At 39.5% G+C, this 106,736-nt stretch overlaps 1 protein-coding gene across 1 annotated transcript; it reads right to left on the bottom strand.

The window, feature by feature from the left end:
- Positions 1-583: 583 nt before the first annotated feature.
- On the bottom strand, positions 584-105,705 carry EFCAB6 (EF-hand calcium binding domain 6; the record flags this gene model as incomplete). The annotated part of the gene is given in 29 exon segments (XM_080342524.1): positions 584-643; positions 647-741; positions 1,605-1,614; positions 3,956-4,037; positions 8,283-8,340; positions 19,184-19,226; positions 19,230-19,304; positions 22,533-22,728; positions 25,919-26,074; positions 36,191-36,225; positions 36,229-36,270; positions 36,274-36,418; positions 37,987-38,105; positions 39,137-39,223; positions 43,801-43,934; positions 50,318-50,374; positions 53,536-53,663; positions 59,746-59,907; positions 63,607-63,779; positions 66,197-66,229; positions 66,232-66,299; positions 68,120-68,136; positions 69,689-69,702; positions 72,457-72,574; positions 72,818-72,955; positions 78,774-78,904; positions 101,702-101,779; positions 105,468-105,563; positions 105,565-105,705. Coding segments are annotated over 29 exon segments (2,691 nt in total).
- Positions 105,706-106,736: the final 1,031 nt, after the last annotated feature.

Genomic DNA, 106,736 nt, shown 5'->3' with positions numbered 1-106,736 from the left:
AAAATCAAACCTGTGATGAATCTAGATGAAGAATCGCTGATATCCAGAATACACAGGTGTGTATTTGAGGAGATACAAGGTACTGAAATATTTGCAGAAGATATGTATCCTTTCCGTAGTACAAAATTATGCTGCACACAGAAGAGCAGAAAGTGAAATGAGAAACAGAGACTCTCAAGTGTGGATTGCTTGAGCCTGCTCCACATTTAGGAGAGACCACACCAGCTGGAGGGTCACAGGATCCTGCAGCTGTAGCACTGCCTGAAGGGACACCTACTAGAAGGTCCACTTCTGTTCCCTTCCCATGCATTGATGAAAGTTATGCATTTAAACTTTGTATAGGGACTAAGGTTTTTCTCTCTTTTATCTATTCAGGGCCCCGCTAAGACTTCAGACCTCAAGGAAGGATAATCACATGTTAAGAAAGATTATGGTGAGTAATGGCCAGAGCTGAAGTCACAAAGAGGGGCCAGGATGAGTTTATGTGTTTTGGTTCAGTACAATTTTTCAGAAAATTTTCAGCCAGGAAGCTCTTATTAGACTACTGTAATTTTCTGACTGCTAATTGCTAAATGTGACTTCCTTATCTGAAATCTGCAATATTTAATGGTCCAGTATGACTTTCATCATAGTATTTAAAAGTTTACTTCATTGGTCTCCAGCAGTGCAAGATCTGGGGCTGAATTCTCAGCATTGTGCTGAATAACAGTGTGGTTTGCGGTTCAGGACTCAGGTCACAAACTTGGATGAGAAAGAGTCACATTTACTAACAGCAGCACGAACAAAACTGGGCACAACTATAATGCACAAAAAGGTGTTGAACTGTAATGCTGCCTTAATCTGTGACTGGCTGCTGAATACTTGTTTACAAATTATCGCAAGACACTGTTTACACAAGATTCTTTTAACCTATAACATTTTGATATTCTTGGGAAGTGCAGATGGTATGTTTACTTAATCACTGTCAAAGCCCCAACTTTTTTATTATTTCAAACTGATTTTGAAGTCAGTGTTACTTCTGCTCAGATCTGAGTGTTTTCACATGTATTATTCTTGTCCTTGTTTCAACTTCTCTTTCAGTAATTTTTAATTCTCAGCTGCGTTAATTTTTCAGAGTGAGATTTTTCTTAAAAGTGACTGCATAAGACAACTATGGGAACAGTACAGTATTAAAGAAAAAACAAAACCTACTGTACACATTTCCCAGTACATAAAATACCTTGTAACCAGCTTTTGAACTTTTCTGTGGTTCCAGCTGGAGCCTAGGGTTAATTTTCCTTGGGATATGTTATGGCCTGTTGTTTTAGCCTGGCTAAACTTGTTAAACGTGGAGGTACCTTGGACACAGGTGAACTGCAGAACTATTAATCAAGGCAGAATTAATTCCACCTGTAGAAAGCTTTAACCCAAGAGTGATGAGTAAGAGACTTTGGTAAATATCAGCAAGCCTCAATCCACCTGTAGGCTCTAGTCTGCCCCACTATTTTCTTAAAATATAGTTCCATCTCGGCTTTCCCCTACACTCTCCTGGTATTTATTATTGTGGTTGGGGAAGATGATGGTGCCCCGTTTGCATTGGTTGCATGTGTCACCGGTGTCTCTACCGGCATCTCCCTGGGAAGAAAATGCACAGTTGGCTTTATACATCTGCGACATGGACACAAGGCTGTGCTGCACCCGCTTGAATCAGCAGTGGCCTGGTGGGCAACTGCGCCTTCTTTCTTTGCTCTTGGAGTATTCCTCCTTCAGTCCGTGTAGCTGAGGAATGAGGGGGTACAAGAATAATGCTGTTTCCAACCCAGAGTACCCTTGTGAGCTGAAAGGAGGGAAAGGACACTTTACAGTGACTGCAAGCTGAAGAGCCTGGATACTTCCATGAAGTCCTAGGGCATTGATTCTCTCAGACTTTTGAGAAAGAGAATGATTTGTGCCTTCCAGCCAAAGAAGAAAATTAAAAAGAAAAAAAAGATTTTATTTTTTTTTTTTAATTCCTTTTAATGTGTATCTGTACACTTATTAGGTGGAAAGGACTGAGCAGTCGATGAGGAAATTTCACTCTGAATATTACATTACATAAAGATGCTCAGAGCATGGACTGAGACCTTCATTATTTTTTTCTGAATAGAATAAATAAAAAATATTTAAGACGACTACATAAGAGCTTAGAAATTACTGCTTTATTCACTCCAGAATACTAGGATTGAGTTTTACAGCATCAAATTTGTATATAAAGGAAGCCTTATGTAAAATAATTAAGTTTTTTGATGCAAAACTTAATAGTTTTACCTTATTCTCCCTACTGGTAGTGAATACTTGATAATTCCTAATGATGCTCTCTTCATACCTTGGTAGCAATCTGTTCGTCCTACATCTGAAAACAGTTTGGTAATGTCATTTCTCTATAAAATGCTGCTACTAACCATATCTAAGCTAATTAGGCACAGTCAGAAACAGCCTAAAAATGTAGCAGGCTTGCTGAATGAGCAGATTTGGAATTTGGCACTGTTCCTACTACAGAACTTGACTGGGATGCTGTTACCGATGCCTTCCTTTCTAGGCCACAAAAGCCAGATTTCTGTGTCTCTTCTGATCTTTTACTGTCCTAGAGTGGCACTTTGGGAGGAGAGGAGCAGCCCCCGTGTTGCCATCTTGCTGGGACCCTTTTACCTCTTCATTGTAGCTTCATTGTAGCTTGGGGAGCTGGTGCATGTGGCAGGGAGAGCTGCAAGGGCAAGATGTGTGCTGACCAGTCCTGGCTACCAGATGTTTTTGGTGCCCATTAAGAGCAGCGTGAGTGAGAGCTACCTCTGGGCGTTTCTTACAGTGCTGGGTGTGGAGCAGAGGCGCAGCTTGCTGAGAAGAGCTCTAGTTGAGGCCATCCTAAGACACATTCCACGTACTTTTTATTTCTAACTTGTTTTTCACAGAATCACAGAATGGTTAGAGCTGGAAGGGACCTCTGGAGGTCATCCAGTCCAACCCACCTGCTAAAGCAGGTTCACCTAGAGTATATTGCACAGGAATTTGTCCAGGCGGGTTTTGAATGTCTCCAGAGAAGGAGACTCCACAACCTCTCTGGGCAGCCTGTTCCAGTGCTCTGGCACCTTCAGAGTAAAGAAGTTTCTTCTCATATTCAGATGGAACCTTCCATGCTTCAATCCTTGCCTGTTGCCCCTCATGCTATCATTGGGCACCACTTGCAAAGAGTCTGGTCCCATCCTCTTGACACCCACCCTTGAGGTATTAATAAACATTGATAAGCTTCCCTCTCAGCCTTCTCTTCTCTGGGCTGAACAGATCTAGCTCTCTGTCTCTCTTCATAAGAAAGGTGCTCTAGTTCCCTAATGATTGTCGACCCCCTCCAGTTGTTCCTTGTCCTTAAACTGGAGAGCCCAGAACTGGATGCAGTACTCCAGATGCAGCCACATCAGGGCAGAGTAGAGGGAGACGATAACCTCACTTGACCTGCTGGTCACACTCTTCCTCATGGACCCCAGGATACTCTTGGCCTTCTTGGCCACAAGGGCACATTGCTGGATCATGGTCAGCCTGTTGTCAACCAGAACTCCCAAGTCCTTCTCTGAAGTGCTGCTTTCCAGCAGGTCATCCCTAACCTGTGCTGGTTCAACAAAAACTCTCAAACTGTCAGCTCCTGTGGTTTTTTATTTGGAGTTATTATCCAAATTTTAGTAAATTTTGCCAATTTACCACATGACCTGGATACACAGTGTATGATCCCAAGGAGTTAAGTCCTCCAACTGAATGACATATCAAATGAAAACCAGGCAATTAGTATCATGAGATTAAAGAAGAGAATACAGGAAAGACCCTGTATAAAGTGACTATAGAAACAGACCATGAAATATCTTGTCAGTACAGCAGAAACTGAAAAAAATTGTCATTTTTATTTTTATAAGCTTTGTACCTACGGGCTTTTATGGCTTCTGTATAATACCCTATGTAGCAATGAGCTTTCCCATGGTTTTAACAAGATACAACTGTGAAGGAAGTCATAGTATGCAAATCTCTCATTTTTTCTTTAAAATGTATTTAGTTATTTGGTTAATTACCTCTTCACTTAAATTTAAATTTAACTTCTCTGCTATATCTGAAATGCAAATAAAGAGTATTAGTTTTGTCGTTCTTAAAAATAGCCAGTTGTCGTCCTCTGTTCGTAGGCTTTAGCAGGGTTATGGTGACAGGCCATCAGTTGTGGTGACTGCTGCATACGTGTGTTATGCAGATCTTGCTATATGCAGGCATATGCATATGCCTGTACTTATGGGGTGGCAGTTCACATTTTACAGGGTTTCGGGGGACTGATAACATGTCATTTTCATTTTACATTCACAGGAAGTACACCTTCACAAACCACCAGATGACAAATCAAGTCTTCCAGACTTGAGGTTACTGTACCACTTGAGACACTTCTAAGCTTGATTTGAATTGTGTCTGCACAACAGTAGGTAAAAACGTGAGAACACTCTTAGTGTCAAAATTATACTATACATTTAGTAGGCCTAGACCATTTTTTCTTAATTTGGCTTAATCTGTAAATAATTTTTAGTTTCTCTGAAGTGTTTCTTATTAGATAACAGATACTGTGTTCAAAAAAAGCAATGTAGTACAATCTTATACCAAACACCAAACAGTGCAAAGTCACTGAATTATGAAACAACATTGTTCTGGTTTGTTACTGGGAGGACTCAGTTCTGCAGTGATCCTGTGCAGAGCCACAAAAGGAATTACATGGGAGAATCCTCGTACTTGGTGTCTTTTTGATTGCTGCCTTAGCAGTACTGGTGGGTGAGCTGGAAACAAAGCCTCAGCCTAACACTGTATAATATGTGCGCAAGTAGTATTTATGCTTCTACATCCAACATATAATCTCATATTTAGTGAGACTTCCCAGCGCTCTCTTGAGGATCTCACTGGTGCAGACTTGCTGAGACCTCACATACATTTCCATGCAATGAATGTTGCCGGAACGTTTATCCTGGTTGGTGTCTGTGCTGGCTGGGGTGTTTGCAACAGCCATAAGTTTGGTGAGGCTTAAGTTCCCTTCCTATTGTCTTATACTGCCCAATCTAGCATTCACTGACAATAATGAGGAATCTTCCACTGCCTTCTCTGGGAACTAGATCAAAGCACGAAGGTTGCATGTAACTAATTATTTGGCCTTTTCAAGAAAGAACCCATAGTTAATGCAATAACTGAACTAGCAATGGGCCAGTGTTTAGATTTACCAGCCCTGACAAGTTGCTTGCATCTTTAATTTGCTCAATCTGTTATTTCTTTTTCAGTAGCAAAACGTATCCATGCATAAGTAGTCAGAAAACCCAACCCAGGCACTGAATAATCCTAAATGTTTTATTTTGTAGCCAAAGAACATGAAACAGGTAGGTGCAGATCCACAAGGGGGAAATATAATTTTTCAGCCTGCAATGATTTCCCCACCTTTCTGTGAAGTCTACCACCAGTGTAAGAGGCCAGCATGGCAGTATAGGGGACCAAAGTGTATTATTGACATGAGGTATAGGTATGGATGCAAAAGTGAAGCAAAGCTACTGCATTCCTAACCCACTTCCCTTACCTCTCTCAGACCACTGGCCTGTATGACAAGCTTAACAGTTACGCTATCAGGCATTAACAGCTGCAATTTGGCATCCACAAGAAAACAGACTAGGCTTCCAGATTTTTTTTGGACAGGCCAGGAGACTGCTGTTGGAAAACTGCAATTGCCAATCCTGCCTAGCTTTGGCAGATGACCACAGGTACGCTGTCTATATTTTTTTTATGCTGCTATTGCAACTTTTGAGCTTTTGTGATTTAGGCTGTTCTCAGAAAGCCAATTGTTCTTAAACATGGGAATTGTATTTGTTATACAGCTCTAATGGATGTGTGTGAGGTAACAGCAGAGAATGCTATTGGTATGAATTGACATATATCCTTTGACTTCAGTGAAGTTACTATCTGCCCCAATTTTTGTTATTGTAACAGTTCTCCAAATTACCTCATTTGAATGGTGGTTGTGCCTGATTTCATGGACAATTAATAGAAATACCTGCATGGAGTTCCACAGCTATTGTTTTCAGCCTATGTGCAAAAGAGAAAATCCAGAAAATTAATAAGCTGACCACATTTATGCTCTTCTGCCCTACTAGAGAAGATGATGTCCTGGAACATTCAGGCTGAGAAGACACACATGGATCCTACACTGCATGGGCAGCTGGCTTGGTAGAAGTTGCAGTGGATGCACTGGGAGTGTTTGATGGCATCGTCACAAGCTTAGAGCTGAATCTCTTTGAAATGTCTTAGTACTTCAATGATCCACCAATGCTCACATCCGATGTGTTCCAAAGATTTTTCAGACTAATGAAGAAGCAAAAGATTACTTTTGTAAATGTTAGAGGTTTTTTAAACATAATCTCCTTATGTACTATGGGTATGACAAAACTTATCAAAGAGACAGGATGACTTGGAATAGAGGATTCCTAGGGCCCATCTTATTAAAGAAAAAGAAAAATCACAGCTTCTCTGCAGAAGCCTACACAAGGCTGGGAAAACAATGAAAGAAGGATTTCTGCAGGACATTTTTTAATTGAATTGGGCCCTTAGTATGCTGTTTAAACTACTAAACCCTGTGATTAGACACAGTGATTGAGCTGCAGTATAGAAGAATAACACTTTAACATGAGATGTAAATCAAATACATGGTGCACCAGTATCCTGGCTAAGTACCATTGAGGCAAATTTCTCACGCTATCATGTGCACCTAAGTTATACCACCATCTCAGGAGGCCATTAAGGTTCCTCAGTTGTTGTATTTGCATCAACAAATTATTTCACCTTGAGAGCAGAAATGAATCAGCATGAAAATCATAGCAGGAAACCTTTACAGCCTTTAGAATGACATACAGTTACAATATATGGCCAGGAATGGTACCTGTACAATGCAGCCAGCCTACAGAAGACCTAGTTGATACCCTTGCTTCTGCTGCCTGTGGAAGACCATGTGTCTGCTTGGCCCTACACAGGGCAGGCAGCCCACACTCTGAGCTACGTATGGAATTGTAAGGGCTGATTTCCTGCTGAATGGCACTTTATTCAGTAAGAAGCTGCACTGAATTAAATGGGAGTACTCATGATATAAGCTACTAATCAAAGCAAGGATTATCACAGCGTGCCCTTAAATGAGCTGCACTCATTTTGTGACTATTTCAAGAGTCATCAGTATGCCTTTTTAGGGTCTTCATTATTGATTTTTAATATAAATCTAATTGGGAACCTCAGATTGCTTTTGATTTGATCTTTTTCGGCAGAGACTTAAACCCTGAAGGAAACTAGTCACCTCTTTGATGCATGTGCCAAGTTGCAGTCAAACTTCAAAGGGCAAAGGATACATTTTGAATTTCCTTTCAACTTTCCCCCATTGGCCTGGCTGCTACCACATTATGAATCATAAACAATTCTATTTTGTGCTTGTGATTATACTTCACACTTCATACAGAAATCTCAAAGTGTATTACAAACTTCAATTAAATAGAACAATACCCTGATGAGCTGGGTTAGTTATAGTTAGAAACTATTTCAACACCCAATGAAGTTTAGTCATTTTGGGGATTGCAGATAGTTCAAGCAAGTCAAGGGAGTTCAAGCAGAGAGGAGAAAAGTGCCTGTGATAAAAAGGGGAATATCAGTCAGCAAGATATTAATGAGCACCTTGCTTGCACCGTGTTTACCATCCTTAGCCTTTTATGAAAAAGGTCACAGTTTCAGAAATTCAGAAGACCAACAAGACAAACTTCAGGAAGAAATTCTTCATCCACTGCTCGATACAGATTCCAGCTGAGCCTTGCTAATAGCAAACAGTAAGTGGCCATCATCCAGAGAAGAATAAAAGAAGACATTTTCTGTGAAGTCCTCCAGACTATGACTATTAGTAACGCTTCTGTACCAACCCTGAGCAGCAACAACAGCCTGAACGGCAGGGGTTTGGATTAGCAATGGCAAACCCTGTGCCCAGATTGGAAGGCTCTCCTGGGGCATCTTCATATAGATATACGTAGGCATATCTTTGAGAGGCCTGTCAAAATCAAAATATCTCTGGAGAAGAGGGCTTGAGTCTCACTCACACAGAGGCTGCTGCTTATATAAATGAGGCTCCTCAGACCTGCTTCTCCTTGCTGTTACGGATGACAGTTTCTATCAAGATTTTTTTTCTTCACTTGTCTGAGGCTCCTTTAAGTATAAAATAGCTCCTGTGTCCCTTTGCTTCTCACTGAGCACAGACAGGATCTAGTCTGGAGGACTCTTCAGCTGGATATGTTTGCCTTACTGCTACAAAAACAAAAATGAAATAAACAAAGAGATTTTTCACAGCTCAGGAAGGTGTGTGTTCTCCTCAACCACAAGCTCACCTTGGCATTTCTGCTCAGCAGTTCACAGGGATGAGGAAGGGGTATCAGCACATTTTCACTTTGCTTTCACCAGAATTGCGGCTACTAGGAATAGAGAACACAGGCTGTTTGGGGTTTTTTTTCTGTTATTTTCAAGGAGGAAGTGGATTTTTTTTTTTAGTGCTTTTGTCTGCAACTTTACACATGCATAGCAGTGCCCAATAACATGGCAGACTGTACAGTCTCTTTACTGTAATCACAAGCAGACCCCACTCCTGTCTGCAATTTATTGTCAAAAATGCTAGTGGGAAGTACAGGGTCAAGAGATCAGAGGATGTATATGAATGGGCAAAGTGGATGGTGTCCCTGCTCATGGCATGGGGGCTGGAATTAGATGATCTTTAAGGTCCCTTCCAGTACAAACCATTCTATGAAGTACCAAAATAATTTTCTGCATTGCAGATAGGCATTCAAGTTTGGAGGCTCTGTGTCTTGTCCTTCAATTGGCTGCCAAACGGCATTGCTGCAACCATGAGCATGAAGGTTAGGATGCCATTAAGTAAAATCTGAAATCTTTCAGTCAAGGTTCCCTCTGTTTTATTATTCACCTAGTCACTGGTTTTGAAAAAATCACATTGAACCAGCATTAACAAAGCTAAAAAAATGTCTCTTTTCATTTTAAGTTCAGCAGAAGCAGAATGTTATGAAAGACTGGCCTCTCAGGTTCCCTTGAGATTAGCACTGGGCTAATCAAATGGTTTGTACTGCCAGATTCATGTCATGACTTCAGTCACTCGAGCTAAATTCAAGGTTACATAAACTCTGCTCACACTAATCTGGGGGAATCTTTAACCCAGAAAAGTAGCTGAGAGGTGGCCAGGAAATGTCAAATGCTTGCCCCTTTCTTTGTCCAGGGAGGGCAGGACAAAATAGCTACTGAGAAAAAGGAATTTGCATTAGCTCCCCATGGAAGTACTTTTTATACCATGCTGAGAAGGCGTTTTCCCCATCAACTGGAAGTGGATTAGCTTAAAACTGAAGAAAGAAATTTTTAAAATTGCAAATGTATAGATAAAAGAACTAGCGAAAGAGAACTACTGCGCTCTAAATTCACACCTTCGCTATTAGCAATAGCGTCTCCGTGACTTTGCTTTAGAAAGCCTGGGATTATTATAGTTCATAACCATACTCAGAGATAAGGAAAAAATTATCTCCCACAAATGTAGCAACAAATGTTCATGGAATGATAGTTTTAAAACATTTTCACTCCATCCAAAGTTTTAAATGACTTGCCTGTACACGACAGTATGCAAACACGTCTCTAGCCGTAGCCAATTTACCCAGTTGTATACTTGAATTAACAAGGCAAACTAATGTAGTATTCTTACTTGTTCTTCAGTCAGCGTCTGAAAATGTCAGTTACATATATCCCCGAACTCCTCTTTTGATATTGTATTATCTTTTGAAGAGTTGATATCCTTAAAAATCTTGTGCAAATCTGTTAATGCCAGCAGTCACTAGATCTTGTATTTGTGAGAGGATGCTTCTCTCTGAGAGCTCCCAAGAAGATTTAGGCAGAATGACTTTTTGCCCTTCCTCAGTCTAGACAAAAAACATACACAGAGAATCAGTAATGCATCCACTGAATAAATTATAACTCGTGGCGTGGCAGTCAGCCAGTTGAAGAGGGAAATGTCCGTGGAGAAGGTGGCCTTCGAGATCCCACAGGCAGTAAAACCTGCTTCCAGGAATTCTGGCTTGCACCACAAAAGAGAAAAGGGGCTATGCAAGCAGTTAAGGGAAAAAAATAGACTCTCTATAAACGTGATCCAACTGGTGACAGGCCAACAAAAGCACAGGATTCAAGACTGACCTAAACTTCTACAAAGGTCTGAAAAATTGGGTGATCTTACAAAGAGGGCTATTCTGTTAATGCAGAAAAAAAAGGAAGTGAGCGCTAACTAGCCCAAATATCCCAAACGTATTCTTCTCATCTGAATAGTCTTTAGCAAGCATTGGAAATCTCTTTGATTGAAAAGGCACTTCAGCCCTGAGATGAAAGAGAGGGCAATTATTTCCCTTTTCTTTCTAAGTTCCAGGTACATTTACGGCGGTACTTTTAATCTGGCCATCTGCAGTAGGGATACTGCAGCTAAACCATGCAGTTGAAGGCTGCAAAGGTACAGAATGTGTGAGAGGAAAGCAGAGAAGGTTGGTTACGAGTGTGTTAATGCTAGCATGAGAAGTGCACAACCCCTTCTTTTTCCCAGCATGTTGCTTTCAAATCTAGCACTGGGGTATGGTTTTTAAAATCGACCACTGGAGATTATTGCTGACTAAACTTCCATTAGGCATTCTGCAGGGTGGAAATCCACACTTGGGTGAATGCAGTAGAAGGCTGTATGGCAAGCAGAAATAAAAAAAGACAAAAAGCGGTTGGCTGGAATAAACTCCACAGTAAAGCGCTGCTAGGTTTTGGTATGGACCTACCTGAGAATGCCAAAAGTCTAATTGTGCATGCAAAAGGCTACATTTCATAAAGTTAAATATCAATGAGGTCTATTCAACAATTACATTCTACTGCCAGAATTAGCAGTAAACTTCACTTTTTAGAAGGAAACCAAGTTTTACTTATAAAATTAGTCTCAGCAATGGTACAATGTGGAATAATAATAAGACTAATAAAAAGCAGTATCATAATTTTGAAGAAGAAACTACTTATTTTCAGGAATGGAAGCCAGCTTTCCACCCACTGTGCTGTCTAAACTAAATATGTAAAATATCTTGAAAGCAGAGTTTTCACAGACACAAGCGGCAGCCAGTATTACTATAGCTATGGCAAGAGGTCATGGTAAGAACAACAACAAAAAACTGTTCTTGGTTCAAAGACATTGCCGCATGTTAAATGTTGCTATCATATTTTATACCCCCATGTTTAAGCATATAAGCTTTGCCACCTTCTTGCTCCATGCAATATGAAATACCAAAAAAGAAACAGATGGCTTTTGGTCCTGAGCTCCTGTTTCCTTGTCACGTCTCACATGATCATTATAACTGGATGGAAAATATGTTTCTTACAGAACTGCAAGAAACCTGCCTCCTAATCAGAAAAGATTCCACTATCTTCAGATGCAAATGACACTTTTCAGTATTAACCATGTTTTACATAAAACATGCATGCGGGACAGGCGTTACAGCTGCATTGTTATTAAGAGAAGAAATATGAGAAGTGCATGTGGACGCAGAAGCCTGGCACAGTCCAGCACAGGGAGCACCTTCTGCCTGCCTGACATTACTGCAACTAAAAAGCACTGTACTGCTGCTTTTAATTACTCTAATGGAGCCAAAGACTCAGGTAAAGTGTTACTGCCCTGTAACATTTTAAAGAAACATATTTGGAAGTGCAAGCTTTCCTAATGTATTTAATTTTAAGAGCTTCTTTCTTTTGGTTTTTTTTTTTCCTCTTTTATTCTCTCTCTCTCTTTTTTTTTTTTTTTTTTTAATATTTCATAAGTCCTAATGCACTTTGATCTTAAAATGGTTAGAGAGCCAATAAAAAGTAAATCACTTGTTCTTCTCACAAACCACAGAATGAAAACTAGAAAACCTTTTAGGTTCATTCATTGCACTATGTTCATCCACCACATGCAGCTAGTGCATTCAGTGTGTATCTATGACTTTATGATCCACAGCTAAAATTATCACCTTTAGCTGAAATAACAGAGCTGGAGCCTAAAATCTCAGACTCTGGACTGGGCATCTGCACATTTAAGTGCCATTTCTGCATTTGAAACTAACCTTATACACAGTGTGGCTATGTTTCTTAGCTTTGCTGTGTCTGCCTTTAACTTCATGAGTGAAGGTGAGCAAGAGGAATGAAACTGCCTCAGGGCTGTGCAGTTTATGCCCTCGCGGTGCTTACAGGTTGTTTATGGAAGAGTTTCCATTGGATAGGAAAACTAGTTACTTCTCTTTTAGTAATTTCTTGATATTCACTGTCCTACGCTCCACATGTCCCATCAAGCTTTGTCTTGTACATTGCTTCAGAGCTCAGGGGCCAGGACTCTGCAACCTGCTCCTGCTTCGCAGCTTCTCCGACCACCACCTGGGCTCCCAGGAGCTGCCACCCGAGGCTGCCAAGTCCAGATTACCTGTCTGGCTTGCTCAGCTCTTCACAGGCTTTCTCACCCTTTCTAACAGACTTTGAGAGCACCTTGAGAGGACCATGTGAATCCACTTTCACCTTGTGCTTTCACCAAGAGAGAGGAGGCATTCTTATGAGGCTTTTCTTAAGGGCCACCCTATGTAGCTCACTCGCTGTTCAAAGCAGAGCTGTATTTTCCTTCTTTAGAAAGTTCCTTGCACAGCCTCATGTCCTTTTCTATAAATGGCATAACTATGCTGATTAGTAATAAAAGAAGGCTCTGCCACCCACACCTGCTTAGTGAAGCTCCATTCCTGCAGCTCCTTCCTGTTTCTGAAAGATTTTTCTATTAAGAGGAATTCTTAATTAGAAAGTCGATTGGTACCTCAAGATAAATTACAATTTCTCTGGTCCTGTTCCCTACCCTGTTACATGTCTGACCTTCATCCCTTTCTGGGGAGGCTCAGAAAGCAAAGGTCTTGGGAAACAGCTTACACAAGAAGGCCCTTCTATCTTCCCCTGAAAAAGGATGCATTTTTCTCTTTGTCCATGAGAATGACCTTTGCCAGAAATAATCATCCTTTTGACAGTTTACACAGTATTAGAGGCTGCTGTGCTTAGCCCATGGGCCCTCCTTTACCCTAACAACGTGTGTTTTCTAGTTGTTTTCTGTAAGCGCTTTTCCCTAAAGATGTGTGGAAGCAGCAGAGTTAGTTGCCTGAGTGTGGACTGGGGTAGAAATGCATTTTATTCTCATGTTCAGATAACTAGTAATTCACCACCCAGCCCGCTCCAACTCTCAGAGTCTCAGCACTACAGATAAGCTTGTATTTCATCCCTGGGTTACAAGTAGAGCTGTATCCTCGTCTGGCAGCCATCAGTCTAGCTCCATTAACCTGAGTGCTGATTTACGCCTGCTGAGGATTTGATAGCTGGTGTGCAACAGGAGCTTGCAATAATAAACCCCATTATAAATAAAAGATGAAAACTCCATTGAGGGTCAGTCTGTAATATATCATTTTCCTTTTGACCAACTGTTTCCAACAGACAGATTCAAGTTTTGAGGTCACATTTGCAGGATAAAATACTCTTGGTAGTGTTTAGAATATGTAGTGGTATACGATGGCTTGACAAAACTATTTGACACAATTAGCCAAAGGTGGCTCACATGCCAATCTCTGCCTTGTTTAGAAAAAAGCCACATCCCTCTAAATGTAATTAACATAACTATTGTATTAAATAACTATAGAATAGTTATAGAACTAGGGAAAGAAGCAGCAGCCACTGCGAGGCTTCCTCGCTCCCCTGTCTGCCCAACAGCGTCTAAGCCCATCAGGAGTACACCTGATGGTCTAACATTATGTTTCCTACTTTTCACTGTCCCTACTTTCTCCTTTTCTTCTACTCTTAGTAAATATAGAGTGAAAGGCTTTCATCTCAAGGAACAATTTGCCATTTTAAAATTCTGTTAGGTCCTTTTCTTCATTACTTGGAACAGAGAAGGAAAGGTACAGCTTTGGCAGGCTTGTCAGCAGGGAAAGATCCCAAACCAGACATCCCAGCACAATGAGGGTCAACACATTGTAGTCATGAGAACGGCCCTGCACAGGAGAGCAGGGGTGAGGAAAGGGAATTTTCAAACTACTTTTGCTGTGTATAAAGAGAAACACAGAGTTAAATTACGGTGTAAGGAAAGCTTTAATGTTTTGCAGCCCACAGCAGATGTAATATTGGAAAATAGATGCAAACCTGCAGGTATCCCAAAAAGGGGTATTTCTGTGGAGCATTGCTCTTCTACATGAGGACAGACGAAGTTTGTGACCCTGCTGACTGAGGATAGGGACATAGCAGACCTGCTAATCTCTGCTGCTGGCGCAATGGGTCATGACTGATGACAGTCAGTTGTCTGCTCAAATCAGTGACCCAGAACCGGAGGCCTCAGAGGTTCAACAGATGAGGATAGTGCATAATGAATAAACCTGTAAAACCACCATCCTCAAGACAGGGAAAAGCACCAACTCTGTAGAGCAGGTCCTTGCATATTCCTGCTGTAATTTCACAGGTACCTCATGGTAGCAAAATGAACTTCAGCCCCCCACACATGAACACAGTGTACAAGGTCTGGGTTACTAACACTGCTGAATTTAGGAAGCAAGGTTGTGAAAAGACTGAGGATGTCACTTCTCTGCTGCACAAGCTTTCTGAGCTCTGATACTATGTGGTTGCAACAGATACACCACAGAGTTGCACTTTGTGTGTTTCATCACTGATGAATAAATCAGTGTTTGGGGAGTCATGCACAGTCACCCCCCCTTCATGGAGCTTAAAGCTGTGCCAGTGCTGTCCACTTGGTTGACTTAGGAATCGTTTCCAAGACCACAAGGAAGCTATTTTCTTTGCATTTTAAAGGAAGGGCTTGTAGCAGACACTGCTGACAGCAATGAGATATAAGAGCAAATGGCTTTAGTTCTGTGGAATCTCCACCAGTAACATGCCCAGGAAAGCTGGAGACAGTGAATATGTACCCATGCTTTTCACTAGCAAACAGCAGAAACTAGTCCTGGACCTCAGTCCTGGTACCTGGAGGTACAGTTCTCACAGTGCCAGGCTTCAAGAAGAGATGTGAACTTGCTGTACTGGGGTAAATCCTCTCATGAGTACTGGTCCACTCTCTGACAGGAAAAGGATCAAGGATGAACAAACAGGCCTGCAGTTTTGCAGGACTGGAACTGGCTGAAAACAAAATGCACCCAGCTGGTGAAGAAGGCACTCTGCAGCATGAGACAGACTGCAGAGACACTCAGAACATGAAGCTAAACACAAGCAAAAATGGAGAATTTAGTGTGGAATCAGAAAGTTCAGGACGAAACTAAATCAAATGCTTGATTTAATATTGAAATGTTCTGCAGATTTTTCTGCAAAGAAGTCCTGGAAGTCAATCTGATTTCCAAATTTCATAATTACAGATGAATATGTTTCTACTCACCTCAGTAATTCCCTTTGTCAGTTGAAAGACACACGTGTCAGCAAAACGCTTGTTGTTCCTGCCCTTGAATGGGCACAAGCGATGAGCTGTCCCTTCTCTCTGTTATCGCCTCAACCTGACCTACTCTCCTTCTACTCACTGTTGGACTTGACAGGTGAAGGTTCACTAAGCTTGCAGCAAACCCCTCAGCACTCTCGGCTCCAGAAAGGCTGAGCAACAAATTGTTTGACTCTGATGATAATCTCTCCTTCCCCCATATACTCCCATATACTCCACTCTGTAGTGCAGCTGTGCTGATCCTGTATGGACCCCTTGCTGCTCTAGACCTGACCAGTATACCCTGAACTATTGCTTTTTAATGCTTTCTTTACTTTTTTTCCCATTCCACAACTGAAATATCTCACAGTGGGGAAGGACGTGAGTACATTTTATTTTGGAGGCGTCTGATTCCCAAGTGCAGCTTTCATTAGGCTGGACTGCATTACCACTTACTTTAATGCAGAAGAGCTTCACTTGGGCCTTATTAATCACAAGACTGGCAGCTCAGTCAAGAAAAGTTCATGATGCACATTCCCAGCTCCAGGGTCTGGACTTTTACAAATATCCTCAGAGAGTCCACTGGTGGTTAATAGCTTCACCACCCAAGACAATGTCCTCTCTGTCTCCTTCCTCAGCTCTCCTGCAGTTGGTTAGCAACATCCAAGCTCAGTGCCATAACCTCGGTTCTTTCTCATCTGAATATTAAGGTGCAATCATATTGCTTAAAATGCTTTATATTTCTTTAATCCTACAGACCTGTATTTCAGGGGGCATCCTGCTCATATACAGCTGCTGTAGCATGTATTCTAATCAGAAGGCAAAGCTCATCAGCATATGTCAAAGCCATCAAAATACCCATGTGATGCTTAAAACATTTAGAAATAATTTCCGCAAGATTTTTTTCGTCTCTCCTTATTCAGCTGTTTTCTAAGGAAAAAAATACAACTTAAACCTGTATGGCTTTTGGGTTTGTGAATGTTTGCCTTTGTGGTTGTGGGTTTTATTTATGAGGTGCCATTTGAGACAAAAGTCATCCCAGGCTCATACTTTACTAGTTCAGTAAATTTTCCATACTTTAATGATCAAGCTGCATACTTTACTTGTTACTTTTTAATATACTTCAGTGATCAAATTGTATAGTGTAATGATCAGTTTTCCTTACGTGCCTGAATGAGTTGCATACCTCATTAATTTAGATACACACTTTACAGGCCAAGATTGTAGCATGTTTGGATGAAGTGAATAATTTAACAACCAGCCTTCTCTCAGAACCTGCACAGGAGCGCAGGAATATGTGTGAACCCAGGGCAGGATGAAATTGCAAAGGCCTGGGAAATTTTGGGTTGAGCCCAAAATGAAACCATGAGATTTGAGAGCATCTGGAAGCTGAACCAGCACTCTGAACCTGATTCATATTTGTTTTGTCTTTTCAGAAATGTTCCCTTGTGGATTAATTTGAGATTTTAATGATGGATTTATCCCTTCTACCCCTAACACAGCACAGAAAATATGTTCAAGGTGAACTGTACAATGCTGAAAAAACCAGTACAGGCTCCAGTCCTGCCATGGACCGAGTGCCTCCTAAAAGATGTGGGGGTAACTTACTGTTTTGTTGAGGTGGAAAGTATTCGAAGTCTTGGAGGACTAACTCTCTTTAAGAGGCTTCATGTTTAAACATAGACTCTTGCTGAATTTGATCCCAGGAATTGTGTCAAGTTGCTAAGGAGGCTTAGCACCTACTTTGAGGATGAGGAGACATTGCAGCAAAACTGTCCCTAACGAAAGCAGCTACCTATGCTAAAGTTGACACAAAAGCTTGCTGGTGGGTCCATATTAGAGCACACAAATACATTCTTAAAATAATTATACAGATACGTTATATTTCATACAATTTTGTTTATGCTGGCAGGACTCAGATGAAACTTACTGAATTTGTACCAGCATAAAAGCAGGAAAGGGGGAAATGCAGTATTTTTGAAGCTACATGAAGTATTTCACTGTTTTACACTTAAGAACCATGTAATCATTATATCTGTTAAGATTGCTTTTTAATTTTAATAAGCTGAAAATACAAATATTTAAAAATCCCCATATATTTTTTCAGTAACTATAATTATATGTATTCCTGCCACTAAGGACATAGTAACAGTTGCACTACTATAAATATTAATGCTAAATTTACAGAGAATAAAATACATTTAAGCAACATTATAAGATTTTGAATAAAGCTATGCTTACAATAAGTGCTTTGGCAAAGCTATGCCTATTGGTAAATGGCACACATAAAGTCTCTAACCTGCTACAAGAGCCTATAACACATTACAAGAGTTTGGAGCTGTTTATGGGTCCTTCTTCATTCGAGATCCGTGGTCCCTCCTCTGCCTGTGAATCACTCAAGCCCCGCGATCATTTGAAGCCTCACAGACTTTGACTTGGGACACAAAGAGGCTGAGACAGATCTCACTGGTTTTCCAGCTTCTACTTTATGACACAAGATTTAATAATTGTATAGCTTTCTACGGATTTGTTTAGCACAACATTCTATTATCTCCATGGCAATAAAGTGGTAGGCTTTTTATATGCTTTTCCATTGGGTGATGCTTACTATTTTTCTCATTTTATTTGTGCTTGGAGCATATCCTTTTGAAAATGAAACATAGTTAGTTCTTAGAACATAAGATTTTTTTTCCCCCCAATAACTGCTTTTTATCTAGCTAGTAACCAGCATTCACATCCTTAGCCAAGTTCAGAAATGAGCTGTAAGGTAATGTCATTTGGATTCCTGCACCCTCCAATCTACTTACAACCACTTCCTGCTGGGTAGGGCAAACTAGGAGGGGACAAGCCAAAGGACAGGGAAGGAGTGCGAAATTAAAATAGGACAGAGACTTCTTTTACTTACACCTTTTGATAAAGTTTCTGCTGTTTACAAACACAGTGAGGACTGCTTCACTGATAAAAGGATGTGATTCTGAGCTGAAGGACCTGTTCCTGCAGTCTGCACCAAGTCAATTACTCCAAGTGAGGCACCGTGGACACGAGCCTCTGCCCCATAGAAACAGCAACTCCAGCTTTGAGTTGTTGTGACATGTGCGTTCAGAGCATCAGAAGACTCTGTCCATGACTGCAGTCAAGATTTTCTTTGTTCTTGACTAATCTCTGTGTTTGATCTTCCTGCTACATATACACTGCCATGACCATTTGGCACCAAGAACCTGGTGGGCTTCCCACTCCACTCACTTTTCTGTCCAGCCCCTGCCAGTCCATCAAGACAGGACAGGGGTCACTGGGCATATTTGGGTATCCCACATCCTACATCACCCCGTTGGGGCAATCTGGTTGTGTCCATGGTCATGCTTTCAGCTTGCCACACGTACAGACCTAAATCTACGTAAGACTTGACTCCTTAGAGCGGTAAAGGGATAAGGGCTTCATGGAGTTCAACAGAAATATATGTGAAATTCAGGTGTGTAGTTAGTCAGTCACTTCTAGCACATTGGATTGTATCTTTTAAAGAAATATATTATAGCTTGGTAGCTCTCCTTACCTCTTTGAGGTGGCTTATATTTTTCAGAAATAATTTCCACTCTACCATGAAGTCCTAACAAAGGTTACAGTTCTTGAGAAGGTGCCTGAACTGTTTGACTGATAATTTAACTCAGAAATAGTCAAGTACTTGCCAAAATTCCAGAGCTTTAATTGCTCCAGTGTCTTCTTTATCAAATAAAGAAAATGCCTGAGAAGGAAGAATCAAATTATTTTAGCAAATCTAGACATTGCAAAAGAGAACTCTTTTTTAGCAACCATTTAGCAGTTGACATGGAAATGCCTGAGACTCACATGCCTTTTAATTGCAAGTATTTTATACATGAAGAAACAAAACACATTTCTCAGAACCTTACTTATTTTGAAGATTTCCTTTCTTCTAAGAATGAGATGCTGTTGTTAAAGCAAGCCAAATATACCCTGTATTTCTGTGCCACATGTAAATGTAAATATGGAAACAAACAACAACCTGCAATAAAAGCAAAAAGGCTTTATATCAAGTATCCAAACATTCCAGAAAAGGTAGTGGTTAAGACAAGAGAGGAAACAAACAAAAATATTGGAAGGCTGCCTTAAATAAATTAAATTAAATACTTTTTATTAAACTCACCTGAGCATATTCAATTTTCCCTTTGTTCCTCCCCTCTGCCAAGGACTGTCCCTAGCAGGGCAAGTTTGTTTTCTGCTCTGTAAAGGACTCAATAGCCCTTCCTCCTTGTTAGCTTTGGCTCATCCTGAAGCCTTACATGCTCTCTTCTCATCCTCCCTTGCACAAAATGCCCAGCCTATTCTTTGTGGGAGTTTTCTGAAGGTTTCCCAGGTGAAACAGATTAGGTTTAACAGAGTTGCAGCAAGAGGCATGCAAGAGAGTAGTTTAAATGAGTGGCAGGACTACTAAGGTCTAGAAAAGTTGTGGGTCATATCCACTGCCATTCTGCCTGGCTGCTTCTAGCTCACTTGTTTTATTCTGCCCCTTATTTATGATGCTGCACATAAATCACTAATTCTATAAATGTAAATGAATATTACACCTTTCAAAACTTCAAGTTAGAGTTCTATTAGTCTGCTAACACTGTAACATATTGGTATAATACAGAAATTTTTGTTTTACCATTAAAACTGTTCTAAGTAATGGGCTTTAAAATGTGTTTCATGTATGTGAACCACATCTACTGGCAAAACAAATGCTGCCATATCCAAAGGATTTTGGAAAGGAATCCTTTGAACACCAAAGACAATACTCTAACTTCCTAACATGAAAGTTTGATCTTTGCTTACACACTGGAATTTTTATGTGTAAAACAAAGCACTGAGTTATAGAATGTGTTGTACTGAGTATGGTGAAAATGCATGGGAAATTATTATGCAGACAGAAAGGACCCACTTTAACTCTTAAACTATTTGTTATGAAACTTCCAAGGTCTATATGTAGTTTTAGAAATGTTGTGGATGGGATGTGATTATTTTCCCCAACTAGCTGGACTCTAGGAACTGGGCTTTCAGATCTGCCTCTTTCTAACAAAATATTTTGTTATAAGCTTATGTTGTTAGAGTACCTCATCACATGGGTGGCAGCAATTATTACTCAAAAAATGGCTCAGAAGAAAACTGAGAACTTCCTTATTTTATCATGTAAGTGAAATGAGAAAAAGTTCTGCTTTTCCATGGCATAGTGGACAAAGTCTGGACGTTCATGGAGGAAATCCCTTGGTCCCTGAAGTTACATTAACCACCACATGGTATCCAAAAATACTAAATGGATGACTTGTTCCTGCCAAAAGTCATTTTCAAATCACACCCTCAACAGACAAAATTGTGACCTTCTTCCTTCCCAAGACACCCAGGGATGAGAGGACAGGTACTGTCTTCTATTTAAATTTAATGAACACTAACCTATGCTGTTGAATTTATCTATTTCTTATTTCAATAATGCAGAGAACAGGAAGGATTCCACCCCCCCACTCCTTACTGTGAAAAATGTAAAGTGATTATGTAAATATTTCAGTATCCCATTCTATAGTTAGTCTATCTGGTCAAAAATGGCAATATGGCCCCCAATAAGTTTGCAAATGTCACAGGAGTCTCCAAACAGTGTGAAAAGAGTTTTTTGTAAAGAAACAGCATCTCCCATGGTACTACTCTTTTTTGGGGAGCCTGGGGAGGGCTGTGCTTGCACCAATGACGTCACCAGTGATGCCTTTGCTGGAAGCCTGTGTTAATTTTAACTGCAGGACAGATTTCACAGATTGAGATTTCAGAAATGCAGCCATCAATGTCAGGCAACTTCTACCCCCATCGTCTTCCCAGCCACTGGTCCCTTCCACTCCCTTGTGCAGGCAGCAGCTCTCCCACAGCCACACACAACCCATCAGGCTTTTCTCAGGCTGCAGTTCCCTGACCCAGGTCATTGGGCAAGAAGACAAGTGCTGGTTTTGACACAGGGAAGGCAGGAGGACCACGTTGCTGGGGACACTGGAGTAACGAGACCATCTTTGCAGGAACAAGCCTCCCTCTAAATTCATGAGCTCAAACTGGACCTGAAACTGCAGGTGCAGATGAGATGGCTCTACAGTTCTTTGTGACAGCAATGCTTCCTTTAAGGTCTGTTTGATTATTCTTTCCCACGCTTGAAAACAATCTTACTGTGGCATCAAGAATTATTTACTCTAGAGGCTGTTGCATTTCAGTAAACTCTGACACAAGAGTCTAAGGCTATTTAATATACAGCATTTTTTCATTCAAGGCTTTCAAAATTCTAGAGAGAAGCAGTTATTTTTATGGTTCTCATTTTACAGTTGGGAAAACCAGGAAACTTGCTGCTCAACAGCTAATGCACCTTATCTGTCTGTGTCAGAATCAGAAGTGGCCAAGAGCATAAATGCAGATAGTTGCAGACCTGACAGGTGCTAACTTCTACAGCCACTATAATGTGCTCACATCTGATCATATGTCTTTATCCTCAGTTCCTACATGATCCTTTCATCTGATAAAAATATAATACCTTCCTGCAGTAGCACATCATATCTACTTATAATAAGTCTCAGCTTAGGAACCTTGACAGAGCTACTGGAAAGATGTGCTATTTACATGCTTGGGACAAAATTTACAGAAAACTGGAGAAAGAAAAGGGATTTGGGGAAAAAAGGAAGGTCCTGGTAGTTTGCTATTCTCTTTTTCCTTCCCAGTCCTTACGTTCACAAAACCTCTCAGCTTGATTTGATATGCTTGCTTGGTGAAGTTAACAGAAAACAATCAATTAAGAAGTCTACAGTGGTCAGAAGATGCTGCTTCTACATAAGCCAAGGTTGTTGATAGTATTCAGTTAACAGCAGGAAAGTTTTGAACCCTTTGGGTTAGTCCCCACCCAGGCAGAAAAAAATGCAGATTAAATAAGTTGCAGTGACCACATGATACTTATCTCGTACAACAAATCATAAAATGATGCGACTATTTCTTTTATCTTAATTAGGGTTTGTTCTAAACTGAGTGCTGCAAAACTTGCAGGTTGTGCAGCCTTTTTTTGTCTCTGTTGGTACTTAGATGCTCTGGCATCATTAATTGCTCTCAGGAAATCAAAATAAGAGAGCTTGCTGTCATGAATGCTGATTCCGAAGCTAAGGTAAAAACACAGAATGACATATCCATTATTTTAAATAATTATTTCACTGTTGTCTGTACTGATTAATTATTACGATGTATTATTTCTTCTGCAGTAGCAGTTCAGAATATGCTTGTGGTGTCAGTGTATAAAACCTTTTAGTTGCAGCCTAAACGCTTTCTCAGGTCCAAACCACCAATCCTATCACTTAAATGCAACCATGCTCTCGGGTGCAGATGCAGGTCAGTCTCCAGATGCTCAACAGAACGGCCTTAGCCCAAGTGCACAGCCTTCCAGTCTATCAGCATTAAGTCTGTGCTTTTTAAACACAGCACAGTATTTTGATCACAATCTACTGCTGAGGTTCCCATTCCCAATGTGGCTGAGAACATGTAAGCTCCCAAACTTGTCCTTGACTCTCCTTTTCACATCACAGTGTAAACACAGCCTAATAGACTCTGCTGAGGAGCAGATGGTTGTTATGCTAAGCACTGGTACTTCCCCTTGACTTTCTGCTTTACAAAGATACCTTTGACTCACAGATGCTGAAGTGCTGCTGATGTCTCACAATATGTTGTGACCATTACAGTTGTGAGAAAAAGAAACAGAACCATGTACAACCTGGTGAGCTGTTACCAGACACAAGCTAGGACATCCAACACCACTCTGTGATACGTTTCATGGATGTAACAGCACAGGTATATCCCTCACAATTTCTCTACCACATTGGATATTCCATTATACATTTCATGGATGTACCATCACAGGTAATCCGTCAAGATTTCTCTGCCACATGGAAGATAACCGAACCAGGTTCCATGCAACGTTTCTCCTTATGGCTGTGACAGTAAGGCTTACCTTCACTCTCAGGCTGCACTTCACTTTGCACGGTTTGTCAGGCCACTAGAGGATCATTTACACGTTCTTGGCAGGACTCAGCCTCACTGTCTCAGGAACTGGACCTCCCTCCTTTGGCGTGTCCACTGAGCTGCACAGAGGGCTGGTACGTTTGGCCCAGAAGACACTGTCATTGACTGGTGGCCACTCTGTGTCCAGTGAGGGTTTCTCTGGTGGTCGCTTGTGGTCAGGCTGTACCCAATAGCCCAGCCCAGGGGCTCTGCAGGCTGTACTCACAACTTGCCGAATTTCTGTCTGTCAACTGAAACATCTGCCAGATAACAGACACTGGGGAATTTAATGTTCTGTCACATTGGAAATTCAGTGGGTTACAGAGCTGACTACAGATAGCTCCAGGTAACAACAATGAATATATTTTTGCATCAAATATCAGCATGGGGAAAGATCAGCTCTTGCATATGATTTGAGGATTTTTTTTTTTTTTTTTTTTTGTGGAGGACTTTGTTACCAAACTGAATTAACTTTCATTCAAAGAGGTTTTGCCATAAAAAGGATGGAATTAAGGCAAGCTACACATATGCAGAAAATGTGTGAAAACAAAAGCTATTTAACATAAAAGATTAAGATGAGATTAGTAACACTAACAAATACATGAAAAGCTACTTTTGTCCAGTGTACTGTGACTTGTGACTACTTAATGAAAAGACACCTGGTATATTTTAAACAAGGACTTCAAACTTGTGTAGTGAGCCTGTAGTTAATCACCACAAGGTATACAGTAGCAAGAGCTTGCTCTGCTATTGCTTACCCAGTATAAAGCCAGTACAGTCAGTTTATGGAATTTCCTACCACTGAAAGACAATCACAGAGTTTCCAGACTTTATAGAGTATACATTAAGTGTTTTTGATACAGACCCATTGGCTCCGATGGAATTACTCGAGACTGACCTTCAAGTTACCATCTATGGAGAGGTTTAGGTTTTTAATAGACTTTAATAATTTTATAGCAAGTTATGGGAACTATAGATTCTTTACATACATGTATTAGGTAGACAATTCCTATGCTGCAGGGGAAAGATTGGACCACTTTTAGCCTTGCATTCAGCTTTTTTGTTAGAATTATGATCAAGACAAGTCCTTGAGAGCCAAGATTTGATAGAGGCGATAGCCCCAATACACAACCCTGATTTTCTTGTTTAAAACTGAATTACTGTAATGTACTTGTATCATCTGTTTTCACAGTAAATCACTGGGGACCAATGCCTCAGCTACCAATCACCAGAGTATCCAGTTACAAGAATGTCTAATTAATGGGGAGAGCCAGTAAAACAAAGAGGAAGCTTTATAAAACAGGCTGGAAAAGAAATTAACTATAGACCCCATATCTGCTAGTAAGAAAAAAAATATTCAAGAGCCCTGATTTTGCATCTTGCAGCTGCACAGCACTCCCACGTACTACCCATGTCAAGCTGGCTCCAATATTGGAGACACTGTGTGGAAAAGGAAATAATCAACACCATTTCAGTGGAGAAATAAATTGCCAAGTGGGCATTAAAATTTTAGTAATAAAACTAAATGCATATGCTAATCTACTCTGTATTATTTAGAAAATACTATTTTGGATAAAGAAAGGAATAATCTGCACAAAATTACAATGAATGGAGGTGTTTATCATCAAGAGGTCTTTGAGAAAGAAACAAGCAGCAGATTCCTATTAAGGTTTCAATTCATAAAAAGTTGATCACCCAATTAAAGGTGAACTGTGAGAAGACTTTGTTAATTTTCTTTCAAAAAAAGAGTCTGGTCTGGCAGGCTCTGGAGAACAAAACCAGTTGCTGCCAGGCATATGGCCTTTGGGGGCTGTTTGGTGCAGAGAACTGCAGTACCTAGTGTTGGAGCAGGTCCTTTGTGTTCTTCAGCCTCTACAAAAGACATTTTTCTTCTTACTCAGGCTAACGCACAGAATTAAAAGCATGGTTTTGCTTGGCACCAACATTAGATCATTTGAAAATTATTCATGTTTTATAACCTGATTTAATTCTGTTTCTATTTTGAACAGGATCTGTTTCACACACTTGCTCTATTAAATTGAAATTAAATAAAACAAACTGGTAAACAAATTCACACAGTCAAAGCATGCTTTCTTTGTGTAAGAAGCCATTTCACTTTCATTACCTGCTGAATCAATACATTACCTCAACCAATTTTTCACTCATATGCAGTTTTAAGCATGTGGGTATCTATCTCCATTAGTATTTAACAGTTTCTTATATGCTTAACACCAAGTAGAAACTTCTAGGTTTTGCTGGGTGTGGCCAAAGAAGTGCTTAGGAGATAATAATACAAACCTGTTTAGAAGCCTGCTGAACTGATCATGATCAAGGTGATAGCTGGATTCTTGTAGTATCCTATGCAGGTCACACGCTGTTACATAGCTATCTCTATTTTTACCCATTTTATGAAAGACCTTATTGAAATCTTGGAAGTAATCCCTAAATTTATCCCTGAAAGAGAGCAGATGTTTATTTTAGCTCCTTTGTTAAATCAGATGAAAAGGATACAAACAAATATACAAAATAGGGGTCGAGGGGCAGAGAAAGATTTTGAGCTTATTTGTGCATGGTAAGTTCGTATAATTTATTGAAAGACTGCCAAATTGTTAACAAACCAACCTCAAGCCCAACATCCACCCCATTTAATTTGCACATGGAATTGCATGGCTCACGCTTCCCATTGTAAATAAATGCTCCTTGCATGATTAACTGGTTACTCTCCCCATTCAGAAGTGCAGCTACAAAACATAGTGCTCCCTTTTAAAGCCTGTATGGATCAGATTTACAAAATATTTAGTACAGCTGCTAAAATTATAAGGGTTTGGCAGTGTTCTTTCTGCATTTTGAGGTTCCTGAAACTTTGACATAGTAAGAACTATTTCAACAAAAACACCTGCGGAAAATCTGGAGTAGCACAGGGCCTGATCCTTGCCCAAGGGAAGAAGAGCAGAGCATTTGCTGACACATGTGGACTTCAGATCAGCACCCTAAAACCTCTCTAAGACCTTTATCAGTTCTTACACATTAGCAAATTCAGACCTCAAAATCTTGACTCTTCTTCCCACTTTGTCATTTATACTTCACTGACACCAGCGACCTTTTGATCAACCTTTGGAAACCAAAGCAGTATTCCTCTCTGCCTCTTGATTCAATAAAAGCCTCTCCGCATTTGGCTCAGGAGGACAAGGCAGGCACAAGTACCTCTCCTTACTGCATGTCTTCAACTAGCAAGTTCACTTAAGATTAACATAAGTTAAAATAATTGTGAATTACCTCTTGATGCAAACTACCAAATGTATATAAACCATATATATTAAGCACTTACAAGATGATACCCTTATGGCAAAACCAACAAATTTGAATCTGGGTTAATACCTACAGCTGCACTCCATTTGCTCTGGGATTGCTCTTTCTGATAGCCCCAGGGTACACAGCGTGGAGGCTGGGTTTGTTAGAGAGTCAGGATTTGTAGTATAAAAGACTTATTACAGCGATAACTCAGTTCAACAGTGTAGCTGACATAATCAAGCATGATTCATTGCCTCAGCCTCTCACCAAATCTGTCTGTGGATCTAACAGTTCAGACCAGTTCACTCTGCTCCTTGTTAAGCCAATGTCAATCAGCCAGCACCCAAGCCTTAAATTTTCTTCTTTGTAGGAACAGAATCATAGAACGGTTTGGGTTGGAAGGGACCTCAAAGATCATCTAGTTTCAACCCCCCCTGCCATGGGCAGGGACACCTTCCACCAGACCAAGTTGCTCAAAGCCCCATCCAACCTGGCCTTGAAAACTTCCAGGGATGGGGCATCCACAGCTTCTCTGGGCAGCCTGTTTCAGTGCCTCCCCAATCTCATGGTGAGGAATTTCTTCCTTATATCTAATCTAAATCTAACCTCTTTCAGTTTAAAACTATTATCCTTTGTTCTATGGCAACAGGACCTGCTAAAAAGTTGGTCCCCATCTTTCTCATAAACAGCCTTTAAGTACTGAAAGGCTGAAATAAGGTCTCATGGAACCTTCTCTTATCCAGGCTAAACAACCCCAACTCTCTCAGCCTGTCTTCATAGGAAAGGTGCTCCAGCCCTCTGACCAGCTTCATGGCCTTCCTCTGGACTCACTCCAACAGGTTCATATGCTTCTTTTGTTGGGGTCTCCAGAGCTGGATGTGGGACTCCAGGTGGAGTCTCACCAGAGCAGAGCAGAGGGGCAGAATCACCTCCGTGACCTGCTGGTCACGCTCCTTTTGATGGAGCCCAGGATACAATTGGCCTTCTGGGCAGCAAGCGCACATTGCCAGCTCATGTCCAATCTCTCATCCACCAGTACCCCTAAGAGCTTCTCCCCAGGGCTGCTCTCAATCCCTTCATCCCACAGTCTCTCTTCATACCAGGGGTTGCCTGGATCCAGGTGCAGGACCTTGCACTTGTCCTTGTTGAACCTCATGATGTTCACATGGCCTCACTTCTTGAGCTTGTTCAGGTCCCTCTGGATGGCATCCTGTCCTTCAGGCATATAATCAGTTGTTATAAGGCTAACATGGGACATGCTAAATCTTGTATGGTTTTAGAAGTACTTAATAAGTCTTTTGAGAGCTCTACAGACTCTTACGGATCTCCTCAGAGGCATCTGGTCTCAGCTGTAGTTGCTGGTGCTCTTTCACAACATTGCGGAATCCTTGGTTTTCTGTTTCTTTTCAAGAAGCTCTAAGCTGAGTACAGCGTTTACAAGAACAATAAATTTTCCTTGCCAATTGTTTCTCCTAAGAATCCATCCTTTTGGAGTTTGCATTTCATATGAACAAAGGGCAATTTCCCCACAGCCCTCAGGGTCCAGGGAGCACCATTGTGTATACAAACGACATCACCTATCTTAAAAAATCTGGATTATTACATGATTTAGGTCCCTTCTTAACAATTTATTGTATGCTTCAGACCCATTGTACCTTCCACTGTTATATGGACTAAATTTGGAGTACCAGGACTCTCTGTTAAACCAAGTTTCTGCTGGCAAGAAACTATTTTTCAATGATATTCCTCTCAAGCTCAGTGAAAGTATGGATCACTTCTCAGCTTCACAGCTTGCTTGAACCATCTTTCAAGAGTTTTAACTCAGCTCACCATTGTATTCAGGATATCTGGATATCCTTCATTTCTTACAAATAATTTCAGGTCTGAGCTGCTGAGCAGGACACAATTGCTAGACAAAATTCTGGGACTCCATAACCAAACAGAGCATTACTGTATGCCATGACATTTTCTAATGTTAAATTCAATACAAATGCAAGTTCAAGTTAATGCCCAAGTCAGATATTTAGAACAGGTTGAGATGAATCAACATACAGTCTTCCACGTTTTTCAACAGCCTTGTGAGTGTCCTGTACTCTGTGAGACACGTCAGATCATAACACATTGCCATCGCTATGTTGTTACCTCTGAAGAGAATGCTGCTAAACACAGAAAACTCTGATCTGCATTGGTCATATGGGCTTGGTATGCAACGCCCTCACTACCCAACAGGTGGTAACCTTCATGACTTTCTGCTTTGTGTTATCTTCTGCACAGCCTCACCAAACCTAGCCCGCTTTCTTCTCAAATAGGATAAAACTCTCTTTTTTTTTTTTTTTTTTAAATTTGTATTTCCAGGTGTTACATCATTCTCTGTGTTGTTTTCAATGTTGTTTCATACTGCTTGAATGCTCTAGAAAGTATGTCTTTCATCAGTAATTACTTCTCCAACTTCAACTTCATTGTCAAATTGAATGGTTTTACCTAAAAAAAATCTCACTAAAAAGTCACGTGATTTTTATATTCTGGAAGCTGGTCTTTCATTTCCCTACAAAATGGTTTGTCTCATCCATGACCATAACAGATTGATAAACAAGTATGTGACATTTCTTACAGTCAGAGAGCAGAGCCAGAGCCAGAGCTCTGCTCTCAGCCTGTACCTCAAATCATGGTGTTGACAAGCACCCTAGAAACACAGGCCACACATTTCCATTGATTTTTTTTTCAATAATACTGCCTGTAAGACACCTTTTGCAGACTTTGTCTTCTAGTGCCAACCTAGGTAAGGCCAGGACTTAACTTTATTAGTGCCTTTAATTTGGAAATTCATTTCCCAGATTTACAGCCCTGTATGTCCATTTTGTATAGTAACTCAAAACTACTTGCACAGATTGCTCACGTGATACGAACTCACACGCAACACTCACATCCAAACAGGCCTCTGGACACCCTTGTTATCTTTGTGGATGGCTTTTTTGTAATTATTCTGTTTTGTCTTGTTGACAGTTAATCTTCAATGTTATTTCTCTGCGCTTACATTTGCATTACCTGTCTATTTCTACTTCTCAGGCCCTCTTGGACACTTTTTTCAGATGTCCTACTGGTTTTCTCTCTGCTTTACCTCTTTAGTATCTTCTTAAGCAGCCACAGATGCTTCAAGTGAATGGCTTTTCCAACACTTTCCTGTGAAAACTCAAGAATGGATTTTAAGGCGGAAGAAAGTATTTGAAAACAGAAGTGGTCTTAAAATCTGTAGTGTTAAACTCCAGTCATGCAAGGAAGTTTGCTTGGATCCAGACAAAGAATCTGAATTTGTAATTTTTGTAAAGATTTATTAAAATCTGTAAAAATATACATAGTCCTTTTACCTGAAAATAACCATTCTATGACAGTATTTGTCCCGAAATATATACTTAGCTCCACTGGATGTAAAGACAACCTCAATGACTTGTCTTTTGATCTCTCTGTTGCTAATTGGCTCTTCCATTTTCAAACTTCCCACTATTACTCTTGCATAATCCAACTCCTTTACAAAGTTCTCTCTCATAACCAGAGGAACATTACCAGCTGCAGACATTGCTGTGAAAATACATATTCTGTCTCTGCTTTATCTCTGACACTAAAGATTTCTGGGTACTGACCTCCTGTGTTTATGGTTCCTTCCTCAGACTCACTGCTTTGACTAAGACCAGGGCTAGGCATATTTTAGACCAAATATTAGCTCTTTCTTCCTGTAAACTTAAATACTACATTTATTGTCACTTTTCATTTTAAGTTCATACAAACCTTTAGTAGGAATTAGATTCTCAGTAGACACCCTCAGTTTCAGTAGTCTTTCTTCATATGTAGACCTTACTGAGCCAGATTTTTTACTCTGTGTTTGGAGGTAACATTGACTGTGCACCAATTTTGAATTTATAGCTATTGATTCTTAGTCCGCAGCCCCATTGTGTAGCTTTTGCACAGAATCTCTATGTGGTGTTTTGTTGTATTGTTGGTTTGTGCACCATCACATAGATCTGGAGACATGGAGGGTATTCTCCTTTGCTTCTGCTTTTCCAGTCACAAGGTCTTGCAAAATACCTGTATTTCTTATAGCTGCTGCAGAATTCCTGAACTCCTGGGCATAATGTGAACCTGTGAATTATCATGTATTTCACTTTGGCTAGTTCTTGCAGATAGCTCTGGAGAGTCTCTTCAAAACTCTCCTAGCTTCCTTTCCTGACAGACAGCATGTCCCTGTTTTCCTTGTAATATTTCCATATTGTCCCTTATGATTTTCCTAGATTGACTGAACAGATTTCTGTTTGTTTGTTTGTTTTGTTTTTATATCCTTCCTTCCTGGAATCTTTTCTGTGTCTGTGGATCTTTGATGCCAGTCAAAATCTGATCCCTTAAAATGGAATCTCTGAAAGCATCATAGATAACTTGACTGATCTGTTATTTTAAGATCAACCAAAAATTCTTCAAAAGATTTTTCCTTCTGCATTCTCATATGAAACGTGTCTTTCAGAAGTTCAAGTTCCCCTGGGAGTGCAATATTCCTTCAACTTACTTTCTGTAGCTGCATGGATTGCCCTCTTACCCTGGCTTGGTTTCATGACATTAAAAACTTCGATAGCTCCTACTCCTGTGATATTCCAGAAAAATAGTTGTGAGCTTCCTTATGATTAATCTAGCCACTGTATATAGGTTTCAAAACATGATGTGAATCTTTTCAGGGAAACTGCAATATTACTAGTGTGCTTTAGGGTCTCTAAAAGCCCCTAAAGAGCTATCACTTTTAATCTCATTTTCAGATCTCTTTTTTTCCAGTTATTTCCTTCCTCTTTTTCACATTATGCTCCTACTACCATGTGGTATTTGGTTTACACTCAAAGCAAGACTTACATTGGAAAGAGCCCAGAAGTCTGCTGCAGAGGGTGCACATCAGTCAGGGTGCACTCGCGTTGCACTTAAGCTGACTTTACTGTCTTAAATCTCCATCTATCTAATTACTGACGAACCAGCTCAGGCTCCTTCAGCCTCCTCTTAGATGTGAGACCCCAGAGATCCAACATCTGCTAATTACATCTCTGAGTCTTAACTTTTATTATGTTCAGAAGCCTACAGACTTTGCAGCAGAGACACAAATCTAATCTTAGGGGTTTTTTTGAGTTACTGTAGTGTGTCACAGCTTAAAAATCACAGCTTTACAGTGACTGTGAAGGTGCAGTGGTGGAGGAGGAGGATGAGTGGTGACGCCCAGCAAGACACCAAGAGAATCATGCCTGAGAAGCAGAATCCAGCAGGCCAGAAGCCAAAACCAGCTGATCACCCCAAGGGAAGTTTGTGATTTCAGTGAGAGATTGCTCTCCGATAGCCCTGGAAAACCAGCACTGCTCCTTCCATCTTGCAAGGGTGTGCTTTGAAAGTGTGATATGATTCACATTGTACCCTCATTGCAGAAAATTTCTGTAACCCTTTTCAACCGTACATTACTCCGAGTGCCACTCTTCATCACCACTATCATCTTCCACTTGAATCTTCCCAATGAAAGTAAAGGCTGAAGTAAAATCAAAACAACTTTTGAGACTCATATTTTTGGAAAATTGAGGCGTTCAAAATTTTTGGACTGATAAAAGATTTCCAAGCAGTAATTATTCCACTCACAGCAGTAAATATGTGCGCGGAGAAAACCATAGATAAGCTACATTGCCAAAATATATTATTTTCTTGCAAATGTTTTGTATTTTTCTTGAAGAGATGGAGAGCCACTGTTCAATGTCTGTTTCTAATTTGGGCAATTTGTTTCTGTGAGTTACAACAAAAGCAAAAAGGAAAAAAAAAGTTCACAGCGGTATGTTTGGAATTGTAAGACATCCAGAGCTTTTGTCTGCCTCACAGTGTGTAGTCACAGGGCACTGAGACTGCTCCAAAACTGCCAGGGTGAAGTTCACAGCCCTTGCAGAAAGCTGGAAGAAAGGGCACAGGGTGGACACAGCCACTGTGCAAATAGAAACAAGAGAGCTTGAGCAAGATCACCAAAGGTCGAGTGCTGCTCCCAGTGCTGCTGCTGTGGGTCCTATAATCAGCAAATGCCTCCTCTCACTCTGAATTTGCCAGGTGAAAGGAATCAGCTTATTGAGAATGGAGTGGGGGCCAAGACCCATGCAGATCACTAGGTTTAGGTTTTGCAGCCGCAGCACCTGTTTTCCTGACTAAGAGCAGATCTTACACTGGCCTTTAAAGTAGAAGGGCATGGTGCCCACCTGTGCATCCTGTATCTCAGCTGTCTTATGTGGTCCTGGAGCAGAAGGCTGACACTCTGCTGGATTGCTGCCTCCAAAGCCACCACACAGATGGATTTAATCTGTCAAACAATGACTGTGGTTTAAGAGTAATTTATGGGTTTCCAGGGCCTTATGTGAAATCTGGGGCCTGGATTCAGCTTCTCTTGCATTTCCAGCTTTCTAAGAGAGAAAATCAGATGGGAACTGCTACCACTGGGCTGCTCCCACCAGCTAGGAAGTAGGTGAGGAAGTGTAGGAGACAAGAAGAGAACATTCAGAAGAACTGAAAGGTAGCAATAATTGATAACCAGACATGCTTTTGCAGACCACGAGTGATTAAGCTCTGAACTCATTCCCAAAGGAAGCTGCAGATGCCAGAAATTTCAAAAGATTAAGAACAGAACTGGATGTCTTACACATATAAATGAAGAAAAGCCAGAATATAACAAACAATTAGAACATAATTTTGGGAAGGGATACAAAAGTCCATCTGCAGGCTTAAGCCAAACTCCATCATTGCCGAGGATGAGACAGCTGCAGTGCAGCACGCAGAACGTTCTATATCCATCTATTAGAAGGCTGCTCCACCTCAACCAGAAACATCTGGCTCAGTTGCTAGCAGGTAACCAAATCCAGTTATACTTATTCTATATACTATATAATGTACTATATTTCTGTTTTCCTCCAAACTATGGTTAAACAATTACCATGCATATACATATGTATTCATGTGTCTATTTGCCATATACATAGTTCCATACATGGTTGTTGTTACGGTAGGTTCTCAAAACTAAATAATTCTAAATGATGTGGACCTGCCAGCATGTCACATCATGACTATTTTATTTTTACCCGGCATGTCTTCCCCATTGATTTTATTACTCTCCAGCTGCTTCAGGATGAGTATTTGCATCTTTGAGCCACACTGCATAATTTCTGCTTGCAGCACAGCATCTTCCCTACTTGCAGAGCTGCTTCTTATTTATAGGATTGGAGGCAGGGCTGCCTTGCACTTGGCATCGCACTAATAGGAAACAAATAGAAATTTCCTGACCAAAAGGGCACTTCATCCAAGTGTAAGACCAGAGAAAACTGTTCAGTACAACAAATGGAGTGGGAGAGCCCAGTATGAGACAGGGCCTAAGTTTCACATCAGGCATTTACAAATGCAGTAATCAACAATGCCTATAACACAGCAGCTGCCCGACCATATCTGTTGTATTTTATGCAATGTTTGACAGGTGGAATACTGATACCTGTATGTGTCATAGGTGCAGTACGAGCTGCAATGCGGGTGGGAGAGACGTGATGCTGAAAAAAAGGACAGTTTTTCCCTCAATTATTTTAGCCTATTTGGGATACAGAAAAAGAAAAAAAAAAAAAAAAGAATTTAAAAAATCAGAATAAAAAGGCAAAAGACTTTTTTGGTTTTGTTTTTCTTCTTCTTTGTTTTTGTGTGGTTTTTTTTTAATTTTTTTTTTTTTTTTTTTCATTTACCAAGCTGCCTCTGTATCTGCAAGACAAGGCTCATCTTTGTTTTATGGGTGTATCACCTTTACCAACAATGTCATGGGGAATTACCATTCTTGTCAATAATAATTTATTGGTTTCTACAACTTCCAGACACCTTCTAAGCACAAAAGAAAGAAAATGTGTGTTCCTGGGGGTATATTTTTACATGTTTTTTGCTCCTGAGGTTTTATACTCCTAAATAAATGAATAAATACTACTACTACTAATCATAATAATAAAACAACAGTTCAGGAGAAGAGTGAAAGCACAAGAAGAAAACATGATATGCACCCAGGTGGTATCTATCTACAACCTGGAGGTATAAAGTTTTAACAGCACTCTACTGGGATAGAGGATTCTCCTGCTGCCTCAATCTGCTGGCAGGTTCAGGAATCCTTATAGCAGCAGAAGCAGCAGCAGACTAATCACTGCTGACTCACTGGGGCAAGCATGGATCATCAGACGCTGCTCCAAATAGGATATAATTTTGTCATTTGTTTGTCAAATGGTCTTCTCAGGAGCAATGACCTATTAACTCCGTGAGTGTTGATTTTGTTCGAGGCAGAGACTCCTGTTGCTTGGAGACAAGATGCTTATTTCTGTCATATGGAGCCAGGGTCCATCCTTGTCCAGGCTGCTTTTTGCTGCATCTACAGAGCCATTTATTAACAATTTAACTAGCTGCTAGAGGGATGTGAAACCAACTGTGATTGCTACTTGGCCCTCATCCAAGGCTCAGGGTAGGTTATGGGACCACATTGTCCTCCACGCCCAACCATTCCAGTTGCAAGAAAAAGGCCCTATTGATCATAATCAGCTCTAAGTTTACGTTGCCTGAAGCCGTCTAAGAAGAGACCTGCAGGGCGACACAACCACACTTGCTCTTCTCCCTCAATGTGAGCTGACAGCAGCACTAGGACTGGAACCACAAGCCGAGACTGTACCAGCAAGCAGGCCAGGGACTGATTGCTCCAGGCACAGAGGCCAGCTGGCACATCTCTGCTAGTGAACCCTCTTAGCTGCTGAAAGGGAGCAGCTGCCTGCAAACTGCCTATTAGGAACGGTCCTTGAAGCATTCTTGTTCCCAAACGGTTCTGGGAGGGATCAGGGAAAAAATTAGCTGAGAAAGGCCAAAGCATGATGGGGACTCTTTTGGCAGTCTAGCAACATAGATGACTGAGTCTGGGAATGTCTCTGGATATTCTGATTTGTCAGTATAGAAGCCGCCACAAAGTCTGTAAAATAAGCAATATAAGCCATGGAGAATATCTATTAAAAAAGTCTTACGGTGTACACTGAGCTAGGCTTAACTTCAGCAAATCAAGAGAATAACACCATGGATAAGCTTGGTCCAGTACCTTCTGAGACTCCTTGACTCCTTTTCAGAGTTGGTTTTTTTTTTTTTTTTGTACAATTACATTTATATTGTACACAGTATCATCTTACCAAACTAAACACAAACATAGAAAGTTATGTGCTAAGCTCATAAATAACTTACTTGATCTGCTTTTTAATTTCTCTTACATCCAGAGCTTAAGTTTGCTGTTTCTGCTGCTCTTCCAGCTTTGAATGATTCTTTTATTGATCATTATAATGTGCTTGTAAATGTGCATAGCTGTCTTCAGTGATGTGTCTGCTGAGCCCTGTGCCAGCGGGTGCAAACTCTATCTCCAGTCTCTGTAAAAATTCTTGGTGAGTACGATATCTTTTTGCATCTGTATCACACCTTGCAGAAGAAATGCTCTTTTTAAATATTCATGTATTCCTCATAGAAAGGCATTACAGACGTCCTTAAGTGACTTAACAGCTTAAATCTCACTGACTTCCCCTCCTTATAGAAGTGCCATAGCACACTGAGAATGAATGACTTCAGATGAGACTTGAAAGATAGGGCTTATGCATTGTAATCACGGAGCTGATTATGAAAACACTACCCTGAGGACCAAATTGTCAGGAGTGTTCTCCATCTCTCGGTACTGCTGCTTTTCAGTGTCTGGCTTGAGATGCAGGGAACTGGGCTCCTAAAAATTCAGTCTCATGTGTCTCAAACTGGTCACACAAGTCTGAGAAGCTCAGAATTGTAATAATTCTACAGAAACGTAGGTTTAGCTTCATGAGCACTTTTTGTATTTTCTTAGGTATAAACCTTTCCATAGGCTTTTTCCGCTGCAGTTTTTCCCCCTGATAATGCTCTGGTGCATGGTAATGCCTAATTTAGCCTATGCTTCACTCTAATTCTTTTATTCAAGTTACAGACATATCAGGCACGCAAGAGATTTTAGCTATTCTGTAAAAGGAGTGGCTGATGGGAGTGAAGTTGTGCAGCAGATAACTGCATGAAAAGGATACTCTTCAATGTGCCATGGCATCCATAAGGAATAAGAATGGAAAGTAAAATCTAATGGAGTAGAAAGTAATTCAGAGATGAATCAGTGCTAAGAAAAATCTATATAGTTAATGCAGTTTGAAACCAAAATGCAATACACTCAAGTTCTATATGTTAGAGAGTGATTTTTTTTTTTAAATAGACTTGTAATGAAGGTATCTTTTTATATAATGTCACATACAGCTGACATCTATGCCATTTCAAACACAGTTTATAGCACAGCTCCTCTTTGTTGAACTCTCACAAGTATTTTCTCCCACTTTACAACAAATTACTTATCTATAAAAACATTCCATGATACCACTTGCCATCTTTACACAGCATGAAATTACCTTACTTTCTTTTGTTATGCATTGGGTATGTAGCATTTTTCTTTTGACGGAATCACTTTTATTTAAGGTTGAAAATATTGTAAGTCAATGTAGTGCTCTGAAAAGTAGAGGCTGATAGGACTGCCTTCGGACAGGCTTGCAATGCAGACCTTCCACAGAGCTCCTCGATGGGACCTTCGTCTGCAGTTCCCACCTGAAACGAGACACCTGGAACTGACTTTCACCCATCACAAACCGAGGTAGGTGTTTGTGGGTAGAAACAAAACTGATGAAAAACAAGTTAATATAACCAGTGACCTAAGGTGCTGTCCAAGAAGAAAATGCACGTTAAATTACAGAGATTGGTAATCCTGAAGGCAAGAGAACATCCTGTGTTTGAACTGCTGGATCTAATTGTATCCTTGAGCTTAGTATGACAAGACTGTAACACAGCGTCATGATCTGAGGTCACAATCCTAACAAAATAAAAGATTTCTCATGCATTGTAATCTATTCTCATTCACTGCACTGCCAAAGGCTCTGTAATCCTTTAAAAGATGCATTATTGCAAGAGCTAATCATTTAGAGTTGTCATACCTTGCCCAAAGCTGCTTAAATTCTTCCAGGGAGACTGGAATGCCAAATCTGAAGAAGACTTTCTTCAAGTCCCTTTGCTGTATAATGTCATTTCCTTTGCTGTCAAATTCCTGAAAATTCTGGAAAGGTAAAAGAAATCATCACTAACAAGAACCAACAAGTTTGACAAAGTTTTTGATCTCTCTATAAGGTTAATGAATCACGGGAATTGAAAAAGAAATGGAAAATCATGCATGTCTGAATTTAATCTTTTAATGTTTTTTAATTTGATTTTTACTGTTTTCTACTTTCTGCTGTGGATGTGCAAATCTCAGAAGCTTGAATCAGGATTGACATCACAGGTGTTCAGGTGATGTACTCGGTGTGAAGTGTTTCTCGCTGATGGCAAACACAGCGGATATGAGTGTGAGAAGCATGAATGCCACTGGGGGTATGCTGGCTGCTGAAGCGTGCCGGTGGAGAATGAAGGCACTGGAAAATGTCAAACCTGCAGATTTTCTCCCCAACTTATTCTGTATTCAATACGAATTAGATTTTGCTTTAGGTTTTGGTTGTTTGTTTGGCTTTGTTGGTTTTTTTTTTTACCATTTATCTTGCAAACTAATATTACCAGTACTATTACCTGATTTACACAAACATTTAAAGAAAAATTACATTCATTTTTCCTTTTGCTACTCTGTCGTCCAAATATCACAACTATTTAACAAGTTGAAAAAAATAAAGAGGTGGAAATAATTTTTATAGAGCAGTTTTGTAAGAGTCTCTTTGAACGCTGCAGGCATCTCAGTCAATCCTTCACTGGGTGTCAGCATAGGAGTAGGGTGGTGTTTGTGTGCAGCACACAATCAAACTAGCCTCAGATGAACCCCATTACTACTTTACAATAGACACATTAAATCAAACAAACAACAGTAAAATATGCAAACACTTCTAGAAATAACTGTAATAGCATCTCCAACATAATCAATGCTACAAAAGTTGAATATTGTTCAAATTGTTGATTTTTTTAAAAATCAGATACTAAGTTTTTTATCATTAATGAGCTATTTTGCAAGCAATTCTCTTTGAATATGTATAGAAGATCAACATTGCATAGTGTTCTGAAATCTATTAGTGTTGCTTATTTATTTAAAGAAAACATTCTTCTTACCCTTGCTAGGTCATCCCATCTGGTTATTTCTTTGATAACAAGGTAGTAATGAGCATGATCACAAGCTAGCTCTGTATCTGTTATCATCTGTTTTTTTTTTTTTCTCAAAAAAGGAAAAAAAGCCCAACTAACTATGTTTTACTTTAGTAGGATCTTTAATCTCCACAACTTTCCTTCCCTTTTGTTGGTCTTCATGGTAGTGTTGGTTTTGCTTCCTATTTAGGAAGACTGTTACTTTACATCTGTGTAAACTTAATTCTTTAAATACTGCCTTATTTCCCTAGTTGCAGGTTAGCAAAGGTGTTTTAAATTTGGTAATTCCCTATTTATTTTCAAATCAATGTTGCTCAGTTCTCCCTCAAACTCAAGAGCCAACACAGATCATTTATACCCAGAGAAGGAAATGTTAATTATCTCAGAAACAATTATATCCTGGAGTGACTCCAGGAAGATTATCCTTGATTTACATCAGTAACTTAGATCAAAACTATCTTCGTGAGTCACAAAGGCATGGCTAGTAAGTCTAGGGATTAAGAATGACATTTGCAAATTTAGCCACCATTGCAAGTGTCTAACTTTTGGGGGCCTGGTGCTTCTGGTTGAATCCAACCATGCAGAGGAATATGGGTGCCTCAGAGAAAAATCCTTATGGAAAGGCTTGTCAAGCGCTGGAACGGGCTGTCCAGGGAAGTGATTGAGTCACCGTTCCTGGAGGGGTTTAAAAGATGCATAGATGAGGTTCTTAGGGACATAGTTTAGAGGTGGACTTGACAGTGTTGGTTTAACAGTTGGACTCAATGATCTTAAAGGTCTTTTCCAAACAAAATGATTCTGTGATTCTATGATTAGCATCCGGCATAGCTGTTGCACTACACTGAAAGCTGATTAAATCCATATGCTACATACCTATCTGAGAATTGAGAGAACCTTGCATCTCACCGTTCTTTGAAACAGTGCACCTTCCTTCACCTGAGAAGAGCCATTCTTTTGGTGCCCAGTTCTCTTTAGCTATTGTAAGCATGTCCAGCTAGAAAACTGAGGAAAGGCTGGTCATTTTTCTTAACATACAGCTGCTCACCTCATCCTAACACCTGTTTCTCCTCCAGCTATTGCTTTGTAAAGAAATGCTGCAGCCATACAGCTTCAGAGTTTGGTTCAGCCATGCTCCAGGAATATGCTCCCTGGACCAAAATTCTCAAATGAGAGGCAGAAGAATATTGGGGCTGCAGACCAAGTAAGATGGTGATAACTACATCTGACCTACCCACTGAATTTCTATGCCACCCATGGCACACAAAGACCAGAACTTAGGTCCTGGAGAACTGCAACACTGCAGACTCTACTTCTGAGCTCTCAGGGCCCTGGGTCTTGACAGCTTGTGCTGAGGGCTCCATTTGGAATTAGAAACAGGAATGCCATATTAATCTATTTTAGGTGCCTGGGAGCCTTCTGAGCTTTCCATGCTCTCATTCAATGAATCTAAACAACTAACCAGCAAAAGTAGTCTGAAAACTTAGCTGGGAAAATGCAAATGCTCTTAAGGCTTTTAATCACTGTGTTTTCTTTGCTGGGCTTCTGGAATAGTAATAGTATTTGAAATGAGGAAATTGTGGAACTAAATTCAAGATGGTTCAATTTCTAGCTAAGTCCAAACTGAAAGAGAAATGAGAGCGCAATAGTAATTGGTCTCAGACTCCAACTGTTAGCAGGACTCAATCATCAGCTTCCTTTCTTGTTTTAGGCTGATGTCCTTGATTCACTCAGTTGTCCAATTCAGGAAAAAAGAAAAGCAAACCAAGCACATAAATATTACTAACATCAGAGCCAACAGTAATGCTGTAAGAGACAAATAGAAACTGGGAAATAAGCCTATGTGTATATATCACATCTTCACTGCCACAGCAGAGATGAGTTGCTGATGAGGAGCTTTTTCAGTCTTGCTGTATCTTGTCATTATTTTTATGAATTTATCTCTGTTTGCATAGTTAAACAGAGTTTCACACTGAGTTTTTAGAATGAATTTTTTAGTGCCTAAATGCTATTTATCATTAAAGTTAAGCTCAAGCTTTAAAATTCCAGGCATTTTAAGTAGCATCACTTCTGGCAGGGAGGCCGCAGCACTGTTCTCCTCACATCCTCCGCCCACACCACAGCACCTCAGTGCTTCTGTGCACCTCACCCACTCGTGTCTACTCATGTCCTGGGTGCATCCAGCACAGCATTGCCAGCCGGGTGAGGGAGGTGATTGTCCCACTCTGCTCTGCACTGGTGCGGCCTCACCTGGAGCACTGGGTGCAGGTCTGGGCAACACAGGATAAAAAAGATACAAAGCTACTGGAGAGTGTCCAGAAGAGGGCTACCAAGTTGGCGAATGGTTTAGAGGGGAAGCCGTACGAGGAGCAGCTGAAGTCACTGGGTTTGTTCAGCCTGGAGAAGAGGAGACTGAGGGGAGAGCTCATGGCAGCTACAGCTTCTCACAAGGAGAGGAGGAGGGGCAGGCGCTGATCTCTTCTCTCTCGTGACCAATGACAGAACCCGAGGGAATGTCAGGAAGATGTGCCAGGGGAGGTTTAGGTTGGACATGAGGAAAAGGTTCTTCCCCCAGAGGGTGTTGGAGCACTGGAACAGGCTCCCCAGGGAGATGTCACAGCCCCAAGCCTGACAGTGTTCAAGAAGAGACTGGACAAGGCCCTCAGACACATGGTGTGAACTGTGGGGTTGTCCTGTGCAGGGACAGGAGTTGGACTCGATGATACTTGCAGGTCTCTTCCTACTCAGGATATTCTGTGGTTCTACACTCAGTGCCCTGGCGGACTGAAGTTTGGAAGCATGAGGGTTTGGGCTGCTGCAATGGATGCTGACAACTATATTAGTCTCAGAACTGACAGACACTGTGCCAGATACATAATACCCTGGCTGCTCCTCAATCCAAAATGACATTTGATTCCATGTCTCCAGCTCTGCAAACTTGGAGGATGCAGCAATGTTGTCCAGTTTGGAAGATGGCTCAGCTCTAAGGCTCCAGCTCTGGCACCAGTATATGTGTTTGACCTTACAGATTCAAGCAGTCCCCAGGGGTCATTCTGACATTTTAACCTAGCGGTGGATTCAAAATCTGATTTAATGGAGTAATAAATCACTGAGAACTTAAGCTTCAGCTTGACAGACATATTTTAATACTATCTTTTTTTTTTTTTTTTTTAAATTATTCCCAATGCAGATTTTCACACAGCATATTTGTTTCCATAAAGACATCAGGTTAGTGTAAGTACTACACAAATTTTTCTTTCTTACTTGTGAGGTGGCATGAGCAAAAACCCCTTATTTTCCTGGGTGTGGAACAGTTGACATAATTTTTGGTAATTTAACATGGAGGGCAGGTTAACTCACATCAAACCAAGTAGGTGCAGTAATTCCTTATCTCTAATTCAGAGCAGAAAGCTGCCCAAGAATTGCTGAAAGTTAACTATGTTGATGATGCCATGATGGTTACTATCTGTTTCAAGGAAGACAGAATAGGTGTCCTAACATGGAATATTTAACTAAATACATTTAACACATCAACTACATATTTTTAAACATAAAAAATGTCTGCTCTAGACTTGTTTTGACAACAAACAAATATTTTAATGCAGTTTGAGAATACAAAGCCTTTATAGTACTGCCTTACTGAACACTTGGGATAGTCTGCAGTAAACTGCAGTCTTATTGCTTTCATCTCAAGCATGTACAGAGCTGAGCAAAAGTGTGGAACATCAAAAAGCCACCCCCATACAAATTTACAAATTAACCTCCACTTTCCATCAGTACTATTTTGAGAGGTTCCATATTCTAGCCTTTGCTGGGCACACTCCTAGAAAACTTAAAGACTTTACAGCAATCGATCTACCAGCTGAACAGCTTCTCCCATTAAAACAAGTGCAAAATTATCAAACCCCTTTAAAATGGTGCAGTTTTTTGGAAATCTGAAGTAATGCTGATCAATATGATCGGCTTTGTGAGGGGTGTCCAAGCTGGTTTGAACAGAGAATTCCTTCCCTGAATACTGATCTTTCCACTTCTCCCAAGGAACAGGGACGGGATGGGATGGGATGGGATAAACTGAGCAAAGGGGTAGTGACTGCAGCTTCTCTCCTTTGTAAAATGTGATCTGTCTTACTCTGCATATCCATGGTGGGAATTCAAGGAGTACATTCTAACAGTAATAACAGAAAATACTAAACAAACACAGAAAAGCTGGAAAACGGCTTTTGATGAAGCTCACTGTGTTGCAGACTTTAGGGACTAAGAATATCTTCTTGAAAGATCATTCTTATGAATAGATGGACTGTTCCATGAATGAGGAGTGCAGCATTATTCTTTTCTAATTGCAGAATCTTTAATAGCTATGCTCACAAAAGGATGGGAAAAAATAACTTATTTTCCTGGCAGAGGCTGCAGAGAAGACAATTAGGAAAAAAAAAAGAAAAAAAAAGCAACTTGCCTTGAAAACTGAATGTATTTGAACTGGAAGTTTCTGAGAACACAGACGACATGAAATCCAACATAATTTTTGGAGTCACGTTCCTGAGAGCTTCTCCAAACCAACTTTTAAAACAAATGTTCATATCAAAATAACAACCAGCTTCACTGCCAAAAGCGAGCCATGGCTTTTGGGTATTTACCCTATAGATTTCTATCAGCTTATCATTAACCTGACTGAGACATTCTTGAGCAGTCATATAGTGATATTTAGCACCCTTTATTCTGTGGTTTGAGCTGTTACATAATGTAGCTCCTGGCCTACTCAATCTGGTATCTGCAATAAAGAAATCAAAGTATAGCAAACACTGAAAATATAATTTTAAATGTATCTGATAAATAGCACTGTAATGTAACACAAATAAAACAAGAAACCCTGCAATTGTATTCTTTACAGCCCAAATATGACAAAGTCCAATAGCTATTTGCAGTATTAGTGGTGTCCACCTGATTCACAGGAATGGCCTCAGCTGCTATAGGTTTCCCAGCACAAGGAGAAGAAGATAATCTCAACTGAAGAAAGCACAGCTGAGACGAGGTCTTTTTCTTTTGCTGTAACCTTCTCTGTGCCTGGTTGCTTTGAGGAAGGGCAGTATCAGACTGTAGGAGGAGAAAGAATCACCGTGAAAGCCATGATTTGCTGTCATACCACCCACCTGTCTCACTGAGGGAACACAGGAGCTGCAGACGGTGTCAGAGAAAGTAATTTGGCATGTCTTCATGTAGCACAACCGCTGCATGCTAGACCATCTACCCTAGAGCAATTCTATCCTGGCTAAACCCTCCTCCATTTTGAACCAGTGCAAGATGTTTCAGGACTCCTGAAACACTCCTGACTTTATGGAGCGTCACCCCTAAAAACTATTTAGCCTGATGTTCCATTCTGGCAAGACTTGGTCCTGCACAAACAGCAGCTTCATATTATTACAAGGTTATTATCCCACAGCCCAGCAGGATCAACAAAGGGAGACAGCGAGCTTCCCAGTAGGGCACTCATGTACTTCCAGTCCTGAAGGCCTGAGGTACTTCTAGTCCATAAGAAAAGCTATTCTGGTCACTGTTCCAGATCTGATTCCTTTTGCTTATTGTGCAGTGATACTCTAGGAACCTATTTTGTCTTGCTCCTGGGGAAAAAAAAACACAAAGCATCTTTTTTTAGTCTCTTGGGCATCTTAAAAATTTTCTGCCACATACGAGCCATATAGAGGATACATGGATAGAACTGAAGGGTCAGTGGACAAAAGCCACAGAGGTTTTGCTGTGAAAGAACTCTTGGCCATGAAATCGCCACGTTATATTCTGATGTTCCATCTCACATGGATATGCACACTGTTCATTGGTATGTTTGCATTGCTGAAAGGATGTTTCTTACACTAAACCTGAACTTGGATTTGCTCAGGTTGGTACAGACAAGAGTTCGTCACGAAAGATGAGCCATCCTTTTGCAGCAAAGTGGTTTACAAAGCTTAAGCTAGAGCAAGATCACGGTGTACAGCACTTTGCCTCCCAGAAACCTTTGGATGAGAAGAAAATAGGAGCAGCAGCAACTCCTCCCACTGACTAAATATTGTCACCAGCTTGTAGATACTTACTTCATATGTTTAGCAAATTTCTAGTGTATTTTATACTAACTTTGAAGCAATTCATGTCAGATTTCAACAACTTGGAAAGAAAAATATATACACTGACATTTCACAACACCCTACACCTGATTGATAAGAAAAATGTTAATAGTCTGTTCTAAAGAAACATTTCTTTGCCTTTTAAAGGATTTACATACACTGACACACAAGAGCCTGTACAACTACTCTGAAGAATCACAAAATAGTATTCACTGAATCATTTTAACTTCTGATTTTATCCTTTCAATCCTACTCCCCACTACAGACATGTGCTATCCCTCCCTTTTTCCAATTCCAGTTTCTACTGAAGTCCAGTCAAAAATATTTGTACTTGTGTTATCTTCCCATTAAAGCTTATGAGAAGATAATCAGATCTCCTTTTTCTCTGTAATGACAGAACACCCTCCATCCAAATGAAGCACAAATCATTGAAAAATAAAACTTATGAGGGTTTTTTTTCTCTGTCTTCTGGTTTCTGAGACTTTGTTTATGTTTAATGTAGGTCAGTATAGGCATGTATGGAAAGAAAAGCTCTGATTCGCATAATTTACAAAAGCAAAAACTTCAAATACAGACAAAACACTGTTGATCTTTGATTTAAATCAAAGAGCTGGCACACTCATTTTCCCCAAAGTTAACCTGTTTCAAACATCTTTAACTATGCTAATGGATGAAGGTACACATATTTGGGTGGACAGATGATTAGTTGGCTATATTCATAAATTCCTAAACTTCATACATGAAGAAAAACCCGAATATTATGTCAGCCAGACACAAGTCAGCTCTCTTCCTTGTCTTACTTCTGAAAGAGAAATAATGACAGCAGAAAATAATAGTAACAATGTGAAAAAGTGTGTACCTCTGAGAAAAATATCAGAGGCATAATACAGAACTTAAAACAGGCCTTAAAAACAATGGCAAAATTCCCATTGACTTCAGTAGCATCAGAATTTTACCCACAAAATCTTGAGTTGAAGCATAAAAGATGTGTAAAAGAAATGAGAAATACTTCTTAGTTTTGCCTTGCATTCAGGGTTCCATCCTAAGAAATCAGTTCAGATTCCACCAGCCTCATTTTTAAGTGCTGGAAATCAAACATCTTACTTACAGTGCCTTGAAATCAGTGAAATTACTGATAGGATAAGGCACCTCAGCTAGGTGAAAAAATGTGCTCCCAAATTATGAATGTATTCCTCTGCTATTCATTCCTCAACAGCAGTAAATCACACACAGAATCACAGAACACAGAAGTGGAACCTTTTGTGTTCCAGTTTGTACCCATTACCCCTTGTCCTATCACTGGTTGTCACTGAGAAGAGCCTGGCTCCATCCTCGTGAAACTCACCCTTTATATATCTGTAAACATTAATGAGGTCACCTTTCAGCTCCTCTTCTCCAAGCTAAAGAGACCCAGGTCTCTCAGCCTTTCCTCATAAGGAGATGCTCCACTCCCTTAATCATCTTTGTTGCCCTGCACTGGACTCTTTCCAGCAGTTCCCTGTCCTTCTGGAACTGAGGGGCCCAGAAATGGACACAATATTCCAGGTGTGGTCTCACCAGGGCGGAGTAGAGGGGAAGGAGAACCTCTCTCCACCTACTAACCAAATCAATGGAGACCACATTCTCATTATATGGGTGGACAATACATCTATATCTAAACAAACAGTAACCCTCACTCTCTCACTGGAATTCTTGATACTCCAATAAAATTATCAATTACTTGATAGGTAACCACATTTCATAATTCTCTAGTATTAGTAGTAAGCTTCCTTAACAGCTTTAACATCCAAAAGCAATACTTTAAATTAAAACCATAAACCAATAAGAAACCAGATGACACCACAGAACTCCAGTTGTATTATACTGCCACTAAAACTCATCACTAATGGTTTACTAGCAGATCTTTCTTTTCTGAGAAGAGTAATTACTGTCTTTTGGCTTTTTACACTCAATAGAAAATGTTGCTGGACATCAGTATTACAAAATCACCCGCTTCAAATTAGGATAAAACATAATAAGGTAAAAACTGGGAGCAAGAGTTATTAATGCTGAGGACAAAAATCTACTCAAAGCAGAGCAATCAGTCACTTTTTACAATCTGTCAGTGACAACTCTATCACACCTCTCTGTGGACCTTTAGTTAGGTCACATCCCACATGTTCCAGTTTCCCTCTAGCCCTGAGTTAGATACTCAGCAGCTTAACTGCATCAGAAGTCACATAATTATAGACAGGAAGGTCATCTGGGTGCTAAAAATCATATCGCTGATCTCTTCCTCATTTCACCAATAGCCTCGAAAGAGAAAAGCTCTGGATCTTCCAGGAAAGATTTGTTTTGTGCTTTATCAGTGTTAAAATTCCTTTACCTTCCAGTATCACCACAAAATTCAGGTAACTCAACTCTCCATCTGGTAACCCTAGCGTTTCTGTTGGTAAAGTGACTGTCATCCATTGGCATGCCACGATCTTCCAACACCTCTTAGAACAGAAATAAAATAAGCTATATATTGGACTATTTTGTTGCTTAAGATGCCATTTTGAATACTAAATACCTCAGTGTTTTATCCTATGGATCAACTTGAAATTACTCTGAAAATTGATCTCTCTTCCTTACATTTACAGTAAGCCATTTAAATATAGTTCTATTGTGCACAGCTTCAATTCTATACAGAAAGAGACAGAGAGCAAAATTTGACTATATTTTTGAGAATGGCATTTTAAGCAAAAGCACCAAGTGACAGGCTAAGATTAAACTTCACTAGGAAAATAAAAAGTGCCAGAAGAAATCACGTTAGCTCAATTAACAAACTGGAGGAAAACTGTTATTTGTAGAATTTGCTGCTATCACTTTTCCCCAGAAGCCTGCCACAGCTACCTCCTGGACAAGAAATATTGCAGAATACATTCAGGTCCCTGAACCACATACAACTACAGTGGGGTGGAAGGCATGATTCCTTCTGCATTGCTGATCTTCAAAGCAGGTTTGGGGATCCATTTTAGGTAATTTATTTTGGCAAGGTACTTTCTGATCTTCCTACATGCCTTCCATGTCCCCTTCTCTGATTTTTGCAGACCTTCTGCCTCTTTGTATCTCAGAGGTGCAGCAATCTGGAGTGGCGGCTGTCTCCCATAGCACCCCTATTAATGTTACCTGTCAGTCGACTATGGAGGGGTCCCTGGTTTTCTTCTGCTTTTCCCACCTCCTGTTTCCCTGAAAAGTTGTAGTTGCCACCCCTGATGCTGATGAGGGCTTTCTCCAAAATCATTAATTTTCTTCAGCTGCTTTATAACTCCTGATTTGGGTGCATTTCTTTATAACTGCCCTGCACAGCTCTGTCCTGACTTTCCAAGTGTTCTTACAGCAATTACTCTCGCCATTATATTTTAGTTAATTGTACAGATTAAAAGAAAAAAATCATTAAACAGACAAACAGCAAAAGGACTGTTAAAAAGTGAGAATAATTAACAAATTATCATTCCTTTCTATTAATGTAAAGCTTCTGGATAAGCAAGCACATTTTATGTTCGATTGAACAAGTATTTACCATCAAATCAAACGCTTAATAGTAGCGATAAGGAAATCTGGCTGCACAAATCCAGTCAAAGCTGGAGAGAATCAGCCACAATAGTAATGTTGGTGACTATAGTCTCAACTATTAGCACTTTCATCTAAAGAAAAAAAGTGATAAAACTGCCAATACTGCATACAAGATGAAGTCATAGTAATTTGTACAACCAGGTCATTGTCCTGTGCTGAATGGCTCACAAAAGGCATAGTTTCTAAGCCTTATTCAAAGGAATAGGATTGATGACAACCTTGCAGAGAGGAATTATTGTAATCCTTCACAAAAGTGAAGGCACACACACAAATTGTGGATGTTACCCCAGGACCCCTGACAGAGCTTCAGTTACCATCTTCCTGATTTTAAATTATATGAAAAATTAGAAAAAGTCCAAAGGTGAAAAGGATGGGTCTATGCCAACTTGCTCAGCTCCCAAGAGAGCCAGACCAGTGAAGTCAGAGGTATTCTGGTACTCTTTGGTAAAGGAGATGGAGTTCAGCATCCCCCTTGACTAACCCACCTCACACCTTTGATACTCCGCAGGCAAGCAGCTAAAAGATGTCACAGAATTACAGAATCACAGAATGTTAGGGATTGGAAGGGAGATCATCTAGTCCAATCCCCCTTCCAGAGCAGGAACACTTAGATGAGGCTACACAGGAAGGTGTCCAAGAGGGTTTTGAATGTCTCCAGAGTAGGAGACTCCACAACCTCCCTGGGCAGCCTGTTCCAGTGCTCTGGCACTCTCACTGAGAAGAAGTTTCTTCACAAATCTAAGTGGAACCTCTTGTGTTTCAGTTTGAACCCATTACCCCTTTGTCTTACCATTGGTTGTCACCGAGAAGGGCCTGGCTCCATCCTCATGACACTCACCCTTTATATATTTGTAAACATTAATGAGGTCACCCTTCAGTCTCCTCCAAGCTAAAGAGACCCAGCTCCCTCAGCCTTTCCTCATAAGGGAGATGCTCCACTCCCTTAATCATCTTCATTGCCCTGTGCTGGACTCTCTCCAGCAGTTCCCTGTCCTTCTGGAACGGAGGGGCCCAGAACTGGACACAATATTCCATATGTGGTCTCACCAGGGCAGAGTAGAGGGGAAGGAGAACCTCTCTCAACCCACTAACCACCCTCCTTCTAATACACCCCAGGATGCAATTGGCCTTCCTGGCCACAAGGGCACAGTGCTGGCTCATGGTCATCCTGCTGTCCACCAGGACCCCCAGGTCCCTTTCCCCTGCAGTACTCTCTAGTAGGTCGTTCCCCAACTTATACTGGTATCCTTATGCTGTAAGCTGGAAAGAAAAACACAGAGAACCAACAGCTTTGGTATAACTCTGCAAAGGTTAACTGGTGATTTTATATCAGCAATTTTGTGTTATTCAGGCATACCAAGATCAATTACCCTTCAGAAGAATCTAAGGGTGTGTTCTGCCCCCTCAAAAGCCCATGTAACATAATGTTATACAAACAAACAGAGCTCATCCACTTCCAAGTTGGGCAGACAGCTTTTGCCCACTTCTAGGGCTTCACCTGGAATAAAAAAAATCAGAAAATGAGTATGCTTTTATGTTTATCACTACCACACTCTGCTATTACTGTTTGAGTAACCTACCCCACCTCTGAGGATGAGCAACTCTGCCCAGCTCTACACTCACTGCCTGGCTGCTCTAAATGAAGCTGTAGATGAGAGTAGCGGTTTCAAATGTGCCAATAAGGTGGGCAATGGTGTTGACACAGCCACCCAGCTACAGAGTCAGGATCCAGTCAGAGAACAGCATGCCACTGTAGATCATTTTAACTTCAGTGGCACCGCAAAATGCCTCACAACCTACCCACCCAAACATGCCTGGGGCATGTCATATTGCCTACACCACTAGCGATAATCTGGTGTATCTAAACCATCTTTTTGCAGCTGCAGATGTGATACAGAGAGTCCTACATCCTTCTGAAGAGGCAGTTGGAGGCCAGGGGAGATTTCCCACAATGCCTACAATGGTGCTAGACACCCATTTCTACACGTTCTTTACCTACCATGTAAACTCTGTGAGCTCTGAGGTGAAAAGCAGCTGTGCTCCCAGGGCAAGGGATGAACATCTTGGTAGAAGTGTCAGGGAAAGTGAAACAGGAAGAATGTGAAAACTCCTAGCTGGAATTCTACCTAGACAATGAGGTGGAAAAACCCTTTCTTTTGCAAAAGGTGCAGAGATCTTTAAAGACCACAAGTCATGGAGAATCAGTTTCAGTCTGCATTTCACCTGAAAGTACACATGCCCAGGCAGTTCCCAGAGACATAAGGTAGGCTGTCACTTCAGTTCTGATGAGGAATCCCTTTTCATCGCCCTTATTGACACAAAGGTCTCATCCTCACTCATTCCAGGGCAGGCTGATTTCACTCAGTCCAAGGCAGGGCACAGGACTATAGCAGGGAAGCATGTCCCTTTTACACGATGATAATCAGTGGCAGCAGGGCAGGGTTCCTGGGCAGTATTCCAGCCAGCTGGACTCTGCTGAATTTGCAGAGTCCAAGAACAACACAGTGCAGTGATGCTTATACCTGGCTGCAGGTACATGATGATTTTTTATCCTTTGTGCATTGCCAAAACTTTAAAAATGCATCATCCATAGTACAATAAAAGAACAACGAAATCACAAAGACTGACTGTTCAATAGCTTCTGGTACTAGACAAATACCTTGAATGTGAGTTTTACACAGATAGCCAACTCAGAAGAAAAAGCAGCAGGTAAAATGAGTTTATTTTCCCTAACAGTGACAAAATGCATGTTACTGCATTCGCTGCAGGCAACATATAAGCTTCTTACGTATCACATTGTAGTGTAAATCACAGCAACTAAAGCCAATGTCCCAAAGGTATGTGTGACAGATGTCAGATTTGTATGGGAGGAAGGGTTGCAGCTTAACACATTCTTAGTAAGTGTATTATTAAAAAGAAAATATTAAGAAGGATGGAAAATGTTTCAGGTGTTTTGTCCTTCCTCTTTCCCTCCCCTTCATTTAATAGCAATTTCACTTCCCACACACAATTGCAGAAAGATGTCCACCCCAGGGTAAGAAGACGTGCGGCTGAATGAAGATCAGTGTTTGTGGGGGAAGGCTCTGTAGTAACAACCTTCGTCCTGTCATATGGCATGGAGCACAGACCTCATGGGTCTATGTTGAGAAAGGGAGAAAGGAAAGTGACAGCTTGTCACCCCATCACAGACTGTACATTTGGCCCTGCAACAGTAGCTGGCAAAAATATGCACAGTCCATGGTACATGGATGAGAAGATGATGTTTATTACTGCACTGGAGTAAAACTGGATTGGGACAAAGTTTCTCAAGAGACTAGGTAGGCCATTTTCAAAACTATGGTTTTGGTTTGATCTTTGCTGACTCTTTGCTTATTCCAGTGCCCAGACAAAGGGCAGAACATGCGTTACTGTCATAACACTATTCAGCAGCAGCAACTTCTGCTTAAACCTGGGTACACTAGGGAAATATTGCTACCATCGTGTCTCTTTTCCTGCCCAAATTCAGCTTGCAGCAAAGTATTTTGCTTTGAATTGTGAAAATAAAAAAAATGTACAGCTGGGTGCCATCAGTATCACAGATACAATCCCAAATCCACGACCTCACAAGTCTGTCCAAAGCACAACATGCAGTCAGTCAGATAAGCCACCAAGGTTGTGATGGGCCCTGGAACACCACATAAAACTCTACCTCATTAAAGACACCTACAAAATTCAATTGGAATTCTTGGCAGGTAGAAAATGTACAATTTCATTACATTTGTATTGTTGTGGAACCTCTCAGCATTGAGATGCTGTACCTAAATCAGCTAACCCAGTATTAAAAGCCACCCACCATCAAATAATTCCAATGGAAATTTACAGTATGATCAAATCCACTGAATTCAAATAAGTGCTGCAGAAAGGTTCTTCTCTCCTGCTGAGGACAAGTTTATGTCCTGAAATGCTACTAGATGCCCAGAGGAGATTTCCCTGACACAATCACTGCAGTCTCCTGTGAAAGTAGAGCAAGGAAGAGAGTGGGGGACCCCAGGGGGTGGCCCCTATTCCCAGCATAATTACAAGCCATGCTGCAGTCCAAGAGTTGTTCAGAGGAATCTGAGGCCCAGAAATATGAAAGATGGTATAAAATTAGTTTAGGTCATTCTCCCTGAAGTGTCATGCTGTATTTGTAAGAATCTTATTCTTCATCTACCTATATCCATTTCCTACCAGCTACCACTGTGGAGTTGCAAAGAGGGGCCTAAGGACTTTGAGTTAAGGCTTAAGAGATTCTTTAAGGTATGTCCACTCATTGTGCATAAGAGGTGTGTTGTTGGTTGACATTAGACCTCCAAGTCCCAACTGAGTCTTGCCAGTCCCAATTAATACATGTTCTTTTTGACAACTGGGAGCAGTTGAAGCTTTTAAGGTGTAATGATGGTACAGGATGACAATTTTATGTCTTTAAAGACAAGTTGAGATTCCTTCTCATACAATAACCTGCATGAGACCTGTTCAGCTCATCGGTAACTGAAACAGTCCTGAAGGATTTAACTCTAGCTGTCTAGGCACATTGCTAAGACAGTATCTTTCTGGGAGAAGTACAGGAGAGAGAAAAATAAGTAACGTATTTCCTACCTTCTGCAAGCCAGCTTTATTAATTTTCTCCTGTAGGCTCACTGTAGGCAAAATAGCTGTCTTTAATAGTTGTTGCCTCTTGTGTCACTCTGTCCTTCAGCCTTTTAATTACTCCATCAACAGTACTATTCTGGGCATATTTGTTAGCTTGATCTTCAATCTGTTTGATTCTAAAATTGAAGGATTGTGCATGAAGACAAGCCACTTATTTTTATAGATTCAAACATTTGATTCAACAATAAAGAACAAGACAGCTTTAATGGCAAACGTGACATAGACAAGAAAGAAGCTTCATTGATGCAAACCAAAATGATAGGTTGATCAAGTTAGAGAACACATTGATTCTAAGGCCCATATTGTGCAAACATTTCTTATGTATTGCTCGTTTTATGGAAAAGAAAACAAAACAAAAATTGAGAGATACTGCTCTGCAATTTTGGTTTTTGTTGTTTGTTTGTTTTAGTAAATGGAGATCTCCAAATCACAGGCTTAGTTTCTAATGAGCCCAAGTTTCTACATCAGACAAGAAGCCACCTTTATCCTTTAATACCTCCCCAGTTAACATGAGATAGCTAAGCTAACATGAAAGAAGTTAATGAAAGTCTTTCCATTAATTTTAAAAGGAAAAAAAATATATATCTTATGACATGTTCTCTCTTTCTCAATCCTAAATAAATTACTTCCACGCTTTTTCCCTTCGGAGGAATGGCTAGAATATCTTTCTTTCTTGGGCCCTATAAGAAAGTCCATAGATACGGACTATACACTCTTCTTGCTGAAATACCACAACCTCCATCAATAAGCCATTAAAATAAATAACAATTAAATATTTAATAACATTTAAAGATAGAAAAGAGAAGAAATTAAATTAAAGGGTATGCAACGTATCCCACTTGTACCTATTTTACATCCATTATGGATTTACTATAACCCATGAAAAGGAAAGTTAGAGCAATTATTTTTGTTAAATTTTAGAGCACATATTTCCATATAAGCAAAATGCAGAAATTTTCAGCAGTCTTATTTTATAGATTTATTAAGTGTTTTATAGTACTCCTTAAACTTGAAGATAATACTAACTTCTTAACTCTTACTCTAAAAGTATGCTAATAAAAAGAGTTTTACTTTGATCTGAGCAGCACACAGAAGATTAACTTTAAGCATCCCGAAAGAGATCAAAAGATGACAGTGACTGGTGAGTGAGGATCTCAGGTGGACTCATCTGCTGAAGGTCTTCTGAGTCTTCTGGTCTTCTGAGATATCTGCTATCTTGCCTGAATGCAAGAGATTGCCAAAACATTACCAACCTCACCTGCCCTGCACCACTGATTGTTGTATTCTCCTGACTATCAATGTAGGCTTTGCCATGAACAACCCTGAGAAAATGAAGAAGTAATTACAGGACGGATGATGAAGTTCTCTCTTTATACCCTTCCTCTTTACTGAAGTTCAAGACTAAGGCAAAGGCTGGATGTGTCCTGGAAATAAATGAATGATTATTTGCAGGATGCCATCAAAAAGACCACCTTCCCTGTCAGAGCCTTATTCACAAAAAGCTCTCTTTAGTAAGGAAGCCTTACACTAGATTGAAGAAAGAAGCTGACATAAAACTTCACAGGAAGGTATTTACCCCAGCCGCTTAGGTGAGGACCTAAAACTATTTGGAATAGGGTTATATATTACAGGGTCATAGAAGAGATAAAACCAGACAGAATGGATCAAGCACACTGGTTGTTAGTACAGAAATATAAGAAATATGCTAAAAAGAAGGGGACCTGGAAGTCCTTATGGCTCTTGGAAGATCCTGGAATCTTTCAGTTCAGTAAATTGTACCTTATTTGGAGTTCTGCTGAGAAAAAAGTTGGAGAACATGAGTGCTACAATGGCGGGATGCCTACTTTATATCAATGGGGAAAACAGAATTTGGATTTGAAGCTCTTGGAGATTTTTTTTTTTTTTTCTGAGGTAAAAAGCAGAGGCAAAATCAGCCAGGGTAAGGAGCTGGTTGTAATTGGTTGGGTAATTACAGCAGAACACCTGCTGTCCAGCAGATTATCAGAATGTGTCAGTGACATCCTGTTGTTGCTGCAAAATCTAGTGAAGGGCAAGTTTCTAAATTTTGTCCTAATTAACAGAGAGAAACTGCTTGAAAAGGTGAAATACAGCTTAAGCAGGAATTATGATGCAGTGACAAAGCTTATGACAATTGTAAAAGGAAGGCAGGAGTATAATGAAAAAAAGTAGATTTCTACCTTCTCAAAGAACTAAAGTCTCATGGGAAATAGGTCTAAAGGGAAAATAATTTAAGGAGAGTTGGCAGTGTGTCAATGGAACATGCCATCACAGTATAAGAGAGAAACACGAGTATACATGACCAAAATCTGAAAAGCCACAACACAATGTGAGATTCAATATCAGAAATACAAAGAGTAATGAGAGCTCACTCTATAAATGCTTCAGTAATATAAGAGGGATCAAGAAAAAATTTGACTTCCTGTTCAACAGAGGAAGAAAACTACCAACTGATTGAAGTCAAGGAGATGAAGCACTTAAAGCTTCTTTTTTATTGGTCTTCGATAAAGAGTCAAATACAAGCAGGCTGCTTGAACAATGAATACTAATAACAAATCAGGAAAGAATAAATTGCAGAATATTGCTATGTATTCATATTAGTTCTTAAAGAATTGGCTAAAATTGTCTCCCAAATTTATGCAGAAAAGCAAACACACTACCTAGCTTTAAAAAGAGGGAAAGAGAAGAACAGGAGAGTTACTGACATATTTCTAAGAACTCTATTCCTGCTTTCAGGCAGTAATTACAGAGTCACAAAGAGTTCAAAGCCTGATAAGAGACACAAGAGCCACTAGGGATCCTTGAGATCTACCCTGATTTTCAGGCACGCTTGTATTTTAAATTATACTCTCCTCCAACCAGCAGCACTTTCACCTTGGTTTCCTAGGGAAATAAGAATAATGCAATCAGCCTTTTCATCCACACCTGTCAGACTTTCCCTTAAATTTAGAGTCCATCTACCAATTTCAGTCGAACTTGAGATGGGAGGGGTTCTCCAGATACAGTGGTTACAAGTTTTGTGAAGGTGACAGTAATGAAAAGGAGAGATAGACCATTCATTCTCCTAGTTGGGAAGGCAGGGACATTATCTTTTCCATTTGTTAGTAGCTAGCCAAACAGTTAGCATATGTGCTTCTCCGGGCTAGCCGCGTACTGCCTCTTGCCCAGCCGACAGCTTGGAGTACTCAGGGAGAAGTCTGTTCTTTTTCTACCTTCAAGTAATAAGCCACAAGTATATCTACAAACTGTGTGAGACACCAAACCCTCTTCCATGCACATTCCCATCTCACTGGGTCTGGATGTCAAAGTTCTTCAGTCGGGCTTGACGAACCTAACCTAACTGCCTACTCTAACACATCAGTTCTGGGTGCCAGAATGCTTGCTGAAGGTGTGATTAAAGCTCCAGATGGTGGCTCAGCAGAAGGTAGGGACAGAGATATTTATTAGTGAAGCCACTGATTTATCTTGAGTTTAGCGTACTGAGTCCTATTGACAGAACTGTATCCCACGTTGGTGAGTCATCTGTTTGGGGTTTTTTTTTTATCTTGCCAGGTCTCTGCTTTGACAGTCTTTCAGTAGAAATGGCATTGGATCCCAGAAAAAATTACTTTGGGAAATTTCTGAAAGATCTTTTGACCTCAAGAACAGGAGGGACAGAGCTTGCAGAAAACAGGTTGATTTCTTGATTAAAGTATAGCTTGTAAGCTGCTGTAGGGACAATCTTGGAATGCACTTGGAGAAACACTCTGTTCCCAAAAAACATACATAGAAGGAGCCATTTTAAGGTCTTATATATTTCCTAGCATCTCACAAAAGCAAATTAGGAAAAGATTTTGAAGACAAAGGCAGTCTGCCTCTGAAGATTAAGATAAAGGCCATTGTAGAATAGGATCTTTCACAGGCAAGGATGCCTTGACAACCCCAACCTCTTAAAGAACTTACAGATGGAAAGATGTAAAAATATAAAGATTTCACCCGTTGTAGATTGTTTGTCCAAAATCACCACTTTGGCAAGAAAGAGGCCAGGCTTGCTTTCCTAGAGACTTCATGTAATACTACTTTTTAAGTCCTGGTCATGAATTCTCACTAATGAATGGAGTAGACAGAAACTGGCAAATGAGAGCCACCAAGTACCCATTATAGAATAAGGAAAGAAGCAATATTAAGATTCATAAGGAAATTCAGTTTTCATTTTAGCAATTTCAGGACGAGGGACAGGAACCTGGAACTCCAGTCTAGAAAGCTTAGAAGGTGTTGATACCAGAACTGACTTGACCACCACAGAACATCACCGGGACAGGAGGAACTGAAGGGAAGATGTAAAGCACTGCTTATACTTACAGTAGGAGCAACTCATCTGACATAGCTCCAAGACACAGACCAATTCAGGAACGAAACATTCAAAGGTTTGGTTTCAAACTTATCAGAATTTCTAAACTAACAGTTGTTGTCAGTGTCATAAACAAAAGGTCAGACTTGGTATATCTGCAGTATGGTCCCAGCTTTCTACACTCCTGTGCCGGCCTGACATCGTAAAATGACTTCAGGCATATGCCTGAGAACTTGTCTCACATGAACTGCTGGCAGGTAGCCAGGTAACACTTCCAAACAGTTGACATCTTCCCAATAGCTCACGACTGACCACACTGTATAACGCAGTTCAAAGGTCTCATACCCAACAGTCACCTTGGCAAGAAGGTAAAGGAGATTATGATCTTTTAAAAAAAATCTGAGAAGGCTTATGTCATCCCAAGACCTTGCCAGGAGAGGCAGAAGGATGTCCCAGTGCCTGAGAGGCCTTCAGAAGATGGATAGCATGTTCATCCTCTGCTTTGCCTTTCTACAGCAGAGCTTGGCAAAGAGCAGTAAGTGAATTCTGGTGAGTGCAAGCTGTCCTTGAGCAGGGCTGTTCAGCAGGCAGTTGAATCCTCGTATTGCTGATCCAAATGCCAAATAGATACTACCAATTTCTCTGTGTTCTTGAAGGAAACATGAAGGTCCTGGTGGGCCTACAAACCATTTAGTGAAAGCTTTGCTGCAGGTTGCTTTAAGAGTGACACTGACAGGGTCAGAGCTGTGAGGCTGTTTATAACTATGTTTGGTGTCCCTCCAAAACTTGACCTCCTTTGAAAAGTGTGTGGACATTCTGTGACAACAAATCTGAGACAACAAAACAGAGACAACAGAAATTTTTTGAGCCATAGGAATAAGCTGCCAGTTCTGACGTGAATGCACAAATAAGGAAACTTCTAGAGCTGCTCTGAAGGGGATTCAGATGGGGACTTAAACACAGAAAGGGCAGATAATTGAAACAAAGAAGTCTGAGGAGAATCTGGAGCAAGACAGGGCACACTCCTGTCTTGAGAGCTGTTGACAGAAATGTGATCTTTGCATAGGGCACTCTGTGTTATGGAATACCAGACTAAAAATGAGGGAAGACAGGCAGTGTGCATGCCTTCATGGATATATTAGAGTAACGCATTATCTGGGTTCAAGTCAAAGAAATGCATGTATCCTGGGTCTGACTATGCACGTAGATTACCCTGCAAATATATATATATATATATGTAATATTTTAAACAGAAGCTCAACCTATTAGAAAATTTGTTGCTCCCCCCACCAAGATTATGCAGGCATTTACATATATTCAAAAGTAAAAAGTGAGGAGAATCAACAGGTCATACATCTTTGTAGCCTGGATGCCCGCATCAGTGATGCTGGCTCAGTTGGAAGCTGTAGCTATGGCCTGCAGTAGTTACAGCCATCAAATGTGTCAGAGTTCCTGATCCTCTGAGGATGTTCAAATCCAGTTCCTGAATAATGAGCTGCAATGATTCTACAGAGGATCACAAACCTACTGTTCAGGAATAATCTAGAGGGCAAACCCCCAATTTTTGAACAATGCAGTGAGACATAATCACTGTGGACCCTGTAAAGTGACCTTTACCATTTTTACCTGAATCCAAGAGTCTTTGATGAATGATCCATGTGTGTTTGCTCTCCCAATGTAGTGCTTTGAGTGTTGTACAATTTTGAATATATCTCTATGAAATGAGAGATCAGCCCAGGACAGTACTTACCATTAGAAAGACAACATGTATCCTCAGTCTATCTGAAAGTCTCCTTTCTATACATATTTTTTCTTTACATTGAACAGAAAATTGTCTGTAATAATAGTACCTTTTTGAAAGCTCTGTTTGCCTTTTTTCTTCTCTTTGTTGTTTTTCCTTTGATATATGTGAGCTGATACCATTTAAGTCACCAGAAAGAACAGCAACTTTCAAGTTATCCAAAAGCATCTTGTAAAAGATTCCATCAGAAGACTTATATTTATAGCACAACCTGGATAAAAATACGAATTTAAAATAATTTGGGAGGTTGAGAACAATGCATAATACAAATGTCTTAAGGCAAAAATGATCAAAGTAACACATTTCCTTTCTATATACAGCTAGGGGCATTATGCAGAGGGCTATCCTGAGGCACTAGAAACTAGCCTTCCCAGGCTCCTTCTGTAGCCTACAGAGAAAGCAGGAACCTAACTTAAACACTGTATCATTACCCGGAAGAACTCCATTGACTCTAGGAGGAGACTAAGGATACAAGTCTCCACTACCTACAGTTTCCCTTTGTGAACACCCTGTGTAATTAACACTTGAATTATACAGTGTACACTTGGAAGAAATTTGGCTCACCTGACACTGACCTGTGAAATCCAGCTGCATTGGTGGAAGGGGGAGCTAAGATCACAGCCACTGCGCAACTAAATCTGTCAGAAATCATGAATGAAAGCCCTTCTTTATCTTAACTTGGTGCCTAGCATATGAAGATAGAATGAAATCACTAGCAGCTTAAGTTAATACTCCTGGATGTTAACCTTAGCAGCCCAGGAACAGACACAATGTTTTTCAGCCCATTCTGTTATTCTGAGGGTAACTTCCAGCAAAGAGGCTGAGTTGGTAGTTCCCTGGGCCTGTTAAATTACCCTCTTGAATCACTGTCATATAAATTATTTATATAGCAGGGCTCATGAATCAGAGCCCTTGTCATCACTGTGTCGCTTCCTCCCTGAGCTATTCAACCTTCCAAGGTTTCATTCATGCTCATAAAGCTCTGGGGCATTCCTGGATGAAAGCAGAAGGATCCTGTCCTTGTGCGGGGGACACACAATAGTATCTTACCCCAAGTGCCTGTTCTATTTAGAATGACACTAAAAGAAACACCTGTGGTTAAAAAACACTTGTAACTTCCTTCTGGGGAAAAAAATAAGAAAGAGAGAAATCAAAGCTCAAAATTTCTTTTGAGAAATTTAATCCATACCATGTAGATGGTAGGGAAGAAAGTGCCAGGGGGGCAGGAGAGCGGGGAGAGAGTCTCCATTTTCTAACATTTGTGAAGCCCTGCTCAGCTAAAACAAGTGTAGCCCTCAAACAGAAAATGGCTGTGAGACACTACAGAGCAACATCTGCTTTGTGAGTGTAATCCGTAAAAGGCTTCAAAATGCCCTTAAAAATTGTTCCCTCTTTTCCCCAGTCTGAATGTCATCTCACAGGAAGCCATCTGGGACACGCGTGCCAGCTATTCTGTGCAGCGATAGCAGTATTGTCCTCAAGTGCCTTAGGATGAGTCACATCAATGCAAAAGTCCAATTACAGGAGAAGCCCCCCCAAGCAGAAGTACCATTTTAAATAAGTGAGACTGATGTAGCTGAACCACTGGAATTCAGAATGCAATTCAGTCACTTCATCACCTTTTACTCGAAAACCTTGTATCCCTTAAAGCACCCGTGCTAAATCCCCAGTCTGGTTATGACATTTCCAGCACAGATGTGATAGCTTAAGTCCAGTGTGTATGCATTTAGAGAAGTCATTTACTTTTATTTTTTTTTAATTATTATTTTAAAATACAACCTTATTAAATCTGGCAGTTTTTACCACTTTAGAGCAGCGAATGAACAGTGCCATCCACTGTTTCTCTGCATAATCCACAACATTTTCCTAGGATAGTCTTAAATAAGATTTGGGATGATATTTAATGTCCCATTTAAAATAAAGGAATATAGATTGGTAAAAAGATGTGAGTCAAAACATATTTTTAAGGAGTGAGGTTAAATCACAGAATAGCAACTCTAAAAGCAGATCACAACAAAGTAGATTTTTCAAGATGTCTCCCCACCTGTGGATGAGCCATTCTAACTGAATTAGACATACAGTTACTCATTTATCCTAAAACCAAATACTTCTCAAGTAGGCCATCTATTGCATTGTCGAGTATAAATTCTCTCTTCATCTTATTATAAGAATTACTTTTCTTCTCCAGTGTAGTCATCAGCTCTCTAGAACATTACCTTGATGAGTGATAATGCTAAGAACAGGTGCCTTTACAAATGTTTACTAAAGTAGAATTCATAATATGGTGTGAATGAGACACTGTTTTCACAGATTGAACGTGGCCAATGCAAGACTATATGTCCCTGAAAGTCTTTGACAATGGAATCCAAATCTTATCTTTTAGATGTGTATCTTAGATACTATTCCTATAACAAGATTCCTAACTCAACCCATCTATGATGTTGCATATCTTGCTTTGCTAAAAACAGATACCTGCACTTTTCAACACTGCCGCAGTTCAATAATGCAAATACACAAATGTGCTCAATGTTCACTGTAACAGAAATCCTAAAAGAATCGTACCCACCTTTTCCTGTGCTTTGCCACAATATCACCTCGGTGTTCAGTATTTCTCTAGACTGATCTCACAAGGCTTATCTTGCATCCTTTTAAAACAAAAGCAAAGCAGCCGTTGACTGTGGTGGATGAATTAAACCTAAACAGCCTCTTACTGCTTCACTCTGTATTATTTTCTTATAGGGAATGTTTAGAATTTCAAGTAAAGATCACTTTCCAGTTCAAAGTGGCTGTAATTCCTGACTTTTCTCATAGTACAGATCTCTCATTGACACAAATAATGGTGGAAACATTACTTAGAAAATTGTATAACTGCTGAGTCCCAGGTAATTCAAAGGATAATTACTTGCTCTTGATCAATGACCACTGATTATATACTACAAAACACAGCTATAAAACTGACAGATGATGAAAGCATATCGTTATAGCACATTGCGCTGGGAACATGACTTTTATGAACCCAATGCATAGCACCCAAAGTTTTCTCTTAGACATTTATAGAAAGGAAAATGCAGACAGTAGAATTGGTTTTACTGATCACGCTCATGCTCATTCATATTTCAGGATCAAAGATTATTTTCCAAAAGCCATTTGCTATTGATGCTGTTGTGTTTCCTCCTCACACACAATGATCAGCAGGACACTGGGCTGTAAGGGTCACACTGGAACTGATTTCTTTGATTTTCCTATTATGTTTTCAAAGGTAGGAAAGAATTCCACATCTTTCTGAAAGTCACTAGTTTCAAGCAGAGAAAACTAGAGCTCCTGAGAGAGTAGATTAGACCCGATTATAACCTGACTGAAATTGTATTGCAATAAAATGCCTAACACTATTCCCTCTTCTTTGGACATAAATATTTTGACCCCATGCTCCCCATACTTGTAGCTCTTTTGACTCCCCACTTTGGGGACCCTGGTCGTATTGAAAATGAGATTTCGTGTTGACAATATTAAATTTCAGTTCCTTGTTCTATAAAATAATAGTCTACTGAGGAAAGGCATAACATTAATTTAATTGATTTTGTATTACATTGTGTTTGGAAATACTAAATAACATTTGATAACATCTTGGATCTCCAGCACATCACTGTTCCTTTGTAGAAAAGGCTTGTCTCACCTTTGAAATGCTGAAATAATGTCAAACTCACAAGAGTTTCTAACATGGAATTGTTATGAAAATAAACAAGAGACTTACAAGCTGATCACATTGGGAATAGGGCATGTCTTCCACCAGCCTTTACTTTTCTATATGCTTAACGCAAACCGAAATACTTAATGCCTCCAGCAATAGCTGTCATATTTAAAGACAGGTAGAAAGATACAGTAAGAAAAGGAATTACATTAAATCTTTTACAATTCACACATCATCAACTTAATAAATTGCTGATCTGACAAAGAGGGACAACACAGCTGTAGGACTTTTCTTAGATGACTTCTGTTAATAATGCCAGTATGCTTAGGATCATAGGACTGCAAAGCCTTATGAAAATCTTTCCAATTTTCTGTGATTTTATCTGAAAGGATTTCCTACACCTAGCAATCGAATGAAAAAAAAAAAAAAGAGGCATCCCTGAGGTTAAACTATAATAGCATTGCCACATGAAAAAATGTACTAAAATGACAAATCTAATGTTGGAAGACCAACACTTACTGAAAATAAATCATATTATCACTTACAGTATTACAAGCTAGAACAAGAGCAGGCTTCTTTATTTGGTTTGTTTCATTAAGCGACTCATGAACCAACTAGATTAAAAGAAAGTTATGTTCAACTAAAACAATTTCAGTGTACTCATTTCAAAGCATGATGCAACATCAGGCCCCACATTTATCTTTGAAAATGTTTGTTCTGAAAACTAAATGAAAAGCGGCTGCAAGAAAGCATATACCTCACTGCATAGAGCTGCTTCTTTAAATGACCGAAGAGGCATGTCTGCTCCTGAGAACAACGCTGAGCTTTTACTGTTGTTTCTCCCCTCAGTCCTGTAAAACAAAGTCCACCAGGACTGAATGAATTGCAAGTGGCACTCAACTTACTCAGGGTGTAATTTGAAGACAATGGGCTTGCACAGGGGAAAATAATGACAAAAATTGGCTTATTGAACCTGCTATAGGACTGTCTGTAGCACTAGCAGCTAGAATAAGAGTGTTTTTCACTTGTAAATTGAGTACATTAAAACCAGAAGGTTCTGAGAAGAAAGAAACACAGAACCACATTTTGACAGAAAATTTCAGCATAATTGCAGATCTGATCATGCCCTGTACTACGTAAAATTTCAGGGGAGAGGAAGGAGGTGGAGATGCCCCCTGGGTTGTCTTAGCTGGCTGGGGGTCTAGATTGATTCCACGTCTTGGTTCTGCCCATTGCTGCTTCTAAGATTCCTCTGACCGAATAATTTTTGACAAATGATAAAAAATGAAGGGATTCCTTGAAAAGAGTTGTCCTCTTTCATTTGTGCATGCTGTAATCTGCCTTTTCTACAGGATGAACCACATCAATGGAGCTGGCATCACCACTCAGGACACAAAACCCAAGGATTCCCAGATGCTCGGGCTTCCTTGCAGCTGCTTTTCATCAAAATCTGGATACAAACCCAGCCACAAAGTGCAGAACAAGCCTACTCTTCAAGGCAGAATCACCCTCAAAGTCTGAAACCACAGTCACCAGCGTCCCATGTGGCTATTGTGTCATCCCTGGTGGTATTTCATCCCAAGGTGACAATGGCCTTTGATGTTTCACATTTTCTTTACCTGCCTTCTCTTGTGCTAGCATCTACTTCATTTGGGATGCTTATTTCAAATGACAAAAATAGGTAGGTATCTGTGTACTTATCTAATATGAGCCTAACGAGCTTAATTTGTAAATCCCGCTTAGTGTGCACATCAGTTGCATAAGTAGACACTGTCAGCATTTGCATTTTCCCCAGTATGCTGACTTTGTAACTACTAAAGGTTGCCTCCAAAATTCAGCCAGACCATTACTCTACTCAAAACCAGCTGAAAGGGACTTGAGTTGCTGCATCAAATGTTGCTATTGTCAGAGCCATCAGAGTGGAAAGCAGCTTGTTTCAGCTCCTAACATAAAAACGTTTAAAAGCAAAGCACACCATTCAAGGCTGTTCAACGGGACCTTCTTTTTGTGCTTCTAGTATCTCTCTTGCCACTACTGATCTCCTTTGATATATCTCAAAACCACTATCCAGACTACCTAAGACAAAGCTAAATATGGAGTTAGTCAGTTGATATACTAAGGCAAATCTAAAAGAGATCGGATAATTAAAATTATTAAAAATAATGAACAGCTTCTTATTATTAGGAAATGGATTTGCAAACTATGGTTAGGTTATTTCCTAGAATAATTCAGTAAACAAAAAAAGTCTTGACTTATTTCTGTCAAAGGATATGATCAGACTGCACCAAAATATTGACTGTGGGTTTCAGTCTGTAACCTCTCTATACCTTCAGTGAATGGTTCTAAAGGAAAATATTATAAGACAACTGCAAATTCAGAAGGTGTCAAAGCTGTACCCAAGAAAATATGCAATGTCTGTGTAGTATATAGAACATATTTTGAACCAATGTGTATTATAAAGAATAATAGATAAAACAAGAAACAGCAAAATATCAGCAAAACAGATCTGACAACTGAAAGCTACGAAGTACTACTGCTGCTCCTCCTCTGCTGCACACACATGCATGAACTAGTGATTCTGCTGGAGTGTTCAAACACATTCAGTCACCATGAGATTGCTTTATAAATGATGCTTCAGAAAGAAGAGTCCAGAAGTGCTGATTATGATTATTCTATTGCTAGAAAGAATGTGAACGTAACAACTTAGATAAAAACTATGCAGAGCATTACATTTTATCAAAACACAACCCAGCATTTTGCCACAGCCATTATAGAAGATGTTATGATAAGAGTATTAAAAGTAAACACCTACTACTGATTCTTTTTCTTCAAACAAGTCTAAAAAAAATCACGGCAGTCAAGGTACCCAGTCTCTTCTGGATCAATTATGTCGATTAACTCCTGGAAATCTTTATCTTTCATTTGAAATAACAAGTTACATAAAACATGGTGAAGGTAACTTCTTGTGATCTTTCCATCTCATTTCTAAAATAAAAAAGTGAACATTTACTACAACAATGCTAATTCCAACATGCCATTCTAGACTGCTAGATCATCCTGACCTGCAATAGCTGAGAGTTCCGTAGCTGTTTCAATAGTCTGCATATACTGAATCTAGTACTTCTACTCCAGTTCCTAGTGAACATACAACTGCAATATTTACTGGATGGAAGACGAAAACTATGGAATGAGATTACAATGATCTTTCCACTACCTTGGGATAGATTACATAATTTGCTGGTAAAGTGTGTCACAAGTGAATGGATATGTAAACTTGCTTTGCACAGACCAGCTCACATTCCATCAGTTTATCAGCTGCATTTCATTCCTTACCTGGTCCAGAATCAATGTTCACTCAAAGTTGCACCTGACTGAATAGTTGCTGGATCTGAGTGAACATGTGAGCCAATTTGGATCTAAGTTGCTATTACCATGTACCCCAACAATTTCCTTAAATCCATGCAAAAGTCCATCACGTGATGTCTGTCATTAGAGCCTAATACAGCTCTCAGCACATTCATAGAGAGCATGTGAGACTTCATTTATCAGTGCTCACTCATCTTTCACAGAATTTTCTTCATGATTAGCTTCAGTAAAACAAGGAAAAACTCAACTAAACACTTTATGTTTGGGCACAGCTTTTTCTAGGGCTGCAGTTTTCAGATGTGGTCCATGGCCATGATGGTCCATAAGGCCAGAGGAAATGCTGTGCAAATACCTAGGTCATTACAGAGATTTCAGTTAAAAATGCCATTATAAGTACCTAGTGAGCCTTGAGAAATTCTGACTGTTGACAGTGATGTGTTAATCCAAAACATTTGAGATCTACTGTCCTTGGACTTCCTCTTTCCTTTCTCATGCTTCCTTTCCATCCAAGCATGGATCCTTTAAATCAGCTATACTGCTAGGCTGGGTCTATTGGCATTCTTGACCTTGCTAAAGAGGATAAACCAGCTCTCAGGGAGATTCTTTATCTGACATCCCGTCACATTGTCGTGCCAATGGATACCCATTTGAACTGCAAGGTAATGGGCAATGGATGTGTTCATGCAACAGAATCAGGGTATTTTTATTTTGCTGCACTGAAGGCATAGGTTGTTTTTCATTCCCATAGCAAGTAATATTCATAATATATGTAGAATAATTTTAAATATGGGTTTATACCACTCTTTCCTATAACTGTCTATTGCATTTTATAATTTTAATTTTGTTTCTGAACTTTTACTTTTTGAAAAAAAATGTTTCTTTATTTTCTCTAAAGAAGCATGATGAAAGATAATGGGGGAAAGAAGAAAGAGTGGAATAAAGGTTTTGGAACAATAACAGAAAAATTAGGAGTAAATAGTTCCTTCAGTGATTCAGTTTTCCTGGCTAAGCTCTAGACAAATATATTTCTGTTCATAAAATTCACCCTAAGAAAATTCTGTTTCCCTTTAGTCCCCCACAGAGATCCAGGGTGGCAGTAATAATATAGAGGATGAGCAATTATTTACTTCATCAGTTGGTCTGGGAAATACTTTAAAGTTTTGCAATCAAAAGATAATGGTCTTGTGAAACTACTATCTGGTATTTGAATTTTCTTTAGAGACTGTTGTCACTGCATTAAATCACATGGAAGAAAAACCTGGTAATATACCTACCTCCTCCAGTAAATAAGTTAGGGAATCCAGTACTGAAGCTACAAAGATAGTTTGTACTTCACAAGAAACAGTTGTGCAGAAAGACTAGGTCTTACCCATGAAGATGAGATATCTGTTACAATAAAAAAAAGTTACGTTTTGTTCAAACCTTAGATAATACGCAAAAGTTAAGATATACTACATCAGGATTTATTAAGCATGTTGCATTCACTTATTTGGCCACCTTGCAAGTTTGATTTTATTTCTTCAAAAGGATTTAATTTTATTGCGCACAACACTAAGTCGGACCAGCATCAGACTGGGGATGTACTGGTCTATTCCAACAAAAAAATAATTATGTTATGTATAAATATAAACCATTTTCACATGTATTACATTGACTGTGAGAGCCTCTAGATTCTGTGAATTATATAGTTCTTTCTTCAGCCTCCTTTTCCACCACCTCGAATACCTCTGCCTGTGTTAACAATTTCATTCAGTAATGCTGCAGTTCAGTAAATGAATTAAAATTATGTAGTAAAGTGCCTTACTGAATCACGGCCTGAATGCTGTAGGTGTTATTATCTACTGCACTGTATGAAACTGATTTCTTTTCCTATAAATTGCTGAGCGAATTGTTTCTTGTTCTGGTCATATATATATGTATGTAGATGAAATACTGCAGAGCTAAAAAGAACAGTTTTTATGTAATTATATTAGAAAGGAATTGTGATATATCATCTATATAAAACCATCTAATAAAAAAAATGCCTTTACTACTTTTGAAGATATGCCCAGTGCTCCTTTTGCTTGTGTCAACCAGACTGAGAGCTTTAATTTTTTCAGTCTATTATTTGCTCATTCAATTCAGAAATACAGAGTCCACAATTTAAGAAGTGCAATATGTAACAAATCAAAGTAATAAAACAGTCCAGCTTGTCCACTAAAGGGATGATCACACGATCTGGTGCATGGGACAGACATATCATGACATTTGATCAAAACTGACAGGAAGGCATTTTAGCATAGTTCTGCACATCGTGAGTGCCACAGAGGTGGTAAGGATAGACAGTTCTTTATCAAAAGCTCATACTCCAGAACTCAACATGAAAAGGTAATCTGAAGTACAGAAAAAGTCAGATAAAGTTACATTTCAATCTGAAGGGAACTATTGAACAGTAGTCTCAACATTGTCAGTGTCAGACGTAAGCTGGAGTATACCTGTTGGATGACGAACTGCAAACATAAGCCTTTTACCATCATGTGATAGCACTCTCTATATTATATGAGCTTGTAATAGTTACTGCACAGTTCTGATTCTCATTAACTTTACCCATCACAGTGATTTTACCCCTTCATCGAAAGAGATTTACCTCATCTGTGATTTCTCCTGTGTGCACTGGGACCATGGTGATGGATATTCATTGCTAAGTGGTGTATTTGGATATACACACTTCTGTCATCTCCCTTCTTTTCAGAAATGCTGTATCTCAGATTAGGGTGTAGCCTTATCCTGCACATATTAATGCCTATCTTTAATTTAAATGTCAATTATGACCAATTGGTCTCCTTCAGCATGTAACGTTAAATAGGTATTCATGTTCTGTAGTATTAAGCTATGATATTACAACTATTAATTATGTTCCTTTAAATTTTTGCAATGCCCAGAACATTCTGAAGTTTACCTGATGCCAGATTTCTGCACAGGATGAAAAACATTTTAGTTTATCTCATTAATCTGATGCATTTAAGTAAGAACTTGAGTTAGGAGGCTTTTCAATACTGCTTGAACTCCTTGCGTTGATGTAAACAATCTCTTTTGACAAGAGACTAGAATAAAAACAATAAAATAACGCAGGTGAAAATGTATAACTTGATACCACAATTTTAAATTTCTAAATTTGCAGGAGAATCAACAATATGACTCTGAAAGACCTGTGATGACACATCTTCAAATGACAAAAGTGCAAGTGCTTTAAGTGACTAGGATACCACACATCATCAAGAACAAGAACTATCAAACAATGTACTCCACATAATGGAATGAATAAAAAATCTAGTAATAATAATAATATTTAAAAAAAAAAAAAGCTCAATGAATTTATACTGAATGTTGCCCATTCAAATTATTTTTAATGACTTCTTTTTCTGTTTTTCGGGATATATGGAGAAACTTCCTGCAAACTTTCTAGAGACTGGAGAAGTTGTTTTATTATTAATTCTTTGGTGTTGAAACACTTGTATAACTATTTTTTCTAGGATCTGAGTTTTAAAGTAAATCACAAAATATTGCAAGACTCCCAAAAGAACATCAAAGGTTTCTTCACTCATCCTTTTATAAAACATCATTCTGATACAACATTTTAAAGTAAAATTTGTAGTGCAGTTACAGGGAACATTATATTTCTAGGTTGCACATCAGAAAACACTGCTAATGGGTTAGGATTTTGTTTTCAGAATATGGATTAACAGGTAGGGACCAGTAGCATTTTAGACTTCAACACATCGAGAATAAGTCAGAAAAAAAATGGTAGGAGGAAAAAGGGAAGAGGCAGTTCCTTGTGGCCTGGGCAGTAATGTGATGATGATTTAGAAGCATGCTGCATGAATCTATTGAAAACTTTTAGATAAGAAGATGAATGTATTTAAATTCTGAAACAGAAGACATTCTAGTTCAAATTTATTTCTATCTCCTGAAAAAAAAAAATAAAAGCAAGAAACTTACTTTTGTTAACTCTAAGACATGTAATAATGTCTTTATTTGGTTTATATGGATTTTTCATAATAGCTGAAAACCCACTCACACAGTTAGATAAGTATTTAGGAATGTTAAAAATGCACACATTTAGACTATTAATAATGAGCTCACTGGTGAGATCACTGCTCTGTTCAACTATTGCACAGAGCAGCTGAGCGGGAGAATAGTGTTTGCTAAATGTTACCATGCAGATCTTAGTAAGAAAAGGAAATACAACATCTAAGAAGACTTTTCTTGTGTTGATCACATGAGACTGAACATTTTTCATAGCATTCCTTCTTCATTAATTTTCAAAGCCAGTAGATATCGCATTTCATTTCACCAGTAAAGGAAATGGGTTTTCTGGGAGCTGCCACACTTGACGATAGACCACGGCAGGCAACGAGAGGAGGTGACCCACTTGGACCCAGAGACAGCCCTGAGTGGGAGGAAGAGTGGGAAGAGGGAATGTCCAACACTGAGACAACCAATGGTTCTGGTCAACACAGAGGTGTCCACAGCTGCTTAAGTAACACATTTGGACCCCTCTCTTGGAAGGAGCAGCTAATAGGGCTGCCTGGGACTCTGGCAGAGGCAAAAGGGGCATTGGGGCCTGTGCTGCTGTCCCAGGGCGGTCGGCTGCCTGAGGTGGTGGCACAATTGACTTGTGCCCAGCGGCACACCGGTGGGACTGAGGGATGAGAACACTATGGATACAAATGGCAGATGTCAAACAAGTGTGACAGATAACAGAACTAGATAATAGAAACCTCCAAATGGAATTGTAGATAATAACTCATTCTCTGTTTCTAATGAGGTCTTGCAGGGGCTGATTTTTAGCACTGTGCTGTACAGGCTTTTTATGCACACATGCTACATGTGTGTGTGTCTGTGTGTACGAGTGTGTATAAACAGAGTAAACACAGAGCTCTCTCTCTGAATATATATTTACACGCATGTATGCATACACATGTGTACAAACAACCTGAAAAAGAAACCTCAAAACTTTAAAATATCAGATGACCATAAATAACTGAAAGAAAAATGGAATGGTAAAATGATGAAGAGAACAACCCCCTGACACAGCGTGATGGGTAAGAATAAACACAAGCAAATAATAGGCTTTCTACTAAAGTCCTACACCGAGTAATGGAGAAAATACAACACAATAGAGGTGGAATCTTAATTATAAGAAGCAGTTACTCTTAAAGATTTGCAGATCATAATATATAATCAAAGCATAAATAAATTGTGAGTATGATGTTAACCACAAGAGAATCAGGCAGTCCTTGGATGTAGAAACAGAGGAATGCTTAGCAGTACCAGAGAAGTTATATTATTTATTTTTCTGGTGCCAGTGCAACTTTGATGAAAGTGCCAATTCTCATTTCTGTCATAACATTTCATGAAACACACAGAAAAACTAGCAGGGGTTCAAAGGCAGCCACAGGGATGATTAAAGAACTGGCCAACATGACTGCCAGTGATATTGTAGGAGGTCAATAATTTTTGTTTATCAGAGAGGTTGTTACAGATTATTTAGTCCCCGGTTGCACATATCTATGTTAAGGAAACCTGAAAAATAGACTCTCTGTGCTGCTGTAATAGAAAACAAAGACTGGCAGCCACCAGATCACTTTGAAGCAGATACGAGACACAAATGTTTAGCTGTAAGAGTAATTAACTAAGACAACACCTAAAAATAATTGCTTTTACTTCATCAAGCATAAGGAATTCTTGCTTTAAAGAGGGATAAGCATCTTGGATGTATCTGCACAGCTTTTGAAGAACCGTGTCACTGGAGAAAGCTTCATCTCCTCTAGCTGGATTTCCTCTGCAAGAGGAAAAAACACAGTCTTTGCAGTGCTTTCATGTCTTAAACTCTTTCACTCACTGTGTTCTGCTCAGAGCGGGAAGAATAAATCACCTCATTAAGACTCAGGGTTTGATAGGATTCAAATAATTGTGTGCATTAGAGAAAGCATTGCAAAAAATTTTTTTTAACTGAATTTAATCAAGGGCTATCATTGAGTGGGTACACTCCTTGTTTTCCATAAATATGTATACCGCAGGTTACTCACATAAAAAAGGAACTTTCTGCTTATGTTTTTTTCTCTTAGGAATTGTCTGCCTGCTTTTGAATATGCTCCCAGGATTCTGGAATTTTTCTAAAAATTGTTGCTGAGCAATCTTACCTGTGGCTTTCAGTCCAAATCTGATATTAAATAGGAAAAGAGTTTTAAAATATTTTCTTATAAAAACACTCTATGTTCCAAGTAGTATTTTGAGTTCCAACGTCACATCATCACTATAATATCAACGTATACAGCGTTCATAATTTGAGTAAGCTTGCTTAGCTTTTCTTTGTTACTAAATATGTAAACTGAGCCAAGTTATTTTCTCAGTTCCAAACGTCTAACTGTGGAAGAACTAGACCCCAAGTGAGAATTCATCTAACCAAATGTGTGTGCCTGCACCTGAGCGAATCACTCTGAGTTGCCTTTATAGTCATTGGGGAGAAACAGGCACTTGCAGGACAGGATTCATCTCATCCTAAAGTAGACATCTAAAACTGCTTACATGAATCCTGCCTGTTGTTTCTCTCCAGTGACTATAAAATGGAGTCTAGGAGGAGCAGTTCAGGCATAGATGTTCACATTACACATGTCTAGAATGAGGTAGTATTTAATGCATCTCTTCTCATTATTTACACATAACAGTAGAGAAACTAGCTAAGGGGAGTAGTATGTTGGGGTTTTTAAAATGTCATGATGTAAATTGTATCCAAATTTGAAAACTTTGAAAGCACTGGAAATGCTAAACTGTGTTAAAAATCCCCGGAAGTTAACTAGTATCATATCCCATGAATAATTACTTTAAAATCAATAAGGCCCTGACACCATGACCCCCCTAAACCTTTGGCATATCCCTTATTCAGTTTCAATGGTACTGCAGAAAGCTCCAATGAGCCCGGCTAAATGAACTCCTATTTCAGATGGTACTTTGTGGGCAATTACATTCCTCACATATTATCAGAAACATGCTGACTCGCTACTCTAGTCATCTCAGAAAGGCTTTAAAAACTCCTAATGCTCCTTAGAATGGTGGCAGATGGTGTTTAGAGTGTTTGTTAATCCAGGATGCACAGGACAAAGCTAAAAAATTACCAAATGCCATCAGAGGTATGCAAGACTTCCTGGATCTTTTACAAAAAACCCTCCAGTTTTTGGACAACGTGGCAGTTTCTCAAGCTCAGCCAAAAAAAGCTAAAACCCCAAAGTTACAAGAATCGCAGCATTCAGGCTTTGGCTGACTGTAACCTGACAGCATGGGGCATCTAATGGGAGGGAACCTGACTTTTCACGGTGGTTCTGCCTGCGAACAGCAGGCACGCACCACGGCTCAGTGACTCAAGGGCTCAGCATCTCCGACCGCACAGGGAGCACAATTGCATCGGAGCCCAGAAAAGTTGATGGGAAGGGCCAGGCACCAAAGTCTGAAGGTAAATGAAGACAGAGGCAGTGCCAGCATTCGAATTTTACCAGGGGAGCCATTTCATACCCTGCAGGGACGGGCTTTGCCAACAATGCTATTGAGGCATGGGTTATTAAAAAAAGCTGTGGGAAAGAGAGATATTTCCTATCTGATTATTGTCTTGGATAAATGAATATGAAACAAACAGTACGAAATAACAGATGATCTTTACAATAAGGCCAAGATAACAACTGTTATTTTGAGCCCCCAACTGAGATCCCTTCACACTCAAATGTCTATGGCCTACTAAATCACTCAAATCGCACTCCAGAGAGCAATTCTGCACTGAAAATGAGCAACCAGCCAAAGCTGCGTCAATCAGAGCAACAGACCTCTCCACTTCAAGCCTCCTTTCTCAGAAGCCCTGCAATTGCCTCTCAGGCTTCAGCAGTGACAATTGCCAAAATCCTGGAAGCTGAAGGGAACTTGGGAAGAAACACTAATGCAGATATGTGAATGTCCGACATTACCAGCTATTATTTGTGGTGCCATTGATCAGTCCACAAGGTGCAGTGGTTTTCTTCCATTCTGCAGATGGGTAATGGATGGTGGAGCTCTTCCAGTTCTGCCTGTGGCCGGCCAGCACAGCACTTTTCTTTTGCAGGTTTAATCATGGGAAGGGATGAATCAGGTCCTCACAGTCGGCGAGGAGGAGCTCCTCAGCATTAAGTTTCAAGGAACAATTTGAAGAAATTGATATTTAGACAAAGTCAAGTCAGTGAGAAAAAAAAACTGAGGAAGGATTTTAGGTTTTAGGGTTTTTTTAATTTCAAAAAAATTCCTCTTTATATTTATAATTCTGGCCCTCAGATTTCAAGCTGTGCCAGAAGGGCAAAAAGTAAAATATTTAGATGCCATAGACAGAATAACTGTGGTGTAGACTGTAGGGCCAGAAAAACTGATCATATTTTTTGAGTAGTAATCTAGCATTTTATCTGCTATAGTAGGCAAGCTAACTTATTAAAGTAATAAAAATGAATTCTACATGGCTTTTTGGAAGTATGCTTGTGTTAAGTCCAAGTACAAAAGAGTATATGCAAAAAGAATGACCAATTGCAAAAGAATTGACCAATTAGAGCTGTAGCAATATGGATACCTGCTAAAAACACGTGATGCATCACCTTGTAATGATCCAATACAGAATACTATTCATTGAGAAATTTTTAATCATCAATGCCTTAGCATCTGATACTTCTATACAAATATTAAAGAAATAGAGCATGAGTTTAAAACTACCTCTGCTGCTGAAAAATGCCCTTGTGTTTTAAACTGATATTATGTTCACCAAAGACTTGACCAACTGAGCACAATGATTTACCTTATATCACAAATAATAGTCACCAATTAGAAATCCTGGCAGCCACCAGAAAACAAAGTCCTAAAAGTTAGTCCCTCTCTTGGCAAAACCTTCATACTGGTCATGTATGATTTGCTCCCAGCCATCAGCAAAAATATCCTTCACTCACACCCCTCAGCCTGTAAAGGGACACAATCCACAGTGAAACTCCAAAACATAGCCAAAATATTTTTCAGACTATGCAACTCTTTATATAACCTCAAGTTCACAATATTTTACTCCCAAGTGAAAGAAATTTCAAGAGTAGAAGTGATAGAATTCAGAGAACTCAGGACTCGAGATGTCCTTTGGATGAAGTTCACCTCAATAGTCTGTCTCTGATGTATTTGATCTTGCCACAGTGGGGACATGTACTGAGAGATAAGTGCATGGGTAATCTGGTCCTAAACCAGTCAGGGATGAAATCCTAGCTGAAGTCTAAGGCAAAATTGCATCAGCTTCAATGGGCCCTGAATTTTATATCAGGAGCCCGTGAGATGTAAATACCTCAAACAACCATAAAATGCTGTCATGTATTATTTCTTATAAACAGCTCCCTGGCACATCTCATGTCATATTATTTAAACAGGATCTTAAAAATACTGAAATCAGGTCCCTTGCTCATCAATTATTATTACATTTATTATCAGCTACAATGAAGTTACTTCATTATTAGAGTTAGATGACTATGAGGAACTTTTGCTGTTGCTCCATTCACCTGGTGGATCTTTTGAATTACATGATGTGAGAAATATTTCCTAAGAGATACAGCATACACAGGCTCGAACGTTTCTGTTTACAGCATCATTAAAATGTCACTATATTTTTCAAATTCTAGAGAATACTCTACTGGAAGAATACATGCAGAAAGCTTTTCATTATGAAACTACTCGTAAGAGCAAGATCTACTTTGAGATTTAAACTAGCAAGTGACATGAATTGAAAAAAATCAACCAAAACTATAATAGTAATTTTTTGACAAAGTAATAGTTGATCATTGTTGTATCACATTGCGAATGACTAGAAGCAAACCAAATTTATCTGCTGAATGCACAAAGCAATATGGTTGCTGCAGATGACACTCTCATATAGCATCTGCTGCTGTAAAACATATATCTGCACTGAGCTCTTTACAGCTAACTAGCGCATATAAAGAGAAAAAAAAAAAAACAAACAACAAAAAAACCCCGCTCAACTGATTATTTACACGGATGATTCTATTCTTCCAACAATTTAAAACCGATAAACTATAAATTGTGGAATCTTTACACAGTAATGCATGATTTGGTAACTGACCTCTTTCACATTGTATGATTTAGGTGCCTTGTCCTGTTGGTGTAAGCTTAAGCAACATTTTGGAGTAAAAATGCTGTGTAAGAGTTAAGTTGTTCTTCCTTTCTCTTTGACTGGCCATATGCCCTTGGCACTGTTGCCAACAAGTATAACGTATATTCTGGCAGTTTTCTTCTCACAGTTTTTGGTTTCTGAGTACAAAAGATTAATCATGAGAGATCCTGGTCTAGATTTAACCAAAAGCCACAAAAACATCCATTGCTGTGATGTTTTGGCTTCTAAAAGGAAACATGAGTTTAGTAAGTTAGTCAGCATGAGCTGAAATGATCCTGTCCAGGAAGTTGTAGTTTGGAAATTGTCCTGTGGCCTAAACTCTGTCTGCTGAGATCGTTGAGGCTGGGCTGGAAAATATTTTCTATCCATTTATCTTCCGTACCCTATACTGCCCACAAGATGACTTGAATTTTGGTCATAAAACTGCAAAGATGCCTTGTTAATGTAAAATAGTACATTAACTTGAATCCAGTAGTTGGCATGATTTTTCAAGCTTCACAGCAGTATTAACAAAAATATTAACAATGTAAAAACATAAGTTCAAAATTTTTTTCCCTCATTTCAGCTTGAATTCAAATTTCCAGGTATGAAATTCCTTCACTGTTGTGCTGGTTTGACTGAAAATGAGTTCATTTTCTTCATGCAGTTAGAAACCTTGCTTTTCTGTGGCTAGAACGCTCATTATTTGGACTTAGTTTGAGAACAAGAGGTAACACCCCAGCACAGAGTTAATGTTTTTAATTGCTCTGGTCTGAGAGCCAAGGACACTCTGAGGACTCTGCCCACAGGTGTGAGGCAGCAAGAAGTGGGGCATGGATGGGGCAGATTTTGACTGACATCCAGACTGATCAATGAGAGTATTCCATCCCATAAGCATCATGCTTCAGATATAAGGAGAGATGGGCCTTCTGCTCTTCTCCCTTCTGCTCTCTCTCGCTCTAGGGCACAGTCAGGGGAGTTTTGGTCAGGACGTTTAGTTCGGCTTTTGCCATTTTGCAGAGGCCTCTGAACCTTTCTGCCTCTTTTTCCTCTTTCTTCTCTCTTTGGGATCAGCTGTTGGGACCGGGTGCCATTTCCTGGGACTGGCTGCTCAGCATGTTCATGAGGAACTGCCTCATGTATCTTTTATTTCTATTTTATATATACCTATTTTATATTTACCAGTAGTGTATTAGCATTTTGTTATTTTATTAAACTCTGTTTATCTCAATTCAAGTTTCTCCCTTCCCTATTGGGGGGCGCGGAGAGAGAGTGAGTGAGCAGCTATCATGGTTGTATTGCTAGCTCGAGTTAAACCACGACAACTGTGCAGCATAGAAGTGTCCCTTTAGTTATCTTTTCCAGTGATAATGAGCAATGCAGAGTGAAAGCTCTCAGCATTCATTCATTCCTTCACTGTAGTTTCACCACTTCTTCCTTTCTTTTCCTTGCCACACCAGCATATTTTTAAAGGAGAGTCTTGTAGAGTCACACTGTCACCGTGCAGATATGGTGCTAATGGTCATGAAGCTGCTCTTCCAGCAAATTCACACCATCCTACATCACTAGTCATTTGAATGCAGGAGAGTAATGCTCCCTTTAGGAAATTAAATCCAAATTTGTGAGCAAATAGGAGAAAGCAGCAACTTAAGGCTTCTACTCCATCAAACCTATATACTGCAAAAAACTTGGTTTTATACCCAGCTGTATCAGCTTTTACACACTGTAACACAGGCACAAGTAAGACGAATTAATGATGGTAGTCGCAAAAAGCAATAACAAAGTTATAAGGTGGCAGTGATAAAAATGTCCCCTAAGAAAATAATATGATTCTTACTTATTCATTAACTCTTGAAAAGTTTCATTTGGCAAAAGAAATATAAAGCCATTTATGACTGACTTCAGGTAATCCAAAGGTACAAATCTACTCCAACTGACATCAATTGCTCTGAAGGCTTTTTCAATGTCCTGATAGGATGAACACAGCTGTAGCGAATATGATTTATAGTGTTTTGTTCAGAAAAATCAAGTTCATGAAGCTTTTAAGACAATGATGCATTTTTTACGAGACTTTTTCAAATGTTTTTCTCTGTGAACAGATCAAATAGGTTACCCTGGCATGCTCTGACCGTCAGATGTTTAATTAATAAGCTCACTACAAAACAGTATTCCCAGTCACACACTCTCAAATGACAGGTCAGACAAGTTTCTCAAATAATAACTCTGTCTCAAAATTCAGAGCTAAAAATACTTGCTGGATCAGCCTGCTTGATAACATCTGTCTTAAGGTAACTTTAAAACCATCCACTGCATAACCTAGTATCAAAGTTCCCTTTATTAAAATGGGTTGTTAGCACAATGGGCACTGGAAAACGTTAGAAGACTCTATCATAGCTGTTGTGTAAACATATTACACATTTCTTTGGTTATTTTTTTTAATTCATGGGCTGTTGCAAAGGAGCTATGTGGGTATGTTTTTGCTTATGGGACCTGTAAAATGCCTGGAAGTTGACTTACTGCAGATTTTGATAAGGCTCATGAAACAATAGTAAGACTGGTTTGTTTTTCTGAAATGTTAGCTCACACTGGGTTGTTGAATACTGCAAGCATCCCTGAGGCTTTTCTCCCCCCACCATTTTTTGACAAGCACCCCATCTGCTTCTAAGCTGATTATTGTTCATTCAAAACTGCTGAAATCCCAGTGTAAAGATAATGTATAGAGAGACTTTAGAAAGCCCAAAATAAACATCAAGGACTGGGAAGGCTTGTAAGGTGAGATGTACTGTGTTTCCAATCCAGGCCTTGACCTCCATATCAAAGACACACAAGATGAAAAAGAGTCAAGATGTTGAATGTCCCTGTAGCCTTGTTTGTCCCTCCTCTCCTGTCTTTTCAAGGCTGAGAAAGCACAGTAACAGGTCTGTGTAATCGAGTTTGTAGCAGAATATGCAGTCTCAATGCACAGTATGGGCTCCTTTTTCTTAGAGCGTCAGGATTTTCATGACAGAGAGGCACAAGAGTGAGTGTTGGGAAATTTTGTTTCTTTTCACCTTCCCAATAAAGCAGGTGGAACACAGTTATGTTCCACCATCACACTCCCCAGCCCTCTTCAGTTAAGGTCACATTTAAGGGTACAAGGAGAGCCGTATTGCCACGTCCATTCCACTTCCAGTCTCTATTCAAAGCTTGCCACCACATATTAGAAAAAGTGTGTTTCTGCAGTAACACCTGTCCACTAATAATGTATTTCATGCAGGTCAGAAAACCATTGTCAGACAAGGATAACTAGTCATCACTCAGTGTAAATCATTACTTATTTTGATCTGACAGAGTGATCTAGCAATTCACATTATGAAACACCTTAGCCATCAAGCTTTGATGCATTCTCATTTCATTTTAACCTAAGGAATCTGGAGTTCCAATACATACATTTTTAATGGTGTGAATCTAATAAGCAAAAATTGAACACACAAAATAAAACAGAATTGCTGCTTTCGCTATCCGGCTTTAAAAGCAAACAAGAAACCCTGTGCATGGAATTAGTTCATAAAAGATGTTAATATAATTAACTGCCCTCAATGCTTGGCCATTTTTTTGTGGTGCCTGTCTCAGCTTCTCCACTTGTCAAAATATCCCAAGGTATCAATGGCACTCCCTTACCTTTTCTCAAATGCCTTCTCAGGGCTCTCCAGACTGCACTCTGTCATAGCTCACTCGACTGGTGAAGGCTGAAGAAAAATTTTTGTTGGTGAAGGCTGTAGAAAAGGTTTTTTCTGTTTCTGTTCCTTCTCTTTTACTTTCTGGCAGATTAGTGCTGTTAAGAAAACTAATTTGGCAAAGTCCAGAGCTTTGTCAAAGAAATAAAACCATCTAAAACTCTTAAAGGCTGTTTTTGTTAACTGGATAAATCTTTATCTGCAGGCCAGACCAAACCAAACCTGAAATACAACCTCTTTATATTTTCTTGTATTTCAAACTTGATCAGCAGTTCAAAATTATGCTAACTAATCTGTGCATTTGTTGTTTAAAACGTAATTCACATAACTTACAATCTTAAAAGGTAATTTTATTACATTTAATATCAGAAGGTACCACTAGAAAGAAACTCTTTCCTTGTCAGTATGCTTCCAAAACGATCCACTACCAAAAATATACAGGGTGTTTCAAAAAGATGGACCCAATTTGAAAATACTTATATTTGAAATTTGGTCCATCTTTTTGAAACACCCTGTATTTTCAGGAAATGGAAGACAATATCCTTACAGACCTTTCATAATAAACATGCCTGTTGACCTTCAAAAGGCTCTTTTCTTTCCCATTCCCTACACATACTCCCATCTCACTGTCCCACAGTCCTTGGAAGAGCTTGCGGTTACTATAAGTCAAACAGCTCTCCTCAGTGCTGCCCCATCAAAAAAAAAAAAAACCCAGCTCATTTTGTGATGGTGATCTGTTGTATACCGCTCTATTTAATGTGCTGTTGGCATGTACACTCCTTGGGGTAACGATTCTGCTATGGATGTGTTATATTTGATTCAGAGTTCAGCAGCAACCACTGTGATGGCCAAGACACAGGCATTTTGAGAACCTTGTGCACAAAGAGTATGTGCAGCAAACTCTTTCAAAGGTTATTCCAGTGGGGATACTTAGGAAACAAAAATGCTGTTCTGTATGGAAAAGAATACTCAAGTGTGACAGCTCTGTGCTTAGGGCACGCTCTCCACTGTTCCCTCTGCCTGTTCAGTTGCCTGCTGAAAACAGATTTTCCCTCATGTTTAAATAAAGCTGTGTTTCTTGTGACTTAAAATTTTGAAAATTATTTGTGTGAATGCTCAGTTCCATTTAGAACTGCCCCATTTCCATTTAGTTCTGGTTGGGTACTAATAATTATTGAACAAATGTCACTCAGTTTTGCACCTCAAAAATGCACCAGAGAGGTTACCACTCGTTTATCTGGATGATTTTTGAATCTATGTTTCGACTTGATCAGTATTTTTTTATGTAACTACTTCACATGAACAAGGCTTCATTTCTCCACGTGGGTGAGTGAAAGAGATGAAACTGAGAATCAGAGGGCAAGAGGTGAATTCAAGACACTGTCAGTACAGTAGGGCTGCAGGAACAACCCACAGACAAGGTCTCTGAATGTCTGAGGCACCCTATGGTTGAATGAGTGGGAAGGTTGTGTCCCATGCCCCGTTAACTAAATGGGTTAATTATGAGGGTTAATCATTCACAATGCAAGGTCCAGGTGCCTTAACTGATAAGATTATTCCTCCACAATTTCAGTACCCCACATGGAAAAAAAATCTTTATTTCTGGAAAAAATCTTTATATTTATTTCTATTAATGGTTTCAAACCAATCTTTGATAGTATTGCACAAACTTACTAGCCTCTATATAGTCACACCATGGTCATGTAAAATGGTGTGAAGAAAAAGTATATCGTGACCTCATGATATCAAAAGTGCTGAGCTTCTGAAGTCAATGTGAACTGTTGGTATTCAGGGCCTTTGAACATTGGGCCATCTTTCAAAATTGGTTCTAAAGTAATTCCTGCCACTCAAAGGAAGACTTCTTGTCAGGAAGAGGATAATAATAATTCACACTCTGGACTTCTGGCTTCTCTTTTCTGGACCAGGACAGATTTTTTTTTTTTTCATTCTTCTATTGTTCTTTAAATGAAGTGCTAAATTTCAAGTAATACAAATGAAAGAGACAATGTTTGAAGCTAATGCTGTTTAGCCTGCAAAGTACAAGTAATATTTACTGGCTTTCTTCGGCATAGATAAGTTTAAATGCTTCTTTTTAAACAAAAACACATTTTAAAATAATTAGCATTTAACCTCACACTCATGAAAAATCCTACTGCCAAAATATCATATGTGTACAAGTGTGATAGAGAAATACCCTGTTAAATACACTAAATTAAACTTCAAGGTATACAAAGAGATTGACATTATTTTAATATGTACTGAAAGGGCCTTTCTCACTATCTTGAGCACCTTCTTAAACTCATAGTTACATTCACATTATGGGTAAATCGGGCAAATTTTTGCTGTGTAACCTCTCAAACACAAGCTTTTTCATCCATGTACAGGGCTAAATCTCTTCACTGCCTCCATTCATCCAGCAACTGGATTACTGAAACACTTTTTCTGCCTTTGAGGAAAACAACCGTGTCCTGATCTTATCAATGACTCTTCCCTAAACAACAAATATAGGCTAATGCCCTCATTTTAAGGATCTCTATGGCTCACATCCTCCATACCAATCACCTTTCACTCAGAAAAGCCCCTTGTGTGACCTTAGATTGTCCTGTTCTTGCAATTTCAAACAAATACATTTTGTATCTACTCTTATGCTGACCCTCATATTTCAGAGAACCTGCCCATACATATTCACAGATTGACTTAGTTATTGACCATCAATCCTTCTTAAACATCTTTCTTTCGGTTAAGGTCTACAAAGGCATTCCCAATACTCCAATAAATTAGGTTGCTGCTGTTCTTGAAACTACTCTTGTCATGCTGACAAAAAAGTCTTACTGTCACCTGGACCTCCCCAACCTGTCCAAGTTCAGTTTGTTTCCTTAGAGTGTAAGTTATTTTTCACAAAGACCACCTGTGAAGATCAGTATGATTGAATACAGGGTGAAAACTGAGGTTCCCAAGTGCTACAAGATTCCAGGTTGCAGTAACAAATGTTTTATCTGGGGTTTATGAGCTTGTAATGGTGATTTTAAATTTTGGTCCATGCAATGTGTTACATTTTGATTTTAAAGACAGTTTTCACACACAGTTGGTGGAATTTCCCAAGCCAAAGGAAATCTGTCTTCTTTTCTTCCCTGTCCTAGTTGTATCTGGTAAGAATCAGAGGCTATCAATGTCCTACAAAATTGCAAACCAAATCCATCAAGGTCAACAGAAATACTTCTATTGTTTTAACTGGAAAGAGGAAAAGCACCCAAGTTTCCATCCCTTTTCTGAGCACATACCTGGAACTTTATTATCTGTGCTTTTTTTTTAACTGTCTATGTTCATGCCAAAATTCTTCAGAAATGGTTATAGCCCATCACATTAGAGTCTTTAACACAGTAACGGTTCCAAAGCCTGGAGAAAATAGCAGTTTTTTAGAGGACACAGCTATTCTAGATCATACTTGTAGTGAACTGAAGAAGTAGGAAATTTATGAAATCTTTATAAACATAATATGTAAAAGATTGTGAAATACAAATAAGCAGCGAATTACTTTTTTATACCTTCCTACTACACTTTTTTCTGGTCTCTTTCCTCTGCTGGAGGATGTCTATAGTATACAAGTTGTCTGTATAATATCATTCAAATCCTACATACAGTGCCATTTTCTTGGCCATCTACATGAACATGAATTTCAACATATCTGCACAAGGACATTTCTCTTCTAATACTATCAGAATATTATGATATTCTTAAACAAATTCCAGTGTAACTTATGATTAAGTCATACTTAAACTCTTAAGCAATTTGTATGGATTTTATATCAGGCTAGAAAATTTGCAGCAGCTTCATTTGGATTAAATGGGAACCTCACTTTGCAATTAGAACTCATTTCCAGATGATATTAACTTCTACAGCTTGGAAATTAATCTTTGATTGCAAATGTTTATTTTATAGGTATTTCTCCTTATTGGCCCTGAAGTTGTTAATACTGTATACACTTGCCATCCTCAGATTGTATACTGCTCCATGAGGTAATGAGCACAATGGACCACACTTGAAGTGTTTCTGCACAAATGTGTGCAGCATGAGGAACGAGCAAGAGGAGCTGGAAGTTCTGGGTGCCACAGGATAAAAAGCATATAAAGCTACTAGAGAGTGTCCAAAGAAGGCTACAAAGTTGGCGAAGGGTTTAGAGGGGAAACCATATGAGGAGCAGCTAAAGTCATTGGGTTTGTTCAGTGTGGAGACCTCATGGCAGCTACAGCTTCCTCACAAGGGAAGGAGGAGAGGGGGCAGGCGCTGAGCTCTTCTCTCTGGTGACCAGTGACAGAACCCAAGGGAATGGCAGGAAGATGAGCCAGGGGAGGTTTAGGTTGGACATTGGGAAAAGGTTCTTCCCCCAGAGGGTGGTGAAGCACTGGAACAGGCTCCCCAGGGAGGTGTCACGGCCTCAAGCCTGACAGTGTTCAAGAAGAGACTGGACAAGGCCCTCAGACACATGGTGTGAACTGTGGGGTTGTCCTGTGCAGGGACAGGAGCTGGACTCGATGATCCTTGTGAGTCCCTTCCAAGTCAGGACATCCTATGATTCTATGAAATATTTGGAAAAAATGAGCAGTTTTCACCTTTCAGAAATATAGTTTTTTACAGAATCCAGGGTCAGTTTATCACGTTACTGTGGGATTTATTTCCAGTCCCCTTCAGAAAACACTGGTGTGACTCATGCTTATGTTTCATCTTCCTAATGATGGAACCTAGAAAGATGTAGTTTTTAAAATGAAAATTAAAATTCCATTGCATAAAGAGGATCCATAAAGTCTAAAGCTAAAATGGTACTATTAGACTACCTTGTGTATCACAAGCAACTAAGTTTCTCTCAACTTCTTTTGCATTTAGCCCCATAATTAATCTCTAAACACATTACAACTTCTGTTTGATTAAAGCATGTCTGACAAAAACGCATCTCATTAGTTCTGACAAATTTGTTCCAAGGATTAATAGCCGAAGAATTGACTGCTTTATTTTTTCGTTTGAATTTGTCTATCTAGTGAAGATACTACACCATAAAATGTAGTGACCTCTTAAGCTCCCTTTTCAAAGGCTAAACAGTTTAGGTGTTAACATGAAGCTCTAAAGCATTCACAACATCCCTTGAATCATGACTTTCCCCCCCCCCCCCAACAACTTTCCAGCATCCTGGGAATAAGGCTGTGTTTTGGTTTTGACTTTGACAACATCTGAAAATAAAAGCATAATTTCTAGTCAGTACTTTTTCCAGACACCTTTGGGACATTAATCCTTTCAGAGAGCCAAGATCTTATGAAAATAGACAAATACCACTACTTGCATCAACATGGGGAGTGAGGAGGAGAAATTCCACTTGCAATTTATGGGACCATTTAGGTGATAAAAAGAACCAGGTTAGCCATTTGGTAAATTCCATTTAGGACAAGAAAAGGGAGCTGCACTGTAACATACCCTATTTTTGTCTCTACTCTTTGGGTTGTACGGCACAGTGTAAAAGTATGATTAGTGGCTAAACTCATTATAATTCCGTCACATTTGTGGGGTTCTGAAAGACAGGAATTCCTGATCACAATATTAAACATACTTTACAAACTTGGGAAGGCATTGACTTGTCTCTTGCCTCAGTTTCCCATTTGTAACAATTGAATTATAATCCTGCCTAACCCATGAGGCTATCCTGACTATCACAACAAACCACACACCTGTTTTTGATGCATATAAGCCATGGGTATATGCATAATTCATAGCGGACTTCTCTTCTCCAGCAATTCCCCCATCGTATTTTGCCTTGAGCCTTCTCTTTGTGTCTTACTAGAGGGCAAGGATTATCTGTTAATTTATTTTCAATAAAATTTTAAAGGGATTAAGATTATGTTAGCTGTGAGTTGTATATATGGAAATATAGAATGAATATACAGACAGTACTCTGACATATGTGAAGTGTGGTAGAATGTGATATGTCTATGACAAAATGGGTAGATTTGATTCTACCTTGAACAAGCTTTTCATGCATACATTCAAAATAAAAGGAATACTTCAAAAAATTTTTACAACTAGATTATTTGAGGATTGACAGTTTTATTTTACAGAAACACCATGAGAAATATCAGGTTAATAGTAAATCTCACATCAGGAATAATACTTTGACACATTTTAGAAGCATCTGAAATTCTCCCTTGTTTACAGCTCAGTTTTTGATCTACCAAAAAAAAAACCCAACCTAAAACAGAAAACAGAGACGTACACAAATTACCACGGCCTTACAACAGAACAGGAACACTCTTCAGTCATTATCTTACATTAGTGACAGTTTTCAGCAACCCATGGGGTACTCTGCTTTCTGTTGCATGAAAACAGTTGCATTCCTTCCCCTAGGAACTTTCTACTGCTACTCTTGGGCAATTTCTGCTGTTTTGAACAAGATAGCTTATTATGGATCTGCATATAACAAGGCTGGAAAGTCAATCCCATTTAATAAACAAATAGAAATACAGAACTAATCACTGGTTCAAAAAATCACACTTTTGCCCTCTGTTCTTAATACTCCAAGCTTCTTATGCAGGATCCCCATGAATGGACAAGGATCACTGTCATGCCTGGCACACCATTAGTATCCTGCCCCTTCTGTAAGGATGTGGCTGTCTGGACTTGTAACAAATGGAGACTGAGTCGGTCTTTGCAGCAGCCATTAAAATTGTGCCAGAGCCTCTTTTCATGATAGAAATCAATAGGAGTCTTGTTCTTGCCCTCTTCTGGGCATATGAAAAGAACACAAATTATGTAGCATCATTCTTGATTATCTATGTTAATATGCTTTAAAAAAAACAAATTATTGGTCCTATCCATCACAATTATTAGTTTGCTTTCATAAATTTATTGACCAAGGAATGTATTCCCAAAGACTGGCTTTAAACACTGACAGCAGTTTCTTTTATTACCCTCTATAGAGCGAAGGAGGAAAACAAATACTACCCACAGGATGATTCAGAAATCCTAAATTATGGTCCTCATCTGCTTGCTCTCTGGATGTAGTGGGTCTCGTTTTCTTCTCTCAAGTAACAAGCAACAGGATGAGAGGAAATGGTCCCAAGTTCCACCAGGGGAGGTTCAGATTGGATATTAGGAAAAAATTCTTCACAGAAAGGGTTCTAAGGCACTGGAAAAGGCTGCCCAGGGAAGTGGTAGAGTCACCATTCCTGGAGGTGTTTAAAAAATGTATACATGAGGCTCTTAATAACATGGTTTATTGCTAGAGTTAGGTTACGGTTGGACTCAATCTTGAGGGCCTCTTCCAACTGAAATATTTTATGATTCTATGCTAATATCTTTGCACTCACTGGAAATGGCAACAAGCCTCAGGTATCTTAAGTTAGTCATGGAATTGTCTTGTCCTTCCTCTCATTAAATGATTTCCCTATTTATTTCTATGATTTCTCCATTTCCTTATTTATAAAACCTAAACCAATTAATAGGTCATCATCTGAAAAAGATTCCCATACCTGCTTATTGTCTATACCTGCTTGAATTTGATCACTGTTTCCTCTCTACACCCAAGATGGAAGGATTGCATAGAAGCTAGCTGAAAATAATGAAAATACATTCATTACATTCAAAGGGCACTGGATCAGACCCTCTCTAAAGCCCTGTTCTTGCAAACATACAGTCTTTCAGAGCATGTGCATGACAGCTACTTTAACTTTACTACTGGTTTTGGCTTTGATAGGATGAAGCATCCAGTCCTGTGCAGCCATAATATTCTTTAATCAGTGCCATGAATACAGCTGGACTACCCAGACCCACAATGAGAGATCTTTGCACAAGTTTTGCTTAAAAATTAGAAGGCTAACACATATCTCAGTGCCAATAAGACTATTACGCAAACATGCTTGTAAGTTCTTATGGATCTTATAAGAAAGATGGGCACAGACACTTTAACAGGGCTTGTAAAAATAGGACAAGGTGTAATGGTTTCAAAGTAAAAGACAGTAGATTCAAACTTGATATAAGGAAGAAATCTTTTATGATGAGGGTGGTAAAACACTGGCACGGGTTGCCCAGAGAGGAGATAGATGCCCCATCCCTGGAGGCATTCCAGGCCAGGCTGGACGGGGCTCTGAGCAACTTGATCTAGTTGAAGATGCCCCTGCTCATTGCAGGGGGTTGCACGAGATGGCCTGTTAAAATCTCTTCCAACCCAAACTAATCTGTGATTCTAAGCACAAGAAAGCTAAGTATTGTTCTATACATTTTAAAGTCTACATTTACTTTTAATTTCAGAATATATTCCTTAAGCAACACTTCATCTGAAATTATTTTTTTAGTTAGTAATTTTCAAAACATTGAAGCTGACAATGCACATTTAATAAGCATAGAAATGGCTTCTGGTTTCCTAAGTATCAAAATATGCTAATTATAAGCACAACTATTCATTATTTTCCTACTTTCTATTTTTACACAAGTACAAATATCTCCTAATTGTTAAAATTGAAAAACAAACAAATGTACCCATTATACTTTTTATGAATCCAGCCCATTGTTCAAGGAAAAGAAATCATTCTTTACACAAAGATTTGCTCTAAAATTGCTGCCAAAGAAAATAACCTTGAGTTATTTGCTACATAACTGCCACATGAGTACATTAAAGGTGCCTAGGGACAGCTTCGTCTTGAGCATGTGACTTTTAAGAAAAAGCTTTCAAGTTCTATATTTAAAAATTGCTGCCATATCCCTTTTCTTTCTCTGATTTTTAAATTAAATCCAGTTAGCGCATATAGGAATAGGTCGGACAAGTTTTGTTTCTATGTTTTCAGTCTTTTATTTAATAATGAAGTCTCGTATTGCCTGGCTGCAAGGAATTCAGGATATAATTGGGATATTAAGAAAAAAGGTATATATATTTCATGGGTGGTTTTCCCCACAAAACTGGAGAATGTAGCCCTGATATGAAACCTGCATAACTGTCCTGATCATTAGGATCGAGACTGCCCAAACATGAAACCCTAAAAGCTGAAGTCCTGGGATCTCACCTAGAAAGAGATTTATATTTTTCACATAATCAAGGAAATCTTTAGATGGGAGGTCCATCCAAAAAGGGTTTACTTCTTTCTAGCAGAGGCTGGTTTTCAGAACTCTTAGATTCTGCAGGTTTTTATCAGAAAATTTTTAATATCCTTTTGGTGAGCTAATATAATTACTCTGCCTCCCTGGAGCTGGGCTGGCCTATCTGAAAGAAATGCTGTGAGTGCACACAGGGCTTTCTGGTAGAGTTTGTGGATCCAAAACACATTTCTGAAAATGAATAGTTTCCCCTGACTACACAGTAAGTGTCCCCAGTCCAAAAGATATGTATGGGCAGTGCCTTATGTCAGGATCTTGACAGAAAAAGTGCTCTTAATAATCACAGGACTGGCCCAAAGTCCATTAAAGTTAATTGAGAGACTCAACATTGTGTCCCAGAACAACCGTAACAGGATTATGGCAAAAAGTATTTGTTAATAAATCCAGGGCAAATATTCAGCAGGCTCTGGCTTGAATCAGAAACAGCTGCAGAGTCCAAAAGCAGAAATCAATTCAGGAGACCACACTGTGAAGGGACAGCAGGAAGAAAAGTGGCAGCAGAACTTGATCCAAAGAACAATATTGCATTTAATTTTTTCCTTCTTCCAGATCAATGTAGAAAGAAGCAGTTTAAGTGGATTATATTACACTCTAGTTCAAAACTAGAAAACCTGAAAGACAGCAGTGCCCCAGGCCCTATCAAATAAGATGCATTTTCTCTAAAAGTCACAGGTCCACGCTATGAAAGATACACTCTCCAGAAAAATGTTACAGACAATTATATCAAAGAAACACGACCCAGCAGCTAGCTGAGCATCCAGCACCCTAGAACATCCCTGGACCCACAGCTTTGAAGCAGAGGTTCTTTAGATATAGAGAAACCTCACCAGGAAACTCAAAAATAGAAGAACATTTCTTTCTGATGAAACCAACATTTCAGGCTGCTGGGTTTGGACTACAACACTCCAATCTTTTGCCCAAGGAGGGTAGCTGAGTGGGAATAGATACATCTAAACACTCTAAAAAGGCCTTTAGTATTTACTTCACCAGCCTGCATACCTGCCTTTGACATGTAAGAAGCCTGGGACTTACTGACTTTTGAAAAGGAATTTCATGGATGGTGATTTGGTAAATTGAAATGTTCCATGGGAGACCCGTTTTGGTTAGAGTTTTTGCTGTTTGCTTCGGATTTTTCCAGTTTCTTAGCTACTATCAGCAGTACAGATTCTTGGAACAGTCAAGTGACTCAATAAGGTCCCTAATATACAAGAAAAAGTATTGTGCTTGCCCAATTTATCAGGAATTTAGAGGAAGACATATATGGAGCACCTCCCTTATGAAGAAAGGCTGAGAGAGCTGGGTCTCTTTAGTTTGGAGAAGAGGAGACTGAGGAGTGACCTTATTAATATTTATAAATATATAAAGGGTGAGTGCCACGAGGATGGAGCCAGGCTCTTCTCGGTGGCAAACAATGATAGGACAAGGGGTAATGGGTTCAAACTGGAACACAAGAGGTTCCACTTAAACTTGAGAAGAAACTTCTTCTCAGTGAGGGTGCCAGAGCACTGGAACAGGCTGCCCAGGGGGGTTGTGGAGTCTCCTTCTCTGGAGACATTCAAGACCCACCTGGACATGTTCCTGTGCGACCTCACCTGGGCGTTCCTGCTCCAGCAGGGGGATTGGACTAGATGATCTTTTGAGGTCCCTTCCGATCCCAAACATGCTTTGATACTGTGATACGCTTGAAATAGTGGAGGACATTTAGATTCAAATTTCTTGGATTGCTTGTGCCTCCCCAAACACCTATGATACAGATAAAACAAACCCAGTCAAAATTATGTAAGTCACCTGGACAACGTTGTTTTAGGGCATGATGATTACAGGGTGTATCATTTTTGTACATTAATAAATGTGCAGGCAGAGAAGCAGAGTACACTCATCTGTTTTATGCTGTCCTTGAGATTTAACCAGATGAGTGCAAAATTGTCAGCACAGAAGTGAATTTAGCCCACGGTTTTAACCATGCTTTCAAAAGAAAAGCATTTTATTCCTTTGACTAGGCCATCGTTCTCCTTCCCTAAACATGTTGTTAACATTAATTATCTTGCAATTTGTACTTTGAGAGGAGAATGTACTTTCAGTTGCTTTAAGGTTCATCCATAATAAGAAATTCAGGTATAATTTGGGTATATTTAAACACTCTCAAATTTAATAGGCTTCTTCAAGAGTCATTTGTGTGATATTCCATCAACAAGAAAATAAATATTATATTTTACCTCTCCATTATTTCTGATATTCTGTTGTTCCATAGAGAGGTAACATGGTACCATTATATTTATTTGTCAAGCTCCAGAAGTTTTTCTGATGAAACTTTGTCATTTTAGAGCTTTAAACCCCCAAAACGAAAATTTGTGCTCTTTTTTGTTATTCAGTACTTATGAAATGTAGTAACATTTTTACAGATTTATTACCTTTCAAATTGCAGTGCCAAACACAAGGTTTATTGTCAAATAAAGCATCATTTTGGTTTTTTTGATTGCCTGCTTTAGAGTAGTATTGCTTATGTTCCATAATTGCCTGTACCAAATTATTTAATTGGTTTTGTTGATATCTAATTCTGGAAAGTATCCCAACCAGAAAAAATATACAGAATGAAATAGTGTAAGCCAGGCAATATGAACTGACAAAGATTATTTTGGAAGTTGTTCACAGTGGGAAAAAAACAACAACAAAAAAAACAAATAAAAAATCCAAACAAAAATCCTCAAGCAATAAGGTACCATCCTAATTTGCTACGTTTTGTTTTACGTTCCTGTCCAGCAAACAGTATCTCCAGTGGTATTTCCTGATGGATTCATGGACTCCAAAATCCACTGAAAGTCATTCGAAATTATAGGATGCTAAACATGCTTTGGAAACACAGCATGTAATATCAGATTCTAGTTTGTGTAAGGCAGTTTGTAGCTGATGTCCCTGCATGTCATTGGCGTCAATTCACAGGCATGGTCATCACTTGATCTAACATTTCTAGCGTAGTACCTTAGAAGCACAGTTTCACAGAACCCACCAGCAAAGATGCTAAGCAAGTATTTCAAATGCTCTTTGCACATGTGCTCTCCTACCCGACCACGCTTAAGCCGTCCTTCTTCCTGCAATCCCCCCTGCAGCCACAGCTCCTGCTACTTCCCATTGTCCCTGCTACATGCCCAAGTCCTGCTCTGAGAGATCACGATCTGCTACAGCTCCTGCCTGTACAAACCAGTAGGGGCACTGGATCCACCATATCTGAAGCACATATTGGCTCTGTATATAGATACTTAGCCACTGCACTATCATTGAAGAGCAATCTTGCTTCCAAATGGTAAACAAACATTAGTCAAGGTTCACATCATACCTCTGAAGTCAGCAAGTGTTATTGCCTTATGTAGCTGTGCAAAACTACAGCCCTAAAAGCTTGAGTGCTTCTTCTGAGGTTCCTGGTGAAACAACTGCCAGGCCTAGATGACTGTGTCACTGAATCAAGCTGCTCCTTGCTTTCTGGCTTCATCCTACTTGCAGGTGGCCTCTGAGCTTTCATTTCACTGTATGAATTCACATGAAAACCATGCTGAGGGGAGAGGAAGCAGATTATAGCATCCATGATACAACATTTCCATGTTAACCATCTCAAGCTACACAGGAGGCGAAGATGTGCCATAGTACTATTTTATTACAAATAACAGCATTCCTCTAGCCCATGGGCAAAAAAAACTAGTCATATTCAAACCATTTGCAGGAATTCAGCAAAATCATGAAACAGAGTTGATGAGGCCTGTTGCCTTTTTCAAAGGCAAGATTTCATGACTCACCTGGTTGTCAGGATCTTTTTTCCAGTGAGAGGCAATTGCTCTCAGCTTTCTCTGCTCACTGGTCTCAGCGGGAGTGTGGAGCCACTTTCTCATTGAGAAGACAGCAATTTCAAATCAGCTGGTGAAACAGAGAGGGTCCTGGCTCCTACAGGTATGTCCTGCACATGTATTTTATCCCCTTGATACATTGGTTCTGCTGAACAGTATTTCAAAGAAATGTTACGTATATCCTACATCAGCCAAAGAAACTGGAGGGGTCAAGAAACAGGCTGTCCTAACACTTCTTATAAGCAGAGTAAGGAAATCTTTTCTTCTCTTCACTACTTCTTCCTCTGAAAGAGCCTCCAAGTTTCTCAGTTTTCAGAGTGAAGCGGGTCCAGAAGTTCCATGCGCACTCCTCAACCCTGTCCTGGGTCTGAGGCCAAGAATGTCCACAGCCAATGTCATTCTGAAACTGCAGGCAACGAGACGCCTACATTATGCTTGTAGTATCTAAAGCTCCATTTTGAAAATAAAGCTGATTGGGTTGAATTCTGATGAAGGACTCATCCCTTCAGAATGAATTACCAACATTTTTATCCTTGCATACTATTGCATCCATTTAGTCAGAGAAAGGCTGAAGGCTGCAACTTGCATACCAAAGATAAACTGGTAAATTAGCCTGCTGCAAGCAGCCCCCAGCCACTGTCATTCAGAAGATCACAAAGGCCTCATCATTTATTGTTACTATTACTCTCACAGAAAAAATCGTGGCTGTTTACTTAGTTTTCAAATTCTGAGTCCTTCACCACAGAACAAGGTGATCTCAAGAACTCACCTTAGTTTGTGCCTCTATATCCATCCTGCACAGCTGTATCCAAAAAGTCTGCAGCACCTGATAATGTTTTTCACATTCTTTGCAACCTACAAATTACAGGTGATTTCAATGAACAAGAAACCAATACTGACACAAATGCAAGCACTGGAAAGCTTTGCTAACATATAGTACAAAATGCCATTTTATACCTATTTTCATAATACAGGACAACCTTCCTTGGCACAGTAGGAAATATTACAGTAACACTTTGTGAGAAATGAATATTTTGCATTTACTCACTGTCTAAGGCAATTTCCTCTTCAAGTGGCACTACTACAAAACTCTTTTAGGCAAAGCAATGAATTTCACATAAATTCATATATTTTAAACAGTAGGCAGAGGATCATCTTCCTTCAATGACTGAAACTTAAAGATTTGCTGGAAACCAAATATCAAAGATCAAGGCAGGTATATATTTCATAAGTGTCAGTGAACTTCAAAATGACAGCAAGTTATTTGTTCTACATATACAGAAGCATTCTTTTTTCACTTCACTTCAAAAATCACAAAAATCTAGAAGATTTAGAGTTGAAAGAAAATGTATACATTGGACAAACTGACGAAACATATTAACATTCTAGCAATAGCAAATGTCTTCTCCAAGTCCATTAAAAACTTCGGCAACCTGGACCTTAAAGTACACTTAAAAACTGAAAACTGACAGTAAAAGCAGTATTGAAAGCTTCTATGCTTACTCTGTTCTGTGTTGAATTGTTCAGCTTACAAGAATAAAGCCTTGTTTAAAAATATCACTCTTTTTAACTGCTATTTCTGCAAATGCAACTGGGGAATTGAAAGTCAGGCTGTGTTCCTTCTGGCTCACATAATAGCAGCAATAATAAAGATTCTGCCACTGGTCCTTACTCACTCATTCAAATGCGGCTGCCTGAGACAGAATTCAGTCCAGCTCAGTTGCATATGCTCTGCAGTGCTACCGAGAGTAAGGAGGAGGTAAGTCTCTGGAGGAAACGCTGATCACAATGAAGCTGGTACTCCAGTGCAGCAAATATTTCATATTTTGTTTGTTTTAACCAAAGGAGTCACTATTCCAAGACCCGTACTCTCACTACAGAGCATTATTCAGAGCAAATAGGTCTATTTGTAGCTATAACCATCCACTGATGCAAACAAAGTTTGCCCAAAGTAAGTAGCTATGAATCAGGCAGACGACTGCTCCTTGGCAAATCTGCCTGGTGAAAAAGGGTGGAAGAGGGCAAAGCTTTTTATCTAGCTAAAGACATGAAGGAAGAAAAACAGTTTTCATTTATTTAAAAAAGAGTATTTTCCTATAATGATAGATATAAAACAACAAAGGAAATTCAAATTCAAAGAAAGGATTAGACCTCACCGGAGTAGGCTAGGATTTCTCTTTCTTGCTATGATTGGCAAAACATTTCCACCACAACTCCAAGCTTCTCACGGAGAAAGAAATGCAACAATCTTGATTCATTTCTCCCTGTAAGCAGATTTAACTGAAATGTATTATTTACTGAGTGAAGCACAGGGCTGGATACTGTGGTGCCTGGCAGCAGCGGTACATTTTTCTGCCAGCTTGATACGATCATTTGTCCTTACAGGTTAGATAAGCTACATACCAACCAGTTTATGCTATCAGAATCTTTCACCAGAGACATGAGAAGCAATGTTCCTGTTTGTTCTCCAGAGCATTAGTGATATCGCAGCACTTTTAGCAAGCACAGGGCCTTGCCATCGTGTCTGGCACACCGCGCTCTGTTGTCACTGACACATGCCAGCTGGCTGCTGCTCCCCACCCCAGCAGTGACTGCATCTCAGCAGCATTTATGCATGTGCAGCACTTGGGCATCCCTTGGGAAGAAGAAAGATAATAAATACTTTAAATATTTTCTTATACTTCAGAAGAACAAAGGATATCCATTGAAAACATCCCCTACAGGCATTGCAACAAGAGGAACTACCAGACTCTCCCTTACACAGGCTTAGTGTGAAATGATTTCCTGCCACAAATGATCTAAGTTCATTTTGTTACCCACTGAAGTATTGCAAATCATCATATATCAAGGCATTTTCCTCAGCAACTGTGTGTTTCATGGATCTGGGCTTGTAAGATGCCACTTATGTCAGTTGTTGCATCTCTCAGCCTTTATGGAACTTGTTTAGTGGCTCAGGGTATTTGACAAGGGTGGGAAGGAGATCTGGAAAGGGGCTTTTATGCATTCAAATTACCCCAAACTCCTGAATTCTGTCTACAGTAACATATATCTTCTTTCTGATGTTGAATGGGTCTGAAAGAGGTTTTAGGGAATCCTTGAGCCAAACAGGCCCCTAGCACTATAGCTAGGAGAAGAATTGTGCTTTGCAGAGAAGGCAACTGGCTGGATGGGGAGACAGAGAAGTTCTGCACAGATGCACTACGATGGCTTACCTATCTAGGGGGATATGCATGGAGGAGACCGAGACAGGCCTGGTGTTTCTTCTGTGGGAAACAAAAGCTGCTTGCCCTTGACACGAGGATCAGAAGCAAAATCTGTGTTCAAACTTGTGGTTGCTGCCCCTCATTAGAGCCGTACAGTCACCCTAATAAACAACATATGGGAAATCTGGGGTTATTATTTGCCAAGAAAACAAAAATAGCAAATTTTTAATGGCAACATTAAGAAATACGCTGTTAAGAACAAGTTGGGGACAGAGTGGTAAAACATGCTGCCTTCTTCCATTTTTGTGAAAATGTGTCAAAAATGCATAAATTAGTAAAGCAAAACCCATCCTATAACACCTGGCACTCTCTCTGGCAAAAGGACTGGAGCTCAGATGTGCTTTCAAGACAAATCCAGCAACACAGGACAGCTTGGAAGCTTCCCACCCTGCTAACCATCCCCAAAGGGACTGTGTATCAGATCCACGGTCTCCAGAACACCCTTCTTGAGGGTGAAGGAGAAGCACGTGAGAAAGCTGGCCAGGGCAGGAGAAGGAAGACCCTTGGTCACTTTGCTTCCAGTCTGCCTCAGGACAGTCTGACAGCAGTCTGTCTGTCTGACAGTCCCCTTCCCTTCAGCCAGCACACCCATGCAGAGATGTACGCTTAGATCTCCTGCCCTCCAAGGTACCCTGCTGTAATAGGCACCAGGGGAAGAAAGGGGAAGATGAGGAAGCTTTTAGGGTTATGGTTCTATACCTTATTGCCAAATGGAAGATTTCAATCTGCAAAAATCTATCAATCTAGCATATTACACACAGAGAGATACATACATCAGATTTTGTTTGTTTTGTTAAAAAAAAAGGAAGAAAGGAATAAAGAAAATAAATGCCTGAAAAATATTCTTCTCTTGCTATAAACACATCAGTGCTCATTTTCCCTATATTCTACTTCGGGCCATTTTGTGTAAAATCTTTAATTAAAGTTTTTCTTTGAAATTGTCCTCATCAAACCAGAAGAAAGAAAGTAAAAAACGGAAGGACACAGCTGTGCATATATGAAGTGCTATTCAGTACCAAATGAATTGGAACAAAATAAGTATCGTGACTGTTATGCTCTTAGTTTTGGCTCTGTATTCTCAGTAGCACAGTCTAACTTGTCACTTTATATTGATTCCATCTGTTTACACTCTGCAGAGTATTGGCTTCCTACAGTGAACATTTCCTATTTACCAGCTGGTAAAGATAGGCCCAAACCAGATAGAAAAGAATTAGACTATTTTCAGACCTCATAAACATAAAATAAAAAAATAATGGGGGAGGGTAGATTAGAGTAGGGGTGGGGCAAGGAAAATATATAGGCCTGATGCTTATTCATATTGATAGCCCTTTACAATCCATTAGCAATTTTTAGAGACCTTGAAATTTGTGCGATGAGTACACAAAATAAATCCCTTTTCAGTCCTCTTTACATGAACAGCTTTGTTGTAAATGTGAATCAATCTCACTACTTCAGTAATCTTTAAAGAGAAGCAGTTGGAGGCTGAACTTAGCCAATGTAATATTCCCACTTCTACCAACCAGCTATGAGCAGAAGACCTCCGCGTAAAATGGACGTGCACATGCAGTACAGAGCCATCTATACACTTCAACAAACTGAGTTTTCATAATTTCTTTTTCATACTTGCTGGATTCTAGACATAAGGAAGAAATTTTTTACACTGAGGGTGGTGAAACACTGGCCCAGGTTGCCCAGAGAGGTGGTAGATGCCCCATCCCTGGAGACATTCCAGGCCAGGCTGGACGGGGCTCTGAGCAACCTGATCTAGTTGAAGATGTCCCTGCTCATTGCAGGGGGTTGGACTAGATGACCTTTGAAGGTCCCTTCCAACCCAAACTGTTCTATGATTCTATGGATTCCTTTCCTAAGATAACTATTACACGGAGGGACTAACTTCAGGAGAGTAATTTAGCTGTCCTTAAAAAAAAACCAAAACTGTATCAGGTTGCAAGTCCTTCTGGAACACAGTTTTATTTTCTAACATTTAGAAACACCGTGTCATTGAAGATGAGGCTCCTTTCTGTGGTGTCCTGCCCTTTTGCAAGTGTTACTGAGGAACAAATCCTGCCCCTAATTTTGGAGTCCCAGCAACCAAGTCGGTGAAACTGTACTCTATAAAGAAAAAGGTGGCAGATTTGGGTGCTTAGAGGACAAGCTGCCCTTTATTGAACAGGTTTCTGCTGTGCTAGAGCCATAGCATGCAGCCGGGGCATCAGCTGGCCAGGAGCATGGAAAAGAAGAGTCTGGGCTTCTGGTGTGGTGTCAAAGTTCTGGTTCCTGTTACTCACAGCACATAAAGAAGTGCATAAGTCTCCCAACTACATTGCTGCCTTACTGCCTTGAAAACTCACTGAGTTAGCAGAAAAGAGCTCTTTCATACACCATAATTTATATTCCCAGGCACACATCTGTTCAGCATTTGACCCTCCTTCACACCTAAGTTCTTTGCTTAGGAGGGAGCACTGGGGATCCTGCATGTTGTGGCCATTTTCCTACAGTTTGCTGTTACTAAGACAGTGACCTTCAGAGGCAACATTTTATTGCATTTAACTAGAAATTATGAAAGGACCCCTATAGTCAAAACTAAACTTAAGAGTTTTGCACTGGCATTTGAAATGCTCAAAAACTTTTCGTAGCTTATCTGTACTTTACTGAGCAAGTAATGGAACAATGACTGAAAAAGGCAGGAAGACCTACCTGCAACAAATAACTTCGGTGTCACAAAACCAGGTAATGCCAGCTCTGAATCATTTGATTAAGTGAACTGTCTGCATGGCTGGAGTTTCTAAGTGCAGGACAGTGATGAGAAATTCAAGGCTGCCTCCCAAGTCTCGGTTCCCTTGTGTCTTTTCACTGACCAGAAGGTGCTCTGAACCACCTCCTGCTTTTGTTGGTCTTGGCCATTAAGGTAGTTAAGATGTCTAAATACAGGTACATGTGGTAGGTCGTCCAAGTGTGGCTTTCTGCTTATACAAGGAGAAAATTACTATGCCTTCTTTTAGTGAGGACACAAAGAACTTTTTCTTCTGGTTTCATGATGTTTTTTGTTCAGGTTTCTTTGTTGTTGCTGGTGGTTGTTGTTGTTGTTTTGGTGTGGGTTTTCTTGTATGTGTAATTTTCTTTTTCCCCCCAAAAAAACAGAGTTACCACCATAAAGGTATCCTTGACTGATGATGTGCACCCAAGAGATACAGAATAAGGTTTGGCTTAGGAATAACCACTGTGATACATTACAGATAAATATTTAAACTAGTATATGAACTCTTAAGTGTATCTGAATAATTATCTGTGTATATCATCTCTTGCAGTACATTTTTAACTGAATTGCTCCTGGGATATATATGTAGCAGTAACCTTGCCTTAAGTTAATGAGGTTTTCTGTTAATGTACTAAAATATATGTAACAGCTCTATTTCACAATGCTGTTAAAAAAATAACATAGAACCTTGTAAATTAAATATACTGGACCTCTAATTAGGACTTTGGAGGACATTTTCAAGTCATAAATTCTATAATAAGAAGATATTTCAGCAGTTTCTTTTGTGATAGGAAACGCTTAACATGAAAACGTAAATGTTACTCTTCAGTTAGCTGCATATAGCCAAATGAATAAAAGCTATGACACTAATAACAACTATACCAAGTTATGATTGATAGGCTTTTCTACAGCGAGAAAAGATTGTCTTGGATACAATCTGTCCTAACAGCCTTGCGATATGTTAATATTTTATTCAGACTAAAGTGAGGATATATTCAGATGTCCTACTCAGTGGAAGAGAAGCAAATGGGTTGCGAATACTACTGCAGCCCTGAGGTGCAATAACAGCTGTGAAGTCAGAAAGATTTTATTTCTGACTCCCAAATTACAGGCCAAGCCCATGCCAAGCACAGCAGGAGGTTGGATTTTCCTTGGAATTCACATCAGGTTATGTTTAATGTATTTCTTCCTCTATGAACAGTCTTTGGGTAGAGCCAACAGTGTGCCACACTGTGCTCTAGAAGGCATGGAGTATTCTTCTGTATCCTTGTAAATAATAACTATTATTAGGCATGATATGTGGCATTAGGTTACCTAGCAAATGCCCAAATATAATAAAATATCATTATGTTGATGAATGGATTTTCATGGCTCGATTTGTGCAAAAATAAAATAATAAAAAACTAGCTTTCCCGTACTCACACCACTACTTCCTCCTTGATTTAAAAAAGTGGTTTTGTGCTGTTCAAATTGGCAATGAGATTTAAGTAGACTGAGGTCTCATGTGGTTGGATACTTCTAAGAGTACAAAATGCCTAAAAAGTTGTTCTTCTAATGTGACAGAATGTTTTACACCAGTCTTGCAAAGGCTAAACAATTACAGAAATTGTACTGCCATGGAGAATCTAGTTTCTTAAATAAGTCAAGTGTTGTTACTCAAGCCACAAGCATCTAAGTAAGTAAGAAATAAAATAACAGTAGGACTATGCCAGTTCTACACCAGAGATTTGTTGCAAGACTGCTTGAAAGAGTGCTTAGATTTTTTCATGCTAAAAAGGGAATTACAGTGTAGATTAGAGAGGCTTTTAAAATACTACTTAGTATGTTAGCAAAATTAAGAAAAAAAAAAAAATCAACCAGACAAAAAACCACAGACAAACAAAAAACCCCAAACACACTACAGCAAGAAACAAAGCCTTAAGCACACAAGAATGACCAGTTCTTCATTATACAGCAGCGTGACATCCTTTTAAACATGTTACTAAATTGATACTAGTACACAAAGAGCAACATCCACTTATTTGAAATGAATTACTACCCCAGCATGTGGTTTCTGTTATTACCCTGGTCAACATACTTTCTGCTTGAGCAGGGATTCCAGCTGACTTAATGTCATTGTTTGGCAACTGTGGCTGTTCAACCTGAAAATAAATATAACAAAAAAGATTAGATGGACATAAACCGCCAGTGCGTCAGTGAACATAAACCACAAGTGCATCACGGTACTGTTGAAGACCACTGTAGGGACATCAATGGGAGAGGGTTTTTTTAGCTTGTGAACAATTAAAAATGCAATAAAGTATCTTTGTCCTGCCTTTGTTGTGGCTGTTCTTCACAGCTCTGCACAGCTCCTGGGGAAAAGTCACCACAAATCTGGGTTCCTGAGCAAAACAGAGATATGACAGCTGCTCCTTTATCACAAATGTGATGACTTTCAGTGCAAAATATTTTTTCTTCGGGGATTGTTTTTTGCTGCCATAAGGGACACAAAGGCTATTAGCAGATGGGATAACAGAGTACTCAGGAGTCCCAAAGTCAAGAAAGTTATGGTGCCAGCTCTCTCCTCCTCTGCTCCCTCTAATTGTTCCTCAGAGAAGAACCACCATGCCTCCTCTTACTCTCCTCCCCCGGCAGAAACCTGAGATCCATTTGTCACCAGTAACTTTTAAAATTATTTTTAAAACTAAAACTGCGTCGCTTTGATTTTGCTTTTGTTCTCTCACGCTATTGACTTGCATCACACACCAGAGCAGGTCATTTTCAGAGGCGACTAACCCGTCAAGTTTACTTTCGCTGGTGGGTTCTGCCAGTGCCACATTCTACTCTCTGCACATCCTTCTCTGAATTCAGCCTTCAGGAACTGCTTCTGAAAAACCTTATGCATTTTTGTCCATATTTGTATTTGTGGGGTGAAGTCCCAGAAGCCAGTCTCTGCCGTCATTTTAGCCTCTGAATGTAGTGGGGTTAGTTGATTGAGTTTTAAACAGAGAGAGAAAGGAGCTCTCACAATGCAGCCTAGCAGAACTCCTGGAAAACAGCACCTGCACTGCCCTCCTGTGGTGAAATCACATTTATCCAGGCCCCGGATCTCCAACAAACCCAACAGTATTTTCACTTCTCTACATTACACACAGTTTCAGTGCAGTTCTCTGACAAACTAGCTGGCCAAAAGACAAGATCGTCTAAGCGTGATCCTTACTTCCCACATTTTACTGAGTCTGAGAGGAAATCAAGAGTAACATCCCATATATTCTCCTTGAACGTTGGAAGAAAATCCAACCCTGAGCGTACAAAAAGCTTTACCATTTTATTATATTGCATGTAATAAAGAAAAGATTACCCTTTGATTCCAGGAAAGATCCCTCATTTGTTATTTAATTAGTTTTCACTAATTAATTAGGATTTTTTAAGCTCCCTTGTCTCTCTGGGAGAAAGTGGCTTAGGTCCCTCCCTTTTTCTTCTTTTATTTTGCTGCTCCTCTTCTTCCTCTTGCCTCCTTTCAAACTCCTAATCCCATTTTTGTATCCTCAGTATTACACTCCCTCATTCTCTCTTTGTCTGAGAGTTTCCTTAGCTTTGCACTTGCTGGGAACAAAGTTCAACTGGAATTTACAGAATATTTTTGAGGCAACTCTATTGAAGGCCAGATCATACAAACCCACTGGAAAAACTGAAGGAAAAGGATTTTCCCTGCAGATCCCCTTGCAGAATTTCACCGTTTGTATTTCATTGCGGGGGGGGGGGAGCGGTGTGGTGTGAAAAATATTTAATGCTCCACTAAGAAAGTTACTGTGAAAACACAGGAGGATTTTTGTAGTTTTTGTTTGTTTGTGATTTTTTTGTTTGTTTTGTCTGGGTGGGTTTTTTTGTTGTTTTTTTGAGGGGTGTGTTGTTACTGTTGTTTTTGTGGGGGTTTCTTATTGGGTTTTTTTTTGGCGTTTCTTTTGTTGTTGTTTGGTTGGTTGTTGTTTTAGATGTAGAGTGTGCCTCTACTTTCCATTCTACTTCTTTGAAGGTAAGAATCCAAACTTAATCCCAGTTGGCACACAGCTGGTGTCTTCTCAACTTCATTATTGAAAAATTACTTGAACTGGAAACAAAGACCACTGTGAGTTATCCACTCCTAAAGGACCGAATCCCGAAACATTATAACTTGCCCATTAGTGGGTCCCTTAGGTTAGTTCCTATATTTCCCTTGAAGACATGTCAAGCTGAGTCATATGTTTTCAAATCCCTATTAAACTGAATCAGTTATCATTTCTTTCATACACATACACAACATACACAATAACGTTCATGTTTAATTTAGAGAACAGACTCATTAGTCTTCAAGGTTCATATTTTTCCAGTAGCAGATCAGTGGCTTAGCAAATCATTTCTTTCCCTTTGGCAATAAAGTAACATTCCTATAGCAACTATGCCCAATTACATGTACAGAAAAAGCAATTTTAGAAAAAAGTACATCGTATCTCTATGTCAGCAGAAGCTCACATTAGCAGCTAGATTCTGCCTTGAGAGCTAGACAGCTCACAACTGATTCATGACTACATTTAAGAGCAATTTGACTACATAATATGGAACACTTACTTACCTTTTGAGCATGCTGGTACTTCTGGCAATTTTTGTGGACTTTTTGACAGGAAGTCAAGATATGGCACAGTAACTTTGCCAGTATTTGGGATTTGTATTTCAATATACATGGATAAGTAGAAGTCCTACAGTGATATCAGAATTTTTAAATACTTCATTTGCATTACTCAGTCTTTTCTTAAACAGCAAAAATAAATTTATCCTATAAATTTGTGTTTGTTCTGTGTATTACACATTACTACTTCTCAGCAACTTGTTTAGAAGAGCCTTTATTTAATATCTGATAAACCCTTTTCATAAAATTTACAACTCACAAGTCTTTCAATCATATAGGATAAAGATTTCTCTACTAGCTCTATGATCTTTCACATGTATATTTGAAAGTATATGCATTCTCATTAGCCTCACTGATGCATCTTTCTTTTGTTCCAAAAGACTATTAAATGTGTTTCAGGTGTATGTGCATCCCCCAATGGAAATTTAGTATTAGCAGAGGATTTAACATCAATCTTAGCTGAAATGGGCTAAACCCATTACAGAGTGACTAATATAAAATGCAAATGTAATAGATCAGTTCATCCAAATTAGACAAACAAACAAGATTCAAGTACATTAGGAAAAAAAAAAAAAAGCTATATAGAACTTAGTCACCTACACTTTCAGGACAAGGATTTCATTGTATAATAGTACTGGTGCAGATTGTGCATCAGAATCCTGCCCCGCTACCCCCACCCGCCCCAATATCATATGAACACCCAACGTTCCTTCAGGTCCAATCTGATGATGGATCTTAAGGTAGCAAATACCAAAAGTGAGCTGAGAAACTCCCTGTTCAGACAAAAAGCAGATGGTCTATGACTCAGAGTTCACAACCTAAGGTATCCATATTCATAACACCGCATGTATGTGCATTTAAGCTGTGAGCTCTTTAAAAACAAACACCCCTGCAAAAAAAAAACCTCCAAATAAACAAAAAACCCACACCGAAAAAACCTGCCAGTAAATTGCAACTCTTCCCAATAGTGAGATGTGCCACGCAGACAAAATCCTCATGTAAACATACCAATCATCAAATGTAGCTCACATTACTTCTGCAAGTTTTCTAGGACTGTCACTTCAGCTACTCAAAGAAGGTTTTGACCATGTCTAGCAGCTTTTTGACAATATTGGTCTGGAAACTGCTCCTGTTGAAATTTTGCTCTTGGTGTAAAGAGGAACAGCCTCTAAATGATTATAAACAGCAATGACGTAGCATATCTCTGTCAGCACAGCATCAAATTCAGCTTCTGCTAGATGGAAGAGAAAGGTTTCGATCACTCTTCTGAATTTGCCTTTTTGTGACTGTCAGGGTCTGACCAATATCAAGTATCTGAAATGATTTTTTGAGTTCATCTTCTTTTTCAGCTGTCTTTTGAAGTAAGATCTGCCCGCTGTCCCAGGAGAATAATGTGAGATCTGGGACAGAGAACACAGGCATAAATATAAAGTATATTAGGCAGTCATCAGATACTCTTAAGTCTGGCAGAATCACATATTTTTCTGAAGAGTTCAATACAAATCAGTTCATTTCTAGGAATACACAAGTAAGTCTGTTATTGTTTGTCTACTGATTTGAAAGCAAAAAGTAATCAAACACAATTGTAAGTATTTAAATAAAAGATTCCAAGGTCTTTTTCTGCTACTCCAGTCAAAATAGTATATTGGAGTATACACTTAAATTTTACAGGTTAAAAATCAATAAAGTTCCAGTGCACAGATGTGTTTCATGACAGCAGCCCTCCCACTTCAAAATACAGAGATGATCTCTTCACCCTGTAAAAGTGAGACACTTTATTCAGTTATTTAGCTTCGGGTAGAGATATCAGGTAATAGTGGGGTCAGCATTTATTGCCTGCATATGGAGTGTCTGGCTGGTAAGTATTTTAGTAATGCCAGCCCCTTTCCCACTAAAAGCACAACCAGCAATAGAAAGTGGAAGTGCCTGACTGTGCAGGGATGCCTGTTATTATATTACTTAAGATACCTCTGGCTTTCATTAAACCTGAATAAGAACTAAACAAGGACCAAAAGATTTGGCCTGATGTTTCCTTTGGATTCATAATGAGCCAAATTCAGCCAGTGCTATGAGCATTTAATTAGCTTCTACTTGAATCAAAGGAGGTTTTGCACACAAAACTGAACACTGGGGCAAGTTCATAGGCATTTAAGTTTTTTTCCAGACTTCGGTCTAGGATCTGCTCTTAAACAAAATGTAATTGCCTTCAGAAGAAGCTTTATTTACAAAAAACAAGATAGCAACATACAGCTTTTTTTTGTTATTTACAGCTTTGCTGCATTTTTATGAGAGCTAAATTTTTTCTTATGCTCATCCTTTCATACAATGAAAATATACAATCGTGGACACCTTGCACGTTTCATTTCAACTTCAAGCCATTTCAACAAAAGAAATGATTCAAATTCACAGCTGGATACAGCTTTGGTGAAATCAATAGAGCTGTCACAGCTTAC

This window comes from Nesoenas mayeri (genome assembly GCF_963082525.1).
Source record: "Nesoenas mayeri genome assembly, chromosome: 1".
NCBI classification, from domain to species: Eukaryota; Metazoa; Chordata; class Aves; order Columbiformes; family Columbidae; genus Nesoenas; species Nesoenas mayeri.
Note: the sequence above shows the minus strand (reverse complement) of the source record. Positions and strands in the feature narration are given on the sequence as shown.